The sequence below is a fragment of the Pyrgilauda ruficollis genome, unplaced genomic scaffold (assembly GCF_017590135.1).
Source record: "Pyrgilauda ruficollis isolate IOZ18807 unplaced genomic scaffold, ASM1759013v1 scaffold20, whole genome shotgun sequence".
In the NCBI taxonomy this organism is placed as follows: domain Eukaryota; kingdom Metazoa; phylum Chordata; class Aves; order Passeriformes; family Passeridae; genus Pyrgilauda; species Pyrgilauda ruficollis.
In genome coordinates this window covers 4534139-4645259 of record NW_024519207.1, presented here as the reverse complement: position 1 = coordinate 4645259, position 111121 = coordinate 4534139, and the positions used below count along the sequence as shown (strand labels likewise).

At 40.7% G+C, this 111121-nt stretch overlaps 3 protein-coding genes and 2 non-coding genes across 5 annotated transcripts; 1 reads left to right on the top strand and 4 right to left on the bottom strand.

Moving 5' to 3' along the window:
* Nucleotides 1–17470: 17470 nt before the first annotated feature.
* Nucleotides 17471–96505, top strand: GTF2F2 (general transcription factor IIF subunit 2). Its single transcript, XM_041466979.1, has 9 exons — nt 17471–17625; nt 24098–24171; nt 24670–24688; nt 25457–25601; nt 32423–32461; nt 54407–54488; nt 86458–86557; nt 91014–91157; nt 95665–96505. The coding sequence occupies exons 1-9, from the start codon at nt 17560–17562 to the stop codon at nt 95782–95784; spliced, it is 789 nt and encodes a 262-aa protein (XP_041322913.1). The 5' UTR covers nt 17471–17559; the 3' UTR covers nt 95785–96505.
* Nucleotides 43366–44757, bottom strand: KCTD4 (potassium channel tetramerization domain containing 4). Its single transcript, XM_041466981.1, has one exon. The coding sequence runs from the start codon at nt 44592–44594 to the stop codon at nt 43821–43823; it is 774 nt and encodes a 257-aa protein (XP_041322915.1). The 5' UTR covers nt 44595–44757; the 3' UTR covers nt 43366–43820.
* A 7065-nt stretch (nt 96506–103570) lies between the features above and the next one.
* On the bottom strand, nt 103571–103704 carry LOC121353348. Its single transcript, XR_005955096.1, has one exon. It is a non-coding gene; the product is annotated as a small nucleolar RNA SNORA31 (small nucleolar RNA).
* A 673-nt stretch (nt 103705–104377) lies between these two features.
* Nucleotides 104378–109569, bottom strand: TPT1 (tumor protein, translationally-controlled 1). Its single transcript, XM_041466982.1, has 6 exons — nt 109398–109569; nt 109082–109155; nt 108237–108427; nt 107397–107502; nt 106023–106139; nt 104378–104600 (listed from the first exon to the last, which is right to left on the bottom strand). The coding sequence occupies exons 1-6, from the start codon at nt 109423–109425 to the stop codon at nt 104598–104600; spliced, it is 519 nt and encodes a 172-aa protein (XP_041322916.1). The 5' UTR covers nt 109426–109569; the 3' UTR covers nt 104378–104597.
* On the bottom strand, nt 104666–104795 carry LOC121353347. The gene has a single exon (XR_005955095.1). It is a non-coding gene; the product is annotated as a small nucleolar RNA SNORA31 (small nucleolar RNA).
* Nucleotides 109570–111121: the final 1552 nt, after the last annotated feature.

Here is a 111121-nt window from a genome sequence, read left to right as displayed (position 1 = left end):
GAGAAAATCTAATTTGAGTTTCAATTTGTAGGGATTGTCATCAGAAATCCATCTTTTTTTAAGCACACACGATGTGAAAATCAAAATAAAGCTTATTTTGTCCATTAATTTGCAGACCAGAGCAGCTCTTCAGTAAGGAAGGAAATAAAACTGACATTTAAAAAAGTCTACATTCATTACCTCTTCTGAGGGTTAGCAGCAGAAGGGGTTGTTAAACCTTGCAGTGGGCTGCTCAAGGAGGTGGTGGAGTCAGCATCCCTGAAGGTGTTCAAGAAACTGCTGGATATGGCACTTGATGCTTTGGTCCACACCGTGGTCATCAGTCAAAGGCTGGAGTCAATATTTAGAAGTCTTTTCCAACCTAAATGATTCTGTGATTCTGTGTTAATTATTTAAAATGAGACCTGTGCTTTCGCCCTTTGTCTCAAATGTTTAGGATCCTTCTTAAGCAGTTACTGAAAGTACCTATTCATGAAAACAATTTTATATATGAGATGCTGGTAATTTGTTTGGAGGTGTAAATGGGGTTTGCTGTAATTTGAAAAAAATTCCTGTAATTTGGAAAAAGGCTACCCTGAGAGATGGTGTCTGGGTTACTTCATGTTTAATCGAGCAGTGACTTAACAAGTTCCAGAAATGAATATTTAAAAACTTGGTCTTATTTTGTTGCATTTGTGTGTGAGCTGGAGACACAGGCTTCATGTGCTGAGAAGTCTTGGAGAGTTGCAAATGACTGCTTACGTGGAATGCATTTAGATACCACTTTTTTTCTAATGGACAATTTATTTTGCCAGCTGAAAACCCTCCTGCCTTCAGGAGAAAGAGAGATTGATTTTGTATTGTGTTTGCCTTTTATCACTTTTCAGTTCCTGAGCCTTCTGTTTTGAGGTGAGAGGAGGGTTTAAATAAGGGCTCTTTATTTTTCTTCCCCTAATACAGACTTCTCTTGCCTCATGCTTTTTTAACTCAGCAATCAAGGCCTCATTAAGATTCTACTTTCTGAGCAAATGTAGATTTCTTTATTGGAAAAGCAGTATTAGAAATGTCTGGGACTTTTTTAGGCAACTAAAGTGATGACAGGGTGAGCATGGTACGACTAGCTAAATCTTCACAGCTGAGAAAAAATTACTTGATGAGCGCATCATGCAGTCCTTGCTCATTCAAAGTCTGGAGCAAGGATGAGGGCTCCTTGTATAAAAATTTTTTGTTGTTGTTCTGTGCCCTGTTTTGATTTTTGTCCTTTGGCCCCTCCTCCAAACTGGGGACCAGTCATCAGATGTCACAGATGGCCAGATCCAGTTGGCTCCCTGCTGTTTGCTCTCTGCTCTGCCTGGCCCCATCCTGGTCTCCTGCCCTGTCCAAGGCCATGCTTTAGAGGAGGCTCTGCAGTGTTGCTCGAGAGGAGAGCTCTCATAATGGGAGTGCAGCAGCCCCTTTGCCATCGTGCACTATTCATCTGTGGGACACGTGGTTCTAATTAATGAAGCCTTGGTGCGAGCTGGGAACCTGGTTTTGACTCTTCTTTTTTTTCCCCCCACTCTGTAGCAGCTTCTTAAAGTCTTGATGATATCAGTGTTATGAGCTTGAGGTGGGGACAAGTGGAGTTGTTGAGAGTTCAAGTTAAGCTTTTCATTACTTTCTGTAAATTGCATGAACCTTTGAACTGAATTTATACACAAACTCGTCTCTTACTCATGCCAAGCCATCCCCTCAAGTAGTCATTAGAACAAGCAGTAACTCAGTAAATTACAAGCTCTGTAAGCTTTCATGGGAAAAGATGAGACATCTTCTACAATTTGGACAAGTTGTAAAGCTTTTCTGCTGCAATGTTAGGAGGTGTTTTTTCAGAACCTCATTTGCAAAACCAGAATCTATTTCACAGAGAATCTTCACCATAATTACTATGCAGTGTTTCTGGTAACGAGCTCCAACACAGATTTAATGTATGCTGTTGCTATTCTGCAGTGCCAGCCCATGTCACACCATACTGACTCCAGGCATATCAGGAAATCCTGTTTTGTAAAAAGAAAATGTCAGAGAGGTTTTCCTGAATATGAAAAGTCTACCAGCCTAGATTTCAGTGTGCTTGCCTTTGATTTGGGCTGGCATAGGTGCCCTTTATTTATACTGATGTTGAACATTCCTGCTCAAGAGTGAGGTCTCCCTCTTCTGAAATGTTAAATAGGTGTGTAATTCATAGTATAGTCAGTAAAAAGAAGGCTTTTGTGGTAGGCGTATGATAAATCGGGTGTTTAAAAGGAATTTTAAGGAACATTATATGTTAATAACAAAAAAGAAAGGGAACAATAAATCGGGTGTTTAAAAGGAATTTTAAGGAACATTATATGTTAATAACAAAAAAGAAAGGGAAAAGAACCAAAAAATAATCGTTGAGCTTCCTGTTACCAATGAACAATTAAAAGCAATAAAGACATTTTCAAGAAGACTTACTGATTGCTTTGTATAGGTCTTCAGGACAAATATCTTGAGCTACCATGCTGTCTGAGATGCAAAATTTTGTTAGAATATGATACAGCAATACCTGGGTAAAATCTCTGTTTATGCTCTCCCAATGCAAACACCTATTTGTGGAGTTATTTTTGGCTTTTGCTGTTGCAGAATGGATATTGGTGGATGCCCTGTGCATGTTGGCTTTCCTGTGATAAAATGCATTTCCTAAATAATCAACAACAATAGAAATGGGTTTTATTTAGGGCTTTGATGGCATCATATCGATAGCACCAAAATGGCATTGTAGAAATATCTTTCTTTTAGAAAAAAATGTTGAGATGGAACATTAATATATTTCTGTCCAGTAGGAAAGGGAGTTTCCACATTAAAGAAGATGTAAAATGCTCCAGAAGATTCCACGAATCCAGGGCTAATTGAGCTTGGGGGCTTGTTTTGTTTCTGAAATGTAAATTTATTGTGATTTCTGTCCAGCCAATTACAAATCACATGTTGATTTAAGAGTCATATAGTATTAAAAATCCGAATCTGAAAACTTTCTGTGCGTGCATCCTCATCTCCTGCCACCCACATTGCATACAGTGCATATAGTGTCTAACTGCATAATTACCTCATTCTCAAATAAAACACATGCATATGTTTTCCTGTCCTTATTAATTGCATGCAATTGTTTATATGCTGGGGGGCGGGGGAAACATAACAAGTTCTGCAGTGTCTTTCAGACACTCTTGAAATTTTTCTCATGTACTCACAAAGATGGTTGAGGAACACAATTGTGGCTCTCTGTTGTTGTGCACCTCTGAAATGCATCTTTCTGATGCTTCCAGCTCTGGCAGATGTATGGGAAGTGATGACCCACAACAGGATCTCACACAAATGTGGCATTTCTGTTCTTTTCAAACATGGCATGAAGGCTGAGGCATTACCTGTGCAGGGCTGATTTTCTCATAGCAGCCGCTTCTGGGTCCTCCCAAAGTGGCTGTCACTGCAACAGCCACTGGTTCAGTTCATCTGTTTTCTTACATTGGTCCTTAAACCAGTAATAAGTCCCACTGCTCTTTGAAATTACACCCATTTTGAATCAGCATAGAAATCAAGCCTTAGTTTTAAAAAACAAAGTCTTTCTTTCAGAGTGAGAATTTAAGATATCTAGGAGACAGCAACACAAACTGTCAGTTCAGCAGGAGCAGATGCAGCTGTGACTTCTTCCAAATAATTATTCCAAACATAAATATTCACAAACCATTCTCATAAACAGATTTAGAGGAAGGGGGGAAAAAATGGCTGACCTAGGTTCTCAGCTGCTTAACATCACAACCACTTGCTTCACTTCATAGGGCTGTAGCCACTTGTCCTTGCTCATGTGACACCTGGCCAGGAGTTTGACAACTTGGGGCAAATGACATCTTCTCTCTGTCCTTGCCTGACAGTCTCTCTCAGAGGCCTTGCTGGTACCTGGACATGCAAGCCCCCCGCTCACAGCCCTGCCGCAGCTGCACCACTCAGCCCTCCTCTGCTGCTCGCCAACCAGACCAGCATCACGTTGGCTGTGCTCACACACACCCACTCAGACCAGAAAGAACGCTCTGGTTTAAACCAGATAAAAATAGGTTTTAATGAGAATACAGAACAGATTGGAGTGATCAAGTGCAGGCAGGACTCAGGCACACTGACCTGCCCTTTTTATACTCTTTTTTCCCCACATTTGCTCCTTTCCAATCTACCTCAATTCCTTCCTTTCCCCACTTTTAATCCATCCCCAATATCCTAAACTAAGTCTTGTACGTTCCCATGGCCCTTGGAAAACATCCCAAAACAAATTGTAGACAATCCCAAAAGTGTTTTTTTCCCACCACATCCCTCAATGAGCCTTATACCCATCATCTTATTGTAAATACCTCTAGATGTTTCCACACGACCCACAAGAGGGTCATGTGTCTGCTCTGCAGGGCCTCACATGCCATTGGCACTGAGGCCATGGAAGCCTAATGATCCTTTCCACTGCTTGGAGCTCCCTCTTTTCTGTTCAGCTGCTTTGTACCTCTGCTGTCAGGGCAGTGAAGGGTTGGCATGACCTAGGGGGACATCTGAGCTGTGTGAAACTGAGGAAGCCAAACTCCTACTGCTGCTTCCCAGTGCAGCACCACTCCCCATCTGATGCCCCACAGCACCAGGAGATGGTAAATCAAAGTGGTCATTTTCCATCGAGGGAGAAAAGGCACAACAGAAAAACAGCAACTTCAGGAAAAGGAGACCAGCTGGCTGCTGGTGAGTACAAAGACTGCAGCCAGGGGAAGCTGTCTAGAAGCAATGAAGGTGTTCCTGTTGTTTCCAAGGTAACTTCCATCTTCTGCCACCCAGGTGAGGCTCAGCCTTTATCATCATGTGAGCAGAATACAAATAACGGGCCTGATGTGGAAAACAAAGAGCACAAAAAATGCCATGTGTTACTCCAGCTGCTCTGCTAGTCATTTCTCACCTTCCACCCTTCCACATCAGTCTACTGAGGCAAAGTGACAGGAACAAGGAATTCACCCACTGCAGCTGAACCTTTCTGACTCGCTGCCAGATGGAAGTCAGCTAATTCAAAATTATCATAGATGGCTTTCCAACTGGAGTTACAACTCAGGAGCCCAGGAACCTCATCAATGCACAGCTCTTTGGTGCCCACACCTCATGGATCTGACCTTCCCATGCTCATCTGAGAGGATCCATGAGCTCTCCACCGTGCATGGGCACCAGCTAGGTGTGCCTGTTGCCTCAAAACCATCCTGGGATCTTCTAGGGAAATAAAGGAGTGAAGGCTTCTCAGACTTTGTCTCTGTGGCAACCTCAAGAGAGCTGGGCTGCTGCCACCGAACCAAGTGGCACTTCTTGTATGGAGTCACACGTGTCAGGTGCTATTGACCTCTGCACCACCTGTGACAGAAGTCACTGGGTTTTAATTGCGACTTCAAAACAAGCATGAGAGGAAAAGAGGAGTGAGAGGATGTGCCCACAGTCACGTACTGAGTGCAATACTTTTATCCTTTGATGTACACATTATTGTCCATGACAAAGAGAGTTTCCAGGAGCAGAGAAACTTAAGGTCATCACTGAACTCTGTGCAGTTATTCCTGTCATTATCATGTTGTGCACTGGTAGGGAGCCCGCACCAACTATGGCAGCCTTCCACAGAGCCCTCCTAGGACACACTCTCAGGTTGTGGCCCTGCTGCTGCCCCTGGTCATCTCTCCAACACCTTTTCAGAACAGAGACCTCAGCGGGGAGGAGGATACAAGCACCAGGCTGAGCTGTTAGGGCAGAATCTAGCACAAGACCAGCACCACAGTGATGAGGGTTATGGGGGGATAGTCTTGAGGAGGTTTCTGCTTAGTATTGATACTCTAGCAGGACAAGTGCATGGCCAGGAACAAGTAGGGGATCTGCAATGATACTAAATACAAACATTATCCAAAAAATTTGGCAGCAGGAGGCCCTCCTTTCCAGATATTTGCAGCTTTCCTGGAAGCTGGCGTTATCTATCTAGGTGTCAGCTCTGATTCACCCACAAGAGCCTGTGTCACAAAATGTCACATCAATATGACTTTTTTAGAGTATTTCAGAGCACAAACCCCAGCACTACCAATATTGAAGAGTTCCTAGCACTGTGTGTTAAAAAGCTCTGGTTTGGAATATAGACTTAAATTTGGGACACTTGCTAGCATAAGGAGTATTTTTTTTTTACCAGATATACCCCCACCTACAAGCCTTCAACCCTCTCAGGTCACAGATGCTGAGAAGAAATGCGTTGGTGCCTAAGAAGCAGCTCCCCAAGACCTACTCTGTCAATGCTGTACCCCAGGCAAGGAGGCTGGCTGAGGTCTGCTTCCACATGCAGGGCCTGCAGCAATGCCAGGATGAGTGGATCTGTGAGCAGGGAACTTGTTCATCCCAGAGGATCAGACTTCTCCATCTGTGCGGCTGAGCTGACCAGTAGGAATCTTGTGGCCTGCTCTCTTGAAGGATGTGGAGAGATCCTCTTTGCCTTGCCAGCTTCTGGGGTGAAATGATGTATCACAACCATCAGCTGAGGCAACCAGTGAAATTTCGGTCCCATACCTATTTGTCAAATCCTGCTCAACAGGGTCCTGGAAAATGGAGTGTGGAAGGAGCTGCCTGGTCACCCACCAGTTGGCGGTGATTTTCTCTGGCACTCAGAGATGGGCATAGCCCAACAAATTGATACCTCCTGCAACATGGACAAGTGAACTTGTAACCTCTCATCTGGGTTTAAGCACACAGAAAAAGCAGAAATCTCGACCAACATCCAAATCGCAATAGCAAGTGAGATGATATAGATGATACAGGCATCATCCTATTTTGACTGCTGTACCCCCTCAATTAGCAATTGAGTAGTCTTGGTTACAGAATCTTATAAAAAACTCTTCACCAGGAGGAATTCTTGGTTTAGCAGCTAATATGAGACAGTGAAAATCTGCCAAATGCTTGGGAATTTGAAATGCACTAGGCACAACTTTGCAAAGGCGAAAGAAATCTTCTTTTCTCAGCCTGTCAAAAGATACAGCCTTCAACTCTTCAAAAGAGTCAGCTGGGATGAAGTGCTTCCAACAGACAACATTCCTTACAGGGTAGTTGTTCCATTTCTGATCTTCCAGCCCTGATTATCAAAGAAGATCCTACAATATCTTGGTGAGGTAAATCTGGGAACTGTATCTCATTACTTTCCTGAATACTAATGTTTTAGAACACATTACCATCCTTCTCTCTGCACCTTTCCCCATTATCAATCTCCCAGTGCTCTACATCATAAATTACCTGCATCTCTTTTGCCCCTAGGACATAACCACCAATATAGTCTTTATATTCCACGGGTGCTGTCAGATGTCTAGCTCAGACACAGGTCTAATTAAACCCAGAACAACTGTTCCCAAGATGCAGTTAGGTTTGAAATTCACCTCATCTTTTCTGAGGAGTGTACATGCCCCAAAACTCATCTGCTTTCTTCAGATATACTACGTGGCTTCAGAAAAGCTATTACACCTACATAAAAATCTTTATCTTGAAACCTTTACTCTTACAATACTGGCATGCCAAAAGGCTTCATAGACTGTGAATGGGAGGGGCAGCAGGGGAGTGACTGGATCTGGTTTCTAAAAAATAGAGGTGTGACACTCTGACATGCTTCACAGAAGATCTTAAATTCTGTTTCACAGGACAGAGCAGGTTTTGAGCACTAATTTAAAACAGATGCTCACTTTTGAGTAGCAACAATGACCCATAGCTACAAATTGCTGCAAAGCTCAGACTCCCCTTCACTCTTTCAGCCCCTGCCTGGGAGAAACACCTCTGCACTCCTTCAGGAGGCTCTTCCCCATAAGGGAAGCAGTGTCTGAGCTGCCCTTTCACTGAGCCTCAGTTTCCTATTTGTAGAACACGGAAGGAGGACAGGCTCAGGCTTAGCCACTCCAGCCTGCCATCTCCCCCACTGGCTTATCCATCACTGCTTGTGTTTGCTCCTGACCATGGCCAGTCTCTCTCCAGACAGCCACCTGCACTGCTCTCCCCAGGGTTTTGTACATTCACTGTCACCTTGCTGCATGAGAGGGACAGTGTGTCCTCCCAACAACTCCCAGGGCAGCTGTGTAATAGCTTTATTGTACATTTCCACAGCAGAGAAGACTTGAATCTCTTCTCCTTGAAGCCAGGCATCCTGACTGAGACCTTCAGAGATGGCTTGGAGAATGAGCACTCCTCATGGAAAGCAGCAAGCAGGGCAGGGAATGCAGGATGAGGGAATCCCCACATTGTGGGCCAAGCCAATGCTGCAGCAATGCCCCCATGGGAAGTGCTGACAGTGTGGGACTGAGCTGGGCAGAAGAGCGAGTAGCTCTGGGACCAGCAGGAGCCCAGCCTGCAGGGTGACCTTTGGAAGGAGAATTACCACAATACATATTTATCCCATTTAGAGAACAGAGGAGGTAAACTTTGACTGTGGCCAAGTTTTTAATAAAGCATGAGACCAGCTGAGGACTTTCTCATACCTGTAGTATTTTAAGCATTCTCCTCCCTCAGGTTGCTCTGTTAGCTCTTAAGGGCTGGATTTACACTGCTCTTATTCTCTCTCACTGCATCTCTAGCAGCATCTCTTTCCTCAACTGGACCTCTAAATTCCACAGATTTGTGGCAGTATAGTACGTTTAGGCTTTGGCTGAAACTGATGGATAGTTTCAAAAGTTAGGGACAGAGCCACTGGCAAGCAGACACCTACAGAGACAATGTGACTCCAAGGGCTTCCTTTCCACAAAAAAACAAGCTAAATGCTATGTAGTCATGACATTCAAGGCTCCATTATAATGCAGAAATATAGAAATACAGAAATAATGGGGTGTGAGCAGCCTAAACTTTGGCCTTCTTTAATTTTTGGCTACTTGACTTTGCAATATTAATGACTCTTTCAAGGAATCATTTTTATATTCAATGCAGTACTTTGTGCAATGGCGTGTTAACTTTGATGGACTTTGTTTAAGTAGGGGAAGATACCTTATAATTTTCAGCTGATTTTCACCATTTTTGCATTTTTCCCTCACACACTCTCACCCACTGAGAATAGATTCACAAACCCTGTGCACAAACATGCAGAGGATCAGCAATGCAAAAGCCATCCACATCCTTGTCCCCATGCCATGGATGATGGGAGGCCGATGAGTCTGATCCTCGAGCCTTGCACAGACAGCCTTATTGAATTTGACAGCACCACTTGTGTGCAGGGAGATGACTCATTCGAGCAGAGGCTGCGGGATCTGCCCCTACTTGTTGAGCCACTTTCTTCATAGCAAATACTGGCTGTTCAAACAACACTCACATTTCTATTTTGGGTCACTGTTTACAAGCACAGACTAACAACAGTGGGAGAATGGAAATCTGCTACCAGCCAGCATTCTTCCGGCCCTCTCAAAAGCAGCTTTTAGAAACTACATTATTGGAGAGGATCAGAATGGACAATTGCTCCAAATATCTTAAAAATATGTTATTATCTTCCAGAGACTTCACATTTCCTAAGAGGAAGGTGAATATCTGGCACTTTATCTGGTTAGAGGAGTAATTACTAGTGCAGAGACATCGACTCTTATCTTTGATAAGTTGTCAAGGATTTCTGAGACTAGTGAAGTATCACAATGTTTTCAAAATATCAGCAAATTTTCTAGTGAAGAGCTGTACGGTTATGGGTGCTTGACTGAAGCATCTCTTAATGGCTGTCAGAAGTAATTTGCACTGTTGCTCAGCAGAGGCAAGGGATGGTTTAATATCCAGACCTTTTGTTCTGCACAGGCATGTCAGCTAAGTACATATTGTACCCAAAGGAAATTGCTACCCATTCTTTGTACATTTGCTTCTCTTTGTGTGAAATCGCCTGCGACTCCAGCAGGCCAGTTCAAAGTCCCTCATCAAAACCATAATTGTGGTTCAATCAACAGTGTTTTACAAGAGGGAAAATGACTTCACCACGAGTGCTCAAAACGGACGTCATGCCAAACTTACAACTCATCAAGGCGCACAGACATTTCGCATGACCTGCCTTGATTTTCAAAAGCTGAGTTTTATTGAGCACTCATCTCAATGATTTTGTGTTGTTCTCCTTTCTAATATAGCAGTGGGCTCCTTTCTGCAAAGGATTCTGTATGCCTTGAATGCCCATGATGAGCTGGCAAGCACAAGTGACTTCTGACGTCTGGGTTTTCTTCAGCAGAAGCATGGTTGATATGTCACTGAGATCAGAACAAAAGGTCAAAGAAAGCAAAACAAAGAAATTTAATCTTGAGTCTGCTACTCTTCTCTCCACATGGTAAGAAAATCCTTATGTGTTTCCCTTTTTCAGTGTCAGCCCTCTACATGTTGAAAAGTATTATACATCTGTTAACATAGGATTAATACCTAAGACTAATAATGAGGGAAAAGCCTATCTCAGCCAAAACAAGGACTCAAAGTCAGTCAAACGAGATTCCAATGAAAGAGAAATAAGACTTCCTTATTCCTGGCATTGTTAGAAAGATACCTTCTCTTTCACCCTAGAAATTCTCCGTGTGAACAAAGAAAGTTCAGGTAATTTAACGAAGAGTTTAGCATTCAGCTTGGTTAGAAAAAGCTTCAGTGACTCATCCTCAAGAGTATATGAAGAGCTGACCTGATCATGTGGGGACTCCAGAAATGACAGGGGGTGAGCTTCAGGAGGGAAGAGAAAATATCCCACAAGCTGCAAGTACTCATTTGAGGGCTGCTGCTGCCAAATGCTCAGTCTCCGGAAGAAAGTGTTCTCAGTGGTAAGTCTGCACTTTTCAACAAGAGGCAAACTATCAAGAAATAGCCTCTGATAATAAATAATCCTAGAATTATTGTATTTCTTCCCTCCAGCCCCATGTGTCATTTGCCAGAAGATAAAATGAAACAACATGAGGCCATCAGGACTAGCTGTGGTCTCTGTCCCTCTCATGACCATTTGGCCCCCACGTTCTCATTGGATTTTCTTAATCTCACTGGTTTTATTTTCTGTTTTCCTTGGTTCTTTTTCTGTTTATTTTCCTCCCACTGACTGAAATGTCATTTCCATTCTTTTTTTTTTTTTCATGTTTAAGCCATAACAATTAACTAGAAGGCAAAATTTCAGACCTTATTTAACCTCATCCATCAACAGAAATCCAGTAAAATATGATTCAATTGCAGGTCTGTAACACTTTCTATTCATTCCAGTTTATTTATTTCACTTTGGTGGGAAATCTGTTCTTTGTGGCAAAGAGAATGTATTTTGCTCTGGTCTGTAATAGCATTGTTAGCTTATGCTGAAAGGAGACAAACCACTCTTACATAATCATATTTATTAGATCATTAGTGCTGTGTTAGAGAAGTGCCAACAAGCAGCACACAGGAAAAAAAGTGAGTTATCAGCAAAGGCCATTAGGTGGAAAAACTTTGGAGGGAACCTGCAGGCAACAGCACACAGCAGTAATGAAGCAGACACCTCTGAAGTCTCCAGTTAATTATCTCAGTGAGAGTTTGTTGTGAGGCGCTGCTGTGGCTGAGCTGCAGCTAGGTGCAAGGGTGGGACACGAGGTTAGATGCACATGCATGTGGTTCATTTCCTTTAATGACAGCACTGACACTTGTGGCATTGAAGAGTCCCAGAGTGATTACTTCTGAAGCAGTGACACCCACAAACTAGATGCCTTTGTTGCATTTATATGTACACACAATCACAAAATTATATACACCTGCCTATGCTTTCAGGCTGAGAAGCTTTCCAACAGAAGTACCCTGTTTTTCTTTAGGAGCATTGTAGATTTGTTCTTCTGGTCAATAATCTTGTTTTTGCTCAGTTTAGTCACACAGCCTTCTCCTAGCCTCATTGGGAAGCTCCCTCTGCAAAACAGTATTTCATTAGGAGATAATTTATGCATCAATAACACACCTTGGTGACTGTGCATTGCCTATACCTACAAAATAAGGGGAATATCAGTGGCATAGAATCAAGTTTGTTAAATTACAACACAAGGGAAATAAATCCATTGAAAACCATTTTTTTTGGTAGCTGAAGAGAAAATGCCTTGCTCTTCACCAACTCATTAGTGGAAAGTCCAGGAGATGAGTGACAGTAGATGCTGCTGACCTTTTGTGCTGAGGTAGTACATTACTGGAGAAGAAGATCAGAAAAAATATCAAGGAGTGCAGGAGAACAAGTTAAACTCAGTTCTGTGTAACATTTTCTATAACCTGCAATGAAAAAGCACTTTAGAAAGCAACAAGTTGCTGAAACCTCACATTACCTTTGTACTATTACTAGATTGAAAATGTTGCATGCTTAAAACTCCTTCTTGAGAGACACTGGTGAAAGAGGCTAGATAATACTTTTTTTATGCCTGCAAGGCACAAAAAGTACCTTGAGTTAAAGAGATAATGCCAATTTTATGGTCATTAAAAAAATTATTTTAAATTAGGTTCAAACCAAGCACCTGAAATTCTCTGACAAGTGTTCTCTTCCTCTGAAAAAAAATAATTTGCAGTTGCGTCTTTCAATTTTCTCTCTTCCCCCACTTCCACTCCTTTCTTGATATGGTGAAAATCCTAACAAGCAAGAGTACAAGCTGCCTACATTCAAATTTACTGCACATTGTCAATATGATGGAAGACATGGTATGGGTTGGAACTGCAAGCAGAGGTGCAATGCCATTACAGTGAAAATTAAGTGTTCTCCAGTACATAGCATAGATAAAAATGTATGGCTGTAAATAAAGAATTAAAAATTATAAATAAATAAATGAAGGCTGCCCTCTGTTCAGAACTGCCTTTTTATGTTGTGTTTTGCAGCAGAAGTGCCATGTTGAAGATTTCATACTGCCTAGGATTGTACTGAAATAGGAGCTCAGCCCTGTGATGTTTTCCAACTCTCTGCCACAGAACAGCTTGGAGTAAACAAGTCTGTTATTAACATGTTGCTCGAAAGCAGTTTGAAAACACAAAATCTCCAACATATATTTTTGTCTTAAAAAGACACACTGAGAATTCTTTGCTGCCTCAGGAAATAGATATGCAGCTTGATGGGCCATGCTCTGTTTTGGAGTAAGTTACACAGAATTTATTTTCTCTTATTCAAAAATAAATAATCATGATCTGCCCAGATGTTCTTTTCATCTTTGCAGATTATTTCTTCTCTTCTTTCCAGCTTACACAGACCAACTGTACCACAAACAAGAGAATGATGCATTACAGATGAAGATGGCAAAAGTTTGCCCTCCTCATACTCAAGCAGTTCAAGCAATAATGGTAGTTGTGAGATTTGAGTTTTTCTTGCATCCTTGTAAGTCCATGGGATCTTTGCTGACTGAAAATTTAGGTATTCAGAATAGAGAGATCCTTGCTGGCAGGCAGAGCTCTGCTGATGCTGTGTTGTACTTGTTACAGAGTAGGACAAGCAAAGTTATAACAATCTCCCTCCAGTAATTTGCCTCTTCCAGCATGAGTTCCCTGCTCACCTTAATTTGTTGATGAGGAGATTAGCAGGCAGGAATGAGTGAAGTTAGAGCATCAGCTGTGGGTGGAATAGTCTTCCTGGCTCAGTACTCCCAAATCAAAACCAGCTTCTGCAGGAGATTCCCTCTGTGCCTCACAGCAGATCTCAGCTCTGGCTCCAGTCCCAAATATTTTGACTCCATGGAGGCCCAGCACAGCTCTGGTGTACAGCACTGAACTCAGGGAGCATCCAGATGTGGGCAGCACTCATCTCGTCCAGCACAGGGAAACCTCTCTGATGGTGTCCATCCCTGATATCTTGTGGGACCACCAGCTCCCAGGAGCACATCTTGCCTAGTTCTTGCTGGGCTTTGAGGAAAGCACATGGGTTCCTAAATGCAAAAACCCCACCAGCTTCAACAGGGCAGCATCAGGCCTTTTGCATCTTCTGCTGTGCTGGTTTTCACTGAGCACCACAGGCTGCATCAATTAGCCCATTCCTAAAATGGATGAAGTGAAATTCTGTGTGGCTGCTGATGACACTTCCAACTCTTCATCTCACCAAACTGGACAAGGGGAAGATAAAGAATTAAAGGCTGTACAAGTCTGAATTTGGCCATCTCTCTTCTCAGACACATCTGTTTCCATGCAAGCAAGAAGAAAATGGGTGACTAACACACAGCTCAACAGCTGGCCCCTGGGTCCTCCTCCATGGCACTAAATGTGTCCCTGGCAAACACAAGGTTGAGATTTTAAATGAGGAATTAATGAAAATGAGCTCTTTCTCCTGCTTGTTGTCCCTTTAAATTCAGTTTCCATGGAAACAGCTACGGAAAGGCTGCCTGGAGAAAGCCAGGAGAGATCTCTGCCTGGCTGCCTTCCCCTCTGGGTTGCCAGCTGAGCCAATCCAATTGTCAGGCTTTTACAGAAGTTTTTGCTATTTTCATTCACACTTGGAATAGAGTGATGACTCCTCATGGATTCCCTCTGTAAGGAGTCCTGAGGTGGTCAGCCATGCTCCTGTAACCTGCTGCTGGGCTCTTTGCAAATGGAACTCCTCTCCATCCATCTGGTGGAGCGCAGGCCCACCTGAACCCCTGCGACGCTGCTTTTCTGCAAATGTCACCCCATTAGAGACATCCATTCCACTGCTTTTTTCTTTTGAAATGTAGTGGTGCATGTGATCTGAGTACACAGACTGAGCTGGGAGTGGTGGCAGAGGGACAATTTTGTTGTTAATTCAGTGTTAATCCCAGGGGAACATTTGAGATCCCTCCCACAGTACTGCATCCAGGCCTGGATTCCCAGCACAAGGCAGACACCAACCCATCAGACAAGGTCCAGAGGAAAGAAACTAAAATGGTCAGAGGGCTGGAGCACTTCTCCTATGAAGACAGCTGAAAGATTTGGGCATGTTCAGCCTGGAGAAACAGAAGCCCCAGGGAGATCTTTTTGCAGCCTTTCAGTACATTAAAGGGGCTCACAAGAAAGAAAGAGACACTTTTTATTCAGGGCCTGTACTGAAAGGACAAGGTGCAATGGCTTTAAAGAGGGTAGGTTTAGACTGGACATCAGAAAGAAATGTTTCCAAATGAGGGTAGTGAAACATTGGAACAAATCACCCAGAGAAATTGTGGATGCCTTATGCCTAGAAATGTTTAAGGCCAGGTTGGACGGAACCCTGAGCAACCTGGTCTAGTGGAAAGCGTCTCTGCCAGGGCAGGGGGTTTGGAACTAGATGGTCTTTCAGGTCCCTTTCAACCCAAACTGTTTTATGATCTTATGAGCAGGATGCAAAGCGTACGATAAAGCAATGGTGTTTGTCTGTGTAGATCCACTCTTTCTACAGGTGAACAAAACCAAAGGGTCTTTGACCTACAATATTTTGGGGTGACAGTCCCAGAAAATGGGGCTGGTCTTACTATTGTTGAAATGCACCCATTTCCATTTTTATTAGCATTTGAGGAGCCTGTAGTAGGTCTGTGTAAGGTTGTCATAAAGAAAACTGAATTTTCAGTAGAAGTTGACTAACAATATAAGATCTATCCACCCTCCCAGCTGAGTTCTGCAGACAAACACAGTTCCAGTGTAAAAACAAAAGCAATTTTTAAATGTAAATAATTTTAAATGTAACTAACCCTAGTCAATAGTTCAGTGTTAGCCATTATTGCTGCAGGTACATATAAAAATGTTGTCATCCTTGGTTACCTAAATGACTGCCTATAATTAGAAAGGCAGACTCTCATATCTGAGATTTAATACTGAGATAATTTTTTGTGAACCGGATGAGCAATTTCTTGCATATTGCACCAGAAAAAACCCTCTGCTTGCTGCTGGTACAGACTCAGATGGAATACAACCTTCAATATTGAACAACCAGGCTTCAAAGAGGATGCAAACTTGTACTGGGGGGAATTCAGAAAGCAATGGACATAGCCAGAGGTCTAGAAAATAGACCTATGAGACAGAATTGAACAAACTGAAGGTATTTCATATGAAAGGAGGCAAATCAAAGGGCTACATCTCAGTAAAAGGATAAAGTAAAGAAGAGAGGAAGATAATAAAATGCTTTCAATGCCATAGAATCATAGAGTGGTTTGGATTGGAAAGGACCTTAAAGATCAACTAGTTGAAACCCACTGCAGTGGAGAGTGACACATTCCATTAGACCAGGTTGCTCAGAGCCCTGGCAAACCTGGCCTTGAACACTGCCAGGGATGGGGCATCCACAAGTTCTCTGGGCAAACTGTGCCAGCGTCTCCAGCGTATCAAAGTCTTTCTAGTGCTCACAGTGGATAGAAGGTAGATTACAAGGTTAAACTGCAAAGGGGGGAAACTTCCCCAGGGATAGAGACAGCTGTAAAATAAATACTTAAGTTTTTCAAAGCCAAATACCACCATCTCAAAGCAGGATGGGCAGGCTCTTTCTCTCTCCTGACACAGGACCTTTTCACTGTCTGACATGCCGTCCTATCTTCGGACAGCCTGTTCCAGCATTTCCTTGTGAGTTCCCTTTCTGGGAAGCTAAGCTTAAATCTTTACTTTTACTCCCAGTAAGTGATTCACCAGCTGAGTTTTCCTCACTTTCGTGGCCTTTAGGCCCCTTTCACAGGAGCTGCTCCTCTAGCCACCATTTCTCTCCCAAACAGAAAGGCACTGTCATGGTAGAGCCTCCTCTCTCCAGGCTTCTCCGCCAGGTCCCCTAGATCATTTACATGCTGCTATCTTTCTTCAGCATGCTGGGACAACTCTGCTGGTACCAGGAGGGAAAAACTTCAGGCTCTGCTCTGCGCTGGTGCTGCCTCACCTTGAATCCTGTGCGCAGTTTTGGGCGCCACAGTGTAAGAAGGACATTAGGCTGTTGGAGAGCAGCCTAAGGAGGGCAATGACGATGGTGAAGGGTCTTGAAGGGTCTCTGCTCTATGAGGAGCAATGACGATGGTGAAGGGTCTTGAAGGGATGCTGTATGAGGAGCAGCTGAGGTTCCTTGGTCTGTTTAGCTTGGAGGAGACTGAGGGGAGCGCTCATTGCAGTTACAGCTTCCTCCTGAGGGGAAAAGGAGGGGCAGGCACTGATCTCTTTTCTCTCAGGACCAGTGACAGGACCCGAGGGAATGACCTCAAATTGTGTCGAGGGAGGTTCAGGCTGGGTATCAGGAAAAGGTTCTTCACCCTTCCCATGGGTGGGAATGGTGGTTGGGCACTGGAACAGGGTCCCCACGGGAGTGGGCACAGCACTGACAGAGCTCAAGAAGCATTTGGACAATGCTCCCAGACACATGGTGTGACACTTGGGCATGTCCTGTGCAGGGTCGGGGGTTGGACGTGATGATCCTTACAGGTGCCTCCGAACCCAGGATATCCCGTAACACTGGGACTTCCGGCGGCCACCACGAATTCCCGCCCCTTCCCATGGCCTCGCCAGGGCGGGGACCCGAACCCGCGGCCCCGACGCAGCGAGGGCCCGCCCCGCCGCGCAGTGCGAGCGGAGGAGGTTTGTCCCTCACGGGCCGCCGTGTGCGCTCCGCTGCCGCGCTCGCCGCCCGCTCATCTCGTCCGCCGCCCGGCCCGGCCCGGCCGCTGCCCCGCCATGAGCGACAAGGGCGAGCTGGACCTCACCGGCGCCAAGCAGAACACGGGCATGTGGCTGGTGAAGGTGAGGAGCCGCGGCCCAGGGCCCGGGCCCGGCCCAGCGCGGCCTGTGGCAGCCGGGTCCCTCCGTTCGTCCCCGCCCCGCCGTGCCCCGGGTTGAGGCCGGGGTTGTCCGCGTCAGGCTCGCCCTGTGGCCCGGGACAGCCACTGCGCCTGTTCCCCGTCTCGGGGACAGCGCGGGGCTGGGCCCGGATGCCTGCTGAGTAAAGGAGACACGGCAGGGAAAGTTGGGCTGCCGGGGAGCTCTCACAGAATCAGAATGCTGGGGGCTTGGAATGAACCTTAAAGGTCACTCAGTCCCAGCCCCCCTGCGCTGGGCAGGGACGTCTCCCACTAGACCAGGTTGCTGAAGGCCTTATCCGGCCTGGCTTTGAACATTTCCAGGGATGGGGCATCCACAGCTTCTCTGGGCAACCTGTGCCAGTGTCTCACCACCCGCACTGTAAAACATCTTTTCCTTGTCCTTGCTAGTGGTTTGTGACAAGCAACAAGCGTGGCTGTGTAACTTTTATTTCCCCAAAACTTTGAGAGTTGGAAAAAGTTTTGAGTGTGCCCAGATTCATGTCCTGATTAAAATACTGTTGACAACATCCAGCAAGGAAAGTAAACACCAGTGTCTTGTCATTACAGCTCCCTTGGGTGCTAGTGAAATACAGCTCTAGTGGAGGGGCTGTAAAAAGGTAGTGAGGGTGTCAAAATCAAACCTGTTTGGTGCAGGGCCACACTCCAGTCTGGTGCCACCACTAACAGGCTGGCACTGCTCTGTTCCCTGGAGTCAGTGTCTTTGCTGTCAAGACATTTTGTTGCCAATACCAGGGATTGTTTCAGAAACAGGAACTTGAAGCTGATGGGGGAGCGTGTGCCCTGCTTGCTTCGAGTCCCCTCTGGTGTGCTCCTCTTTTTCTAGACTTATATTTATTCTCTCTTGGGAGAAGCAGTTCCTTCCTCCTTTAGGAATAGGTTCAGACCATCAGCTTGAAAGAACCTGTGGGGGCAGGGTGGTACCCAAATACTAGTCTTGAGTGGTGAGAGGGGTGTAATAATAAATCAGCCTTCTGAAATGGAGTCAAGCCTCGTGTCTCCACTACATGCAGAGAGTTCGCCACAACATGTAACATCATACTTCAGTTGCCAAAACTTCTTGATGTGACCCTTAAAAGTGGCTGGGGATTTCAGAGTTTCTTTGCTGTGCTGAATTTTTGGTGGGCAGGTTGCTGCATCTGGCTTCCTCTTCTGTACTGACACCTGAGTGTGTGGTGTCACAAAACCACAATGAGCACTGTGCAAGTGCTCTAATTGTAGTAGCTTTTCCTGGGCACTGTCAATGAATGCTGGCAGCAGGAAGCTGCAGAACTGGATCATGACATACTGAGTGACAGGATGATAAAGTGGCAGATGAAATTAAGAGCTGAAAGATCTAATCTGGTGTGCATAGAGAAAAACTATCCTAATTATATGTATGCAGCAGTTGGGCTCCTGCTGGTTGTTTTCATTCAGGAGGAGTGGTTTTTTCTGTACATGGAGATAAATCTATAAGAACGTGTCAAATGAGCAGAGTCAACATTGGGCATGATTACAAAAGACACAGAAAACAAAAGAGAAAATATTATTGTGCCATCACATTGCCTCTATCCAGAATGCTCTGTGTAGCCATGGTCTCATCCCCCCTGCTGTGGAAAGTGTACAATGCACCTGGCAACAGTACAGAGGAGAGCACCAGGTCTGGTCTTGGCAACAAGGAATGATAGTTGTGGAGGGAACTCCTAAATGCGTTGTTACCTTTTAGGCTGGCAAGAGGATTAATTTGGAAATCTTGTAGAGGTCTGAAGCAATGAGTAATGTCTTGGATGGATAAGGAAGAAGTGAATAGGCAAAGGTGAACAGGAAAGAATCAGTTCAAACACTAGAATTAGAGGTGTGTCAGATTAATTCATTGGTGGGGCTCAGCGTGAGCAAAGGAGGTACTGTTTTGCACAATGTGTAGTTAAATTTTGGAGCTTCTTGCAGGTAGAAGTTCTGAATTTCAAAACTTCACAGAAGCTCAGACACAGTTAGTCAAATTCAGGCAAGAAAATTAAATTGAGAGATTAAAAAGCAATATGCTGCCAAACCCCAAGTCTGCTAAAACACCCTAGAAATTAGAAGAGGAAATAAATTTTCCTTTTATGTTCCTCCTGAAGTAACTGCCAATGGCTGCATTTGGAGACAGGACACTGAACTTGCTTGTCCTTTAGTCTGGTACAGTTTGATGTTTCCTGAAGCAAGGAATTTTCAAGCACATTTGTTCTTACAGTTGGTGCCACTGTGTTTATTGAGAAAACAGGACTGAAAGGAAAGCTGGAGTATTACTCTTCCAAGTAAATGTTGATGTAGTCCTTCATGCATGTGTTCTGAACTTATGTCTGTCTCCTTGTATAGTAATGATAATGTTAACACTGATAGACCATAACATGGGGCATGCGGGATTTTATCCTTTGATTTCCTTTGGACTTGAGCTTGGAAACAACCACATCTGTTAGGAGGACTTCCAGCTCAGTGGCAAGACAGTGCATAGTACCTGTACTTTCTATCTTCACTAGCCCAGGCAATGGGGATGAATTTATCATTCCTTTGAGGGAGAGAGCATTCAGCTCTGATGGAATAAAAAACCTGGCTTATTTGATTTCCTTTTAGCATGCATTGTGCTAGCACAGGAAGTATTCCAGAGAGACTACTTAACAGGCAATAAAAAAATGTAGTAATGAGTATTTTAGAAGCATGAGCAGTAAAAGGAGGTACCGTAAAGAGAGTGAGTTGCTTTAGTACAAATCCAGAAAGCCACTAGATTTTTATTTCTGTGTTTTCAGTGTGTTTTACCTCTTTAAGGTAGAGAAATAGTAAGAGTATTTGGTTATGTACTTGTGGTAAAGTGAAACCCATTTAGTGTTAGCCATTAGAATGTTAATTTCTTGCTCTCTGAGTGTGTTGGTCAGATTTTTTTATTTAATCTGCTGCATGGTTCTATAGCTAGAAAGATGATATCTTTATTTAATTATTTTTTCTATGTTCAAAGAAAAATTTAAACATAGAATCTGACATCGGCCTCAGTTTCTGTTGTATGCACTGCGTATGTATTGCTATATAGAGAAAGAGCTAATTTTGTTTCTTGCAGAAAAGTGGAAGTAGTGTGTTACAGAGAGGGCTGCTTGTGTGTTCCCTTCTACAGGGGGGTAGGAAGCTGTGCCCAGGCTGAAAGAGGAGTGGAGCAGGGGCACTCGTGTCCTTCACTGCCTGTAGCATGCCTGGTGTACTGGGCAGTGATGTGAGTAGCAAGAGGAGAACAGCAATGGGAAGAGGGCTTGAAGTGATGCTCCTTAGTACATCAGATTTGTTCTAGTGATTAAACTCAATTTTTTTATTTTTTGGAGAGAAGAGTGTTCTTACCTACAAATCCCAGAATAAAGACCACTTGTCCTGAAAGGCTGCATCCAGCTGCCTTTCAGTTGGGCAGGCACTCTGTCCATGGTGCTCTTTCTGTGCATATGTAGTTTTCAAAATCTTCCTGTGGGATCTGTGAAAATTTTGCCCTGTAAGAACAGGTTGCTCTTGTTTTCTGTGTTCTTTCAAGGATTGTTAAGACTTTGAAACCTGACTCTTATACCATAATTATTATGTTAAAGTTAAAAGAAAGGTGCAAAATAAGATGTCTATGGCAGGAAAGATTTATTTAGTCTTTCCTGATTGTTTACGTCATTAGCATGTGGGTTTGTGAGTAACACCCAGGTTGATCTGAAGTACCTGTGGATAGCTGGAAGTAATCCTTTGATCACAGCCCTTCAAAACCCTTTGTCTTTCTCTGCATGGCCCTTGACTGCAGATAGGCCAGCAGAAAGATGATTAAATGCACTCTTTGAGACTTTCCCATGCAGTATGATTGATCTGCAACGTCTTAATCTGACTTAATTCCCAGTCTGAATATATTACATAGCAAGTCAATGATTTTAACACCATAAGAGCCCTTCACTCCTTGTCCACTCATACTGAATGGGCATCTACCTTTTTGTCTGGCAGTATAAACAGAGATTAGGTGCAAGCATGTAATAATACTTCTGTTGAGTAGCTGGAGCATGTCATAACATTTATCTTGACTTTAGAAAGAAAACAGTATCTGATCTGGCATGAAATCTGCTGTAGAAAGTTACCAGTTTGGAAATAGATATATCAATAGATTGTGCCAATTCATGGCTTTCTGTTGTGCTTTTGTGATATTTTTGACCAAAGTTGTCTGAACTTTATGGGAACCTGGACTATCATTTATTTTGTCTGAGCAGTTGGAGGCATCTGGATTTTGTAGTTATTCTACATGTACTTCATGGGGTGCTGTGAGTCTAAAGCTAAGTGCTAACTAAGTACTGGTTCCAAGACCTGGAGTTCTTGAAGAACTGATAAATGCAAAGTTAGTGTTAATTTAATTTGAGCTTTAGGAAGTTAGGAGGTTGTTCTTTGTCAGCGAGTTATTGGAACAGGCTCTTTTTCTCCCCAGCTTGGCTTAGTTTTACTCTATGCAAGACAAAAATTAGGCTTCAAAGTGCTTCTTTGCTGCTTGAAACAGAAAATGCCCCAGGCACAGTTTAGTGTATTTCTCTTTGTTACTGGCTGTGCCTCACACTGTTTTTCTATGTGGGCACAGATGTTTTCAGTAGCTGTGGACTGTGTGAGCCAGGACAAACTTTGCCGTGCCAGTAAAGAACATGGCTGTAAAGTTCTGAGGAGTGTGCTTCTTGCCAGAGGCCTTTATTGTCCTTTTTGAGCCAAGGTCACCCAATGCTGCAGATACCACAGCCTTTGCAACTGAAGGAATTGGTGTGTAGGTGAGGTAACAGAACTGCAGCAGTTTTTCATTCTCAGTTTATGCTGGTCTTGTCCCTGTCCCTGGACTAATCACTACTTTGTGCAACTGTTCTGGAAAATGGGTTGAGGAGCTGCTTTGGTTGTTCCACCTGCTAAACACAAAATCAGCACAGCTAAAACGCAGAAGTCACCCACTCCTCCTAGCTAGACCAATCTGCTCTTTTCATATACTGAGCAGCTGCACAAAAGTCTTTGCCCAATGCAGTGAAGAGCTGGGAATGAGTGATGGGAGGCAGATTTGCCTTGGGTGCTTCTGCTGTTGGAGGAGTGGCAATAAGCTGTGGTCTACTGCTCAACATGTCTGAGATTCCCTGACTCTAAGCCTTACCCTCACAGCAGAAATTGCCTAACTTCTCATCACTGTGATTGGTTGGTTGATTTTTTTTTCCCAGAGAGATGATAGTTTCTAATGAATATTTAAAAGTATAATTTTACCCGATAAAATATTGAGACTCTTTAGTTTAAGAATTTGATGCTGATCTTCTTCTGCCTTTTATGATTGGATAGTAGTATTTGAAGTTACTAAGATTTTTCTCTCATTAGAGACTCTACATTGGTGTTATTTTTGGGCTACATTATTCTCTTTGCTCTCTCTAACTGAATATATATATACACATATGTGTGTGTGAATATATATACACACATGTGTGTGTGTGCATGTATATGTATATAACAGCTCGAGAAGTGGGCTTGCATGAGCTTCAGAAAGTTCAACAAGGCTAAGCACAAGGTCCTGCACTTGAGTTGGGTAACCCCCAGTATCAGTGCATAGGGAGGAATGGACTGAGAGCAGCTCTGAGGGGTGCTGGTAAATGACAGGCTGGTCATGACCTGGCAATGTGCACTTGCAGCCCAGAAAGACAATTCTGTCCAGGGCTGCAACAAAAGCAGCATAGGCAGTATGTCAAGGGAGGGGATTCTGTCCCTCTGCTCTGCTCTGCTCTGCTCTGGTGAGACCTCCCTGGATTGCTGCATCCCGCTCTGGGGCCCCCAGCATAAGCAGGTGCTAAGGAGACCACAAAGATGATCAGAGAGCTGGAGCACCTCTTCTGTGAAGACAGATGGAGAGAGCTGGGTCTGCTCAGCCTGGAGGGGAAGAGGCTCCAGGGAGACCTTACAGGTGCCTTCCAGTGCCTCAAAGGGGCTGATGAGAAAGATGGGGACAGACATTTTAGTAGGGCCTATAGCAGCTGGACAAGGAGTAATGGTTTTAAGTGAAAGGAACATGGATTTAGACTAGATGTAAGGAAGAAATGTTTAATAATGAGGGTGGTGGGGCACTGGCACAGGTTGCCCAGACAAGTTGTGGATGTGGCATCCCTGGAAGCATTCAAGGTCATGTTGGATAGAGCTCTGAGCAAACTGATCAAGTTGCAGATGTCCCTGCTCATTGCAGGGGGTTTGGACTAGATGTCTGTTAAGGCCCCTGCCAACCAAAATCATCCATGGCTCTCTATTGTCTACTAGATTTAGCTCATACTTTATTCTGAAGTGGTCAGGGTAAAAGCATTTAAAGTATTTACCCATACACAGTTTGTACAGAATTTTAAATTCTGCTTTTCTTGAAATCTGTTGTCTTCTCTTAGGTCCCCAAATACTTGTCACAACAGTGGAGTAAAGCTTCGGGAAGAGGTGAAGTGGGAAAACTAAGGATTGTCAAGTAAGCCTTTACTCTACATTTACTGGTTACATTTCTTAGAAGTTACCCATGTAAAATAAGAATATGTTGCACCTGTTCTGAGACATAATCCTCTTTCTTGCCAACAATGTGCATATTTCTCTGATACATGAACAGTGTTTGCTTGTGTAGTGATTAGGAATATAAATTTTACAAAATTATACTGGGGAGTCACTCTGTAGCATTACATGAGATTTGATTTCCTAGGTTTAAGAAAACCTAATTGCAGAATTTGCTTTTATTTATATATGTTATTTTGCTGCTTCTGTCCTCTATTCATGCTGACTTTTCCCATTTACTCTTGGGCATCAGCATAACAAAAAATTGAATAGCTCAGGGGTGAAGATGAATAACAAAACTAGAATTCGAATGTGCTTTTTTATCAAGAAAGCTGAAATTGAGGAATGAGGCTATGGAAATGTTGTTAAATATTTTTTAATATTTCTATATTTAGTAAATATTAAATGTTTTCTTTTTCAGAAATCAAGGAAGAACAGAAGTAAGTAATTGTTAAAGTTTATGTTTTGAATTCTAAAAACTGTTTAGAATGTGCTGGTTTCTAATGTCACATATTTTTTGTTATACCTCTAGCGAAGCGATGTACCACAGAATCAGGAGGAGAGAATTCTGTTAGTAGCTCTGCCCAGAGATGCCTGTGGGGCTTGTGTCAGGTCTCTCTCTTCCCTCACTTTGTTTGCCTGCTCTTCAGACACTTTGAGATGTGTTAGTACAAAAGGCTGAGGAGGATGCACAGGAAAAGCACGTGGTGCTGGTGTGAAGTATCCCTCTTCAAGCTTCCTTAGCTTCTCTATTGTGCATACACTGTGAACATGGCAAAGGAGCTGTGTTTAAACCTCTTCTGGGCTGTCTGCAATTCAGGAGTCCCAGGCTAGTAACACTTGTTGTGGCACTTCAGCACTTTTTCTGGAACTCAGCTAGCTGTGCAAAACATTTTTTAGCACTCATACTGAGCAATGGCTGAAAACCTATCAGGCCATATATTTTAACAAGTAAAATCAAGTTGTTCTCTGACTTCAGGAGGAGGTAATTTACAACTTTTTGAAAGCTGAGTGAATTTTATTAAGTACATGAAAGCTTTGAATTCTGTATTTGAACAAGAGATCAGTGTGGAAGGACTCCTACATCACCCTTTATTTTTGTAATAGAAATATACTGTACTACTTGTGTTTTCTCTCTGTTTCCCCATAACCTGGGAAACAGTGTAATTGAGTCTGTTTGGTAACACTGTGGCAATTGTGACTGTTAGGTGTCATTTACTTTGAATGAAGAGCTTGCAAGCATCAATGATATTGGAGGAAAGCCTGCTTCAGTCAGTGCACCAAGGGAACATCCATTTCTTCTGCAAAGTGTGGGAGGACAGACCTTAACAGTGTTCACAGAAACTTCAGTAGGTAAGTTAGAATTAAAGTTGTTATGACTTTACTGGTATGTCTGCTTTCAATAAACTCAGTGCTGTAAAAGACAGAAGACTCCAAGTCAGATTTTGGCTGCTTTGTTGCTTTCTGTGTAGGTAACACTCTTGTAATTTTTTTTTTTTTTTGTGTCTGTCTGTTTACTTAGTGTGATCGAGCAACTGATTTAAGTTCTCTGGGGTTATCATGTACATTTCAGCTCTGAGTCTGCTGGAGGGAGCAGGGGGAACGTGGAATGCAATAGAGTGCAGTACATTGTGTACATTCTCCTTTAGGGTTTTGACTCAAAAAACACGGTTTTGTGTTTCTATGTATTTTTTGTATGAACTAGTATTTGGTTTTTTCTCCTTGAATTGGTCTCTGCTGTGAATATAATTTTATAAGAATGCTGATTTTTCTTCTGTTCATTTTTTTTTTATTTAATCAATTTAAAATTTTGCATTTCCCAGCAACTAGAAACAGTTATTTGAGGACTGTGGATTACTGAGCAGAAGTTATTATTTTAACTGGGAGCGTAGGGTGGTTAGTTACATGAGAAATTACTGGGATGAAGCACTAAATAAGCATAGACCCTGTCAAAATTGTTTTTGTTTGAGATTAGCAAGCATAACATGCAGTCAATGAGTTTTCCTGAAACTGACTTAAATGCAAAATGGCTGAAATCTTTTGCTATTGCGTTTAAGTTGGTACAGTGACAGTACAGTCAAAAATGTACTTTATTTTGCTTTTCTTGCTTGAATTTTTTTTTGCTTTGAAAAATGAACATGACACAAATAGTCCAAATTCCAGTCAGATTCCTTACAGACTCCATGTTTCTGAGGTTATACTCATGTGCTTAAATGTGTAGGCATGCTTTGAGTTCCATGTCCATTTTCAACAAATTTCAAAGTGAATTATGGCTAATGGGAAAACAGGCATCTGAAGGGTGGACTGTACAGATGTCCCAATTCAAAGAAAGGCTGCTACTGTATTGGATGCCAGAAAATCCCCATGGAAAAACCCACTATATTGACCATGAAAAAACACTCAGTAAGAACTTACATACCTTTGCACATCAGTTGATTCACAGTAAGGCAATAATAGGAAATTGAAATTCATTCATTCCTAGGTTCACAGATCATTATGAGTCTTCATATTATAATTAGCATATTTTTTTCTGAAAAGCATCTTGTCCTTTTTTTTTATCTGCACCATGTAACACAAGCATATATCAGTTTGAACCACAGGCCAAAGATTAAGCTGGCATGGAACTGCAGATGTCATCTAGAAGGGTGCACTTGAGGAATTAGGCAATGAAATATGGATAAAAAAGTGCTTCATGCATTATTGCTTTCAGTCAGTAGCCTTACTGAGGACTCACTTAAATCAACTAGAGCAAATGGCTTAAAGCAGTTGGGTTTGTTTTGTACAGGGTGGGGTGGGGTTTTTTTTGATTGTAGGTTTGTGATTTTTTTCGCCCCTCCACTGTGTTTTTGGGTGCATTGAATATCTTAAGATCTATTCTCTGTGTAGTCCTTTAACCCTGGGATCCTTATATTGCAGGGACTGTCTTTTTGGCTTTTCTGAAATATGCTGTGATCTTGGAAGATGCTGTAGGCAGTTTATATATTCTGGATAATTCAGCACTTCACATTGACTCATCAGGTCATTTAGAGCAAGCAAAAAAGATCAAATTTGACAAATAATTTAATATTTTCTGCATGATGTAATTTCTAGTCTTCTGAATGGATTTTCTGTGGGTTTTGTTTTTAACAAACTATGCCTCTCCTACTTGTAGTGCTGGAAGAAATCCTTCAGTTCTTTCATTGTAAATGTCTGCATCTCTGGTGGTCCCATATTTCTTAATCGACAGCAGTAGGCTCTTCTAAGTTACAATTTATTGTGTCCAAAATGTAAAGAATTGTAGTTTCTTGCTCTTCTGCAGTGTGTATCTGGGCTAATAAGAAGCTTGGTAAAGTGGCTCCCATCCCACATACTGTTAAAAATCTGGCCTGGGCTGGCTTTCACACGAGCTGTGTCCTCTGCTTGGTTAGCTCTGGGATTTCTCCCATTTATTTTCTTTTCTTTTTTCTGTAATTTGAAATAGCTCCACTTTCGTTTCCTTTCCTTTCCTTTCCTTTCCTTTCCTTTCCTTTCCTTTCCTTTCCTTTCCTTTCCATTTGAAATAGCTCCGGTGAGTAATACTGAGTACTCCGAAGGTGGTAGTTGCAAAGTATCTCCCTAGTTCCTTTGCAAGGCTGTTGCATGTGTGGACATTGCATTGTCTCCATCGCTGGGCAGATCACTGAGGCCTGTGGTGGAGTTCTTGAGCATGAGTGTAGCAAAGCTGGGGGGAAGCATGGCTTCCATCATGTCTGCAGAGGGATCCAAAGCACACTTGTCTCTTGCTGTCTAGGTCTTGCTGTCTAGGCTGGTTTTGGTGTTATTTCTGCATTAAATATGAACTACATTCTGTTCCATAAACATCACCATATGTACATCAACAGTTGCTATGCTACAATGCTATTTGTGCTTCCAGTCGTTTTATCTCATCTTTGTCATCAGCTATCATAGCTGTGGTTTTTGGCGGGTGAAAAGCAGAAGATTTTGCATATATTTTAACGTCTTATTGAACAAAATGAATTCTTTATATGTGCATATAGCTAGAAACTATCTAGGGGCAGTTCATGGGCCTGATACACAGGGTATATTCAGTTAAAATAGTTTTCTGCACTTCCTGGTGGCAGACACCCTAGCATAAGATAATACTGTAATTTAACCGCTTTTTCCTTCATTGAAGGAATGGGAACACACTTTTGTTAAACATTTAACTGCAAACTTTTCTGATTATGATTATACATTACTTTCCTTACTGCTTTAATTGCCCATTGCTTAATTTTTCTGCCAGCACATAGTTTAGGTTTGCTGGATCTTAATATAAATAAAATTGCAGCTTTGTTAGAGATAATGGTAAAAGTTTCTTATTGAACTGGTTTTTGGAAAAATGTGCTACTAATATGACTTTTGAAAACACAGACCTTGGCAGGCAATAGCATCCCAGACTGTAAAGGACTGATGGGTGGAGGAGAAGATTTTACACTGTAGACACAGCTAAAGTGTAAGATATTTCTGTAAAGTAGGATGAGATGATTCATTTTATTTAAATTTTGAATATATCTTCACAACTCCCCCTTCACAAGTGGGATAGCCGTAATGCCTATTTTTGCGTCTTTAAATTCTTTCATGCTCTTTCCATCTTACTGAAAGTAAAAAGTGTTCAGAGAATTCCATTGACAGAACACATATCAGAGCTTTGCTCCTGAGCAGCATTCATGCATGGATTGTCCCGCTGTTTCATGCTTCACAGAACATTGCTGGCTTTTAGTATTTTGTTTTTCTTCAGTTTCCTAAGCCTTCTCTCCTTCAGAAATTCAGTTAGCGACACTCAATTATTTTTTGTATTCTTGTTCAATAATACACGTAACTCTGCCTATATACCGAAGAACAGCTCCTTTATTCCCACATTCCTTCATTCCTTGAAAATTCTCCCATTGTTTTGAAATATTTGGGGTTTTTTCCTTTACACAAAAGCTTCTCATATATGAAAGGACCTTTTCTGAGTTTGTACAAGAATCACACCTACCATATAGCATACAATTTGCAATTGTATGTCAGTGAAAATGAATATTCAGATGTTTTTATTCTGTATTTTGTATATATGTATTTTTAAATATCAGCTATGTCTAGCCATTAAAGAAATGTGAAGGGAACAAACCCTAATAAACACCTTTCATTAAAGCAGTTACTTATTTAATTGCACTTAATTATTCCCAGTAAAATACAGTGTGCTCAGAATCTTGATGCCTTGTAATACTGTTTCCAATTTTATTAGATAAGTGTCTGAATTCTGAAATTCCTCATTAAACTGTTATTTAGGAAATAAACACTCTCACTATTCTGCCATTTTAGTGTAGCCTGATGAGGAGTTTTGATGTGTACCTGTCTACGTTAACAGTACTTTCCAGTTGTTTCTGTTCAGGCTGTCACTTAACCACATACTCCAGTTTCCAGAAGATTTTGGGATCTAACCTAATGCTTCTTTGTTCTGTTTTGTACTTCAGTCTTTTCTGCATTGTTAGCAGAAGCAGAAAATCTATCAGCAGCCTCATGATCAAAAGTAATAGAACCAACAGCAGCCTTTCAAATCTATGGCATTTATGCAAATTTCCAAATATTTTTGAGAATCATAAAGATTAAACCCTTGATCAGAAAAGGAGAATTTGAGGCTCAAGCTAGTTTAATTACAGACATCATTTTGATGGCTCAAAATTTTGTGTGTATTATTGAGATATACAGTCCATTTAGAAAACAATTGCAGTTGCTTATATAATACCCCTTCTCCATCTCAAAAAAATGGAAATTATATTTATTTAATTACTTATGCTTGTTGGAAAGTTAAAAAAGTACTGTAAAGCAGGTTCAGCTGGCTGGCAGGGATAAGCTAATTTTATTTTCATTTCTGTTATTAAAATTATAGACTATTAATTCTTGTACAAATTTAAACAATTGAGGATGTAACACTCAAAATATATGGTCTGTTAGAATGGGCTCCATGTGATGGGAATAGTCTTTTTGCAAACTTCATTGATTTAAAATACCTTTTGTTTTCAGTCTCACTGATGTATGTGTAAAAAACCAACACCCTACCACCACCCACTGCCACAATGACAGCAAAAAACCCACTAACATCAAAAAACCCCACTTACCAACCCCAGTCTGTTGACATTTGTCAACTCCTGCATATTGTAGAGGAGGCTGAGCAGCTTTAGTCTGCATTAATGAAATATGTTAAGTAGACATATAGACTTCAGTAGACTTCCTTTACTACCTTCATTATATTAATGCTGAGAAGATTTTTAAAGCAGAATTTGTGACCTAATCATAACAAAACTGAATCGTCTAATGATGAGGAAGAAAAATGCCACTTTTTTGCAAGACTTGAATTTTGTCTAGTTTTTTGTCTCTGCTGTTGAGGGTAGATACAAACACACACACTTTCCCTGGAGACTTGAAGTACATTTATTGCTATTTGAATCAGAGATGCTCTTAGCAATGTTCAAGTGTGATGTCTTTGGCAATAGTTTCGGCGAGGTAGCTCTGGTCTTACATTGAAACTGTGTTGAAATTGAACAGCTTTAAGTCCAGTTCCATCTCACTTCTCACTTCAGACAGGTGTTTGTATCTTTGTATGTTTGCATGTTCTTCATTTCATCCTCTCTGCTTCTTGTGTGTGTACTGAATGTTGAACGTTTCCTTTGTTAAACTACAATTGAGTTAAGGTATTGGTTGGGCGTTTCTTTTATGTCATGCTGTAAATGTGCCAAATATGCACAAAAAGTTACATCAAGGAGAAAGTACTTGATTATTCTGTAAACAGGCTATCCTGGATATACGTCTGAAAATTGGCAGGGGTCTTTACTCACTTTGTGAATACTCATGGCTGGGAAGGGACCATATAAAAATTGTTTCTCAAAGAGAAAGCAGGTGCCTTCAGCTGCTGCGACTAATGACAGCCACCTGGTGTAAAAACAGAAGGAGCTGTAAGATACTGGTTTTTATGTTTGCCTTTAGTCCTCAGGCTCTCAAGCCATCTCAATGAGAAAAGAGGGACAGAAGCCTTCAAAGCCAGCAAGAATCAGTGGCAAGAAAAAGATTTTCTAAAAATATTTCATGTTTTCAGTTCTTTTAATACCCAGCCTGTAAATGGCAGAAATTTTCAACCTAACTGAACTTGAAAATTACTCCCTGAGTTAGAGCAGTAATTCACTCTTGCCTGTAAGTAAATAGCCTGTAATGACAGCTGTAACTTGCCTGAGTTGAAAGCAAAGGACAAGTATGTTTTACCATTTCTAACTGTGTTTCAGGGAAGTGAAAATGTTCTTTTTGTTCTCTGCATCAGAGGATGCATATAAAGGAGAAATATAGGAGTAGCAGTCAAATATAATACTGACAAATTAATGGAGGGGTTTAATCATAAAGGACTTGGTAGGGGTTATAACTCAGATTACCACAATACATCTACTGGCAGCCATTCCTTGAAATGTGGGATTGGAATTCCTTGCAGAAAGCTGCTTCTGAATCTGACTCTGCCATTCACTAGTGATAATTTTTTAGCAAGTCAATTTGCAACACTGTGTCTGTTTCGTACCTATGATTCTCTGCTATGTGGAACGGGGAGGTGTTTCTGATTATTCGTTGTACTTGACAAGTACAAATACTTGACAAAAAATTCCAATGGACTATAGTGTCATTGTAGGACAAATAATCAGAGAGGAAAAAGCTTGAAGAAATAAATTCTTCCATGGCCTGTAAAAAGGGTAGAGAAGAGGTTGACCAAGGTCAAAAAATTACCTAATGCCAATTAAGAATATTCTCTTGCAGAAACCTGATTATTTTTATAATATACAAAAGTGTTTGTCTAGGCTAACTAGTGAGATAAATGAATAATGTACATTGCTTGAGCATAATCCTGCTACTGATTTTGTATAAATGTGTAACTTTGTTCTCGCAGAGCTCAGTCAGAGGTGCAATAGAGTTTTCTCATTTAAGTTGTAAGTTTGGGCACTAAAGGACTTTTTTTTATTGCTCCTGGTAGCAAATTATTCCTCAAAAGGTATATTTATAAGCATTAATCAAATCCAGTGATTTTTATTTTATCATGATTTATCATTCTTTACTTTGCATCCCAGTTGTTGGATGTAATTTCAAATAATCAATACGGAAACATTATGATTACTTTTCTGTTTATTTTTTTTTCCCAGAAAACCAATCAGAAGAAAAATCAGAAAGCGGCAGTGCTGGTGAGTACAGACATTTTCTTTGATGCACTTAAGAAATTACTTATTTCTGCACATTTTCAGTTTTGCATATTAAGAAATTGGTAAATTTAAAAAAGTGTCTTTTAAAATATTTTGTAGAATATCATAACATTAAAAAATAACTTCATAACTGTTTATCTGCTGTGCTCAAAAGTTTAAATTATTAATTTTTTTTTTAAAGAAGGGAAATAAAATGATGAGGGAGAGGTTTAGAACTGTAATGTTCTTTGCACTGTTGTTTTAGAGTTTTTATTTATTTCTCAACCTTTTTTTTTTTTGTTTGTTTGTTTCAATTTATTGTTTGTCTGCCTTTAGTTTGAATTCTTTTCTTTTGGTTGAAAAGTTTGTGACACATTTCCACATCTTTTGTTATTTGATTCCAATTACATAAACTAAGCAGTCATAAAAATAGTCCATAAAAAGTAGGATTATCTCTGGTGCACATGAAATAAGTAGTGCTGGGACTGGAATGCACTTGTTAAGTGGTAATGGCACAGATAGGAGATGGCTCATGTGAAAGATGTGAAAGAGTTTCAAACTCCTACATTTCTTAAAAGCATTTCCTAAACAAAAGTCTAATGCTAATGGGTGTTTAAAATGTCTTCTTGAAAGTACTTCTTGGACATTTAAACATGGAGATGTCAGCTTGCTCTAGTATCTGACTTCTTTGAATTGCTTTTCAGCATCAAATACTGTCAGAAGTGTGTAGTTTATGTCTGGCTAGAGCTAGGGTTTGGGTTTTGTTTTCTGTAGTAGGGAATTTTTTGTAAAATGGAGATTCCTTCTGTTACTCTGGCCTAAGCATGTCAGAAGACTGACATTAGGAATATTATGGTCTGCAGACTTGTACTGAATACAAGTCTGTACAAGGTGTGTTTTACAGCTTGCAGTTCTTCTTATTTAATTGGTAAAACCTGTTCACTGATTCTGTGTGAATCGTGGTGCAGTTTTAAGGTAAGAGGGGATACTTCCTAGAGATTGGTATTTTATATCACTACAAGACTGAGATTCACTGCTATGCAATGTCTCGTGTAAATTGGATATTGAGATTTTAGCTGCTAAAATGAATCAGAATTTCGATACTTCCATTCAATTGGTTTTTTAGTTGTAAGGGTGCACTCTTGGTTTTGTTTTGTTTCGGTTTGTGTTTGAATGGTTGAATTGTCTGCTGTTCACTTGGTGCCTCCTCTGTGCTCTGTGAATGTTGTGTAAGATGGCCACGTGTTTAGTTGTTTGTATTTTTGCTTCAGCCAGAAGAATGAATTACTGTATGGTGTGAGCTGTTTAAATATGCTGACAGGATAAGTTCTAAACCCATTTTATGGAATGAAACTGGGTATGGATTCACTCTCTGAGTGATGGTAGTTGGTTACCCTGGGGCATATAAAGGAGGACTCTCAGCCATCAGTTACACTGTTTACTTATTCACTTTTTCTCAAAATCATTGTGGAACTCAGATGGCCTTTTCCAAACTACCTCTCAGGTAATTCAGAATATTTAGTATTTAATTTTTTCTGTTAATTTACTGTTTCTTGGCCTACATCAAGTACTTCTGAGGCAAAGATGATGTCTTTTATGTTTTTATTTAGCATGTTAGCATAACAAGATCCTTTTGGGTCTTACGGAAATAAAATATGTAAAGTTTTAAAGTTAATTCATAGTTAGTAAGTAAAGAAAGTAAATGAGATATGGCATTCTGGAACCATTTGATTTACATCCTTAAAAGATTATTACATTAGCAAGGTGCTGTCAAACTTTAGAATTTATGTTGTAAATCCTTAGTATTATGTATGACATTTTTAATCACATTTATTGTTGGGATAGTTGTAAACCACCTAGAAAAGCCATGACAGTGTTGCTACTCTACATGGTGCTGTTTGAGAGAGAATGTGAGTGATACTGGATCACACCAAAGTTCATCTGGCTGGTGTGCTGTCCTCAGTGGTGGTAAGCAGCAGATACCTTGAGATGAGAGTAAGAGCAGTGTAGAAGCACAATGGTACCTCCCCATGATACTTCTCATGGAATCCTAGAACAGTTTGGTTTGAAAAGGACCTTTAAAGGTCGCTTAGTCCAGCACCCCTGCAATGAGCAGGAGCAACTCCAACTAAAACAGGTTGCTCAGATCCCTGTCCAACCCAACCCTTGAAGGTTTGCAGAGAAGAGCTCCTTCCTTCTCTCTGGGCAACCTGTTCCAGCTTCTTCCAGCCTTTAGTGATTCACAGCTCAGGGAGTTCCAGAACCAGAAATTATGGTATTTTACCTAACAGGACCTCATGGATTTTTCTTCTATGAAGTGTCCCTGTTGTATGAGCCCATGTAAAATCTTTAGTATCCATAACATCTCGTATGATGTTAACAGTCAAAATATTCAGGAATCAAGACATATGTGAGACAAGTTTCCTTAAATTAAAATTTGAGTTCCTTTTGCATTTTATCATTTTAGATCAGTTTTTCCATACAGAAATCTATTTGTTTAGAGCTTGTAATAAACAGTGCTTGGTGATTCAACTAGTGTTGTTTGGTGCCTGAAGGCTGGTTTATGCTAAAAGTGAAAGGAGCAAATGATACACTAAGCTAAAGGAAAAGAGAAATGAGGATTGACTTTACTTGGTCCTATATAAGGATGAGCAAGCAATTTAAATCCAAATCTGTGTATGTGGCTCTTGTTTGTTTATGACATTGCTTGCACCTACCTGAAAGTGCTGTCAGTGGTGACAGAAGCTGTGAAAACCAAGCATTTGTGCCAGTATAAAGTGTGACCTGCTCCCCCCCAATAAAAATACTCAGAAGCTGCTGCTCTGAGCCTGTGTAGTCTGCTGAGTATGATACAGTAAAGAAATGCATTCTCATGTAAGAGCAAATTCAGTTAGGTGCAGTCCTTGTGGAAGTGCATTATATGGAAGCTGCAGGGGCAGCAACTGAGTATTTAATGTTGCCCAAGCTTTGAGCATGTAGACAGACAATATAGGGTAAATTTAGTATTAAAATGTTACCAATTGTGGGTGTATGAATGTGACTGCAGACACAAGTATACAACACTCAAACTGCTTGTATATACCACTTCCTTAATTTCTTTATGTTGTGGTAAAAAAAAGGATTCACATGTTGATTATACATATGTTGGAATATTTGAAATTCATTGTAAGCGTGATGATAACTACTGACCTCCATGTGATAAAATCAGCCATTTTTTTGGTAAAGACAGAGACTTCTTATGGTATAACATGGGATGATATAAAGCTGCTAAATGCACATTTGATTTTTTCCTCTTTCAAGCAATTAACATATATTAATTAAACTCCAAAACCAAAACTCTAACTGAAAAATGATTGTCAGGAGGGATAGTAACTTTTAATTTAAATACTAGCTTGCAACTCAGCATTGAAGATAATTTAGATGTGATTCTGCCATGTTCAAGACACACAAACAGTTTTTGTCTTGGAAATATAACTGGGTTTGTTGGCAGATAACTACAACACAGCTTAGAATATAAGTTTTCCAGTGGCTTTCCAGAAGCCGTAATCAGTGTGAGACTCCATTGGTAGCTGTTGAAACACACAAAGAAGCAGTGATTCTTGCTTTAAGGTATATGTAGTCAAGGCCTATGGTACTGATTATAATGAATATTGTGGAAGAACAGGGAAGGTGCAGTGATGCAATAGCAAAAGGATATGGATTTAATGTAGGCCAGGATTAAGTAGGGTGAATTTTCTTGAGAATTTGTGTAAGTGTCCTTGGTGCCCTTAGAGCGTGACTATTTATTTTAGGATATTTTATGAATAGTCTAACATGTATGTCTGAGCAAACAAATGTACTTATTGTCATACAGTTTCTCTCCTGAGAACAGGACTTGATACAAAACAATGGGAATTAATCCCATGTCTGTATTTTGTCCTTTGCTGTCCATGTCCAGCTTGTAGAAGTAATGCATAAACAGAAGTGTGCTTTTGGCTTGTACCAGAGTTCTTGGTTTTCCTTGTGACTCTTGAGGAATCCCAGGAATCTTAGCCATGCCGAGCATTGCAGATCATGACTTCACAAATTGTGTTTGTCTTCTGTGAGGTATTTTGCTGATTGTTGCAGTTCACCCACCTACCAGCGTTTGATGGGTTTGATCACATTTGATGGGTTCAGATTTTTGGAGTATTGCGAATTCAGAGCCTTGAATGATGGATCAAAGGGGCAGAGGAAAATCAAATGTTTTCTGTCTTGGCCTGTACAAGACTGACATGTAAGACTTGCAGGAGTCAGTTTCAAAGTGAATAAAATGAGGGAACTCTGTGGGCAAACCCAGAAATCATAATCTTGGCATGGCAGAAAAGTTATAGAAGTAGACTTTTATCGTCATATGGAAGGTGTAAGATAGCCTACCTCTTAGATTTCTGCCCTGTTGGGAAAGAGCTTTATTTGCTATTCTTCTTAGAAAATGTGTTGGAAATGTCATAAGACCTGGCAGTGCTGTAGGCCTTAGATAATGTTAGTATTGATAAGACTTCTAACCTCAAGAGTACCTTTTCCTCTCTTTAGCTGATTCTTATCAACCTGCCTGGCAGGACCTTTAATTTGTCTCCTCTGAGACTACCAGTTTCAGTACAGAGAAAATGAACTGCTTTATCCCTAATACTTGCCAAAGGCCTTATTTAAGTAGTAGAGAGGCGATAAATGACTGGGTTTGGTGTTACAGTTGCTTGTTCTGTTTACATTTTTTCATGCTTAGCCTGTTCATTGCTAGTTTGTTTGCTTATTTTTTCTTCCTGATTGAGAGAGTCTGTATCCACCTCTGACCTGTTTTTTTTTCATTTTATCTGTTCGCTATGGTACAAAATCAGGAATCTCCTAGGAGCTAACAAATAGCTTTCTGTGGAGCTGCAGCAGGAGATTTGTAGCTTGAAATTTTCTATTAACAATATTTTTTAAAAGTTAATTCTTCTGACTTCTGCTATAATAAATAAAATTGCCTCTTTGAAAGGTGGCATATGAAAAGCAAAAAGACAATTTTGTAAGATTTTTCATCCATTATTTATTTATTAATTTCAGGATTATTAGACATTACTGGTATTGTATAACCTCAGTGTTGCATGGTGTGGGCATCTCTCTTCATCACAAAACCAAGACCCTCAGCTGACAGTGAGTGACACTGAGTCCCTTTCTCTTCACCTCGTAGTGCTCATAGGCTCTCTCACCACACTTCTCCCTCCCCATTCTCACAGCTGGGGGAGTCCAGCACTGCAGACTTCCCTGAGCATCAGAGTCCAGACTCTGGCAAGCCCCTTGGAACTTCGTCTTCCTAGGGCATTTCCCCAGCAAGCAGCCTTGGGTTTTTAAACCTGAATTCTCATCTCCTTGATGTTTTTCTGTTGCTGGTAAAGTGCCACCCCCTGACACAGGATGCCAAATCTCTCTTCAGGAGCTGTGAGCAAGGAGACCTTGTGCTTTGATTAGAGCAGGCTTTCCATACCTGGAGCAAAGCTGTCCCTGAAAGTTTGGTGGTGTCAAAGGGAAAAAAAGATGTATCCTGGAAAAGAGTAAAGATCTAGCTTTTCACAAAACTGGAATAATGCTTGGGGTGGGACTAGTGGAATACCCCTTTAATGCCCAGAAAGCTGATGGCTTTCATGAACTATGTGTAAACTAAGGTTATGTCTCCCAAAGTCACACTGCCAGTGAATAAGGCAGTATTGTAATTTTTAGCATTATCAGGAGAAGCTTACAGACATTCAGAATGACTCAATTTGTAGGAGTCATCTTCTAACAACTTGGTTTTGAAATACTAGCATGTTGAGCTGCATATCATCATGTTGTAATGGTGTTTTAAATGAGTAGCTGCTGTTTACAGCTATAATTATTGTACCAGCTTTGAGCAGCACAGATAGAAACAGCTTCCTGGGAGACTGTTGCATTAGCTGTGTGTGGTACTCCTACTACAAACATTTTTGGAAAGAGAAATCAACTGTCTAGTTCTACAGAACATTACGCAATTTCAGAAAGAAAGACAACTGCAGTTGCTTTTTCGGAGTGGCTGCTCATCTGCGTTCCTCAGGTGTCATCATACATCTTCCTCCTACCTTCCCCAGTCCTTGCCATACTGCTTGTTTTCTGGCATTTTTTTGGGAATGATGATGATTTACAGAGGCAGTGTTTTGAGACAAAGTTCTCTGTGATATTCCAATGCATAGGAGTTACAGAATGTCTATTTCAAATGTAAATAAATCCCAAAATGTTATTTTTTCTAATCCTAAATTTCTTGTACCTTACTTATTGATTTTGTTTCAACACAGTATAATTATGCAAGCCTCTCTCTTCATGTAAGGATTCCTTCATTTTTTAACTAGTAGTCACTTTCCTTTTCAATTTACCGTGTTGCAGGGCAGCAGACAATGTTAGGTTTATGTAATAGTTATTTTGCAAAGATGATCTAGCCTAGGAAAATAGTATTTATTTTGTCACAGACCCAAGTGAACTTGTGCTCTTCATCCCCAATCCTGATTTATCAGTCAATAGCATTAGGGCAACGTGACCCTTCTACACAAATAAATGAATGGATTAGACACTGCTCTTATTAAATTGTATTTTTTGTTGCCTGCCCTTATTCTGCTTGTATACTAATGAGGAGTGGGGGAAGAAGATCATTTTCTTAACCTCTTCTTGTCTTACTGAGTGGAAACCTTGTAATGCTTTTAAGAGGCAAAAATAACAATGCCACTGATTTTCTGCAAATGATGATGTAATTTTTACCTGCTGTAGAAAAGAAGTGACCTGTTGTCACTTAAACAGTTGTAATAGGTACAAATGCAAAAAATGAAAAATAAGACATGAGAGTTTGAAAATATCAATAGTGCAATTATGAGGCTGTGAAACACTGGTCAGTGGGTGAGTCAGTGCTGAAGGTACAGAACTGGAGCTGCAGTTTGACCCTGTTGTGCAGCCTCTGTATTTCACAGCATCAAGACTACTTCCAGAAACCATATCTAACCCTAGAAGTCGTTGGGCAATAAGACGGGTTAGAGACTGAAAAAATACTTTGAGCAGGCATTGTATATATTTTTCCCAGTATTTATTCTTTCTTAGGCATCCCTGACAAAGCCCCACAACTGGCCTGATGAAAGCAAGGGGTACAGTGAAACAAAAATGAAAATAGTTGCATGATGGGAGGAGAGGACAAGAGAAGGAAAAGAATGTGAGGATCAAAGGATCAAAAATGTGGGTTCTCCCAGACATGTGAAGTCTCTGGGTTTAGAAACAGTTCCCAGTCACCAGGAAAAACTGGGCTAAAACAAGCTTTAGTCTGACATAGTGCAGCCACTTGTAGGTTTTGTCCTCAATGGAAATCCATATAGTTGGTACCTATGGCAGTGTACTGCCAAGTGTGATTGAGTCCTTGGCTTCTCCTCCACCGCTGGGGAAAGGCGAGCATCCAGGTGTCAGTATTTTGGTTAGTTTGGCAGCTATTTATATTTTTCCATGAGTAGTCATTCAAGAAATTAATAGGGACAAGGACATTTTTTTGTAGTCTATGGAATTTAGTCCTGCCTTCAGTTGCCTCTCCTTTCTACTTGGTGACACCTTTTCCCACTTGGCGAAACAGGCAGGGAGGCAAGCAGAGCTGACCAAGCCGGGGAGCAGGTTAAGTGCCTCCTTGGGGAAACAGGAGGAAGTTCCTTCTTGCTCCTACCAGAGCAATTGAAGATCATCAGAGAAATTATGGTAATTGTCATTCCTTCCTGATACTTGTAGGACAGTTCTGCTAAGTTTGTTGTGATCCAAGTCTTAATGAGAGAAAGGAGAATAGAAATATTTTGCCTGCACATCATATACTAAATAATGTTAGTGTTGTTAGAACAACTGTGGGTATTTCTGACTTAAGCACTTGATTTTGCAGCTTTCATATTGTCGTAGCACTTATTGAATATGAAATTTCTAGCTTTAAAGAAAAGACAGAAAAGGTAGCTGATGCATAACTGTGTACTTTTTCTGGCCCATCTTACAGTGATGGAACACAAGTATCCACCTGACTGACTGAACATATACAAAAAATATTTATGTTATAATTAGGATGATTATGGAGTACAAAGGAAACATTATTCGCACTATTGAGATTTTATGTGCTTTTTTTGTTCCTATACCAAAACAAGACAGTCCCACCCTGAAAAATTGCTCAAGTTTATATCTAGTTTTAAGTGTCTAATTGTAGCTGATATGGCTTGATTCAAGACAGTTGTGGATTTGTTTAGTCTGAATAGAGAAGGGAATTAAATTTTTTACCTCCATGTTCCTTTCTGCTGTGTAATTCAAAGAGCTGAGGTGCCTTCGATCAGAGGTAGCATGTAAAAATTTCAAACCCTGACACTTGCAGAAATGCATCACTGCTCATGAAAAAGGGAAAAGAAACAAGATTGAAGTTAGTGTTGCAGCAGATGACTTTACGTGTGTGCCATAGATGTCAGTATTACTTACACAGAAATACACAAAAATTATGTAAGGTAATGAATCATTGAATTTCAAACAAACAAACCAACCTGCAATCAACCAACCAAACAACACAGGTATTTATTTTAATAATTATTAGAGAAGTACATTTTTCACCTAAAAACCCTTTTTTTTTTTTTTCCAAGTTCTCTGTCATAGGTTAAAAGGGCAGTAGATACTCTGAACCAAAAGCCTGGCAAATAAATCTTTTATGAATAGCTATACAATATTCTTAGAAGATGCTTCAGATGGTTTCCATGTTACCTGTGATTATCAGCTTATGAATAACTTACATTCTGAAAATATTTTCTACAATAAATGCAGACCCATCAAATTCTCTGCTGATTTTTCATGAGCAAAAGTCATTCTCCAATAAAAAACTGGTTCTGCCTTCTGATGGGGGAGTGCTAACAATTGATTTCTTGGTGTTTGGCATCCTAAGAGCTTAACTGAAAGGCAAGCAACCACAACATATTTTAATTAACATATATTAATTGTTTGAAATAAAAATTGGTTTTCGCCTTCCTTCTTTTTAGCTGCAATTACATTTTAAATTTTAGTCAAAGACCCAGGACAAATGAAGGTTGTAATCATAAGTGTTTAAGTGCAAATGGATTGACATCCCAGGAGCAACAGCCTCCTCCAGACTTTGTGTTGATGCAGGCTGTGTATTTGACAGCACTGTGAGCATGCTGCTTTAAAACGTGTGGATTTATTATGGAGCTTTTTTAGATTGTCTTGCCACTTTATCTTGCTCATGTAGAGAATTCTATCTACAATGGGCTTTTCATGTAATTGTTCTGTGTGTGATTGTGTTTCTAGTTCTTGTCCTAGAAGATCAACAAGATTTTGTATTTCTTTTAGGGAAGCTTTCACATTTGCTTTTCACAGAAGTCCTACAGATTCTTATAAGCACAAGAGTAGTGGTTAATGAGGATTTTTTTAATACCTCAATTTGAAAAGAGCTTGGAGGGGGAGGAGGGGAGATGACACATGCTGGTGGCACATGTAAACAGTAGTATTTTACTATGTATCTTTTGTGTGTATATAATTAATGCATTTGGACAAATTCAGAGAAGTTTTGGGATACATGGACAGTTCTTCAGCTTGTATGCCTGAAATATAAAGTGATCTGATTTTTAAGCATTAGAGCCTGAAAAAGTTCCACTTAGAATCACATTTTTTACTGAACCACATTTTTTGTGAACTGTAAGTCTGTAAAGGAGGACTAAATAGAAAACATCATAATTTCTAGACAGTGTATTCATTCTGATTGAGTATTCTGGAGATGTTGAATTCCCCCATTTGATAAAATCAAATGGGACATGGGAACATGGAATATGTTTCAGTCACTGCTCCTGGTCTGGAGATGTAGCATCACTGTATTAATACATCTGTAGCAAGGGACCTAGTTAACAACACCTGTTGTGTGTTAAAAGTGAAAAAGAGTTTCATGTTGAGGGATAAGTGGACCTTGCATTTGTATTCTCAGCCCTTGATACTTAGGATTGATTTGTTCCCCCTAAAATCCAAACCACAAGTGTTTTCAGCCTGATTTCTGTTAGCTGTTTTCCTTGGTTGTCATTTCCAGTATGGATTGTACTGCCTTTTGTTGACATTATTTTTTTCCTGTATTAATCAATGTTTTGGGAGACTACTTAGTTGTTTTTTTTCTTCTTTAAAAGCACTTTACTTGAATTTTGGGTTCATATAAGCTGTGAATGATGATTGGTTTCAATGACAAACAACACTTAGAGTTAGTGCTGCTTTTTGCCTTTTGTGATGATTTTTCAACTTGCTTTTGTGAAATGACTGGTTTGTAATACTTGTGTTTAAATTGGTTGCAGTTTTGCTATAGAAACTATTAAAACTTTGTTTAAAATATCAATTAAAAGATTTTATAAATAGTGGAGATGAGGAGAATGAAGGTATTTATTCCATTACTTAAGAGTGAATTGTCTTTAATGCCAGCAGGTGGTCTGTTCAGAACTGATAGTACTCATTGCATTTAGTATGCCACTGTGCAAAGCAAGGGCTGTCTCTGTTCATTGCCTGTCCTTATATGCACAAATGATTGCTAGGAAATACTGACTGTGGCATTGTTGGATGCCAATACTGGAAACCTGTTACACTAAACTTAATGTCAAATACTTTTGTTAGTTATTTCATATGTATGTATGATTAGAAAATGTAACATTCTGTGCAGATTGGACCCAATTCCTATAATCAAATTAATTTCCCCCAGAATTATTTTGTTGATTTACATGTTTCTGGCAGCATTACTGTAACAATATGGTATAAATTTGGGGTTAAGTGAGTTGAGAAATCATTTAACTTAAAAATTAAGTTGGTTATTTTAAACTCTCTTGCAATCTTATTTTTGGAAATTCAGTACAATAGATTACCATAAACACTAATGAACAGTCAAAATCATTTATTCCAGTTAAAATTCATTCTTAATGTCTTATAAGCAAAACATACTTTAAGCCTGCTTATTGTCTGAAAACACTCTCACTGCTGTTCAGCAGAGCAGTTAGGTATATGCACGTTCATCACACAGGTACACAAAAATTCAGCTAGACTCTGGTTGAAAGACAGCATTGAGAAAACGTATTACAAAGAGCATAAAGCATTCCATCTGTTTACAATGTTAGCAGATGATTCTTGTTAAATTCAGGCATAAAATTTTCATTCAGCTTAAGTAAGCCAGAGATAGATGTCATTATGAGATTTACATACCATTAGCTCACATCAGTTGATTAGCAGCTGAGCTCTGTGGTACAGAGCTAGTTAGATGCATTATTTGTGATGCCAGGAGGCTGCAGCTCAGGGAGGTTTACTGGCTGCGTGCTCGTTTCCTGTGCCTTTGTGATTACTTGATAAAATGCAGTGCATCACTGTGAACAATCGACCCTCTTGAACAGTCCAGACTGGTCAGCAGTCTAAATCCACATTTTAGAGCCGTCATTATAGCCTCAAATTTAAGAGTTTCCAGGGTGCAGACGAAGGTGTTGTCCTCCTTCAGTACCAATCGTGTACCGTTTTCAGACTTTATGAAGTACTTGAATTGAATAATATTTGAAGATACTGAAAACTCCTCTGGAAATCCATCCAGCCTGCTTTTGGACACCAGTACAATTCTGGATTTTATTTTTGCAATGAATTCAGGAGCATTACAAAAGATTCTAAGTCCTTGTGAACGGTCGTGGCTGTCAGTTATTTCCAGGAAAGTAGTCTCTCGGGATGCTAGCTGTTCCTTCTCCCACCTTGATTTCACTGCCTCTGAGAGTACCTTAAGCTGGAAAAATTCGGCTTCTTGTGCCAAGAGTTGATTTTCTCGAAACCCCTCTGGTAGAAGAAGTTCTCCGTTCCGTAGGAAGTTGAGGATGTGTCTAAAAAGGAGTCCATCTCTGTCTATGAAGTAATGACCATCTGCATCAAATGGGCACATTATTCTTCCATTTATGATCCCCTCCAGGAAAGAATCTGGATACTTGGTTAGTGTCTGTTTTTGTGTGATATATAGATAACCACCGACATTCAGAGTAATCAGAGACGTTTTATAGTCCTTGTCTAGCTCAGAGCTTTCAGAGTTGCTGTTTTTTTCTTCGCATTCATTTTCTCTCCTGCTTGCTTTTCTCTCCATTATTGAAGCTAGGACAACAATACAGCTATCCTGCTTTGCTCTTGTCAGCTTGCAAAGAGGATGTTTCTTTTTAAAAAGCCCCTTTATTCAGCTCCAGCTCGATGTTGGAATGGAAATGCTGCTCGCATTGCTCCGACTGTCAGCTTGGGTTTGCAGTAGGTGGCGTATCAGCTGTGTGTGCAGGGAGATAGCAGGAATATGACTGTAAGAGAGAATTTGCATTTAACTGTGTAAGGGAAGAAGCATGTAACAACTGTTTGTTTTATTTCTTTCCTTTAAGTCTAAGTAGTTTGCATAGCTTAAGGGGTTCTGCACAGAAATACATATGGCTATACTAAATGGCAACTTATTTTTAATACTTGCAGATGTATTTGCAGTGTCAGCTGGCCAAATCATGTTTTGTGCTTATGGTGTTAAACAGCTTCATTTGGGTTTCAAGGATTTTTTATTTTCACAAAGCCTGTTTTTTCGTGTTGTTTTTTAGTACAGATTACAGTACCTAATGCATAGAGAAGGACAACACAGAAACGAAAGGTGTCCCTGTGTGTATAAGGGGGGTGTCATCTGTGGAATGTGTGCACATGCATGTCACTCATTTATCGGGCACGTGTGCAGCAGTAAGATGTTTCCACAGAAGATACCCTGGAAGTGATGCTAAGGAATTGTTGGTCTGACTGTTCTAAGTTTGTGGCAAAAGCTTTTATTTGCAGTCAAAGGGTCTATCCTCAGCCTGATTAGGTTTTGCTTTTTGCCGTCCTGTGTGCCATAGACAAAAACAATTTTACAGGGAGGATTTACCATTTATATTGATAATGGCTTTTAAGTCACCAGGGCTGTCTAGCATCATTTGGTTCTTTCTCGGTAGAAGAACTCAGCTGCCCTGTGGAACAAAGGGCTTGTGTGCCTACAGATAGCTTTGAACATCACATAACACCATAGCTTAGCAACACTGGGGTACAGGGAGGCAGAAACATCGGCACAGCACACTGAAATCAAATGCTTATCTTCACTCCTGTACTTTGAGCCTCTCAGTTGCCTCCTAGAAAAAGATTTCCCCTTTAAACATTTGCAGTTTGGAGGAGGAAGGGAAAAGCTCTCCACACATCTCTTTGGGCGTTTCCTTGGGGAGTGGACAGATGGGAGCCACTGCACGCATTCCCCCGCACGGGTGGGAGCAAAGGCTTTCCTTGGGTTAGACCTGGAGAGGAGGAGGTTCCATCTATTTCAAGATGTATTTTTCACTTTACAGATAGATGTGTCCTGCTTTGTCTGACTAGCAGTGGAAAGGCAGATTATTTTTCTGTAAATTCTTCTGCTCTAAGTATCTTATTCCTACTTCTCCCACTGTCTGTAAGGTTGTTTATTGATACTACAGGGTAATCACTATACTATTTCATTATTTGGTAATCGACTCTAGTGAAAATAAATGTTTTTCTCTCACTCTTCTCCTTGCCAGGGTATCCTATCCCTAGCACTGAATACAATGCTGAATTTTTCTGCTGCTATATATAATATATTAAGCAGGTATTATTAATTAAGTTTGATTTACCATGAATTAGTAATGGTTTTATTTTTAACTTTTTGATGCTGTGGATATAGTTTTAACATAACTTCAGTCAGAGATTTCAATCACTTTCTAATTCTTAAACATTTGGACTTTTTTTTCAAGATTAACTCCTTTCACTAATTACTAAGGTGTTGAAGTTCAAGTTACTGAATTCGTAATTGAGAAAATGAAAAAGCCAATTAGTTTCAAGTAAGGTTCTTTTTTTCATTACAGGAGACATTCATTCAAATTCATTTTATTGTCAAGTGATGGAAAATTCATGTAATGTGCTTAGATTGTACATAACTAAAATAGTGAACCATCTTATTGTCTCTTAAACCTTAAGAGAATGATTGGTGGTGAACTTGAAATATTCTGAAGCTGTGCTAGGAGCATCCTGGTACAAGTGACTAGGGATTTCCAAGGAGAGAAGGGATTTGTAAAAGACAAGAAATTTTCCATGTCCAGTTAAACTGTCTGCATTTTAACAGACAGAATTTACAGAACAGTGTGTGTTCTCTTTTCATCACCTTCTCAATGTTCTAACACTTGCGGTTGATATTTTCCACTTTTGTGAAGAAGTAAGTATTCTTTAAAAGATCATGCAAAATCATTTTAGTGGTTTGTATGATAAAATATTCAAAATGGATTTGGTGTGGAAAATATACTCTGTGGAGTTCATGAATATTTACACTTAAACCTTTGAGACTTGAAAAATTTAGAGCTGCTGTAAAATTTTCATTCCCACAAACCCATGTAGCTTTATTTCACTGCAGCTGACAGTCATCTGTAACACAAAACTAAAGCATGGCATTTCTCAGTGAAAATTTTCCACTTTCTGTGCCATGCTACAGGACTTTCCCAAAAAGCCTAATTCTTCCTTTGCACTTGGTCATACATGTGGTATTGTAGTGCATGTAATTTTAGTGGGGTGGTTTCATATAACTTACTGTTTTTTAGAGGTGTAGCTATGCTGGATTTTCTTTTTTCTGTCCTTTTGTCCATGCACTGAAAGACCATCCAAAAGTTCATTTTGGCAAAGATACAGAAGTATTTCCTGCAATCAAGTTAGAGAATTTGACCATTTTTGTCCTCTGAGAGTCTTTTGTGTTGTCTGTGGTAGCTGAGATGTACTAAGTGCATCCCAGATCTTCTTGCTTCCCACTTGGATTGAATGGAGTAGCTTGTTGCTGGATGCTTTCCCCTATTGTTAGTGAACTGTTTCTGCCCTATCCAGCTGAAGTGTTCTGCTTACAGTGTGGGGTAGCAATCCTGAAATGACTGCTGCTTCACGAATTTTTAGTGTCACCTGTATGCTGGGTTTGCTGTTGAAATAGGGAATAGTGCTGGAATCCAGCGATTGAAAGGATATTGTTTTGGTTTCAGATTAAGTCAAGAAATACACTGAGAACCCTTGTGCACACTTAGGAAAGTGGCTATAGTAGTTGTACTCCCTTCCCAAGTTACACACACTTTGGGTTGCAGCAGAAGGGCAATCCACAGAGATTTCCAGGTTCTCGCTCAGACAAGCTGTCCTGAAGACAGTGAAAATTCACTGCTGGTGTCTAGCAGCTACACAGAAAAACAAAACTTAGGAGGAGGGGACTAGGCATCTGCCCCTCCTTCTGCCCTACATGTTTCCTTTTGGAAAATAAGTTCACTCTCACTCAACTTTCACCCTCTTCCTGAGCCTCCTGGTGTGTAAGCTTGAGCATGCCATGGAGCTGAGGATTCAGGACCAGAACACACCATGAAAAAGTTGGTGCTTTACTAGTGGTTCAGCTTACTTGCCTATCCAAGAACATCAGCTTTACCAACAGTCTGCTGTCAGTGAAAATAATCTGGGTTACAGAAACCAGCTAAATTTTTTATTAGAGTACAAAAGAATATGAGGAAAATTCTCAGCTACAGGAGGGAGAGAAATTTAAAAGTGTATTAGGAAGCCATGCTAATGCAATCTGTTAGGGTTATTGAGGCAGTTTGCTAGTCATTTAATGTCATAACACCGAAAATTGGCCAGGTTGTTGAACAATTAGACCATTCAGTAGCTCCTGTCTCACAGTGTTGGTAGCATAGAAATTCTCATTTCAAAAATATCTCCAGATGTTGATTAACCGCTGTTGAAGACAAACTCTACATAATAATTAAAATTAAAAATTTTCAAACCAGCAAGTCTGAACAATTTGCATTCAAGAGTTTCTAAAGGGCTGTCTAAGAAACTGTCAAAGTTGCTGGTGATATTTTTAATAATTTTTGAGCACTGCAATTCTCCAAGACTGGAAAAGCAAATTTTGTGCCAATATCTGATGAGACAGGTATTTAAATATGAAAAGGTACTGTATGAAGAATGGTAAAATATCTGACTTGGAAATCAATCAGTTAAAAATTAAGGGAGAGTGATATAATGCTAATCAATGTATGGAGAGAAAATGGGTGGTGCCAATTTTTTTTGCCCTTTTTTTAAAATTAGAATTTGTTCAGCAAAGCAGGTGATGCTTTTTTCTGATAAATCCTTCAGTATGTTTTATTTTGTAATAGAATATATGCCACCTTAGTTTCCCTATCATTTAGCTATACAGAACTTAACCTGCAGGCTTCAAACTGACAAATGTTAAGCAGAAAATTGTCATTCAGATGTTGCTGTGATTTGGTTCTTGGTCCAATTTTTTTCTAGTGAAAAAGATCGAGGAGGTTGTTGCTGATGGTTTTGGAGATGATACACCTGAGAGTCCAGTCAGAAAGGTGATACATTGATGATGCAGAACGATTTGGATAGTTGTTTAGGATAACATTTTATTATCACCAAATACAAAGTTTATGTGCCCAGGAATACACTGTAGACAGAGCTTGCACTATTTATGTTTGCAAGATAGTTACAGCAGAGGTTCGGACCTATGTGTAATAGGTCATTGACAGCTGAGCATGAGTTCTGTGCAGTGGTCAGCAAAACAAACATAGACTGTATCACTGGATGTCTAAACAAGGGAATGCCAAGTGAAGACCTGGAGAGCCTGTTCCATAGTTGCATAGCTACCAGGGAAGGATGGTCTGAGAAGGGCACCAGCTTTGAGGCAAGAGAGGTGCCACAAAATGCCTTTGGTGTGTAAATGCAGGGCTGAGGTCTCGTGAAGGAAGGGGCTGTTCCTTGTCCAGCCAACACATGCAGAAGATGTGAAGCTGCACAGCGGTTTAAGTGAGCAGTGTGAGCTTACCAGGACTTCTGACTTGGATACAACTGTGCTGGTTTTGGCTGGGGTAGAGTTAACTTTCTTCACCGTGGCTGGTATGGCGCTGTTTTGGATTTGTTCTGAACACAGGGTTGATAGTACAGAGATTTTTTTTTTATTGCTGAGAGGGATTACACAGAGCCAAGAATTTTTTCTGCTTTTTGTACTGACACACTGGTAAGGAAGTTAGAGGTGCATTGGAGGTTGAGAGATGAGACAGCCAGGACAGGTGATCCAAACTGACAAATGGATGTCCCAGACCATGTGACACCATGCACAGTATATTAAGTGGGGGAAGAAGGAGGAAGAGGGGGAGACATTTAGAGTGATGGCATTTGTCTTCTCAAGTAACTGTTATATGTGGTACAGCCCTGTCTTTATCTCAGCCCATGAGTTTTCCAGCTTTTACCCTTCTGATTCTCTCCCTGATCCTGCTGGTGGGGCAGTGGGTGGCTGCATGGGGCTTGTTTGCTGGCTGGGGTTAAACCATGACAGCTGGGAAGCAACAGCCCATCTTCTAACAGCTGAGGAGCGGAAGGCACACATGCCCACAGCCTGGCCTTCCTACCCTTTCATCTCCTTTTTCCTGCAGCCTGAGTACCATGCATCCTGAGTGTGGTCTTCTTCTTTTTTTCCTTGGCACCGCTCACAAGGCAGAAGAGTTGGTAAGCTCCAGAACCTGACCCACGTGCTGTCAAGTCTGGCTATGAGAGATAATATCTCAGGAAAGACATACACGAACTGGACTTTCTCAGGCTAGTAAGAACAATTAAGAAGCTGAAGAATTGACATACTGGAAGGTTCAAGAAAACATGATTTATTTTTATTAGGCTTGAAAAAGGGGGAGACTATATAAGTGCTTGGATGGGCAGAAATGTTTTCCTAGCATGCTCTTCAACTTAGCAGTCAATAGTCCAACAAGACAGTGACTGGAAATCGAAGCTGAGTGCAGTCAGACTAGAAGATTGATACATTAAAATCTCCAAGCCAATCCATCTCTCTCTCTCTAAAAACTACAACAAGCCAACTCCTATCAGACCGTCTACTGCAGAATTCCAGTAAATTTCTCTTCTGCCCGTTTATTAACATTGGGTTAAGTGTTTCTGCCATATTCTGTTCTTTGATAATGGTTGTCAGAAGGATTCCAAGCTGGATTCTGTGTCTCCCCAGCATATCTATCATCTCACTGAGACAGTAGTTGAAATTGCTTTATGAATTGGCAACAGGGCATTCAGGCAGGGAGGACAGGGTGAGCATGCACTTGGCAGCTAATGATGAACGTATGGGTTCTGTGGAGGAGCCTGTCTGGAGCAGCACTAAGAGGGTACTTTGTGCCTGCCAGCACATGCTGGGCATTTGAGAGTGTAAGGCTCTTGGGAAAATGTCTTATTTCCCTTCCCATGACTGATCTCAGTTAGTCTTTCAGACCTGTTTATTTATTTTGTACTATCTACTTTGAGTAGGTGTTTTTAACAGGAAACTAGCAATTCCATGCCTTAGTCATCCATTACCTCCTAGGCTGATGTGACTATGGAAATATCAAGGCAGATGTGTAGCCTTTTTGGATATCTTTTCGTTGCATCTCTGGTCCTGCAACAGTTGAAGACAGACCCAAGTCTCTGAATTTGAGTTTGGTGAATGAGGTCTAATTAGGCTACAAAGGGAATAAAAAATGTGTTCACTCACTACAGTCTTGCATCCAGAGGTTTGCGTGCATCTTTGTGTATTCTGTTTGACTCTAAGGTTGTGTTAAAATCCCAAAGAGGGTCCAGGGAAAGTGGGACATAAGCTTTGGTGTTTGGACAGTGGATGCTCTTAGACAGCAAACAAGCTTAGCTGCAAGGTGGTGTTTGGGAGACTATGCACAGCCTTGTACATTAAGTGATTAGAACATTTTGTCTGGACTTGACTGCAAAAGTCAAATCTGGATCAGTGGTAATTAAAAGAGGGTATTAACTAAAACATCAAAGATTAGATACCAGAGAAGTTGTGGATTCCCTAACCCCGACAGTGTTAAAGGACAGGTTGGATGGGGCTTTGAGCAACCTGGTCTAGTGGAAGGTGTTCCTGACCATGACAGGGTCAGGGGGGTTGGAACTGAGTGATTTTTAAGGCCCTTTCTAACCCAAATTGTTATGTGATTCTGTGGTAATATTAAGGATAAACATGTTTAATTGGCGTGTTCATTTTCTAAATAGTTAGTGGGTAGGAACTTAACTGATCCTGATCCTTGAAACATAAAAATAATTTGAAAATTGTGCAAGGTGCAGGGAGATTGATAGTGACATGTCAGTGTTCAGGCAGCTGGGTTAGGTGGTTCAGATGAATATAGGTCAGCTAGCCTTGAAACCTGTACCATTGAAGTGAGCAGAAAAATTTTCATGGAGTTGAAGAGGTATCTAAGATTGGAATGTAATGAATGCTAGCAAACATGGCTTTATGTAAAGTTTTTCTGGTCCCACAAACCTAATTTTGTTTGTTTTGAAGATTATGAGTTTAAAGTAACAGCACATTTGCAGCGTGCTTAACATTTCCTATTGCACATAGTCTAGATCCTTGTGGCATTCTGATTTATGTTAAAAAAGAAACTAAAACAAGCACAGAACAAAATTAAAAACTAGCTGACAGTTATCAGAAAGGAATTATGAGTAGGAAGCCTCTTGAGTTGTAGTTTGAAGAGCTTACTCCAGGATTAGCAAGAAGGACATGGTGAGAATCACTGCTTATAAAATGTGTCGTGATTGACACAAATGCAGGTCAGACAGTGAGTAACTATGACAGGACTGCCATAGTGTGACTGGAATTGCTTAATTCACAGAATCTGTTTTAGAGACAATGTGATTTCACCAAGCCAAAGGCAATTATACACCTAGGCAATGCAGAGCACATAGGTAAAAATGTGAGGCTTAGAAAAGACTCAGAAAAGTTGTGTTGGTAATATAATAGCCAGTCAACTCCACAAACCCCCAGAACTTGGTTTTTAGAGACAAATTGATCTTAACCCAGTTTTAGCCATCTAGGCATGAAGCAGTCATGGGACACAGACACAGTGTGCCCCCTCCTCCAAAAAAACTTAGAAAAAAAACCCACTGGAAAATAATTTAATTCTAAAAGAGATGGAACCATTTTTTTCCTGACAGTCTCCCTTCCTCCCTCTCTCTGCTGAATTCACAGATTCTGAATAACATTCAAGTGGCTTAAGTGAGGTGAGAGAAATTCCAGCTTCTGTATCTGTTATTTTACTTCCATGTATGGTTTTTATAAAATCAGTTCAGTAGTGTTATGTCTGGCTTCTGGTCTCTGTTATTTTAAAACATCATTTTGAGATTGAACAAGATGCAAATAAGAAACCTCGGGACTGATTTAAGTATGGCAAAAATGTCTTGTAATGAGAATGCATGAGCTTAAATCCATTCATTTATTGAAAAGGTGATTGAGAAGCAACTTGATAATGATTTATAAGTACTTTCAAAGGGAGAAGACACCAGGTACTGAAAGACTCTTTACCATAGTATAGAAAGTCATGAGAAGAACCAACTGCTAGAAGCTGAAGCCGACTTCTTATTAGAAACTAAGCAGCAATATTAGTACCACTTTGGCTACAAATAAGTTACTAGATTCTGTAAAGTAGGAAGACCATACAATTTTTCTGTCTGTGATATATAGGAAGTCAGGCAAATTTGTCAAGTTGTCCCTTTTGACCATTAAGCTGGGAATCTGCAAAATCACAAGTGTTTTAAAACAAATTTTCTTCCATTTTATTCAAACCTATCTGAAAAAATACGGCTTTCTTACTGCTTTCAAAGATTTTGTTTGAATCAATCCAATAAATTTTAGATTAAATAGTTTTAAAATACATGATGTCTAAGTAATTGCTTCTGGCATTATTCAGGGAGAGCAGACTTAGATGTGCAGATATAGTAATATTTCAGTCTATAAAGTGCTAGGAAATCCAGAGATATCTCAGAGTGCCTTAGGTTACTTGGACATCAGTATTTCTAAGCGTTTCTGTCATCTTCTATGACATTGCCAGCTGAAGGTGACAATGACAATGTAGTGCTCTTGGAAGGATATTTTAATATGCGGAGCTAATCAAGCCTTTAAAACTCATCCTTTCTTGTATGCAAGGCTGTTCCAGAGGTGTTTGTTTAACACATCTTGCGCTGGCTATGCCCAAAACAGATGGATTAATTGACACGCGCTCCTCCCACATCCACACATCATGCACTAGAACATTGTAGTAGAAGTGAAGAAGTTTCCCCACCATCACTTCTCTCTTCATTTCTGCATTAAGTTGCTTTTAATTTTTGGGTTTACCTACCTTTATGGTGTAGGCGGGTACTGCTCTGCCGTCATTGCTTTAGGGAAAAGGTGGTCACGTAGGGTAACAAAGTGGCTGCCTCACATTGTGGTGAATATCCAGAGAGGAGTATTACCTAGATACATTTATGTGGTGTCCTAGATTACTAACTGAAAGCTTTTACTTCTTTTCCCTGACTCTTACCATCTGTTGTATTATTACTTTTTTTTGCATTGTGTTCCTTTAATGTCTTTTTAAAAAAATTGTAACAAGAGGAAAATGTGGTACTATTTTCCAGAGAATAAGAATAAAATTAGCTTTTGTTTTATCTTCCACTGATTTTGGATACTTTATCGGATTCTCTTTGTAGATTATTTTTTTCATAGTCACTGATTGTATTAATTGCCCATTTACAAAAAAGTTCCTAGATAATAATCTGAGTGCAACATCTAGAGAAAGGAGTTCCAATCTCGTATTTAAAATTTGATCTCTGTGATTCATTCTTAATATGTAAAACATCTGAAGGCAAAACAAGGATGTCTAGGGTACACCAGCTATGCAAACATGTTTTTCCTGCTTATTTCTTTGGTGTCTAAATAGCAGAGATTTTAGAACTTGATTCGAGAACTTAGAATTATATTTAGTAAATTCTTAATTAGTGAAAAATAATTCAAATGCTGACTGTCTTGGTGGATCTTATTTTAATGTCCAGATTTACTTCATTTTCTTTTCATTCTAGATAAACTTGCCTTGGAAGGAATAGTGGTGCAACGTGCTGAATGCAGACCTGCAGCTAGTGAAAATTATATGAAGCTGAAAAGGTAGGAGTCCTTAATAACAAATGATATGTGATATCTGACTTTGTCTTACTAGGGAAGGTTAATTTCAGTATTGTCATGGTCTTACACCAGATCTACACAGAATCAGAATGGACCCTGCTTTTGGGGTGGATTTACTGTAGGGAGGGAGTGAAGGCTGCTGTGACCGTTGTATCTCCCTCTGGTTTTGTTTGGTGGGATGTTGCATACTTCTGCATCCCATCATATGCAAATCTCTTACTAGAGCACATGTACCTTTTCATATCTGAACATATGACTGTATTCAAATGTGATTCAAGCTGAATTTCCTGAGGACTTAAGGGATTACATTGGTCTGCTCAGGGTGCATTTCTTGAGTGTGGGTTTCTGTGGATCACCCAAGTTTAATTCCACTTTACACTGTGCCATGCTGGACAAAAAAGATCTCTGAGAAGACATTTAGAATGTCCAAAATAGAAGTTTCTGGAGAAGTGCTGAACCTAAACTGGCATGGTTCTTAGAAAGTGTAGTGACTGAAAATATCAGAAGTGGCATGGAAACCACAGTGCACACATTTAACAGGATCATTTAGCGACTTCTGAAAATTTTAGCAAATAGCTCTAGAATTTACCATTTGATTCATGTATCTTACGGGGAATTAACTTGATGATGTTCTCTAGTAATCAGATTTGGGATTGAATTGTGCCTTATATTGAGTCCATCTTTATATATTTTAAGCATGTGGGTTTTCATTAAATCACCTTTTTATACTACAAGTTTGTTGTAAATAGAGACCTTGAAAGTGGGAAATTTCAGGAAGAGAATTGTCCCTGACTGGTTTTAAAATTGTCAAAAGAAACATAAAATGCAAAGTGACGTTTTTCTCTGATGCCTGATCTGATTTCTACGTATCATATACGTTTTCAGTCTCTTGTATTTTATTAACCTTCTCTGTCATCTAAATTGCTCCAGTATTACCTTACAGAGTTCATTGAGTTTTGACATTTTTTGACATTTTATGTTCTAGCTGTTGGAAATTAGTACCATAAGTTTGTTCCTGTACAGTGAACTACTTAATTTCAGACTGAGTTCTAGGATTGCTGTCATGGTTTTTGCCATCAGTAGGAAATGGAGATGAAGCAAATGTAATGTTATAGAAAAGGACACATTTCAACCTGGCAATTTTAAATATACATGAATATAGAGTGTATTTGCTTCATACTTGTTCTAATCACAGGTTTCCTGATCCAAGTACTTTTTTGCATTTTGTACATAGTTGATCAGATAAGCTTCTTCTGGTAAGGCCACAGAAGGAGACCAAAACAGAACTGATAGCTTTAATTAAGAACTACCCAAACTGAATTTTTCAGCATTCTACTTTCTGTCACGCATGGATGAAGCCCCCCCTGGTCTTCAGTTTTGTCATGTTCTACTCCTATAGGAGCAACAGAAGTACAAACACAAAAGCAGATTTTGTCTCTGAAAACATTGGCAGGTGAAAACAATGGTACCGTTGTTTTTTCCTTCCTCTAGAAAAATTGTCAGGCTGTGTATTCCTACTTTCTAACTTCACATGTTGTTAAAGATTTTTTGCCTCCTACCAAGAAGTTAAAAAAAATAGTCTGATCTGCTGAGAATCAGCATGAGATTTAGCACATCTAGCAGTCACAGCCTCAGAAAGAATTGGTTTATATCCAAATACTGTATCTGGTATTTGAGTAGTAGGATCTAACTTTTCACTCCCTTTATGCTCTCCCACCCTCAACATGTTACAGTCTGTACATAAAAAAAGGTGACAGCATTAAATATAAAACACATTATAGAGCTGTGTTATATTTAACCATTTTGTTCATTTTTCAATTTACTGTTTTACTTTATATGAGATAGACTCTTCAAAGATGGAATTTATAATGATAAAACAGCAAATCTATTGTGTAGGCTTTGAGTGCTATAATACTAAGTTGGGAAGGAAGTAAAAGATAAATGCAGTAGCTTCAAACATTTAAGATCTAGAAAATAGAGCTGCACACTCTCAAAATCTATAATCACTTTTTTTCTGAGAGCTGGCAGTAACCAAAAAGGATTATATACTTCCTGGTATTAAATGCAGATACAGATCCTGTCTATTTTGCTGTCTGCGTCTGGGTCGAGGAGATCAGCTGATGGATGCCTGGCATGGCATTGGTCTCCTTGCTGCTCTGTTGAGTTTCAGCATGAGGATGAAGCAATGGTCTTGTGATGGGCTTGTTAAGTTAAGTGGGATATAAGCGTGACATGTGGGTTTAAGGATAGATGATGAAACTGCAGAAACTGGTGACATGTGTGAGTGAAAATGTTAAAAAATGTAGTAGTCGGGAGGGTTCCCCCCCCTCCACTTTTGATTTGATTACAGAAAGGATAGAGGTGGCTGATGTTCATAACACGTTGAATACAAGGTACAAATGTGTCTCTAGGGATAACTGCTCCCTAACTAAGGTAAAAGAGAGGTTGTGTGGCCTTCACTTGGTATTCCATTTTGCAAGTTTTGTTGTCGGCAGATTTATTTAAATTTTTTCAGTTTTCCTGAACTTCACTTTCTAGAAGGGGGACAAATACCATGAATCTCCCACTATCCTACTAGTAAAGCTTTGTGCTATTGAACTTCCTGCAAAATTTTTATTAGCAGTGTATTTCTTCATAGCACCTTAATGATTGGTTTTGCATTTGCTGTTATTGAGGCTAGCTGGAAAATAATATATGTAGTTTTCAAGCACCTGTCATGATTTCTGTCTTGTGGGCGTGGATCTCATGATCCCATTTAAAAATATTTGGACTGTGTGGGGAAAAAAGTAGGCAGACCATTCCTAACTGCAGTCAGCTTTGCTGTGCAGTGTCACAGAAAATACTGTGCCTACATTACTCTATGATAGTTCCCTTCTTGCCCCATGGAGCCTGTCAGACAGTGGGGGCACATGTGAACTGTGGTAGCAGTGCCTGTGTCACAGGTGGGGGTCACACACATGGCTCACTGTGCAGCACACTCTGTATCTGCACCAGGCTTGTGCCCCCACCATCCGTGTCATCCAGGCAGGTTGCCTTTCCCGTCTGTCAGGCTGCCTTAGGCAGGCTCCACATCCTCCCTAGCCAGTCCCACACAAGCCAGATGATTTTTGTACTGTAGTCATCTTTCCACCATGAAGATGCATTGTCTGTGCCTTAATTTTGTCTTTGAGGCTTAAGAGATTTTAATTTTGTGATTCCAATGTTTAACCACATTGGATTAATGACCCCCTCCAAAGAGAGAGATCTTCCAAGCAGAAAATCTTGTCTGCACTGGGAAACATAGGGCACAGGAAGAGAGGAGTTCCCCAGACATTCAGGATCGCTTCAGGCTCCAGATGACTTGAGAGGAGATGAGAATACAATTTTGATACTCCTAAGGAGTGTTTGCTATTCACAAAAAAGGGAAAATGGAGGGCTGGCGTTGTACAAGGGGGAAAAAACATTCTTTTTTTTTTAATACACTTTCTAGCATATTAATTATATTGTTTGTGCAAACTGATACTTTCTTAAATTTTGGGAGAGACCATTGATCTGATCACTGGATCTCAGTTTCCTTCTTTTTGTAAATGCATGGAGACAGAGGATAAAAAAAGTAGGCTTTGCGGGCTGACTTATGATTCTTCTTTTGTTTTACCTTAAAATGGCTTCATTACAGCATGGTATGAAATTTGCCTCCTTTCTATATTTTAAATATCATCATGCCGGTTGTAGCCATCTCAGATTCTTTCTGCCACATTACTTGTTTCAATCCTTGCATTGGTCCTTATGTCCATTCTCTTCATCCCTCGATCACAGCAAATTCTCTTCTTCCCCAAATCTTTCTCAGTCCACCTTTCCCATTTCTGCTTCTCTATTTCCTCATAGAAAAAAATATTTTAAAAAGTATTTGGACCACATCAGTGTCTTATACATTTCATTTTAAGGTAAAGTTACGAAGAAGAAAATCTCTGAGAGCAACTTCTCTAAAGCTCCAATTCAGACTGACATGGTTCACTTGAGTAGCTACAGAAAGGTGTCTAGGACTGCTTGGGCCCTCTGCACTGGGGGCTGCAGGCTCGAAGTTCTCAGAGGAGGTTTTGAAGGCTCATGTGAAGTGCAGCTCAAGCAGTTGATGAATTGTGTGATGTGTTTGTTAGCACTTCTGCAACAGTGGAGAATGGCAGGCAAAAAAGGATGAATTCAGTGCCCTTGTTTCATTCTCAAATGTGATGCTGAAATGCTGGTCGCCTTTCACAATGGCTTTTGGAATACTCTGGTTTGACTATACCTAACCTGAATTACTGAAGTCGCACAAACTTCACCAAGTGAAGAAAAAGAAGGAGTCCTAGGATTTCCAAAAGCCTAGAAGAGCCAACATTTAACACTGCGACACGGGTCATAATCCCTATAGCTCTCTTGAGTAATTAAAAAATATGTCTTGAAGTGTCATTAGTGAAAATATGATTGCCAGTATGACAGCTTGTAACAAGGCTGCAAGAATTTTGTGTACCTTCTTGCTTTTTCTTGTAAGAGTTTTCTATAGAGAATATAAAGAAAGTCCTGATAAAAGCTGCTGGAAGAAATGTGCATAATAGACTTTTAGGAGTAATGGGTTGTAAAACATTCTAGAATAATGAACTTCCACATTTGAAAAGTCATATTTCTTTACAACCATATTATGGAGGCCTCTAGGAGTCCTGAAGCTTCGTGTTCTAGGTCAAGCAAGTGAAATTTAATTAGTGCAGATGAGATGCTCACCTTTTCTAAAGTACTGAGAGAGTATTGACTGACTGACAGTTCAGTATATTGCTAAAAATGAGCATTATACCAGGGATTTGGGAGGGTTTTTTTGGTTGGGGTTGTTTTGGGTTTTTTTCTTTTTTTCCCCCCCACAAATAGAAAAAAGCAAAAGAAAATGAGTCATTTGACCACCATGCCACTTCCTATATATTCTTGTAGATATGCTTAGTTGGCTATGAATTCCTTTCCAAAATGCATAAGTGTGCATACCTCTGTGCATTTTCCACAAAGTCTGACGTGCTGCACAAATGCTGCTCAGTTTGTTTGAGGTGGAAAGCCAGTTTTATGCATGGCTGAGATTGCATCTGCCTGTCAGTCAATGTGACCTTGATTCTTCAAGTACCAAAGATCAGTTTCTCTGGCTTGAGATAAGATTCAGCATAGTAAAAAAACCATATTCCTAGGGTGTTTTAAGTTACTCATCAAGTACAGTTTTGTTGTTTTTTTTCATATGCTAGAGTATTTCCAATCACAGCTTTTCCTGAAGACTTATGTGTACTTTGTAAAAATTATGTTAATCCTGTTCATGTAGGTTAAGCTATACTGTTAAGATATGTATTTAATATGATTCTTGTGTTCCTGGACACCCACCAGTTTTTAAGAAATCAAGCAAATAACACTCTAATTGTGAACAATTGGACTGCAAAGTAACAGACACACTTCAGTATGTGTGTCCATTTTTGATCCATTTTTTCACATTTTTTTACCGGAGAAGTGGAGAGAAACAAGTGAGAAAAATAAGGTTTAAGTGAGATGAGCTCAGCAGCCCAGAGAAGTGGTTATTCCCCATTTCAGCAGTCAGGACTGTTGCATTTGTTTGTTTCCTTTGTTGTTTTTGGTGACCTTAGACTCTTTTCACTGTCCCTTGTCCTTTTCATTTTGTCTGTTGTTTTTTGTTGTTCTTAACAAGTGGTGTTCTGAGACTGCATTTTAATAGGCCTTTTATATTACCATGCTTTTTTGTTCAGTGATATGAAAAAGGTTGTAATTTTGGTTGTTGCTTCCAGCCATTATAATGATACTAATAAATAAGGCATAGCCCACTGTTGGTAATGCAGCAGGAAATTTATTGTGTTTCTCTTAAATCTGCAGCTGGATGCAGAAGGTTAATATGTTCTTTTTACTCCATTTTACTCTTCAGCTTCTAGTAGCCAAGTGTATTCAGGCTAATCTGAGGGGGGTTCGGCAGGGGGGAAGAGACATAAAACCTTTTTTTTTTAATGCACTTTCTAGCATATGAATGATATTGGTTATGGAAACTGATACTTTCTTAAATTTTGGGTGAGACCATTGATCTGGTCACTAGATCTCAGTTTCCTTTTTTTTTGTAAAAGCCAGGAGACAAGATAAAAGAGAAGTAGGTTTTGCTGCCTGACTTATGATTCTTCTTTTGTTTTACATTAAAATGGATTCATTACAGCATGGTATGAAATTTACCTTCTTTCTGTATTTTAAATATCATCATTTCCAGGTGAGAGTCACAGAATCCCAGAGTGGTTGAGGTGGGAAAGGACCCCTGAAAATCATCTGGTCCAAGCAGTCCTGCTCAATCAGGGCCACCTAGAGCTGGTTGCCTAAGATTGTGTTCAGATTCCTCTGCATTTCTCTGGAACTGAAATAGTTTCTGAATAAAGAGCGTAGTGTATGTGTTCTGTGCCTTTTTAGAAAGACATGTTGTTTATAGAAGCCTAGCATGAAAGTAATTTTCAGAAAGAAGAGAGATACTTTAGGATGCATATTTAAGAAGAGTTTTTGGCAAATACTCCATTAATTTTTCCTTATACCTTGGGGAAAGAAATTAATAGTTGCAATTGGACAGTTCTCATTGTCCTGGGGTTTTTTTGACATAAAGTTCATGAAACAGAGGCATTGCTTTTAAGAACATATCTAGTTTGCCTTTATGGTAATTAGCAAAAAAGCATCCATTTCCTTTCTATCTGCTGAAAGCAGTGAGGCTAAAAATAGTCACCCTGGAGTATGTTCAGGCTTCAGTCATAGCCAGCTTCTTCAGGCTGGAAAAAAGCCTCACTCAGTACCAGTGCTCAGCACCAGAAGTTCTGGATATTTATAATTCTAGTAAACCTTAATGTCAGGGGCACTGATTCCTTCTCTTGAAATCAGAGTCCTTGGTGTCGTACAATGCTGGAGGTCCTTCAAGCAGGACAACAATAATTACAAAGATGTCTCTGCTGCTAAGGTGCTTTCCAGGTTTCAGTGAGGGACTTGTTTAGTACGTAGGAACATATTTCCTCTTCCCAGGGTAGCACATTCCTTTTCATCCTCTTTTCCATCTGTAATATGAAAGTCACGGTATAGTGGGTGAAAATCTGAGAGTTCAGTTTTAACTACCATGACTGATCTGGTGTCACTGATGTAAATAAAAAAGCTCATTTCTTCATCAGTGTCAGCATTTTCTCTGTTGCAGAGCTCACTGAAGTTCATGGATCTCTTACTGGTCACCATTCCAAATGCTGTAGTCACGTTGAGTACTGCCAGTGTTCTGAGTTCTGCAAAACTGCTTTGGCAACTACCAGCCTGACAAGCTCAATTTTTCACAATATGTAGAATGTCAGCACCATACCACATCTTCTATTTTTAAACTGTTTTGTTCACGTGCTACTGATGATATTTGGAGTTTGTAGCAGATCAGTAGACTGGTATCGTCCAACAGTTCCCTGCTGCAAAAGAGCTACAAAAATTCTGTGGTATCATTGAGTACTAAAAGCTACCTGCTGCAGAATCAAAGATTAGAATTATCAGGGGGCAAGTTCTGTTGCTGATGCATTGATTTCCTGGCTTATCAAAACATTTCTGAAATTTATGAAGGTACAGGAAGGCAGTGAGACAGTGGTCTGAAAGGTGGCAGGGTGCACATGTGTCCCTCCAAATATTGTCTGTTACTTGGGATGTCACCAAGTTCAAGAAAATTCATAGATGACAAACTGCCCATCCTCTGTTTCCGGTTCTTTTTTAAAGGCATGTCTGTCTGTAGGATTCCAGTGCTTATCAAACTGGGTTTCCCTGTGATCAGTGGGTGATTTAATTCCTAAAGACATGGCAAAATTCCAGTGGGAACTTAAGTCCTAAAGTGCCATAGGACCAGGTACCATGGAGGAAAGCTGTGTAGGTACCTCATGTGCTCCTTAAAGGCTCTTTGGGTGGAAAAGATGCCACCCAAAATTAGATTATTTCTAATAATTTAGAAATTAATCACTGCATTGCGTTTTATGGAAGACTCATTCTCCAAATGCCTCAGATATTAATACAAGATACTGAGGCACTGCAACAATCAATTAGTACTCAGGCACAATCCTGAAATGTTTTCCAAAAGGGAGGATGTTGTGCAGCCACCTGCTAATGCTTGAGTCTGGGATGTTTTTAAAAAGGCTTTTGAGTTGAATTCAAATTAATGCCATAAAATGGAAAAGAGCAGTAAATTACTTCCTTTTACTTTAAGTGAGAGATATAATGTAAAATTCTTGGAAATTCACTCATCTCGTCTACTTAAACTCACTTTTTCTCTTGAATCATCTGGATAGAAAAAAATGGGATTGCCAGTATCAAAGGCCAACAAATTGTACTTAAGCTGCAAATACAGTGAAGGAACTTTAAAATCATAGGAGGCTTATTTACACTTCAAATCAAATGCAAATAATTTTCAGTAATATTTTTCACAAAAGCTCTTCTACAGGCTGTTACTTCCCACAGCTTGAAAGAAGCAGGAATTAATACAAAGCACCCCTACCTGAAATATTTATGTGCATTCATGTGCATACACAAATTTAACGATTTCATATAAAAACAATGGCTCGCAAATTCTTTGTTCTTTCCATGCCTTCATTCAAATACAGATATGTATTGCATTATATTTAAATACAGATATGTCTGCTTATGGCCTTAAGAAAAACATATGCTGCTATTTTAATTCAGTTACCATTGCAAAACTGACATGACTCTGAGAGAACGAGGTGGTTTCTCTTTGGAATGGTATTTTATCAACAGAATATGATTTAAATGTCAGTTCTAGTGATGTGTAAGTCCTGAAAGTACTCCTTCCTTTCAAGTCTACATTGAGTTTGAAATTTTCAAGCTGCTTTGTGCTTTTTAATGAAAAATATTTTTAACTGAACCTTGTATACAATAATTGCGCCATTCCTGAACTCTGTTACGATGTTTTTGCTAGACTGTTGCCTCCTTTGTTTATATTCAATAGATTTGCCTGGGATTTAATCATTGTCATTTTGGTATCTGGGATAATTCACTGAAAATTTTGCACTGTGCACTAAACCGGTACCACCATTAGGACTCAACATAAATGCCTCTGTGCTGGTAGAAAGAGTATTACAACTCAAATCTGTCTGTTTGTTGAATAGTACAGTGGAACTGTTACAGGGCTGATTGCTTTATCCATACCTGAGATTGCAATGAGAAGTTTTTTCTGAGCTGACCTTGTACGTTGAATGCTGTGATGACCCCAACAGGAAAGCACAAAGAGTGCTCATGGACTCTACTGCTTAGTTCCCCCCCTGCTGGCCCTGGCAGAAAGCCGGAACTGAGGCAGCTTTGTGGCAACTACCAGTGATCATTAAGGTTTAAGTCAATGTTACTTTAGTTTATAATTTTGTATAAGTTTCTTCTGTAGAACACATAAATGTATGATAATATGCATATTCTGCGCCTGAGGCAGGGCAATCCCCAGTTTCAGTGCAAACCAGGTGATTGGGAGCAGTCTTGTAGAGAAGGACTCGAGAATATTGGTAGATGAAAAATTGGACATGAGCTGGCAATGTCGGCTCACAGCCCAGAAAGCCTCTCACAGAGGAGTTGTAAAGATTGTTTTTGCCTTGAAGTGCTGTGTTCCAGGTGACTGCTCAGTGCTTTCCCAGTGCCTCACAAGAAGACTGAAATGTTCAAACCCAAAGTTAAAATGGATAGCACATCGCCTGAGAGTTGTCAGCTTCTCCTGTTTCAAGTTTGAAAGCAAGGTATAGCATAAAGTAGTAAAACTTAGAAAGATTATATGCCACTACTTGAAATTAAAGCTTCCAACAGAGTGTAATTAATATAGCAAAGCCACTAAATGGAAATTATTAAAAAGATCTTCACCCAAGTTTCTGACATACCTCAAGGCTGATAATGTTCTGCACTGAAAGTGGCTCTGCATGCCTGAATTAATATCCTATTGATATCCAAACATATTGTGTTGGTAGGTATTGATATATGTTACCTGCTCTATCAAAATTATTTAATTTTCTTTTCTTTGGGATCCATTGTCTCTGCTAGGGTGTTGTAACATAAGCTAGCTAAAGCCATTTCTAGTTGAGCCATCTCTGAACTGTTTAGAAACCACTGTGTGCACAGATCAGAACTTGGGTTTAGAAGGTGGAGAATGACAATAGTGAAACCTATAGGAGCAGACTGATTGGATTTGGGGTGTTTTGGAGGACAGACAGACTTTTTTTTCCCACTGATGACTGTATGTGTCTTCTTTTATCCCCTACCTTCCCTTCCTGCATCCAGGGTACTTTTCTTACTCAAACTTTAGGAGTGCTTGATGCTTCTGGTGTTGTCAAGCACTCAAATACTTGCTGGTAGAAGTTTAGGGTGGCCCTTTCTGACTAAGGTGTAGTTGCAAGTTTATCCAGGAGTTATCTTCAGCAGCAGTTTTAAAATATAAAGAAACTTAAATCTGTGCTCAACTCATACAGTGTGTTCTATTGATAACTTATGTTTGATTTTCCAGATGCCAAAGATTGCAGACCTCCTGTCTTATTAATGTATTAGTCCATCCTGACAGACAGTTCTGAGAATTAATTCTGCAATTCCAAAAATACCTGCCAAAAATTGACAAGTGCAGCACCATCTTGCAGGTCTTGGGCACACTGAAACAGTAACTGAGGAAAATGTGAAAAGACTGGGTCCTAACCAAAGTTAATGGCAATGAAGTCTCTATGTTAGGTCTTTGAACAGGTCCATATTTTTTCAGAGATATCTGAATAACCCCTTTCTTAATGATAGTGGCAGAATCAGGAGAAACTGTACCCTGTGACTTGTAATATAAATTTGAATTACTGCTTTACTGTTCCCTCAGATTGTGTGTGTGTTCTTGAGTGCTGACTGAGACCTTGCCAAGGAGGAAGATAAAGAAGAAATAGGAATTAATTAGACAAAGAAACAGCTCACCAAAGAGCTTTCCTCTGTTCCTTCTGCTCTTGGTTGTATTCAGTTCTGAGGCTTTGTGCTGCATTCCCACCAACAGCCATGGGGAAGTTAGGGATTTTACAGGGTTCATTTCTGTTTGTAACGTAAGGTTCTGACTTCATGATTCCAGTCTGCACACAGCAGAGACACTCAGGCTTCTGTCCTTCTGCAGAACTGGTTGAACAGTGAATCTCAGGTTAGAGTCAGTCAGGAATGTGACAACACCTTTAAGGTGAGGAATCTAAGTGTAAAAAAATAGCTTAACACAAATCCTTATCTTCCCATGAACTTAGGCACTTGTTAACCCTTAGACATCATGACTGTGACAATGCAAACACTTCAGATATAAAACAATAAGGAGGTGAAAAAAATCTCTTTCAAAATGGTTCAAATTTTTTAAAAAGGTGTTTAGTTGCACTTAGAAGTAATGATACAGACATTCTGTCCGCTAAGCTTATTTTTAAAAGTTCTTGTGTCATATCTGAAAAGATCCTAGCAGCAGTGTTACCTCCAGCAGTGTTAACTATAGCTGTTTCTGAGGTTAAAGAAAGCCCTGTGCTCAAAACCTGTTACAAGGTTCAATATTATCTGTATCATAGTTCACTCGAATTTTTTTCTAATTAGAAAACAGACAGGAGGAACAGGAACACAAAAATATCCATGGCCAGATTTCTTTTTGTAAAAAAAGAGAAGAAAATCCCTGCATTCTGGGATATATTATGAATTGTGAAGTCATCTTGAAAGAGAAATTTCACTGTATGTGAGTGTAGGCGGGAGTAGAAAAATATGTGATAAAAATAGCAGACTACATGAAAATTAACACCAATATGTGGATGCGTACCTGAAGATGTTAAATGATAATATCTGGGAGAGAATTACCCTTTAGATCTGTATTTATATAATATATTTCAAACTAAAATTTAAAAAAAGCCCAAACCACCTGTATATGATTTTCAAATTACATTTCAAATAATTTCTTTGTTTTGAATTCTGATTTCAGGTCAGACATTTGCTTCTGTTTTGACTTTGGGAACTGCCTAGAAAAATCATGATCATTTTAACTATTCTGTGGTTGGTGGCTCATGTTGACAAAGAACTTTTCAACAAAGTCCACGAAAACTAAATACTCTTTTTCTGAAGTGAAATGCAGGGAATAAATGCTACATCCTGAAAGTATGAAACTATGATCAAAATACTTAGAGCATTAAGAAATCACTGTATTGCAGAAAAGACTCAGAAAAGACTTAATGAGATGTTAATTGATGAAAACTATGATTTTCAAAACAAGAGAATATTTTTGTAGGCTCTCATGAAGCACATTTATAGATACAGCAAACACAATTTTTTCATGTGCCATGTTTATGGTATTGGAAGCAAAGGATATATTTTGTAGATTGGCAAAACACAGAACTTCATGAGGTTAATCTGTACTGTATGAAATAAACTCCCTTCTAAGTCAATATGGTTAAGCAACTGGGAAAATCACTGATACTTATATTGAGCACTGTTTTTTAATTCTCTCGCTGTACCTAATGTTGTCAGAAAACCACACTTCAGATGTGCTCTTAAGTGTCAGTTGGTTTTGTTATTATCAGCAGGAAGCAGGAGCAGCATATGTCTGTGGGAATGCAATTTATGATAAAATACACGTAATTAAATCTCTTGAGGATTTATATTCACGCATGCTGTGAAACTGAATCATATGAATATTTCTTAATAAATTAAAGCATCTGTTTTAAATTTCTAACTGTGCACCTAAACCTCATTTCCTGGTCTTTATACCACAAATTTAAATGAACATGAAATGCACTTTATTACTGCAATATCGACCATGAGAGGTACTATGGGCAACTTGGAGAGAAACACCTACAGCGTAGTTACGCTGCTACATATTAGAGTAGGAGTAATGGTGTAGGTTTTATAAATTGATGCCTAAGTCAGCCAACTGGAGTAGATTATTAAAGATGGTTTTATTGCTATTTCTTCTTTTAACTCTTTTTAGCCTATGTTCATATTAGAAGACAAATAGCCGATGTAGTATCCACTCTAGGGGTAAAAAGTGCTTTCCACAATTTGTGGGATCTTAGCAAGGACAAAGCCAGCAAATAGATCTGCCAGATTTAAGACATTTCATTGCAGTTTTACGCAGTATTTTTTCCCCCTTCTCTATCCTGTACTCTTTTTTCAGATTTGCCTGGTCTGGTACAGAATGAATTATCAGTTGATACATCCTTTTGCTGCTTTAAAAAAATAAAAAAAAAACTTGGATATTAGTTTGTACTCTGTGGAGGTGGTTTATTATATAGCATTTAGATTTTTTTTTTATTATTTCATTAAGCTGAAGTGCTAGGTGAGTAAATGATAGATGTTAGCTACAGTGAGAATGTAGGTTTTTGTTCCTGACAGGCCTGAGAGCCAGTGCTTATGGAAAGTGAGCTATTGTTTTGTGTATTCAGTGAAGTATATTAGCTGCTGCCTAGTCTGTACTTATGTTATGAAATTTGGCAGAACATGGATTGGAATATGGCAGTTGCTTGTTTAATTGCCTTATAGGCTCTTAAAAATCTAAGAAGTTGCTTTCTATTACACTCTACTTTGTGGTTATAAGTGTGCATAGTACTGTTGAAATAAATACTTCACTTGCTTTAATTACCTAAGCATAGCATTTGTGGATGTCTTGAAACTGGCTAAACAGTGGACAAAAAATAGTATTGTACTTTTGTCTTATGTGTATTTATTGAGACTTCAGCTGTATGAAGGAAAGTAAGACTTGTGAAAGCTGCTTGAAAAACAGCTTCTTGGTCTAAACAGACAGTCATTCATCTAAAGTGATGAGAAAAGAGCAAACAAATAATAAACTGATCTATTACTACTACTTTCCAACAAAGATTTCAAACTGTAAATTCTTTTAATATGATAAAAAAAATAGTTCAAAATTATATGTAAGGAATCACAGGTAAAGTATCACCAGCTTTACTGAATCCAAGCTGTCATATTGTAGCTGTAGATACTGAAGTTAGGAAATAAAACAGCAGACATACTTTATTTGTGGTTTTATTTCTCTGAAAGGGTCAGTAAATTCAAATGAGTTTATGCACCTCAGGGACTTTCTGGTCCCCAAACATCTGGGTATGAGCCTGGAACCATGGCCCTTGGAAACCATAACATCCCTTATAAAGGAATAGAACCAAATGAAACGTATGTAATTAGTGGTGTGTTCCAATCTGTACATGGGCAGCTGTATGATTGGTGCTGTGTAAATGCTGCAGCAACGAACATGAGTAATGAAAATCAGGAATTGCCTAATTATGCATGAAGTAATTTGAAGATTATGGGCAGATCCATTTCAGAAGCTGATGAGTGAAGCACAAGTGTCCTATGTATCATCCAGAGAAGATGAATAAGGGTTATAAGCATATTTGCCCACATGTCACATGTGCCATTATTTTAATAAAAGAATAAGCACATAATTCAAGTCTAGGATTTAGGAAATCTGGTGTGTGCAAAATAGAAGTTATACTTGGTATAGATATCTGAAACTTGCTGAAAAGCAAGTGCACAAGCTCTTACTAAGTTCAGAAAGACCAGTGTCCTTTTTGGAAGCAACGGAAGCATCATGTTATGTGGTCAGTTTTGTTGTTTGTCAAGGTCTTTTGATGTATTTGTGTGTCTGTATAAGAAGTGACTGATGTACAAGGCATTTATTTAGCAAAATTTAAAAGGCAGAATTCAAACAATGTTGTGAATTCATGTCAGGCTGCACTAGCCAAGTAGTTACTAGGAGCTTTTAGGGCCTGGTCCTTAAATCCTATCAAATTGAGGAAGAGTTCCATCAAGTGCAGCAGTTATTAAATCACCCCATTAATGGTGGTGCAGAATCCTATATGTTAGCTATGTTTTGTGATCATACAGTTTTTGGTTTGCCTTTTCAATTCTATGTCCTTTTCTAATGGGTCTGCTTTTACTATATAAGCAAAGATGATACTGCCATAATAGTGAGGGATTTTTCCCTGAAATAAAATGCAATGTGGAGGCCACCTATTCTGCAGCGCTCCCTTCAGAATAATGAAGTGTTGTTCTGTCCCCCATGTGCTCTTCAGATAACCTGGCTTCTTACACTGGTTTGACAGTTACCTCTCTTCTCTTTGTTAATCACTATGAGCAAAAGCAATTGCCCTGGACTAAGTTAATGTCAGAATAAAATAAATTGAACCTGGCTTTCACTTCAGTTTTATGTGTGAATTGAAAGTCCCCTGTGAGAGGAATTGAGGCTAAAAAGAGTTATCTGCTCTGAGCTCTCAGGGACCAGGCAATCAGTGCACCCTGCCTTTTTTGCCTTCTATTAAGATAAATCAGTAACTTCATTCAGAGTATAGGCATCTTCCTTGCTTTTTAAAACATAGTGTTTTGCTTTGGTTTTGTTCAGAATTTTTCTGAAGTTAAAGATTGTTGAAGTTTTGGCAGAATGCAGGAGTACTTCCAATTCATTGCAATATTAATAAAAAGGGGGAAGAAAAATCGTTTTTAGAGGATTTAAAATCTAGATGACAAAATTATTCTTGTTCAAATACAGCTTCTTGCTGCAGCAAATAGGAGCCTTTTACAAGCAACTCCAAAAAGTAACTCAAGCCAATCAGCTAGTAGCCAATCATCAAGGAAGATGAAGCTCTAGACATTAAAAAAACTCAACAAAAAACCCATAAAACATTCCTCAAGATTACAAGAAAGAGATACTTGAACCTGGCCACAGTTTCTATTCCTCATTGAATTATCCTTCACAATGCCCTATTTTGACATCTGGATAGAGATTAGAGTGCAATAGCAGTTTCATGATGTCCACCTACAAATGAAACTGTGTTTATCTAAGAATGCCAAGTAGACAAAATTCTATCTGATGTCACTCTCCTAAGTGAAGTACAGAAAATTAGTATTTTAGGAAGGCTGTTGATGGGCCCTCCCTTTATATTTTTTGGTTGTTTTTTTCCTCTCCATTGTACTTTTATTCCTTTTTGAAGAAATCCTTTTTTCTTTAGGTAATTATGACTTCTTGATTATTCAAAAAACTCTTCCAAAACCCTTCCAATTATCTGTCATGTGTTTCTGTCTACATTTTCATTCTTCATTTTCTCTAGCTTTAGGAGGTGGGCCTATCTGAATATCTGTATGAATGCGTAGGGTTCCCTGCTTGAGGCTGTCCTCATTAAGTCATGACTATGTTACTTTATTCTAAATAATACACTAACTCACAAACTGGTTTTTTTAAACTCTATTTTATTCTTGTAGTTCTTTTCTATCATGGACGTAAATATCCAGCTGTGTCATGTATGTCCATCTTGAAGAAGTAATTTAATTTCTCTGCAGTTTCATTAGCCAGCAGGAATAAATGTTTCACTTTTTTCCTCTTTTGACTGGTTTTGGCTTAACTGTTTAGCTTGCATTTTATTCCAAAGTGGTACCTCTGTGTTTATTGACATGGTCATGGCATGGCCCACTGGAGTTTGTTAATACTCTCTGTAATATGCCTGTACCCAAGGGTCTTAAAAGGCTTTGCACTTTTGAGTGGTCAATTTCATGCTGTGATTTAGAGTGGGGAAGTAGAGGTGTGAAGAAGCTGACTAGTCCTGCTTTGGCAAGTGAGTTGATGGTGCTCTTCTACATGTCCTGACAGAAATGCTGTGGCATGGTCACTTCCCAGTTTCAGGCAAAGACCAGGTTCATCTTATTTTCCTTTTCATCTATATAGATCATATGAGATGCTTCTTCCCCTGCAACACTGAAGTCAAAAGCCTTGGTTTTGAAATAATCCATACTCAACTCAGAAAGTCTTCCTTTGAGTTTTCTTCTATATCTTAGACTTACTTCCACGTTAAGATTGCAGCAATATAATGCCTTTGTGTTTTCGTATTGGATCCCATCCTTGTCTTAAGAGGTACCTTTGAGCAGAAGCTAATTAAATCTACACACATTTAGCATGACGTTAATTATTTTTCCTTATCTGCAGCAGCTGTTTATGAAACATGATTACTGTCCCAGCAATTAATATTTCTCAGGACTGTGAGAAAAAAATCACAGCAGTGTCTGATGTGTTTTTCTTTCTGGACTCTCAATTGTATTGAGCTGGAGTGAGTGCTTGGCACATCCAGATCTTCAGACCTGCATGGAGCTGTGCTTAGTGGCACAGAGCAGGCTGTGGCTGTTCCCTTTGGATGCCGGCAGGAGGGCATGGCAGAGGGAGTGCCTCTTTCTGCTCGATGGAAAGAGGGAGTGCTTGTCTTCCCAGTTTTCATGCTAAATCCAGCACACTGTGCTTGTCCTGTGATACACTTATCTCAAGGACTGCTGGGTTGTCCTGGTGTTTAGCAGTCATCAATAAAGTTACTTTTTGGGAACCCATATGCACTTTCAGCATTCATAATACTCTGCATCAAGAAATTCAGCCATTTACTTACAAGTTGTCTGAAGAACTGCTTTCCTTGATTTGAGGATTTTCCTGTGATTTAATGCCTGCTACTTCTGGTATTCACATCATACAGTTGTTCTCTATTCCTGGACTGCATGAATTCATACACCTCAGTCATACCTTCATATCTTAATTTTTTTTATTTTTTGGCCCTGAAGAGTTCTACTCTTTTTTTTTTCTTTTTTTTTTTTTCTTAGAATGTAACTTGTTACATTCCTCTGGGCATTTATACCAGGGAAAATTAGTGCCCCAATAGTTCTCGTTTCTTTTATTGTCCTTTCAGAGAGAAGACCACAATTTATAATGAAATACTGTTTCATTAATTGCAGTTGGTATCGTACCCTCCAGGAAATAACCATTCTTGCTGCTGAGGATACATGGAGTAATAATGGTGTAATCTCACCCTGGCTTCTCAAGCTTTTTCCTCAGGTTCATTTTTGCATTGCTGTAATATCAGTGTGCCACAAAATATTACACCAATGTGTCAGCCTGATTTTTCAGGTGCTTATAAGCAGGGGTCTTGTGTGTGAGATGTCGGTGGCTCTAAAGTCACCTGGCTGGCTGTAAGGACCGTGGGTGGTGTGGGGAGCCAGCTGGCCTGGGAATGCAGGGCTCTGGCCTTCTGAGCAGCTCACATGGCTGCACTGTCAGAGAGAAGGTCCTGTAGGTGCTTTGCCAGTCCCTGAGCTGGAGTCTAATGTAAATTTTGTCATTTTTGTCACCATAGCAAGACATAAAAATGGCAGTTGTAAAATAAAAGGAATTGCATTAATTTCAGTCAGCAGCTGCTGAGGATACTGGGAAAGCATATTTTGTTTTGGGAACATCATGTTTGGATTTCCAAAACAAAATTTTGCAGGATTTCTGTTCCATGAAAACTTCAAATGTTGGCTTACCTCCTGATTCAAATCTGTTTTTTTTTTTTTCTTGAAAGCACAAAAAAACATGTAATAAAAATCCAGATTTCCAGACAGCCCTACTTAGGCTTCAGCTGAAAGATTATTTCTTTTTTTTTTTCCTACATCTTATAAGTAAGAAACTCTATTGCATCTATGCTTTTTGCATTAGTATTTCTCACATCACTGCAATGACTGTTAGTGTCCCAGTGTGCTGCTTAAATTTTCTTTTGCCTAATTTCCTTTCATTACTTCATTGCACAGCTTTCAATAACCTAAGTGCTTTTTTGTTTACGCCCTTGACATTCTCAAATGATGACGCTTTTCAGCCATTCTGTAGCTAAGCTATACCTATTTGTCTTGTGGGCTTCTGATTACAGAGCAAATATGCAGCTATGGAAAATACACATTCTCTAATGCATATTAGTAGAAGCAGATGGTGCAATCTGTTCATTGATGGAATTTAGTTTCTAAAACTGATTTCATCTGGTTTGCAGCAAATACCATTCCAGTACCGTCTGTCGTGAAACATGTACAAAGGGAGATGTCCCATTTCAGGTTGTTTGTATTTCATTGCAATAAAGTGTTTATTTCATGTGTTACTTGGAGTATGGTATAACAGAATACCTCTTGTACAGTATGTTGTTTCAGTGCACAATACTAAGTTGTTCATTCTTTGGTATTTTTATATGTTACTATTTTTCATTGGCCCTTTTGTATTACAAAGCAGCATGCTGCTAGTCCCCTTTGTAAACCTAGTTTTTATGCAGCCATTAATAGAATTTGCACTTGAGAAGAAACAATGGACAGTTATTTTCTTCATTTATCAAGTGGAGAGGAATTTTAAATAAATTATAACAGCATTTTGTGTAATTTGGCATTTTTCCCATTGTGAAAAAGAAGTTTCCTTGTTTCTTCAGAGTAGAGGATTTTCCAAAATTATGAAGGCCATATAAACTATTTGTGTTCTGCTTCTGCTAAGCCAAATGTAGAAGAGAATACAGTGCATAGTACCTGTCATCTTTAGCTCAGAGATCCTGTGGTCTCTAAAGCAGGGAGTACTTGTCCTGAAGTGCTGAATTGTCATAGAGGTCTTGAGGCTCTGTATAGCTGGAGACACAGGCTTGCAGAGGCAGTTTTCTTCTCCCCACTTAGCAGAAAATGTTTGCAACTCTAGCAATAAAGAAAGTGGTAGGTAATTTATGTTTCATTTCCTGTTGCAGTGAAGGATGTGTGAATCTTCCAAAGTCTTGTGGAGCTATTAAATTAAAGGATGTGGTGAAGCAGAGCAAGTAGTCCAAAAAGTATTGCAGAAATAACATTATATAAAAGCATCTGTTTGGAAAAAAACCTGTTGGGCTTCTTACTTTTCTGAGTAATTGCTTAAGTGTTCTCTATATTTAAAAAGTTAAATATTTGCTACACCTGTTTTTTTGGGGAGATTTTTAAGTGAATCTGTTCTCCAGTTCATTTCTGTAGAATCCTCTAGACTTAGAACTAGAATTTAAAAATTGATCTCCCATGGAATTTTAAACAGCTCCAAAGAGCTTTCACAACTTTCACAAAAGATTATTTTTTTCTCTTTTCCCCTAGAGATGGTTCTAATTTTGTTTTTGTACAAAGCAAATAAATAATAACAAGAAAAATTATTGTCCTTCAAGATGATTACATAAACCAAATAAAATGAACTTAATAGGAGGCATGTCAGTAGAAAAAAGAACACTTTTGTTTCATCTAATCAAAGAATGGCTTGGGTTGGAAGGGATCTTAAGAATCACGTGGTTCCATACCTCTTCCATAAGCAGGGACATGTTCCACTGGAAGATGTAGTAAAATATTAAGTATACGTGATTTCTCATGATTGTTCTTGGAAGTGTACCATGTATACCACTGAAGGAAGAGCAGATATCCAGCAGTTCACATCATTCTGAGCTGACCTATATTGACTGCTGTGTGTTTTCTGCCAACAGCAGTGTGTATTGTTGAGTCCAGAGAACTTCTCCCATTGATGTTAAGTGTTTTTAAAACATTTGTAGCTCTAAATATCTCTAATACTGAGCTAACTTTTTATAAAGTTACAATTTTTTTTAGCATTTTTAAGTGTGGTGGGTTAACCTTGGTTGGCTGCCAGATGCCCACCCAGCTGCTCTCTCACACTCCCTCCTCATCAGGGCAGTGGAAAAAAATAATACGGAAAGTATCATGCATCAAGTTAAAAGCAGTTTAATGGAAGAAAGCAAAGGTTGTGTGTGGAAGCAAAACAAAAATATAGATTTAATCTGTATTTCCCATCAGCAGGCGATGTCCAGCCACTTTATGAGAAGCTGGGCCCCAGTGCACATAGCAGCTGCTTCAGAAGAGAATGCCTTCTTAAGGAATGTCATCCTCCTCCTTTCTCTTACCTTTTATTGCTGAGAATGACACCATATGGTACAGGGTATCCCTTTGGTCAGCTGGGGTCAGCTGTCCTGGCTGCATCCCCTCCCAACCTCTTGCCCACTCCCAGCCTCCTGGGCCCTGGGGGTGTTGGTGCTGTGTGGGTGCTGCTCAGGCACTTCAGGGGCTGCTGTGGGGAAGGCTCAGCCCGTCCCTGTCAGATTCAGTACACTGAGAGACGCTGTTTTATGCTGCCATTTGAGAAACATACCCACACTGAATTAAAAACTACAGAACTTTTCTCAGTAATAATGGTTTTGCTGTTTATTAGTATAGTAATAATGGTTTCATGTTACATTTCATGTTTGGATTACTGACCAACAAATTCAGTTCATGACAAACCAGTGAAATTTGTGTGGAGCATTTCTTCTTGTATGTATGCATTTTTAAAAATTGCAACCTTGCGTTTAATTAAGGAACACCATGCAAATCAAGCTTTAAAATACAATGGTCCTGAAACTTCTTTCATTACTCTTCCCCCCCCGCCCCCTTCCCTGTGGAAGACATACTCAACCAAATTACACATGAATGGAGACTGCTTTCACACAGATTTTATGGAAAACCCAATTATCCAGCTTCCTTTTGGGGAAGCTAGACAATGTTTGTGCTTCAGCCACTAACTGGTTTTGGAATTTGTCATGGCAGATAAATCTGTAATCAAATCTTTGGGGTTTTTTTATTTAATAACAGAATAGGTATGGCTTCACAAAGTCTGGGTGAGTTTCTTTGTGCTCACAAATAAAATGTACTCTTCCAAAAATCTCTAATTAAGAGAATACTAATGTAGCAGACCTCAAAGAGCATGAAGCTAAGTTAATATCTTAATCAGTAAGCTCTCTAGGGAGTGTTCCAAAGATGATCTTATGAACTACTAAGCTTATGTTGGTTTCTTTGAAACAGAGGCTGGCTTATTTTTTAATTTATATTTTTCAAATGCAGAATGAAATCTTAACACTTTCTGGACTCAGTTGCCTTAAAACCTAGTCATGTCCTTGTTGTGCCTTGTGGTTATCAGTGTGCTTTTTAAAGAAGCTATTTTGAAATAACTTTGAGAATTGTTGGTTTAAAGCTATAGCAGAGCTTGAAGCTGAGCCTTGAGCCACAGTCTCCTGATCCTGAAGGTATTTTCACTTTACTGAGGGCTTTTATTGGGGCTAATGGTGATACAGCTGTGGCTTTGATAAGCACCGCCCTGAAGATGATGCACAGAAGGCAAGTTAAGGCTTTTTAAGAAAATAACATCCTGGTTTATCCTCTGCAGCAGCATTTCAAAGACCAGACCTTGAGGAGGGTGATTCAAACCAAATTGAATGATGCAGGGCTGCTGTAAAACCTTCCTTCACGACCTGGCAAGGAGGAGTGGAGTCCTGTGGCAGGTGACCCTTTGGTGGCCCTTTTTCCCCATTGCCATCACCTCCCAGCTGCAGAGCAGCCCTGCAGCTCCCAGCCCTGTTCCTGCATGCTGGGTTCCCTCTGCACGGCTGGTGTCTGCCTCTGGCTTTGCTGCAGCTCTGTATCCTCTTGCTCTGCTTGTGGGAGCACAGTTCCCCCTTGAACAGGTGAGGGATGTCCAGCAGTGATTTTTCAGTGGAAGTGGGCAGGTATGTAATATATTGGGAGAGGGAGCTGGGGGAGCACTTGTTTTGCAAAATAGAAGGAGGTAAAATGTAATTAAACTACGTGAGCAAACGCAGCAGAGCAGTAGTTCTGTACAATTATCAAAGGAAATACAATTGGCTGAAACAATGATGATCGAAGTTTAAAAAAATCTTCCAGTTTTCTGATTTAACTGATATATATTTCAGTCTGTGCTGTGTTACCTCTTTTTTTTTTCCTGTGGCTTGCAGGAGAAACTGGTAAATTTTCCTCTTTGGGGATGAGCAAGACTGTTTTTTCACGTGGACTGAGAATGACAGGTTTCTTTCCTGCATTTGCTTTGGTTTTTATAGCATAGGGTTTCTAGGGTTGCTGAACCTACCCAGCTTTTCTTTTTAACTTAATGCTGGTTTTGTTTGGATTAAGCATGATTTCAGAGTTCAGTTAAAACTAATTTCATTCTCATTGCCTGCAGGAAAGAGTGTTGGGTGGGTTAATTCAGCAGTTCTGTGTGAGCTAATTCTGCAGTTTAGTGCTACAATATGTTTAAACCATTGAACAGCAGCTGAAAATTGTGCAAGATTCCCCTCTAAGCTATCAAAGGCAGTGTATAGTCATTAACCCATGGGTATGTGCAGTACATTCTCCCAGCACTTGCTTTCAGTGCCCTTTGCAGAAGTTCCTGACGGTTGTTTCCAAGCATATTTTAACTGAAGGGAGGGGTGGTTCCTCAAAAAGGTGTTCTTGCAAACCAGCATTTTAGGGTCTGCAGGCTAAGGAAGGAGGAGACAGAGAAAAACCTTGAGGATTTGAGCCATCTAGGTTTTCTAGGGAAGCAGTCCAAATGTTTTCCAGATTGTCACAAACTGTTAAATTGTTTACAGTAAATTTTAACTGGAAGATCCCCAATTAAGCCAGATGCCATAGCTGTTTGCAGAACAATCAGAAGAGTGGTGAAGTATTTGGGAATTGGAGTTGCAGAGATGGCAGCATGTCGTTGGAGGCAGAGTGCTGGCAGCTGTAACTTGATAAAGACATTTTGCAGAAGAATGGGAGGAGAGGTTCAGAGTGAAGAGATGTAGCTGAGGTGCTGTAGGGATTTTTTTTTTCATTGAGGACTTTAGCCAAGAGTCTGCCTCTTTCTTTCCACCTCCTTAGATGTGAGCAGTTTCATTGTGGAGTGAATTGACTGAGCTTGTAAATCATCCACGCTTTTACCAGTAATTGAAGAGCTAGGCCTTTCAGGGTATGGTAAAGATGTTCCTTTTCTGTCTTAACAAACTAGTTTTTAAAATTCTCTTTTCTTGTCCTCATTAGCAAAATGTGCACGATTTCTCTATCTGCAGACTGACAAGAACTATTTGGCTTTGTGTTGCCTGGACCTAAAAATCCCTGTTACTTTTACCATTGATTTTAAAACAGCTCCAAGCACACCAGATGAGTTTTGGCAGGAGAAGAAAGATTATGTAATTTTGAGACAAGTCTATTTTTTTTACTTTTAAAAATAATAATTCAGAATTTAGAATTCCTCTTCTAAAATCTGAATTGAAATCGTGTCTAGCATGTAAATCCATTTGTTGTGGAGAAATTTGAGGACTGAGAAAAATAGGAGCGAGAAAGCAACTGAATCTTTGAAAATGGAAGTGAGAAAGGAGACTTGATTTGACTTTAATTCAGGAGCTAATATTAATGTTAAAATCAAAGGGCTGGGCTTTTTCTCTCTTGCTTAGTTTGCTAATGAGTCACTTTTCCTAGATCGCCTTCTCTAGTATTAGTAATGGGCTTGTGAGGATGCTGGTGCTTCCCCCGGAGCCAGGATCTGCTCTATGGTTACTCATCCCTATGGTATTTCAGATGCTGGCATCTGCCTGTGCTGTACAGACTGCAGTGTCCAGTGTCGAAGGGTTGGCTCAGAGGCCTGCGGATCATCACCTGGGTTTCTTAGTTGAACAAACCCAAAAGCTTTTCAATCTACTTTTTCCCCTTTCTTTCTGTTTTTCAGGAGTATGTGCACCAGACTCCTGCCTATTCAGCCATTCCTATTGTGTTGTCCTTCTCTTGCAGCCTCTGTGTTGCCTCCCTCTCTTTTTCCATGTGGGAATGATCTGTGTCATGTACAATTGCATGGTTCTTTATAGCTCTCTACCCAAAATCCCACCTGCATTCCCATTTCTCCTGGCATGTTGCCTAATTTTTTGTTTGGTGTACCTTATCACTCTGCCAGTCTCAAACCTTGTCTCATGCCTGTAGTCACAGTACCCTTACATGCTCCGGACAACACAAATGGGCATCCAGGTTTTATTTCATCCTAGTTTTAGTCCTTTCTGTCACTGGAATAAGCCACAAGTATAACCACAGTGGTATAAAAATCTGCTGTGTTTTAATCCAGTTAGAAACTAAGATGAAGTGCCCCATAAGGAGCTATAGCATGTAACTGAGCATGCATGGATGCACTTTTATGCTGACTTAGTCCTCAGGGAAGACCTTGCCCTTTAGCTCTGCTTTTGCTTGTTCTTGAACTTGATCTTATCACTTGTGTTGAGCAGGAAACAGGGCAGAACAGAGATATTTGTGGTATGTGTATTAATAAGAAAATATTGGAAGTGTGTCAGGAACCAGTAACAGAGAGTTCTTTTCCTTTTGGGCACTAATTGATTGACTATGATGACATTTTTAACAACTGCAAAGCTGCAAAATTCTCTGCTCTTCCAGAGTACCTGAATTGTAGTAAGGAAATGTTCATTTCTTTGTGGTAAATGGTAGGACAAGAGGAAACAACCTCAAGCTATACCATGGGAGGTTTCGATTGGATTTTAGGAAACATTTTTTTCACTGAAGTGGATGTCAAGCATTGGAAAAGGCTGCCAAGGGTAGTGATTGAGTCACCGTCCCTGGAGACATTTAAAAGGCCTGTAGGGACACTTTGGGACATGGTTTAATGGTAGATTTGGCAGTGCTGGGTTAATGGTTGAAATTTATGACCTTTTCCAACCTAAATGATTCTGTGGTTGGTTCTGTGATTTTCTATCAATCAACAGCCTAAACAGTGCTGAAAGGACATTTTCAGCTGGGGGGCAAGGGGGTGATGCTGTGATCCAAGTCCTGACCTAAGTCCTCCTGAAAGGACAAGGAGAGTGCACGAGGGTGAATGGGAATCTCTGCCCTTAAAGATATCTGATCGTGGACCCTTTTCACTGGAAAAGAGTGTGGGTGCTGTGTAAAAGGAGGAGGCAACAAACAAAACAGAGACCCAGACCTGGACAGACAAACCTAATGGAGGCAAGGACAAGAGAAGTAAACTTTGTCAGCCACACTAATGGGTAGGCTACTTATAACCTCATTTAATGTAGAAGATACCTCTGAGGTACGATTCCTTTTTCTACTCAGTCTCAGATAAAACTCTTCCACCTTGTCCCCAGTGTGGACCAGGCAATGCCAGAGCCTGACTTCATCAGTGTCAGAATGCTTCCAGTGGAAGTATCTGTGGACACACATGAGCTTGATTGAAAATATCTGTGGTGTCAAGCAGATGTTACAATTTTTTTTCATGCTAATTGCATTAGTGCATCACTTAACATGTTTAAAGTTGTGCATCAAACAAATAGAGAAAACTATTCAAATATATCACTACTAATGCTAAAATAGATTTGATTTTAACTTTACATTATTTGTTCACACAAGCTTAGCTGAGAAGGTTTTAGTCATTTGCAATACTAAGATCAGAGAGGAAAACTTGGATTGATTTTAATCAATTATTCACTTTTTGTCAATCCAGAAAATAAAATGCATAAGAAATTGTTACTTATTGTTGAATTGCCATTTATATCATCTGATGTTCTGTACTGGAGGAAGATGCAATTATGTAGAATTGGAGTCTTCAGTTGTGACTGTGGTGCCTGTCTGAGTATTAGACATGAAATTGTCATATATTCATATGATTCATTGCTTATCCTTCAACATATATAGTTGAAGATGTCGACTTCAGAAAAATCTAATATCTGAACACATAATAATTGCAGCACTTTTCTTGAAATGCCAGGGTTTCAGGACTTAAAATTAGTTATAAATCATATCCTGTATTAATAATATGAAACATTTAGTTATTTAACGCTGGTAAATATGCTTCTTAATGCCATTTTCATTCAGCACATGCTCTTCTCTGTCTGCCTGTCTAGTCTTCATAAATGGGGACAGGTTCCCTTTGCTTTGACTGCGCTGGCGTAACACTGAGTGTCTGAAGAACAGTGGATTCATCCATGCGATGGGGGCTGTCATCCGCCTCCATGGAACGTGAGACCGTAGGGCTCCTTGCAGTGAAACACAACGTGCAGAATGTTGTTCTTATCTTTGAGAATATATGACAGATTGTTTGGTGTAGCAACAGATTGTCATTCTTATTATTACATAGTGCGTGTTTTTACTGGTGTGGCCATTCTGGTAATTTCCTATGTTGTTTGTGCTTGAGCCCTGCCATGGGGTTGTTTATCAGGATGTGCACCACAGGGTGCTGAAGTCCCTTATTTCTCACAGAACTAGTGAAACTTTTTAAGTTTCAGTATCTTATAAGCATGTTCATCTCTTGTTGATCATCTGCTTGCTTCTTACATTACTGTTATTCTTGCTTGGAGGGAAAGTCAAAAGAGATGATACCTGAACCTCAGCAAGGTGCAGAAGTCCAAACGAACAAAAGAAGAGGAGGTGTGAGGCTATATTGTTGCATTTACTTTATTAGTTTGTTTTGGATTAGATTCTTCAGGATATGTACCTACTTCTGTCATGTTTGGGATGCTTAGCGAAATAAGGAAGCAAAGAAAAAGCTTCATGGCCCATACCAAGTATCATGAAACTTCATGTAATGCAGCTGTCTGTGCCTGGTTCTAGTACAAAATTACTGAGTAAGGGACGATCAGAGCATTAGTTCCCTGGTATTGGACTGGAAACTTCTGTGAGCAATCAGAGAAAAGCTACAAAACTCTGCAAAGATGGAGAGTTTATGTTTTCTCCCCTCCAAAGCTTTGGCAGTGGGCCTGCTCTCGTCTAGTGCATCTCTGCTGGGTGTTACTGCAGAGAGGGAAGAAACACAACTTTTCCTTTTTTGCATCAGTAAGGCTGAGTCCTTACTTACTGGTGCCCTGTGTACAGATAGCCAAGCACAAAAAGGTGCATGAACTTTCCTATCTGTAAAATAATTTCTTTAGAAATGCAAAGAATTCGAGCCCTAGCAGTGTTTCTGATTAATACCTGCTTCAAATCTTTGAAACATTTGTTTTGTGACAAAAGATTAATCACAGTAGATTATCAGTTCTAAATGTCTTTGGTTTATTTTTTGTTGCTGAAAATTGCATGTATTTAAAAAACAATGAATATCTCTTCCTAGGAATGTACATACTGACTTCATCTGTCTTCTTGTATGAGCTTGCTACATGTTGCCAAGTCCTGTGGAATTATTTCCAGTCTGTTTGAATGTTTTTTTCCCGTTATTCAAGTATAAGCACGAGGTCAAATCAAAGCTGTGGTATGAAATGTGTTTTGCTGGGAAATGACCATGGTGAATTCGATGCTGTGCTGGTTACTTGCTGTATTTCAAGCTATATTTGATCTTGGGGGTGGAAGAGAAAACCACAGTGTGCAGGCTGGTGGCTGCTCCGTTGCTAATTCATTGGCAGTTTTGGGGAAAAAATATCTGCATTTTCTCTTTATTTTTTTAGGCCAGATATTAGCATGAAATATGGTTCTAACTATTTCAACAAGAGTTCAGTGTAAAATTTAATTCCTTGGAGTTTTGTGTATCATTCAGAGCCATAACTAAGTCTTTTAACTCCTGCAAATAATAATAAAGAGTAATAGGTAAAAAACCACTGCTCCTTTAAATCAGTATCACCAGTGACTCAGAATATCTATTGATTTTTTTTCTTCCTACCAGCAGTTTAGTTTAAGATTCAGCAGGTCCACTCTGAGAAAATTCTGCATAAAGCACTGCCAGATATTCTTGGGTTTAAAATTCTGTTTAAGAAATTTTAAATAATTAAAAGTAATCATATCTCTAACATGTTAAAACATCTATCTAAAAGGCTAGTACAATTCCCAGTTTATAGCTTTTTTATGTATTTTTGAGTGTATAATTACTGGAATGTATAAATTTATATATTTAATAAAAAATTTTTAGACAACACCTATGCAAATTTTAAAAGTCAGTTATATTCCCCCAGACATACTACTCTCTGAATATAACAGAATTGCAGCATGATTTTGAAAAAAACCCAAACAACCATGCTGTATTTTCCCTGCAGATAGTGTCTGTATCAACAAATCATCTGGACAAAATGATTATGGGCTGTTTGTCTTTACCCTTTGTAATGCACTAAGCAAATTTCAGTGCTTCATCCCCACGTGAACCACTTGCTAATTTGGTGTTTATACCATGTTTGTCAGTCCCTTTATTCATGCGTTTTTGTGAGGCCAATTCCAGATGTGCATCAGCTATTATTCCACCTGGAAGCCCAGTGGAAGGAAGGTAAAGGAAGGTAACCTGAGGCTCTGTGAAATCGTGAAAGCTGCAGAAAAATAAATGGGAAGGGCAGCCATCAGGGAGAAGAGCAAGATGCATGTGTAGAATAAAAGCTATTAATAAAAAGCTTTGCCTCCTGAGTCACCATGCTTCCCATACAAATTTCCATGTTGGCATGTGGCCACTGCTGTAATTATTTGCATTAAAAAGTAGTATCAGGAATGTAGTGTATTTTTAGCTCTCACTACAGCAGTAGAAACAAAAAAAAAAGGTTAACATTTTACTGTAAGCCAGTTTTCTAAAGACCATCTGAGATCTGTGAGATGTGTCTTTGTAATTTGGAAACCTTTGGCAAGAAATATCAAAGTACAACACAAATATCTCTGAAATTCCAGAGACTTACATTTGTAGCTGATATATGTGTTACTTGCTGTGTATAGATCTTTCTGAAGTGTTCTGCCATTTCACAAACAAGCTTAGATGATCCCTCTCCATTTTCACTTGGTTGGCTTTCATTCTGTTTCCTAAGCAGGCAGTAAGTTTTTCTTTGTTTTCAAGATTATGTGCCGGAGGACTTTACTTGTTAAATGTACCTTCACTTCCATTAGCCTTTGGAGGAAGGCCTCTGAGAAGTGTATTAGCTCTCTTACACATTTGGTTTTCAACTGGTTTGGAAATTGAGAGGTTAACATAAAAGAGCTGAAATGCATATCCTGCATGGGGAGTGAAAAATATTAAGAAATAAATTGCTAGTGTACTTTTGTGCAAAGAACGACTAATTTAAGGAAGCAGCACTGAATGGGGGTTTAAATTTCTTCTATTGTAATTTTAAAATGCCAGATCAGGAAGAGGCCTTGAACATGAGTGGTGTCTAAAGTCCATGGCTGACAAATCATCATTGAGGAGTTCTTTGGCTGTGTACCTGAAGAAATAGAGATATTGTTAATTTACATTGTAAAGAGTAATGGATATAAAGCCCAGTGCAAGCAGGATTAATCATGAAGATAGGTCACTGTTGAATGTCTGGCGCTGCCTGAAAACGTGACACCATCTGATGTATTTAAGTGTTGTTAGGACCCTGTGCTGTAGCTGTTATGAGAAGGACTCTGGAGCTACATTGCAAATCAAATAACTTAATCTGGTGCACATGAAGTTGGTGCAGTGGCCTTGGAGGGGAAGAGGGTGACAAGAATTCCCAGTTTGTCTCTAGGAGCCCCTGTCTCATGAAACAGAGCAGTATCAGTAAATGGGGTGAGCAGGAAATCTCCTTTATGGAGGAAAAATGGGGGGAGAAGTGATATGAAAAATAGCTAGAATACAGGAGAGGAAGAATTGGAAAACTCCCCAGATTAAACCAATCGGAACATGATGAACTGGAAAAAAATTAAAGAATTAGAGCCAAACTATGTAAAAATTAAAGCTAAAATATTTTAAAATTTAAAAAGTCATTGAGACCAAAAAGAAAAATATTAAGCAATAGAGAAGTAGAGAAAAATATAGATTTGTAGAAAAGACAGTGATTTAGTTTTGGTCTCTGCCTTTTGTGAAACATGAGTTTAGAAGATCTTTGGTAACCTGATCAAGAAAATCTTTAAAATCATTTAGTTAGATTGAAAGCCAAAAGATAAACTCTCGTGATAAGCAAAAAATGTTCACTGTTCATTTACCTTCCAATTGATTTTCCTTCTTCCTTTTGCAGACTTGTCTTTTTTCCTGTAGTTTTAACTACTCTTAAGCAATCATTGCCTCATATTCTAAATTTTTATGATATAAAGATTTGAGAGGAAGCAAGTTTATCTATGTATGAGAAAAAACTGCCCCCACCTACTGTCCAGCAATACCAGCTATGAGGGATGATTTTCTACCTTTCAAGTTGCTACAGCTAGAGAATTTATTTCTTTATTTAATACTTCCTTCAAATGTAACTTTTTTAGGTTGTTCAGGTGTTAACTCAGAAACATGCTGAATTTAAATTTTATCTTTTAGGGTGTAAATGATATCTTTACAAAAATAAATCAGCGATCTCAAACATTTACAGTTGTTTTTAAAGATCTGTCAGTTTTATAATTTGTATGTTTTACACTAGAAAACATGCAGTTATTATTTGCATTAATGTCACCATATTTTTGTTTGGAAAGAAGCAAGCATCACTGTGCATTTATTGGGCTGTGTTATACTATATTTAGTGGAAATTGACTCCTCTGCCTACAAGATGCACCTTTGGAAACAAAAGTGCTTCACTGATCAAAATCAGATCACATCAGATGTGCCATAAAGCCATTGTGTCTGAAAGGCCATTGTCCTGTGCTTTTCTAGAGCTTGGTTTCTTGCCTCTTCATTTCAAGTAGAAATTCTTGAGTGCTAAATCTGAATTAAATGGAACATTCCCTCTACATCAACATACAGAAGCTTTCAATTACATAGGGATGAGCTTGACAAGATATCCTCAACCAGTGACCTTCTGAGAGTCTTTCCCAAAGAGAATTGAAGGTCACCTATTGTTATCTGTGTGATAGAAAATTAATTGCATATTGATTTGAAGCTGGGTAGGTTTTTCTGTCTTCATGTCTTTATAATGCCCTTAAAACCATTATTTGCACTCTCTTACTGTATTGTAACGCCAAAGGAAAGGTCACAGAAATTTATGTTTTTACATTTCAATATCTAAGAGAAGATTGGTTATCGATTAGCAGAGGAAAAAAGCTTTTTTCATCCCTCAGCCGGGTAAGCTGTGAGATTCTGCATTCATTTGGGTTGGGTTTGATCTTTTTTAAGAGCAAGGGCTTTTTTTCAATCTGGGCATTAGGCTTTTGCAGTGAAATTTGCGTTCAAGGTTTGGTTTTAGTAACTTCTCTTCAGCTGTTTGATTTTTAGCATTTCAGTATCTTCTGCAGTTCAGTGTCCTTTAGCAAAAATAGAGTAGGAAGTACTTAATCCAGAAGAGTGCATCTGTTTTGCCTTATAGATTGTTTGCAGCTGACCCTTGATAATGGCTGGTTCATAATTGCAGATTTTTAGAATTGACTTTGAGTGTGTGCTTGTCTAAATTTTTTATTCTTGTTTTCTTTTTTGTAGATTACAGATAGAAGAATCTTCTAAACCTGTAAGGTTATCACAGCAGCTGGACAAAGCTGTAACCACAAACTATAAACCAGTGGCTAATCATCAGTATAATGTAAGTAGTTTTTAGTATTTTCCCTTCTTTTCTTCAGGAGGAATTTGGCTTAGGACTCCAGGACTGCTCTGCTGCTGTCCAGCAGGTCTTTTGCTCACATTTGGCCACTGTCTTTGTCAATGCTCTATGTCACCTGATTTCCTTGATTTTGTCTTCTGAGGATCTTCTTTGTGTCTCAAGACCAGTATCACCCTTGGGACTAAGGTCTGCCAGTCGTAACTGTCTTGTGTTATCTGATGGAGGGCAGACCACCTTCACCCAACCCTTTTTGGTGGCTTTATTACATTCTTCCTCTAATATTTTTTTAAATGTGATTTTGACATTTGTGGATGAAAGGCACTTCTGGCTTTGTGCTGTGAGATGTGGAAATGCTCTTTTGAGCCAAATAACTTATCATCTGCAGGAGGGTAAAGGACTTGAAAAGAGTCATTAGTATCCAGTCCTTTGGAGGAATTGGCAACAAGTAGAAAAGAGTAACAGCTGATAATTTTTCTCAGTTTCCTACCTTCACAGTACATGTTATTGGCATCATTGGCTTTGTCAATATTACACCCACACTGCTGTTCCAGATCGGTTGATGTACATATAAACTAACGTCCTTTTCCTTAAAGATACTCTTTGAGTATGTTGAATGTGAGGAACATTAAGTCATACTGAAAATGAATCACTGTGTTAGTCATTTAAACTTTTACACTTTTTATTAAGATTTTATTTACATAAAACAAGTGACAATATACTGGATGATATTTAAGCATTATTATGAAAGTCAGTCTATTGCCACAGAACCAGAAATAATAATTTCTCTCTCATGGGTCTGTTTTGTAGTAGTTACTGTTCAAAGTCTGCTCTGTATGTGGATGATCATACCAATATAACTGTTGCAGCTCAGGGAATGCCATTTAACCAAAACAGTCACACTCATGTGTCCTACTATGCAGATGCAGTTTTACATCAGTATATTGTTTTATGATGCTGCTGGTGTTCTTTAATTCTGGAATAAGCTTTGGTGGGGTACAGCTTCTCTTCCAGTGGGATGCTGTTCCATTTCCCTGACACCACCATAATTATGGCGTGACTACTTTCTACAAAATCTTTCTTTTCATTAAGTCTTTCATTAAGGTTCAGGTTAGATAGCTGAAAGGGTATATAACTGGGAGAAAAGGTCCATGAACTTCTAAAACTGCTTGGTTGAATTTTTCTGCTCTTCTCAAGCAGCAACCTGCTGCATTGAATGTAATCGTATGGGTGCTGTGTTGGAGACAGACTGAACTTTCACAAGAAAGAAATAAAAATGTACAATCTGTCATATATGTTAATGTAGTCATCATCTGGGCAGTTTCTGAGGGAAGAATGAGTATCTACTAAGTAAGACAGAAAGAGTTAATATTTGTTGAAGGAAAGAATATAAAATGGGACTTAAGTGTGGCTGCTTCATGTACCTATAAATGAACATACAGCAGGAAGGAGGAGGGAAATAAATTACATGTGGATGGGGAATAGCAATAGCTTCTTTGAATTCAAGGACTGGGAAAAGTGATTAGGTTATTTTTGCAAGAAATTATATTACACCTAATTTTTTTTTTTTTTAAGAAATTGAAATTCCATTACAATATATGCTAAGGTTGTAACTTAGCATTTCTTCTCTGAGGAAAAGACCTCCATTATATCTGTAAATATTAAATATGTTTACAAAGTTGCAAGGTTAATATTCTTGAATTCATATCCTGGAACCTTTCTGTGACTTAATTACTTTTCATAATACAGCAGAAAGGTTCTTCACTGGTTCTGGCTACCCCTTCAGAGGCTTCTTTGAGTGGTTTCTTTGTGGTCCTTTCTTCCCAATGTCCTGTACAATAGAGGTCCTGTACCCATGCTCCAGGAGACAAGAAAACCTTTAGGACTACTTTAAAGCGTCTTTAGGTGAAACTTCGGATTTATTCCAACTTCTCTATCACTTTTGTATTCGCTGTTTACCAAAGCAGTTACATCAGCTTCAGTATTAATGATACTTTCAAGAAGGCAATTTTGGCAGCTTTTCAGCAAGCTTAGCAACATACTGGGAAGGTAAACAAAGATAAATTGATTTCAGTATAAAGTCTTCTGGGGATAAACTCACAACTTCTATGCTAAACAGCTTGTTCTAAAATGGCCCTTCCTTGAAATCAAATAGTATTTGAAAGTTTTTTAAATTAAAAAACCACACAACTTTAAAGACATCTAAGACATCTAGTTTACAGTGTAGGTGCATTACATGATTATTAAAAAGTGCTCTAAGCCTACTACATAGAAGATCCAGTTTGCAAAGAAAACAGGAAGGAAAAAAGTGAAAGGCTGCATTGTAACTTGCTGTGAGCAGTGTATTCACAAGGCCAAAAAGAAGAAATCAGCAACATAAGACACCAGGCTTTTTTTTTTAAGCAATTCTTAATGTACTCTTCTATCAGAGGACAGTGGAAACTGTTGCAGAAGTTAGAGGAAAATGCTAGAGTATTGCTAATTAGAGAGCGGGCAACTGGGGCACCAGCAGCTAATAACTTTTCAATAAAGGGAGGGTTTGATATCCGGTTTTTTATGTGAGTTGATTTTATACATTGATGAATTAAGAGTACTAAAATAGTCACATGGAATTTTTAAAATAATTGTCTGTTGGACTTCCAGAAGGAGCAAATGTTTTGACATGCTATTGTTTAAAGGAAGGCCAGTGTCATAGATTTATGTTCCTCTTCTCGTGGCTGTGGTGCAGCAGTTCTGCTGTGGATCCTGGCAACCATGATGATGTACTGTCAGGCTGGTTTGCTATGTTGCACAGCTATTACTGTTTTGAAGATTTATTCTTCTTTAAGTGGACTGGCTAAAGAGTTAAATAATTACACTAAACTGTGTTACTGAATAAAAATCAATTGCATGATGGGTTTGTGTGGTGAGATTGTAGCTTTTATAAAACTGCATGGAGTTAGAAAAACAGACAAGTATTTAGTTGTGCACACTCAGTTTAAAGCAGAAGTAAGAGACTTCAAGCTACAGGTTGGGAACAATTGCTCTGCATCCAGTTTAATGATGTACATCCATTTCAGAATGTGAAGAAGGTAGTTGGCTGGCTGGAGACCTGGGAGCCACAGCAAAGGTGGCAATAGTCTTTAGCCACTGCGGTACAGCTACCAAGAGACAGGCTATTTTCACTCTGGGAGTAGGAGGGAGTTAGCTGGCAAGGATACATAGGAAAAAATGAATTGGGCCATAAAACCAATCTTTCTTCTTAAAAGTAAGATCTTTACTATCTAGTAGATTGGTGCATTTTCATTTCTAGGCTTTTCATCTGAAGGTCTTCCTTTTGAGAGTCAGATTTGAGCCATCAGGAGCAGAACGACTCCCATACAGAATTATCCCATTTACAGCCAGGCACGTGTCCCTTATTGATCACATGCATCTTTTCTGCTGTACATTGTGCCGCTATGGATTCACCCACGCAGTTTGCCTGAAAGCACTTGATGATTACATGACTTACACTACCTTCTGGATCACTTTTGTTGGTTCCAAGGAGCTGGCTGGTTTTCTGTTCCAGGGTGGTATTGGGGGTGGGTGGGGTGATGTGCTGGCAGGTGGCGTGGTTGGTGCTCTCTGGTGTCTGGGGTTTGTTTGGGGTGTGCTGGTCTGTGCTTCTGATGATGAATCAGAGGAAGTATTTTTGGAGGCGATAAAAGTTTCTGTGAAAACATATAGTCATCTGGTGCAGATTATAATGGTTAAGTAATTTTTGATGTACAGTTTGAAGTAGGATGATGTGTGGCTGCAAGGGGCCTCTGCCTGCTTAGAAGGTTTGGTTTTTTGGGACTAGTGCAACTTCATGTGCGCTACTCTGGCTTTTCCTGAAGAGAAACCATCCAGATCCTCAAAATGTGTCTTTGAAGATTGGTTGTATATTGATGGAGCTGATGCCTTGAGTGCTGCTTCTGGAGAAAATGAGGCAATGTCCAAGGGCCATTGGGAATATTCTTTGGGCAGGTGCCTGTTATGATTGCGGATGTAGCCGTGTTAGTCTGTGGATTTTCCCGAGCATGGCAGTTTGGAGGTTGTTTGACATCTGTCATTGTACCTCAGAAGCTGGTACCAACAGAGGTGGAATGAGAATACCATGTCAGTTTGGATTCCTGTATTTTTATTAGGGGGTTTTTCTGTGTTTGGGCACCTGCAGGCTCTATTTCTGCTGCCTTTTTTTTTTCTTTTTTCCCTGATTAAAACAGATACATCTGAGAAGTTTATTGTGCTGAGGACAGAATGCTTAGTTTACGTTCATAAAAGAATATTTAAATGTTCAAAAGAAAACTTTCCAGATGAAAAGCACTCAGTCATTGAACAATGTTTTGTTAAATAGAAAAGGTTTTTTGTAGCTTAATGGTCAGCACTGAGAATTATACAGCATTACATATGAATGTCTTTAAAACATGTTTTGTAACAGATTGAATATGAGAAGAAGAAGAAAGAAGATGGAAAAAGAGCTCGAGCTGATAAACAACAAGTGTTGGACATGCTTTTCTCAGCCTTTGAGAAACATCAGTATTACAACATTAAAGACCTGGTGGACATAACCAAACAGCCAGTGGTATGTACTGCAAGTCTTGTAAATACAACCATTTTCAGTAGTTACTACTGTGTGTATTTTACATATCTAGAAAATAGTTTAGTATATATTCCGTAGAAACTCCTCTCTAAATATGTTTTACAACAAACTGAAATCACCAAGTTTTAAGTTCAGCATTGTAGGACAGTATAGGATACCAAACTTTGTAATGAGTGTGCTTTTTCTTGACAGAGATGGTTTGAATAACCTAAATGGTCTCTTTTTTATTTAGGTTTGCTTTAATACTAGGAACCAAATTCTGTAATGCTCTCATGTCTCCCCTGCTACTCCTGTCCTCACTGAAGCCTAGTTCTCTTGGCAGCTGTGAGCTTGTGTTTGTCTATGGTCAGCCCTTCTCTGAGCTCCTGATCTTTATTTTGGCACAGGGGTTGCTTTTTTTCTGTATTTCATGGAATTTGTATTAAATGAAAGGATTGTGCATATTAGAAGCTCAGGCATTGTGAGCTCAGGCTCAATGCCTCCAAAATCACTGGATTTCCTTTATAAATAGGGTAATTTTTAGGTTAAGAGTTTAGGTGGTTGATATTTAGGATTTATTTGGGGGTTTCTTTTAAACAGTGTTTTGATACACAGACAAGAAAAGCAGCAAGACATCTGCATATGTGATGGTTTTGTTGTCTTGCAGTGTCTGTCAGCCTTTTCATGTATGAACCATAACTTCACAGTTCTTTCCCTTCTTTCTGTGTTCAAACTTTCCTTGAGCAGACCAGGCAAGAGTGGGAGGGTGACAGTGACGTGCAAAGGACCTTCAGTGTTCTTGATGTTTTTCACTGCCAACTTCAATATCTATCCTCAACCCAGCTGCAGATTTCAGAAGACTTAAGGGGACTTAATTGAGTCTAAATGGAGCAACAATGTCACAGGTTGTTAGAGCTAAGGCAGAAGAAAGAACAGTAACAGCTGGATTATGGAAAAATACTCTGTAAAAAAAAAAAAAGGGCCAGAAATGAAGATGCTTACTAGTTTTGCTCACTTCACATTTAGAATGAAGTGTATCTCTCTCAGAGCCTTTGTATAAATGAACAATCTGTTTGGTTAGAAGCTGCACGAAGATGTTGCCCAAGTAAAATCCATGTAGGCTCACTGTGTTCTAGTTCAAAGAAACTTGAAAGTTGAGTAACATATCCATGTCTTCCATTCATTTATCTCATGAGTCAGCTCCATAGCTCTGCGGCAGAGAAGGTGTGTGGGTCATGGGAGCTGAGAAGGAGGAAGGAATAGGAGGAAGGTATGGAGGAAGTGGCAAGAAAATTTTAAGTGGGTTTTATTTTTGGTAAGAGAAGTGTGGCAGTCACTATCTCGATCACTTTGAATGCAAGTCGGTACGGATTTATCTCATCTACCATGACATCAGCTTGCAGTAGTCACCCACGACTCCCACTTAAGCCACTGGAGAACTTGAAGTTACAAATAAACAAAGGTACTTTTCTTATGTAATGGTAAATATAAATAGTAAATTAAACCCTTGCTAAAGAATATGTTGCATGTTACACAAGAAGTTGCTGCCATCTTTATTTGTGTCATGAAATCGCAAAACAAGCCTTTTCTGAATGTAAATTACTGCTATATTAGGGAAACCTGGATTTATGTGTTTTTTACTCTAATGCAAAATAACAATTTGCAGTAATAGGCAAATCTTTTTGCCTACCCAGATGTAAGTACTGAATGCTCCCTGGAAATATTGCAGTAATTCCAGACTTGGGCTTCATGGCCGAGAGCATAATACTGTCTGTGAGGAATCAAATATTTGTGAAGAATGGAAGCAGGATGGAGCCAGTGGCCTAAGAACTGTATTTTTTTAAAAATTGAGTAGATTGTTTGGATTTTTTTCTTCTATTTTAGCTTTAAGTAGTGGTTATCCTAAATGCAACAGGGTTTGTTTCCCCCTTAAAGTTTCAGAAGAATTTTTAGAGCTTGTAAGTTAACTCCTCAAAAATTTTTATTCCATAATAACATTTCACTTTATATGGAAAAAATCATGAGGAAAAGTAGAACAGAGCAGAAGAGCTTTAAATATATGAACAGATCACCTACAGATGAGTTTCTGCCCTAGAATTACATGTACATAAACACACTGGATACCTTTCTGAGAAAAAATTTTGGCCCCCTGATTAGCAATCATCAGGCTCTAAAATTCAGTATTTGCCATCACTGGGAGTAGTGTGGGGTTTCTCTCCATGGTACAGTGTCAGAGCACTATAGTTCAAGATACATAGGCCAGCCTGGTGCAGTGCAGACCCAGGTGGGTTTCTGGAAGAATTTATCCTGCAGGAAAAATCATAGCATCCCCTGAACTCAGCTCTTCACGCCACTTGTTCTCAGGTACTGCACAGCACAGTGGGATTATCTATGTTTCATAATAGTCTAAAAACTCCAGCAGTTCAGTGTTGTCTGTGCACACACAGTGATGTTTTGAGATTAATGCTCTCAGCTGCCCTCCCTAACACCTCTCCTGCCTGGTTGCCCCCTGCAGCAGAGATGGGAAGTGGCAAATCCTCAGCTGCTGCAGTGCACGGTTGCAGCTTGAAGTGCTGTTATCTGAGTCACAGACCTTACCTTGCTGTTCCGTTTGGGCTGGTTTTGTTCCATTTTGTTACACTCTTGGAAGTTTTGCCCTGAGAGAAGCAGAACTGCCTGGGTAATTAGGTCTGAAAAGTAGTTAAAATTAAAAAAATAGCCTTCGTGTAGCAGGGTGGGTGAGTTTGGATGGGTGCTGTGGAAAGTTCAGCCATACTGGTTTTGCTCTGCCCGAGCCCAGCAGCAGTATCACACCCTGTGACCCAGCTTCTCAGGCAGACTGATCTGCCAGCTCGAGAACTGCACATCAGTGTACCTCATGGCACTGAGTGCAATTATGGGGGATTTTTTCCAGTTCTCTGTCCATGTGATCTAGAGCAGAATTTAACCTTGCAGCCAGGTGTTTCTCCTACCCACTCTGCCTTGCTCTGAAGTGTCTGTCGGTGACACTGCCTCGTGTGCAGGGATTGCAAAGCAGGCAGTGGGTATGCAGGGGTGCCCATGCAGAACCTGCACACACCCATGCAGAAATGGCTGTTCCACCTGCTCCCAGTGCCTTTTACTTTTGCGTGTAGCTGCCGTAGCGAGCCTGTGTCCCGGGTACCTGAGGGCAATAATGACGGCATCTCTGCAACAGATGAGGTGTGCGAGGGGACGTCGGTGATCTCCTGCTGCCACCTGCTGGGGTTTGCATCCTGCGCCTCAGAAAGCTGAGGAGCCATCCCTGCACAGTGAACTCCCTGCTCCTGTGCCCAGCTGCTCTGCTCAAAGGAAACACCCTGGAAGACCCTAAGAAGCTGGTTCATATGCACATCCCTGACAGTCACCTTTCTTATGTGTTGGGTTGCTTTGCATACTTTTGATGTGTACCTGGAGAGGGAGAGTAAGGATAAGTTTTACTAAAATTCACTTATTTTACTGAGAACATATTTTTTGTTCATGTATTTTCTAGCTTTTCCATTTAGCAAAGAGGGAAGGAATGTAAGGAACACATAGACAATCAGCCTTTCTTATTTTCCTGTGTCTTCCTGTGTCTTATTTGTTGGTTTTAACTGCTTGGAGTACGTTGATATTTAGTGGAACTGCAGATGCAGAAAATACAAGCATTCCAACAACTCCAGTTCAGTATAAGCACTCCAACAGAATTAAATTGTTCAAACTCGAGCAATTACGAATTTAATTCGTAATTATTAAACTGTGTGGATTCTTAAACTGTGGTGTGTAGTTGCCATGACAATCCACTCATCTCAGTCCCAATTAATAATTAAACAAACAAGCAGGCTCTTGTGACTCTTAAGAAAATTACTGGTGTTTATTATAAAGAGTGAAGGAGGGCAATATCAGTGAGTTGTGTTTTGTCAAAGATTATTATACTACTGGCATAATAGCTCTACTTGTTTTGGGTTTTTTCTTTCTCTTCCAAGCCTTAATATTTTCTCAGACATACACTCAGCTCTCCTCTAAAAATGAGGCCATAATAAAATGCTTAAAGCTTTGCAAAATGGCATGAAAACCAACAGCTTGAGGCTTTGACAAAGTCTGAATAAGGCAAGGATTTTCAAGATAATCCCAGCCTAAGCAGGAAGAAAGGTCAAGAGCTTTTAGCTCAATTGGAGGAATTCCAGCAGGAGGAAGATGTGTGACATAATAGTTCCCAAGAGGTGCTGGTGACTTCATTTCAGCAGCCCCTGGAGTACTTGCTTCTCAGAGGGACTGCCTGGGAGCCATCACCTCTGGGGCTCGGTGCTCCCTGCTGCATCCCTGGGGCTTGCACTAATCCCTGCTAGTGCCTGAGGGTTGAAGTCTATCCCGGAGTCCTTCCCACACCAGTTAGTGCCCATCAGCCAGCCAGGCTGTCTGCCCCTTAGGAACTGAGTCCATGCAGTTGAGCAGGTGTGCAGGAACTGTGGCAATTGCCTGCCTGTTTAATTTGAACTTTGTTTCCTTTCAGATATACTTGAAAGAAATTTTGAGAGAAATAGGCATCTACAATGTGAAGGGGACCCACAAAAACACATGGGAGCTGAAGCCGGAATACAGACATTACCAAGGAGAAGAAAAGAGTGATTAACTAAAATATTTATGATGAAAGAGTGATTGCACTGGGGGATCTGTGGTATTTACAGACAGGACTGAGCACAGTGCAATTCTGCAAGGATAAAGATAAATTAAAGGAGCTGATACTTTGTAATTTTCTGTAGCTTTTTTCCCCCAAGGAATATTTCTTGTATGTTTCTATATATGCTTTGTCTTTTGACAGGAAAAGTTTATAGAATAAACTTGTATTAGATTTATCTTTATTAGAAAACTTCTGAGTTCTCCTCTTACTTTTTCTTGGTAGCTTTGTGGCTTTTCCAAGTCTCGATAACTTTGATGGAAAATGTGTCTTAGAGGAAACCATAACTTTGTGGGTTTGCGTTCCAGTGTAACCAGGTTAATACCCTTGGTTCTGCTGGCATCTTTCAGGGCCTTGTCTGGAAGCCTGCAAATGTGCACAACTCTTTGTGCACGGTTTGTGTGGAATGGACATGACGCCCCTCCTAGTATCAGGCTTTAGGAAGAGCAGCCACAACCATGGTGCTCATCACAATCCTTAGACTCCCTGGGAACAAACCAATGCAGCTAAAAATTCATAGTCAGTGGGAAGATGTCAGTCCCCTCCATGTGATTACTGAGAAAAAAATGTCAGGTACAGCAAGGAACAGTTTTCTGTTTTGTTTGGTTTTTATGCTGATACCTGTGTTCTGTTTAAGCATATCAATAAAAGTATTATTTTAATTTGTACCACACAATATTGACTTGAACACGCTGTGATTTAGGTGGCATAAGTCTGAAGTGTTTTTTCAAAGCATGTTTTTATTGCTGGCTTTGCCACTGGGTTCCTCTGTGGTTTGGGGAAGATTGCTAAATGTGTCTGTGTCTCTGTTCCCCCATTTTTGAAATGCACACTGCAAGGGTTATTCCTTCAACATCCTTTTTAGGAGGGAGCAGGGAAGGGACTAGTTAATTATATTCTCAAAGCTTTTATGTTAAAGAAAGAGCAAAAAACACAGAGTGGGGATAACCTCATTATTATACCTGTAGATTAAGCAGGTGAGGTTTGATAGCTCAGCTTTCACATTCTCTCATGGTGTATGCATGAGAGAATGCATACTCTCACACTCCTTCAGGTGTATGCATCATTTCTGCTCACCCTAATGACACAGGAGGTCTGTGTGAGAAGCAAACATTCCATTATTGGTCCACTTGGAAGCAATGAAAGGCTTGGGAGTGGTCAAGTGCTTTCAGAGGTTTGTAAAACAACTCTTATACATAAGTCACACAATTTTGCTCAGTTAATTTTTTTCTAGAGTTGTTTGTGTATCTCTCTACAGTTACACTTGGGGCTAGTGCTCAGCGTCCTGTGGCATTAAGTGCCCAGTTCCCAGGAGAGGGACTGCTGAGGGTTTTGAAGAGCAGATCACATTCCAGGGGGATGTGTGCTTTCATAAATACTGCCACTGACTCGTGTCTCCTCAGGCTCTACAGCAGGACCCAGCTGGCAGATGGCTGCAGGAGCCATCTGAGGATGCTGAGAGGAATGCAGGAAGTCAGCCTTTGTGTCTTGCTGTGGAACACCGTGTGCTCCCGGGCAGTAGCCAGGGCCTGCTCACACTGCTGTCCTCATCGTACTGCTCGAGTCCTCTGTGGACTTGTGTTCAGGGATGTGTAGGATGAGAGCTCTTGCCTTTGATGAGCTGGGCTCTTCTGTGGGATGCGTGTTCTGTTTCAGCGGGTGAAGCTGAAGCACCCAGAAAGTCTAGGTAAGCTTCTCCCTTGTATTCCCCCTCATATGGTCCTCTAAAACCATGCAGAGGGATGCTATGCAATCCTGATTAAGTAGTGGTGTAATTCCTTACCACAGGTAAAAATGACTGTGACATTCCAGAGGGAAATGGTTACCTTGAGTGGAATCCCCAGTAGGATTAGTTTAGCAGGAAAGTTTTGGATCTGCTTGTATTTCTGATTTTATGTGAGCTGCTTCAGTTTGTCTTCAGTCGAGAGGGACATAGTCAGCATGAAATGCCTGAACATGTAACGAGGTATTTTATTGATCTGCAGAGTGCCTTTGGACAGGGTGAATAAGCTCTGCTCAGGAGTAATGCAAAGTGTGCAGAGCACTCCGTTTTTTATGGGGTTTATGGTCTTTGCAAAGGGCTGATTTTTTTTATGGGTATCATTAAAACATGCAGAGTGCTAGAAGTAAACAGAAAGAAGAAGCAGTGGCATTTTTAACCAGCGAGCAACTAGAAAAGCTGAGGAATGCCAAGGTGTACTGGTTTGCTTTCAGCCTTCTGTGAAGTAACACTAGTTAAAAATAATGAGGAGCAGGAAACACCATTTCAAAAATGGAAATGCTGTATCAGAGTAAACTAAGAAAAGATAACCAGTGGAGAGTCCAGAAGCCAGATAGCTTGTGAGCTACTTTTTTACCTGCTTTCTGCATGATTTTGAAGTTTTTCTAGCATGTTAGGGTGTCATTGGAATTTTAGCTTCAAAAGCTGCCACAAAATCCAAGTGGCATGAGAGTAGGTAACAATGAGCCTGATCTAGAGCATGAAAGATGCTCTCCTGTCTGGCAGCAGGACCTGTGCCGTGCATTCAAGGGCTCTGCTAGCTCCTGCCTGGTGAAGCACATGGTAAAGATGAAGGTGGAGTTTTTAGGTGCCCTTAGCAGGTCAACATCCAACCTGCAGCTAAGCCATGGGATCTTACAGTACAAACCATTGTAGACAGAAGCAGCAAGATAAACATGCTGCTATGAGCCCCATATTGTACCTTCTGCAGTAACCCAGGGCACTGCAGGACTAGTCTGAATTCATGCAAGGCTGGGATAATGACTGAGCATTTGGGAGAACCTCGTTTGGATCCATCGCTTAATAACCAGCAAAACCTCTCCATCTCTGCTGTGCTTACCCGACGTCCTTACACAAGTGCTGTTGGCAGGATTTCCATCTGCCAGAAGAGAGAAGGAGGCTCGGAGGCGTTCAGGTCTTATTCCCTGGCCCCCACATTTGGATTAATTTAAACTCTGGACGTGCAGCAGTGATGAACATTCCCTGCTGATCTTCCCATTTGCTGCTGTCTCTGCTCGACGCTCAACTCCGCTCATGCAGATGTTCTTGAATATTAGCGGTGACAACGCTGCTTGGCAAGTGGGTCCCACAGGCATGAGCAGAAGTTTCTGTGTGCTGAATGCCATTAAGTGAGATTAAAAGCACATCCACTCTCCAGCCTTGCTTGACCCGAATGACCAGTTTGAGTCATTGGAAATTTCATACACAGTAAGCTCAGCAGGGACCTGAGCAGACACAAGGTGACAGCCACCCCTTTAGAGATCCCCTGCTCACTCAACCTCCTTTCTCTTTTGCCCAACCCCAGAGAAATTCTCCTCCAGAGAAGGAGACTCAAAGTAAAACTCGTATGTTAAGAAAGAACAGTTTAATAACTGAAAATTAGCAAAATGTAGTAATAATGGTAAAAAATATAGAAATTTTAATAAAAAGGGAAAAACAAGTGATGGACAATACAAGTGCTCATCACCCTCTGACTGATGGCAGACTCCCCCCTTATGAGTAAGTCCCCCCCGGTTATATACTGGGCATGGCATTCTGGAATATCCCTGGTGAGTCCAGGTTCTCTGTCCTAGCTGTGCTCTCCCTGCCCTGTTTCTTTTGTATCCCTTCTCGCTGGCAGCACTTGAGACAACAGAAAAATGTCCTTGACTTAGGGTAAACACGACATAGCAGAAAAACAACATCAGTGTGTTACCAACACCGCTCAGATTCTGAATCCAAAACACAGCACTGCAACAGCTACCAAGAAGAAATAAACTCAGAAATGAGCACAGCTGAAAATCAGGACACGGGGGACTGGCATGGCACATGCTGCTGGGGGCAGCTGCAGCTGGTGGGCGAAGAGCCGAGTTGACTCCCTGAAACACCTTTTTGTGGGCAGCGTGAGGGAGCACCAGCAGCTGCAGGCAGTTCTGTGGCTGCAGCAACCACACAGCTGCAGGGACAGCGAAATCATCCCTCCCTACTGCCACAGGAGGGGCCCAGGGCACCCAGCTCGGGTGCAGACACAGCTGTAGGTAGAGCAGCTGAACTTCAGCCCTTGAACCAGACTAGCAACAGTGGGGGGTTATTAGCTGAGGACAGGAGTACCCAGCTTTACATGGCCATTTTTCAACCACTCTGTTAGAAATAATTTGGGAAGCTGATCTTTAAAAAACTTTCTCAACGTCTATGTTCATGGACATTCCCTATTAAAAAAAACCAAAACAGCTGGACTGCTTTGTGCCAGCAACATCTGCACCTCGCTGAGAATAGGAAAAAAGAGGTTTGCTCTCCGAAATGCCAGCAGTGCTTCCCTCCTGCTGCTGGTTACAGATGGGGAGGTGAATCCCAGCTGTTAGCTCCCAGGTTAAAGTGTGGGCTGCAGAGAAACAATGGTTCAGCATTTTATCAGTGTCCAGCTGCTACCACATTGGCAATACTGCCATCACACAACCAAAATGTTCTTAAAAAGGTCTTCAAAGGTCTTTGGATCCCTTCTGCCTGAGGTGGAAGGTGATGAATGCAGCTCTAGTGGATTAAAATGCCCAGCAGCCATGTGCATCCTCAACATCCCACCCACTCCTGCAGAACACACTGGCAGGGTTGCCAGCATTTGCTGGCACCCAAAAAAAGCTCCCTCAAGCCACCAGCCCTGGCCACAGGCACTTGGCTGTGATCTTTGCACAACAGCTTCCAGCTGCAGCTTCAACCAAAAGACAGCAAGACACAGGGACTGCAAACCAGCAATATTGTGCTCTTGTGAATGGATTTCGTACTGTTTAGGGCAAAAACTTCCAGGCTTGGCTAAGGTTTTTTCCTCCTATGAAGACATTTATCCCTGAGCTAATGAACGTGGTGTTTAACTGCTGCTCTCCCACTGCCAGCTACAGTGACAAAGATTTCCTGGTCCAGAGCAAAGCATCTCAGCTTACAATGGCAGCGACACCCCAGAGAAATGGCTACAGACCTAAAGCACAGATGGAGGTTCACAGGAGCAGAGAGGCATCCTGTCTGCTCCAAGTGAGCAGCAGAGTATGAGGAAGCAGAAGTATCTTGATGTGGATACTATTGCTTTTTAATGAAAGCATCCTCCCTGAACCACTGCCCACTGCCAGGATTGAAGTGGGCTGACCTGTGCCAGCTCAACAGCCAGAGACTTGTCTAGGGAAGTAAGCAAATTGCAGTTTTTCCATTTTTTTCCAAATTAAAATAAAAATTTAAAAATCAGTCTTATTTTATTTGGTAATAACCATGTCCTGTGCTTATTGTAACTGCCTTCTGGCTGTGAGCTAAACTCAGTTAAAAAATAAATTCACAAAAAAAGCCCCCAACACCAATCAGATCCAACTGTGTTTCCTACACACTTTCATTTAGAATCTTCCTTTTGCAGGTTCTCCCTCCTTGTGCCAAAGCTGAGGGCTGCACAAGGCTCAAAGACCGTCACCCACTTGGGCTCTGGCATCCACCCCCAGCTCAGTGGGCAAAGCTGGGCACCCCAGAGGGGCAGTGGGGACACCAGTGCCTCTCCCAGAACACCAGATGTTCCCTGCACTGCATGAACACCCCCGGGTCTGCACCCTTTCTCCTCAAAGCAGGTGGCCAGGCAGCAAAATGGACATTAACATAAGTCACTGGGGCATGGAAAGTGTTTGGGGTTTTTTGCTTGCTTCCAGAGGGCAAAAATGGAGTAAATTTGTAGGTGGGGTAGCAAAACTGTAAGACAATAAGCAGACATTGAGGGCAAAAAGTCAAGGAGACCATGGGACATGTGCGGAGCAAAACAGCTGCTTCCTTCAGCCCCAAGGCATCACTCCTTTAACCACAGAAGCATGAAACTAGAAAGGCAGGTTTTTATCTTGTAAACAAATCAACCTTCTCCTGTCAGCATCCAGCTCAGTGGGTGCAGGAGTGGGCTCCTGGCCCCACAGAGCCTGAGACCCCAGCCAGCATAAGGGAGGTTTGTACCCAGCTGCTTAACCTGCTCCATGGGGCTCAGGGAAAATGCAATTTGGATCCTTCCCAAATCCACTGAAGGTATCTTTCCAGGAATGCGAGATGCAAGCCTGATAAGCACATTTTAAAACAAGACTGGGCTAAGTGTTAAAGCTGTCCTTCAGTTCTGGCTGTATTTTAAGCAGCACCAGGCTAATTTGTTATCATGGGGGATTTTATCAATTTAATAACTCCAAAGCTGTTGTCTGAAGTATGAAGACTTTCCTTTCCAAACCACTTCAGCTTTTCAGCCCAGAAAAGAAACAGCTGCTTGAGATGAAGATGGGTCAGAAGAAGAGGAATTACGCTATGAGGAAATACGCAGACTTCCTTCCCAACGCAGAGCTGCGTCATGGACTGTGGACAAGCGCATTTACCAGCACGGGCCTCCCCTTCACAGCGTGCAGTGATTCCCACCTCTCCCTCACCCTGACTGCACAGCAGGCAGCTACCACAGCAGTGCAGCTGCAACAACTTGGCACTGCCGCAGTCCTTCCCTGCCACACCCTCCCTGGTGCATCTGACAGACGTGATGCTGCAGAGCAGCAAGGCTTATCCTCTTCCCTGAGAAACTGAAGGCAGCAGGGCATTTTTGGGAAGTGCAGCTCACTGAAGACACAAACAAAATCCTACATCTCCAGAGCCTTTGAACTGACACTTCCTTACAGCAGGCTGAAAGGAGCCTTCCCACCAGAGGCTGTGCCGTGCAGAAAAGCACACCTGCTTGGAGCACAGAACTCCCTAGTTAGGAATGTTTGCACACAGCAATTAAATACCCCAATGAGCCTGGAGTACAGACAGGATGACACACAATTTACCATTCAACCAAGCAGCAAGGCTGTGTTCATCGTGCTTTGAAGCACCTGCTTTTCAAAGCAGCTCCCCATCTATACACAGGTGCCACGTGGCAATTTGCTCCAGGCTGGTGCCCAGGGCTCCCAGCCTTGGCAGGACCAGGCAGCGGGGGGAGGAGTCATTTCCACTCCCACATATCAGCTCCAGAATTTTAAACATTGAGTCACAGGAAGTGGGAACCAGGGCTGTGAGGGGCAGCACAGGCATACCAGCACTGCCCTGCCCACACCAACTTCACTCAACTGAGGACTGCTTCCTCTCCCTCTCTTTTAATGCTGCCATTTTTAATGAAGAACATCAGGAAAGGGAAGATAACATCCTCACCTGGCCCCATTAAACACATCCTCTGCAAGATAAGCACAAGCTGCCTCAGTGACTTTATCTAGGCTTTGAAATTGCCTCCCAACCTCAATGGATGAAGCAAGCTACACCAAAATTGTACCTCATCCAGCACAGCTGACCCAAAATCCTTTATTGAACAAGCTTAAAAAACCAAAAAATTAAAAAAAACCCCTCTTATATATATATAAGTTCCCACAGAACTATAATAGGGTGTATTTAACCAGACAGGAGCCTGGCAGATAACTAGGACAGGCTCCACTCCCTCCTCCAGTCTCTCACTCCTCCCAGCCTTCTGCCACATCTATCTCACCCCTGCAGAACCCCCCACCACCTCCACCCTCCAGCACCAGGGGCCAAAAATTCACACAAGACAGCAAAGATGTTAAAACTCCAAAGGAGATAAACAGTTAGCAACTGGGCCGTGCCCTCCCCTTTCAGGCACCTTAACCTCCTATGCCTCTGCCATCACTGCAGCAGGAAAAAAGTTAATGATTAGCAGTCCAAGGCAACATCCCTGGTCAGGAACAGCAGCAACAGACATCCCCTTGCTCCAGGTGGGGCTCTGAAGGAATTTGTGTTCCTTCATTCAATCCAAACTGTCACTGGATCAGACAGGCAGAAAGCGCAAGGAACCCGTTACTGTTGCATCTCAAAAGAACCTGAGAAGCAACAGTGTTTGCTCCAGGTCTGTCAAACAGATGCAGTCCCTAACAAGAAATACCGCAGGAACCTAAGTTACAAAGACTCGGGTAAGTCCCAAGTACAAGCATTCACCTGGTTTGGAGGAAGTCTAGGGCAGGGCTAGGCCATTCCAACATCACTCTCCAAGGGGGCAAGTACAGAAAAAGCCAAAGTCCTGCAACTTGACTGAATTCTAGTTCGTATCTAGTCTCCCCCAACAGCTGTCAAATACCAAGTACCACAGCCAAGCTATGTCAGAAAACTGAGCCATTTCACCTTCTCTCCCCAGTATTCCCATTCAGCCTCCTGCCTTGATCTTGGAGACATACTATAGCTCAGGAGAGGCACAAGTACTCTTGTCTGACAAAGCAGCACAGCCAGCACTCAGCTTGAATAGCACATATTCCATTCCGGGTTGTTTTTATTATTAATTTATCTCTGGAAGAGGTAAGTCTCTGCACAATCACAAAAGATGAAGGTGGTCCACTCCATTATGACATTTCTTGGACTTTGCCTTATTGACCTCAACTTGCTTTTGCACTCCAGTGCTACAGGCAAACTGTGAAATCTGTCTGGAAACAGTCCAGTTGTAGTGCTCTAGCACCAGCTGTGCTACTGACAGCATCCAATCCATGGTGCAACCTCTCCTTCAAGTCACCTTGAGAGACACATCAGACCAAAAGACATCAGCTAGAATGGGTTTAAATGAGTTTTATTTTAGACAACCTACATGATAGATGTTTTTTCGTTTTTTTTAAACAATGCCTCCACTCCAAATCAGGGTCAAAATAAGTGAATAAAGCTCAAGATGACATCAGTCCAGTTAGACATTGCTGATTCCTGGTGTTGTGCCGATGAAGAAGAAACAGCAGCCAGCTATGAAGACAAGTGATCCAAAACCATACTGTTTGATTTGTTACTGAAACAAGAGTAGCAAGTGTTAGTTAAAGGTCATGACAGCATCAGCAAGTTTCTATAACTTGTTTGTGTATTCCCTAATTCAATCTGGGCTGCCACAGTCAGGCAGGCAGAAAGCGCAAGGAAGTTATTTTTGCATCTTAGTGCAAACCAGGGAGCAACAGGAAAAGTGCTCGTGGTCTATCAGAGGATGCTGATCATTTTTACAATTGTACAGAGCAACTGGCACCCACCAGCTGCTGAGCAAACCAGGCTGAACACGCTTTCACATCCTTCCTGCTTGACACACCAAGGTTCAGATTTCCTATCAAGCACATCCTAAAGAAGTACCAGAGCTTACAATGTACCTGGCTGTCTCTGAAAACAGCTGCACCAAGAAGCTGAAGCAGGTTTTAGTGCACATGGAAACACCTTGCTACTGTTCTTCTACTCCACCTTGAAGTAGGTGGAGTTATCCAAACAACACATCTAAAAGGCGTGCCCCCATAGAGGGATGTCTCCCCACAGAGGAGATGAACAGAAGCTTCTGCTCCCAGGAGGTGCCTTCCAGGTGACCACCTGTTCCAGGGCCAGAACAGACACCACCCCTTCCATCAGACTGCGGGAGGTGCTGTGTCTGTGGCCAACTGAAGTATTCCCTTCATTGGGCTACTGCTCCACACCAGAATGTGGCTCATCTTTACATGACTTGCATACCAGAAAGCCTGTGAGAGGCTTTAGATAAATTTAGCTGTCTATATACAGACTTCACAAGTCCACAATGGGCAAAGCAACTGTTGATCCCACATTGCAGTGAATTCCACAGGTCTCCAAGCAAGCCAAAAACCCACAAGTGTTGAGATCCAAATACTGTCTTGTGGTAACCACATTCCAATAGAGTAGATAAAGCAGACCACAGGAGCTCAGGTAGTTGGAAATTCCAGAGAGAAAAAGCTTAAGTACCTGGTCAAGTAATACTGTGTTCCCAAATTCAGGGCAATATTTAAACTGACAGTTCTTGTATAAGGGCATCAGATTAAATGAAAAAACATGGAACATGACCACACAAGGTACTTCACAATTAACCTCCACAAAAGGGATCCAAAATTGAAGTGCTCCATTTCAGAGGACCTGCTCTTTAATCTAATGGTTTAAACCCATTCCCAATTACACACTTTTCACCAGGGCCATCCCTTCTGCATTTCTTGGCCATTAAGTCACCATGAATCACAGCAGTGATACTACTACATCCCTTTTTAGCACAACTGAACAGTACTCAAAGTTTCAGGCACTTTGTATACAAAAGCACCAATCGGGCTGTACTTACACAATACTTAAGTTTTCAAACTGGCAGCTACTATTCAACTTCAACAGGGGTACAGGAAAACAAGACAGGAAGGAGCTCACCATGTACTTGGGCACATTAACCCAGTTCAGTACTTACACATTTCTCAATTTCTAAGCCGTCCTTAAAGAAAATCATATATGGGGTCACACCGTCCTCACGGAAATCCAGGAGAGCCACCATTCCATCTGGATTCATGTTCTCCCCTACAAAGAACTTCAGAGGAATGTGTCTCTAAGACATTTAATTGGCTAATGCCAGGAGAGAATGTCTTTTTATACAATACCTTTGTATAAACAATGCAACACCACCAAGCTCAGTTTAAGTCTCCCTGACCAGCCACAGGGATTTTCCTTCTCTGCAGCTTGTCCATCCTAGTGCCACCATGGCTGACACACGAGAAGAAAGGGATGCCATCCAGAGGGACCCTGACAGGCTGGAGAGGTGGGTCCATGGGAACCTTGTGAAGTTCAACAGGCCAAGTGCAATGCCCTATACCCGGGTCAGGGCAACCCCAAGCACAGATATACGCGGGGCTTGGGAACAGATTGACAGCAGCTCTCAGCAGAAAGACTTGGGGAGTTGGATGACAAATAAGTCCTTGCAACCCAGCACTGTGAACTTGCAGCTCAGAAACCCAAACATCAAAAGAGGAGTGACCAGCAGGTCAAGGGACATGACTTTATTCCTCTGCTCTGCTGAGACCTCACCTGGAGAGGGGATCCCAACACAAGAAGGATATGGACCTGCTGGACCAAGCCCAGGTAGGCCACTGAGATGGTCAGAGGCCTGGAGCACCTCTCCTATGAGGAGAGGAAATTGGGGCTGTTCACCCCCAGAGGCTCCAGGGAGACCTTACAGCATCCAGTATGTAAAGGGGGCTACAAAAAGTCTGGAGAGGGACTTTGACAGGGGCACATTGCAATAGGACAACAGGGAATGACTTTGAAACTCCAAAGAGGACAGATTTAGATTACATATTAGGAAGACATTATTTACTGTGGTGCTGATGAGACACTGGCACAGGGAAGCTGTGGATGCCCCATCTCTGGAAGTGTTTGAAGCCAGGCTGGATGGGGCTCTGAGCAACCGGGTCTAGTGGAAGGTGTCCCTGCCCACGGCAGGGAATTGGAACTGATGACGCTTTTCAACCCAAAGCCTTCTGTGATTCAATAATTTTGCCATGCTGCTATGAACAGAGCAAGAGACAGCAAGGGCCAAAGTGATCAAAGACTAACTGCACAGTCCCTGAATCACCATAACAACAAGTGTAGGTAACTACAAGCATTACCAGCTGGAATGATCTAACAGTCTTTGGCTGTTTCTCATCCCTGACTCTCAGGCCCCTAATGCTCTCAGAGATGGTCAGGTTATAGCAGCCTCACAACAGGATTCCTCAAAATTCTCAACAAGCCGTTCAGCAGATGAACCAATCAAAGCTTATCAATACTGCTGTAAGGAGACATAACTTACCTGGTAGTTTTTGAAGTTGGCAAGGATGTGTTTGATTTGTTCTGCAGCCCCAGTCATGAAAGGCTTTACTCTCTCTGGCTTGTGTTCCTCAAGTCTGGCTTTGATTCTGGAAGGAGAAAGAAAAAATGCTCTGAAAACATGTTCCACCTTAGTACCTTCACTGTCTGGCAGGATGTCATAGCAGAAAGAGTCCACCCAGCTACCTGTCAAACTTAGATTTTGCTGCCTTTCCACCCACTTCCTCTCAAAGACCCCAAATTTTAATTTACTTTTTCAAGTGAAATCACAGAACAGTACCTGCCACTCCTACCAAGGTCATTTTACAACCAGGCTAGTAACAGGCAAAAATCAGCAAGCTCTTTCAACAGCACCAGGAGTGTCACCCACCATGTCACAAAGCTTTTTCACTTTCAATATTAACCCCACTGAACATCAAACAACAGCTATTACACCATGAACTAGCAAAAAGACGCATTCATCCACTTTTTTTAGCTGTTTACATTGTCACTCTAGAACAGCATCAGAAGTTTTTCTTTACCACTTCAGTCCCTTCCACATGAAGGTCTGGTATGAAGAAATAGAAAACAGTAAGGCTACAAATAAGATCCAAAGCACATGATCAGGTCCTCTACCTCAGCCAAAATAAACATAGATATTCCATCCCCCATTCTTTAGAGCTCCAGTTCTGCCAAGCATTAAGACATTACTGAAGTTCACAGCCAGTTTTACACCTGTTTCAGAATGAACACCTAACAGGAATAAATCCAATGCTGTTTTTACAATCTCAAGCACACAAAACCACTGCAATCCAACTGAAAGGAAAAGCCTACCAACACTTACGCTTTCATGTAATCCTTGATGTACTTCTTGTAGGATTCTTTTGTGAAGCTGGTCTCCTGAAGGTGGTGGTTAATTACTATGTCAACACCAGTTATGACCGTGGCTTCTGTTCCATCTCCCTCAGGACCTTCAGCAGAGGCATTGCCACCAATTAGAGAGTCATCAATTTGACCCTCTGTCCTGGTGACCATCTAGATTTAGAGACATCAAAAAACTTAACGGCTCTGCAAAAAACCTTAGTGCTACCGCTCTTACACACCTATGACCTGACAGCAGGGCACAACTCGAGAGATACACTTCAGTGCAAGGAACCTGGCTGCAGCTGGAGCACTAATTTCCCAGTGACAGGAAAAGGGGGAATGGATTCAAATTGAAACACAGTAGGTTTAGATTACATATTAAGAAGGAACTCTTTACGTGGGAGGCACTGGCAAAGGTTGCCCAGAGAAGCTGTGGACACCTCATCTCTGGAAGTGCTCAAGGCCAGGCTGGATGGGTCTTTGAGCAACCTGGTCTAGTGGAAAGTGTCGCTGCCCACAGCAAGGAGGTTAGAACTAGATGATCTTCAAGGTCCATTCCAACCCAAAGCATTCTGTGGTTCTATGACTCCCAAGCACGACTCGCCCACGGTGCATAACCGAAGCTCCATTACACTCCAGCCTGGCTGACCTGGGCTCTCTCAGGCTCCATCTACGGCAGCACGGGGCACTGGGCCAAGGTGAGTCTTCCCTTCTCTCTTTCCCGGCTCGGGCCCTTCGCAGGGACGCCACCCCCACTCCCCACCGGCCGTGAGTCACCGCGGCAACCCTTCCTCCCTCCCTGCTTCGGGGCGGGCGGGCACTCACCTTCCCCTCCACTTCCAGGCACAGGCCGTCCGCCACCTCCCGGATCTTGTAGATGTCCGAGAACATCTCATCCTCTGCGGGGGACAGACAAGCACACACACACACCCAGCCGGTCAGCCTCCGCCTCCCGGCACCCACCACTTTCCCCCATCGCTCCCGCCCCCGGGCTCCGCGCCCCCCCCGCCCGGCCCAGCCCCGCACATGCGCGGCGGCACCGCCGGGCCCAGCGCTCGGGCCCGGGCCGCGCTTCCCCCCCCGCTCCGACTGCCAGCCCGGCCGTCCCTCCCGGCCGCGCCCCCCCACCCCGCGGCCTTACGGCTGATGCAGTCCCGGTAGATGATCATGGCGGCAGCGGGGGGCGGCGGGGGCGCGGGGTCTCAGCGCAGCGACCCGGGCGCGGGGCGGGAGCGGGGCGGAAAGGGCCGAGTCAGCGCCGGCCGGGGCTCATATAGCGGGCACGGCCCCGCGCGTCACCGCGCACGCGCACTGCGCGCCGCCCCGCCCCTCCGCCAGCGGCTCCCTCGCGCGGCCGCGTCCGGAACCGCCGCGCGAGGGGGGCGCGAGCTCGGGGCTCCCGCAGCGCCTCAGGGAGCGGCCAGCGCGCGGGGGCCGCCCCTCCGTCTCCTCCGGGATCAACACACCAAGAGACCTCACACGGCTTCCCCTCAAGGCCCTTCGCCATCGTCGTTGCCCTCCTTTGGACGCTCTAACAGCTCCATGTCTTCCTTGCATTGTGGCGCCCAGAACTGCCCCCTCACCTCGAGGAGAGGCAGCCCCAGCTCAGAGCAGAGCGGGAATCCCTTCCCTGTCCCGGCTGGTGATGCTGTGCCTGATACACTCCAGGACAGGGTTGGCCCTCCTGGCTGCCAGGGCACTGCTCGGATTCAGTTTGCAAAACGGAGAGTAGGATTTCATCCTTCCCGAGGCAGAGGGAAGGGACCTCTGGAGAGCAAGCAGTCCTGCCGTGCGCCAGAGCAGGGCTGGTGCCTCTCCCTCATTGCCTGTGCTTGCATTGTTTGGTTTCAACACCAATTTTCCTCTTTCCCCTAATCTTTTAAGCTCTCAGTAACATTTTTCTTTTTGTCTAACTTCTTATGAGGTGTCTGGGATGTGTGATCACTGGCTCTTTTCTCATTACTCAGAGTCACCGAGCTGGGATGATCACATTTTCACTTTCTTTTTGCTGCAAAATGGTACAGCTTTGGGGCACATCTATCCATCTTTTGTTGGTTTTTTTTTTTGTTTTGTTTTGTTTTGGTTTTGTTTTTAATGTATATCCACTCTCTTTTCCTTGTGTTGTATTAGGAAGCATCTTTGCACCCACGTTTTCCAGACTAGCCTCCAGTTTAACACAGGCAGCCTGGTAAATCCACACACTGACTTTCCAAGGAGAAGTGTGCCCAGCTTTTCCCAAGCATCCCGGGGAAGCACTGCTGCCCGTGTCCCACCACAGCCAGGGTGCCCCCTCCATGGGCAGTCTGACGGGTGTGTCTGTGTGAGCTGTCCTGGCCACTTCCAGCTGCTGCCTCCTCACCGTGATGCCCACTTCCAGCTGCTGAGGGACTGTGGACCTTGCAAGGGCTGTGACACAGGGACACAGAAAGTCATTCGCCCTGCTGGGTGTACATGGACATACATTTGCTCTCCCTGGTGCTGGACCTCCTCCAAATAAGTGATGTTTTCAAAACATTTATAGGGAAATAATTAGGAAGCTGTTGGACTCTTCCTGTTATTACTCCCTCAGGGAAATTGAGTTGGGTATGTTCAGGGGCACTGCTTATGCACTCACGAAAGTGCTGGCTGGGGCAGGTATATTTTTCTTATTTTTCTAAGGATAAGTGAGATTTAGCCCAGTAGTCAAGGTCGAGATGAAAGATGGAAGAGCAGTTATGCCTAGACCTCTTTTTCCCCCTTTGGACATACTTTTCTGCAGCAGCCTGTCACACCTGAAAGAAATCTAGACCTCACTTGAACTGTGATTCTTAAGAGACATTGATAAAATACCTTCAAAAGACATCATGGGACCTGAAGCGCTTAATG

Excerpts from the sequence above, each read along its gene's own strand:
- TPT1 (XM_041466982.1), bottom strand. The coding sequence starts at position 109,425 with ATGATCATCTACCGGGACTGCATCAGCC. Across the intron at positions 109,156-109,397 it reads CTACCGGGACTGCATCAGCC|AGGATGAGATGTTCTCGGAC; the intron begins GTAAGGCCGCGG and ends TGTCCCCCGCAG. Across the intron at positions 106,140-107,396 it reads CCAACTTCAAAAACTACCAG|TTCTTTGTAGGGGAGAACAT; the intron begins GTAAGTTATGTC and ends ATTCCTCTGAAG.
- KCTD4 (XM_041466981.1), bottom strand. The coding sequence starts at position 44,594 with ATGGAGAGAAAAGCAAGCAGGAGAGAAAATGAATGCGAAGAAAAAAAC.
- GTF2F2 (XM_041466979.1), top strand. The coding sequence starts at position 17,560 with ATGAGCGACAAGGGCGAGCTGGACCTCACCGGCGCCAAGCAGAACACG. Across the intron at positions 25,602-32,422 it reads GTTCACAGAAACTTCAGTAG|AAAACCAATCAGAAGAAAAA; the intron begins GTAAGTTAGAAT and ends TTTTTTTCCCAG. Across the intron at positions 86,558-91,013 it reads TGGCTAATCATCAGTATAAT|ATTGAATATGAGAAGAAGAA; the intron begins GTAAGTAGTTTT and ends GTTTTGTAACAG.